Source organism: Strigops habroptila, chromosome 15, assembly GCF_004027225.2.
Source record: "Strigops habroptila isolate Jane chromosome 15, bStrHab1.2.pri, whole genome shotgun sequence".
Taxonomy (NCBI): domain Eukaryota; kingdom Metazoa; phylum Chordata; class Aves; order Psittaciformes; family Psittacidae; genus Strigops; species Strigops habroptila.
This window is the reverse complement of record NC_044291.2, coordinates 10912615-11055068: the sequence shown is the minus strand read 5'-3', so window position 1 is coordinate 11055068 and position 142454 is coordinate 10912615. Positions and strand designations below refer to the sequence as shown.

General features: G+C 50.5%; 2 protein-coding genes across 11 annotated transcripts; one reads left to right on the top strand and one right to left on the bottom strand.

Annotated features, from left to right (window-relative positions):
* The first annotated feature begins 20545 nt into the window (after positions 1-20545).
* LOC115617191 (cholesterol 7-desaturase-like) lies at positions 20546-34978 on the top strand. Its single transcript, XM_030507411.1, has 7 exons — positions 20546-20882; positions 25555-25743; positions 29616-29794; positions 31602-31727; positions 31997-32116; positions 33449-33625; positions 34820-34978. Exons 1-7 carry the CDS (start codon positions 20582-20584, stop codon positions 34976-34978), a joined length of 1251 nt encoding a protein of 416 aa, XP_030363271.1. The 5' UTR covers positions 20546-20581.
* Positions 34979-38863: 3885 nt separating this feature from the next.
* Positions 38864-134464, bottom strand: ZNF618 (zinc finger protein 618). 10 transcript variants are annotated; one of them, XM_030506899.1, is made up of 16 exons: positions 134425-134464; positions 117507-117763; positions 113191-113286; positions 109947-110024; positions 103066-103104; positions 89005-89088; positions 83852-83941; positions 82454-82489; positions 81636-81713; positions 80984-81073; positions 73399-73587; positions 69437-69520; positions 68318-68374; positions 54403-54480; positions 49218-49319; positions 38864-48075 (listed from the first exon to the last, which is right to left on the bottom strand). In XM_030506899.1, exons 2-16 carry the CDS (start codon positions 117673-117675, stop codon positions 46562-46564), a joined length of 2784 nt encoding a protein of 927 aa, XP_030362759.1. In that variant the 5' UTR covers positions 117676-117763; positions 134425-134464; the 3' UTR covers positions 38864-46561. The 10 variants fall into 10 exon arrangements, with proteins under 10 accessions (XP_030362759.1, XP_030362749.1, XP_030362753.1 ...); XM_030506889.1 differs by having other exon boundaries at positions 69437-69517; positions 134425-134462; XM_030506893.1 differs by lacking the exon at positions 54403-54480 and having other exon boundaries at positions 134425-134462.
* Between the last annotated feature and the right edge of the window lie 7990 nt (positions 134465-142454).

Genomic DNA, 142454 nt, shown 5'->3' with positions numbered 1-142454 from the left:
GGGCTCAGCTCCCAGCCCTCACTGGCAGGCAGCGGACCTGGTGCTGGCATCGGTCTGAGCTACTGTACCCCCGGTCATGCAGCAAGGGTGGTACGGGACTCGAGGCTCAGCTCCAGGCCCCCCTCAGCAGGCAGTGGGGCTGGTGCGGGTCACGAGGCTCAGCTCTCGGCCCACCCTGGCAAGGCAGCGGGGCTGGTGCTGGTCTCATGTTTGAGGTCCCGTCCGCCCTGGGCATGCAGCAGGGCTGCTGCTGGCCTCGGGGCTCAGCTTCCGCACCCCCATACAAGCAGCAGGGATGTTGCTGGCATCGTTTCTCAGCTTCTGGACTCCCAGGAAGGCAGCAGGGCTGGTGCTGGCCTCAGGTCTGAGCTACTGTCTCCCTCGGTGGGCAGCGGGGTTCTTCCTGGCTTTGGGGCTCAGCTCCCGGCACACCCGGGCAGGCAGCGGGGCTGGTGCTGGCCTCGGGCATAACTTCAGTCCCCCGACTCATGCAGCGGAGCTGGTGCTGGGCTCTGGGCTCAGCTGCCGGACCCCCCAGGCAGGCACTGGGGCTGATGCTAGCCTCGGGTCTCAGCCCGCAGCCCCCCTGGGCAGTCAGCAGGGCTGGTGCTGCCCTCAGGCCTCGGCTCCCAGCCCCCCAGTCACACAACGCGGCCTGTGTTGGCCTCAGGGCTCAGCTCCCGGCACCCTGGGCAGGCAGCGGGGCTGGTGCTTGCCCCAAGGCTCAGCTCCCTTGCTCCCTCGTGCAGTCAGCGGTCCTGGTGCTGGCATCGGTCTGATCTACTGTCCCCCTGGTCATGCAGCTGGGTTGGTGCTGGACTCGGGGCTCAGCTCCCAACAGGAGCGGGCTGGTGTAGCCTCGCTGCCTGTGCAGGGTTCCAGGAGCTGAGCCCCGAGACCGGTACCAGCCACGCTGCCTGCCAGGGCAGACTGTGAGCTGAGCCCCGAGGCCAGCAGCGGCCCAACAGCTAGCCCAGGGGGGTCGAGAGCTGAGGCCTGATGCCAGCAGCAGCCCTGCTGCCTGCCAGTGAGGTCCAGGAGCTGAGGCCCGAGGCCAACACCAGCCCTGCTGCCTGCCCAGGGGGTCCCGGACCTGAGCCTCGGGGCCAGCACCAGCCCCGCTGCCTGCCCAGAGGGCCTGGAGTTGAGCTCCTAGGCCGGCACCAATCCCACTGACTGCCAATGTGGGTCGGGAGCTGAGACCCGAGCCCAGTAACAACCCCGCTGCATTCTCAGAGGGTCCAGGAGCTCGTCCCAGAGGCCAGCACCAGCCCCGATGCCTGCCCGGGGGGCTGAGAGCTGAGCCCTGACGCCAGCAGGAGCCCTGCTGCTTGCCAATGAGGTCCAGGAGCTGAGGCCTGAGGCAAGCACCAGCCCTGCTTTCTGCTCAGGGGTTCCAGGACCTGAGCCTTGAGGCCAGCACCAGCCTTGCTGCCTTCCCTGGGGTCCAGAACCTGAGCCCTGAGGCAAGCACCAGTCCCGCTGCCTGCACATTGTGGCTGGAGCTGGGCCCAGAGGCCAGCACCAGCCCCCATGCCTGCACGGGGGTCCAGGAGCTGAGCTCCGAGGGCAGGGCCAACCCTGCTGCGTGACCGGGGGGACAGTAGCTCAGACCAATACCAGCACTAGGTCCTCTGCCTGCCCAGGGGGAACGGGAACTGAGCCTCGAGACCAGCACCAGCCCCACTGCCTGCCCGGAGCAGCCGGGAGCTCAGACCGGAGTCCAGCGGCAGACCCGCTGCCTGCCTGGGGGGAGCGGGAGCTGAGCCCTGAGGCCAGTACCATCTCTGCTGTATGATCAGGGGCACTGGAGCTAAGCTCCAACACTAGCACCATCCCTGCTATCGGCCAGGGTGGTCCGGTAAATCCTGCCCAGGGGACCGGGGACTCAGCCCTGAGGCCAGCACCAGCCCCACTGCTTGACCATGGGGACAGGATCTGAGCCCTGAGGACAGCACCAGCCAAATGCCTTCCTGGGGGGGCCAGGAGATGAGCACTGAAGCTAGCACCGGACCAGCTGCTTGCCCAGGGTTGCCCAGAGTTGAGACCCAAAGCCAGCAGCAGCCCATCTGACTGCCTGGGGGAGCCAGGAGCTGAACCCCGAGGACAGCACCAGCCCCACTGCTTACCCTGGGGGGCTGGGAGCTAAGTCTTGATCCCAGCACCAGCCCCACTCCTTGCCCAGGACAATCGGCAGCTGAACCCCGGACCAGCGCCAGCCCCACTGCTTGCTTGAGGGGGCCGGGGGCTGAGTCCCAAGCCCAGCACCTGCCCCGATGCTTGCCCAGGACAATCGGGAGCTGAACCCCAAGGTCAGCACCAGTCCCGCTGACTGCCCAGGGGATGGGCAGCTGAGCCCTGAGGCCGGCACCAGCCACGCTGCCTGCCAGGGCAGACTGTGAGCTGAGTCCCGAGACCAGCTTCAACCCTGCTGTGTGACTGGCGGGACAGTAGCTCAGACTGATGCCAGCACCAGGACCACTGCCTGCCCGTGGGGGCCAGGAGCTGCGCCCTGACTGCAGCACCAGCCTCGCTGCCTGCCCAGGGGCTCTGAGAGCTGAGCTCCAAGGCCAGCACCAGTCCCAGTGCTTGCCCAGCTGAACCCTGAAGCCAGCAGCAGCCCCGCTACCTGCCAGTGGTGGCAGGGAGCTGAGTCCCGAAACTAGAACCAGACCCACTGCCTGCCCGGGGGGTCTGGGACGTCAGCCCCGAGGCCAACACCAGCCGCGCTGCCTACCGAGGGAGACAGTAGCTCAGACCTGAGGCCACCACCAGCTCCAGTGCCTACACAGGGGCAAGGGAACTGAGCCCTGAGACCAGCAGAAGCCTCGCTGCCTGCCCAGGAGGGCCGGGAAGTGAGCCCCGAGGCAGCAGCCATCCCGCTGCCTGCCCAGGGGGCACACGAAGTGAGCCCCGAGGCCAACACCAGTCCCCCTGCTTGCCTAGAGGGGCCTAGACCTGAGCGCTGACTCCAGCAGCAGAGCTGCTGCCTGCCAATGGAGGCAGGGAGCTGAGCCCCGAGACCAGCACCAGCCCCGCTGCTTGCCCAGGGGGTCCGGAAGCTGAGCCCCGAGGCCAGCACCAGCCCCGCTGGCTGCCCGGGGGGGCCAAGATCTGAGCCCTGATGCCAGCAGTAGCACTGCTGCCTGCCAGTGGGGGCCAGGAGCTGAGCCCCAAGTCAAGTATCAGCCCCAATGCTTGCCACGCGTGCTGAGTGATGAGCCCTAATGCTAGCAGCAGCCCTGCTACCTGCAAATGGGGGCTGGGACCTGAGCCCCAAGGCCAGCACAAGCCTCGCCGTTGTCCAGGGTAGGCTGGGAAGTTCGCCCCGAGGCCAGCACTAGCTGCTCTGCCTGCAAAAGGGGGCCGGGAGCTCAGACCCGAGACCAGCGCCAGCCTCGCAGCCTGCCCAGGGTGGCCAGGAGATAGTAGCTCAGCCCTGAGGCCAGCATCAGCACCGCTGCCTGGCTAGTGGAGCTGAAAGATGTGCCCCGAGTCCAGCACCAGCTCCTCTGCCTGGCCGGGGGGTCCAGGAACTGAGCCTGCCAAGGCGGACTGGGAGATGAGCCTCGAGACCAGCACCAACCCTGCTGTGTGACCTGGGGGACAGCAGCTCGGACCGACGCCAGCAGCAGGGGGGGCAGGCAGCGGGGCTGGTGCTGGCCTTGGGTCTCAGCTCCGGGCCCCCCGGGCAGGCAGTGGGGGTTGTGCTGTCCTCAGGGCTCAGCTCCCAGACCCCCAGGAAGGCAGCAGGGCTGGTACTGACCTCCGGTCTCAGCTCCCAGACCCTCCGGCAGGCAGAAACACTGGTGCTGGTCTCAGGGCTCAGCTCCTGGCCCTCAGTGGCAGGCAGCAGGGCTGCTGCTGGCATCAGGGCTCAGCTTCCAGCCCTCCTGGGCAAGCACTGGCACTGGTGCTGGCCTCGGGGCTCAGCTGCCAGCCACAGCGGGCAGGCATTGGAGCAGCTGCTGGCCTCGCGGCTCAGCTGCCAGCTGCAGCGCACAGGCATTGGAGCTGGTGCTGGCCTCGCGGCTCTGTTTCCGGACCCTCCGGGCAGGCAGTGGGGATGGTGCTGGTCGCGGTGCTGAGCTACAGTATCTCTGGGCAGTCAGCGGGGCTGGTGCTGGCCTCAGCGCTCAAGTCCCGGCCCCCGCAGGCAGGCAGCGGGGCTGGTGGATGCCTCAGGGTTCAGCTCCCTGTACCCTGTGAAGTCATCGGAGCTGGCGGTGTACTCCGGGCTCAGCTCCCGGCACCCTCAGGCAGGCAACGGAGCTGCTGCTGGCCTCAAGTCTGAGCTACTGTCTCCCTCGGTAGGCAGCGGAACTGGTGCTGGCCTCGGGGCTTAGCTCCAGTCCCCCTAGTCATGCAGCAGAGCTGGTGCTGGCATCAGGGCTCAGCTCCCAGACCCCCCAGGCAGGCCACGGAGCTGGTGGTGTATGTCGGGCTCAGCTCCTGGCCGCCCCGTGCAGGCAGTGGGGCTGGTGGATGCCTCAGGGCTCAGCTCCCTGCACTCTGTGCAGGCAGCGGGGCTGGTGCTGGCCTCGGGGCTCAGCTTCCGGCACCCCTGGGCAGGCAGCGGACCTGCTGCTGGCATCGGTCTGAGCTACTGTCCCCCTGGTCATGCAGCAGGGCTGGTGCTGCCCTCAGGACTCAGGTCCCGGCCCCCCCGGGCAGGTGACGGTGCACGTACTGGTCTCAGGGCTCATCTCCCGGACCCCTGGGCAGGTAGCAAGGCTGGTGAGACCTTGAAGCTCAGCTCCCTGCACCCTCTGCAGGCATTGGGGCTGGTGCTGTCCTCAGGGCTCAGCTCTTGGCCCCCCTGGGCAGGTAGCGGGGCTGGTGCTGCCCTCAGGTCTCAGCTACTCTCTCCCTTGGTAGGAAGCGGGGCTGGTGCTGGCCTTGCGGCGCAGCTCCCGCACCCCCGAGCAGGCAGCTGGGCTGGTGCTAGCATTAGGGCTCATCACCCAGAATCCTTGGAAAACAGTGGGGCTGCTGCTGGCCTCGGGGCTCAGCTCCCCGCCCCCCCAGGCAGTCAGCGGGACTGGTGGTAGCATCGGGGCTCAGCTCCCAGCCCTCACTGGCAGGCAGCGGACCTGGTGCTGGCATCGGTCTGAGCTACTGTACCCCCGGTCATGCAGCAAGGGTGGTACGGGACTCGAGGCTCAGCTCCAGGACCCCCTCAGCAGGCAGTGGGGCTGGTGCGGGTCACGAGGCTCAGCTCTCGGCCCACCCTGGCAAGGCAGCGGGGCTGGTGCTGGTCTCATGTTTGAGGTCCCGTCCGCCCTGGGCATGCAGCAGGGCTGCTGCTGGCCTCGGGGCTCAGCTTCCGCACCCCCATACAAGCAGCAGGGATGTTGCTGGCATCGTTTCTCAGCTCCTGGACTCCCAGGAAGGCAGCAGGGCTGGTGCTGGCCTCAGGTCTGAGCTACTGTCTCCCTCGGTGGGCAGCGGGGTTCTTCCTGGCTTTGGGGCTCAGCTCCCGGCACACCCGGGCAGGCAGCGGGGCTGGTGCTGGCCTCGGGCATAACTTCAGTCCCCCGACTCATGCAGCGGAGCTGGTGCTGGGCTCTGGGCTCAGCTGCCGGACCCCCCAGGCAGGCACTGGGGCTGATGCTAGCCTCGGGTCTCAGCCCGCAGCCCCCCTGGGCAGTCAGCAGGGCTGGTGCTGCCCTCAGGCCTCGGCTCCCAGCCCCCCAGTCACACAACGCGGCCTGTGTTGGCCTCAGGGCTCAGCTCCCGGCACCCTGGGCAGGCAGCGGGGCTGGTGCTTGCCCCAAGGCTCAGCTCCCTGCTCCCTCGTGCAGTCAGCGGTCCTGGTGCTGGCATCGGTCTGATCTACTGTCCCCCTGGTCATGCAGCTGGGTTGGTGCTGGACTCGGGGCTCAGCTCCCAACAGGAGCGGGCTGGTGTAGCCTCGCTGCCTGTGCAGGGTTCCAGGAGCTGAGCCCCGAGACCGGTACCAGCCACGCTGCCTGCCAGGGCAGACTGTGAGCTGAGCCCCGAGGCCAGCAGCGGCCCAACAGCTAGCCCAGGGGGGTCGAGAGCTGAGGCCTGATGCCAGCAGCAGCCCTGCTGCCTGCCAGTGAGGTCCAGGAGCTGAGGCCCGAGGCCAACACCAGCCCTGCTGCCTGCCCAGGGGGTCCCGGACCTGAGCCTCGGGGCCAGCACCAGCCCCGCTGCCTGCCCAGAGGGCCTGGAGTTGAGCTCCTAGGCCGGCACCAATCCCACTGACTGCCAATGTGGGTCGGGAGCTGAGACCCGAGCCCAGTAACAACCCCGCTGCATTCTCAGAGGGTCCAGGAGCTCGTCCCAGAGGCCAGCACCAGCCCCGATGCCTGCCCGGGGGGCTGAGAGCTGAGCCCTGACGCCAGCAGGAGCCCTGCTGCTTGCCAATGAGGTCCAGGAGCTGAGGCCTGAGGCAAGCACCAGCCCTGCTTTCTGCTCAGGGGTTCCAGGACCTGAGCCTTGAGGCCAGCACCAGCCTTGCTGCCTTCCCTGGGGTCCAGAACCTGAGCCCTGAGGCAAGCACCAGTCCCGCTGCCTGCACATTGTGGCTGGAGCTGGGCCCAGAGGCCAGCACCAGCCCCCATGCCTGCACGGGGGTCCAGGAGCTGAGCTCCGAGGGCAGGGCCAACCCTGCTGCGTGACCGGGGGGACAGTAGCTCAGACCAATACCAGCACTAGGTCCTCTGCCTGCCCAGGGGGAACGGGAACTGAGCCTCGAGACCAGCACCAGCCCCACTGCCTGCCCGGAGCAGCCGCGAGCTCAGACCGGAGTCCAGCGGCAGACCCGCTGCCTGCCTGGGGGGAGCGGGAGCTGAGCCCTGAGGCCAGTACCATCTCTGCTGTATGATCAGGGGCACCGGAGCTAAGCTCCAACACTAGCACCATCCCTGCTATCGGCCAGGGTGGTCCGGTAAATCCTGCCCAGGGGACCGGGGACTCAGCCCTGAGGCCAGCACCAGCCCCACTGCTTGACCATGGGGACAGGATCTGAGCCCTGAGGACAGCACCAGCCAAATGCCTTCCTGGGGGGGCCAGGAGATGAGCACTGAAGCTAGCACCGGACCAGCTGCTTGCCCAGGGTTGCCCAGAGTTGAGACCCAAAGCCAGCAGCAGCCCATCTGACTGCCTGGGGGAGCCAGGAGCTGAACCCCGAGGACAGCACCAGCCCCACTGCTTACCCCAGGGGGCTGGGAGCTAAGTCTTGATCCCAGCACCAGCCCCACTCCTTGCCCAGGACAATCGGCAGCTGAACCCCGGACCAGCGCCAGCCCCACTGCTTGCTTGAGGGGGCCGGGGGCTGAGTCCCAAGCCCAGCACCTGCCCCGATGCTTGCCCAGGACAATCGGGAGCTGAACCCCAAGGTCAGCACCAGTCCCGCTGACTGCCCAGGGGATGGGCAGCTGAGCCCTGAGGCCGGCACCAGCCACGCTGCCTGCCAGGGCAGACTGTGAGCTGAGTCCCGAGACCAGCTTCAACCCTGCTGTGTGACTGGCGGGACAGTAGCTCAGACTGATGCCAGCACCAGGACCACTGCCTGCCCGTGGGGGCCAGGAGCTGCGCCCTGACTGCAGCACCAGCCTCGCTGCCTGCCCAGGGGCTCCGAGAGCTGAGCTCCAAGGCCAGCACCAGTGCCAGTGCTTGCCCAGATGAACCCTGAAGCCAGCAGCAGCCCTGCTACCTGCCAGTGGTGGCAGGGAGCTGAGTCCCGAAACCAGAACCAGACCCACTGCCTGCCCGGGGGTCTGGGACGTAAGCCCCGAGGCCAACACCAGCCGCGCTGCCTACCGAGGGAGACAGTAGCTCAGACCTGAGGCCACCACCAGCCCCAGTGCCTACACAGGGGCAAGGGAACTGAGCCCTGAGATCAGCAGAAGCCTCGCTGCCTGCCCAGGTGGGTCAGGAAGTGAGCCCCGAGGCAGCAGCCATCCCGCTGCCTGCCCAGGGGGGACACGAAGTGAGCCCCGAGGCCAACACCAGCCCCACTGCTTGCCTAGAGGGGCCTAGACCTGAGCGCTGACTCCAGCAGCAGAGCTGCTGCCTGCCAATGGAGGCTGGGAGCTGAGCCCCGAGACCAGCACCAGCCCCGCTGCTTGCCCAGGGGGTCCGGAAGCTGAGCCCCGAGGCCAGCACCAGCCCCGCTGACTGCCCGTGGGGGCCGAGATCTGAGCCCTGATGCCAGCAGTAGCACTGCTGCCTGCCAGTGGGGGCCGGGAGCTGAGCCCCAAGGCAAGTATCAGTCCCAATGCTTGCCACGCGTGCTGAGTGATGAGCCCTAATGCTAGCAGCAGCCCCGCTACCTGCAAATGGGGGCTGGGACCTGAGCCCCAAGGCCAGCACAAGCCTCGCCGTTGTCCAGGGTAGGCTGGGAAGTTCGCCCCGAGGCCAGCACTAGCTGCTCTGCCTGCAAAAGGGGGCCGGGAGCTCAGACCCGAGACCAGCACCAGCCTCGCAGCCTGCCCAGGGTGGACAGGAGATGAGCCCCAAGGCCAGCATCAGCCACAGTGCTCGCCCAGGGAGATAGTAGCTCAGCCCTGAGGCCAGCATCAGCACCGCTGCCTGGCTGGTGGAGCTGAAAGATGTGCCCTGAGTCCAGCACCAGCTCCTCTGCCCGGCCGGGGGGTCCAGGAACTGAGCCTGCCAAGGCGGACTGGGAGATGAGCCTCGAGACCAGCACCAACCCTGCTGCATGACCTGGGGGACAGCAGCTTGGACCGATGCCAGCAGCAGGGGGGGCAGGCAGTGGGGCTGGTGCTGGCCTTGGGTCTCAGCTCCGGGCCCTCCGGGCAGGCAGTGGGGGTTGTGCTGTCCTCGGGGCTCAGCTCCCAGATCCCCAGGAAGGCAGCAGGGCTGGTACTGGCCTCCGGTCTCAGCTCCCAGACCCTCCGGCAGGTAGAAACACTGGTGCTGGTCTCAGGGCTCAGCTCCTGGCCCTCAGTGGCAGGCAGCAGGGCTGCTGCTGGCATCAGGGCTCAGCTTCCAGCCCTCCTGGGCAAGCACTGGCACTGGTGCTGGCCTCGGGGCTCAGCTGCCAGCCACAGCACACAGGCATTGGAGCAGCTGCTGGCCTCGCGGCTCTGTTTCCGGACCCTCCGGGCAGGCAGTGGAGATGGTGCTGGTCGCGGTGCTGAGCTACAGTATCTCTGGGCAGTCAGCGGGGCTGGTGCTGGCCTCAGCGCTCAAGTCCCGGCCCCCGCAGGCAGGCAGCGGGGCTGGTGGATGCCTCAGGGTTCAGCTCCCTCTACCCTGTGAAGTCATCGGAGCTGGCGGTGTACTCCGGGCTCAGCTCCCGGCACCCCCAGGCAGGCAACGGAGCTGCTGCTGGCCTCAAGTCTGAGCTACTGTCTCCCTCGGTAGGCAGCGGAACTGGTGCTGGCCTCGGGGCTTAGCTCCAGTCCCCCTAGTCATGCAGCAGAGCTGGTGCTGGCATCAGGGCTCAGCTCCCAGACCCCTCAGGCAGGCCACGGAGCTGGTGGTGTATGTCGGGCTCAGCTCCTGGCCACCCCGTGCAGGCAGTGGGGCTGGTGGATGCCTCAGGGCTCAGCTCCCTGCACTCTGTGCAGGCAGCGGGGCTGGTGCTGGCCTCGGGGCTCAGCTCCCCGCCCCCCCCCAGGCAGTCAGCGGGACTGGTGCTAGCATCGGGGCTCAGCTCCCAGCCCTCACTGGCAGGCAGCGGACCTGGTGCTGGCATTGGTCTGAGCTACTGTACCCCCGGCCATGCAGCAAGGGTGGTACTGGACTCGAGGCTCAGCTCCAGGCCCCCCTCAGCAGGCAGTGGGGCTGGTGCTGGTCACGAGGCTCAGCTCTCGGCCCACCCTGGCAAGACAGCGGGGCTGGTGCTGGTCTCAGGGCTCTGCTTCTGGACCCCCTGGGCAGGCAGTAAGGCTGGTGCCAGCCTCGGGGCTCAGCTCCCAGCCCCCATTGGCAGTCAGCGGGGCTGGTGCTGGCCTCGGGGCTCAGCTCCCAGCCCCCACTGGCAGTCAGCGGGGCTGGTGCTGGCCTCCGGACTCTGCTTCCAGATCCCCTGGCCAGGCAGCGAGGCTGGTGCCAGCCTCCGGGCTCAGGTCCAGGACCCTCAGGTAGGCGACAAAGCTGGTGATGGTCTCAGGGCTCAGCTCCCGACCTCAATGTGCAGGCAGCGGTGCTGGTGCTGGTCTCAGGTCTGAGCTACTATCTCCCTATGTAGGCACAGGAACTGGTGCTGGTGTCGGTGCTCAGCTCCCAACCCCCGTGGGCAGTCAACGGGGCTGGTGCTGGCCTCGGGGCTCAGCTCCCAGCCCCCACTGGCAGGCAGCAGGGCTGGTGGTAGCGTTAGGGCTCATTACCCGGCACCCTTGGTAAGCAATGGGTCTGCTTCTGGCCTCGGGGCTCAGCTCTCGGACCACATGGGCAGGCACTGGGGCTGGTGCTGGCCTCAGGTTTGAGTTACTGTCTCCCTCAGTAGGCGTAGCAACTGGTGCTGGCCTCAGGGTGGACTTCCCGGCCCAGGCTGGCCAACAGTTGGGCTGGTGCTGGCCTCAGGGCTTAGCTCCCGTCGCCCCCCCAATCATGCAGTGGAGATGGTACCGGCTTTAGGGCTCAGCTCCTCCTCCCCCCAGGCAGGCAGCAGGTCTCATGTTTGAGGTCCCAGCTGCCCTGGGCATGCAGCAGGGCTGCTGCTGGCCTCGGGGCTCAGCTTCCGCACCCCCATACAAGCAGCAGGGATGTTGCTGGCATCGTTTCTCAGCTCCTGGACTCCCAGGAAGGCAGCAGGGCTGGTGCTGGCCTCAGGTCTGAGCTACTGTCTCCCTCGGTGGGCAGCGGGGTTCTTCCTGGCTTTGGGGCTCAGCTCCCGGCACACCCGGGCAGGCAGCGGGGCTGGTGCTGGCCTCGGGGCATAACTTCAGTCCCCCGACTCATGCAGCGGAGCTGGTGCTGGGCTCTGGGCTCAGCTGCCAGACCCCCCAGGCAGGCACTGGGGCTGATGCTAGCCTCTGGGCTCAGCTCCCAGCCCCCATTGGCAGTCAGCGGGGCTGGTGCTGGCCTCGGGGCTCAGCTCCCTGCTCCCTCATCCAGTCAGTGTTCCTGGTTCTGGCATTGGTCTGATCTACTGTCCCCCTGGTCATGCAGCTGGGTTATTGCTGGACTCGAGGCTCAGCTCCCAACCCCCCGGGCAGGCAGTGGGGCTGGTGTAGCCTCGCTGCCTGTGCGGGGTTCCAGGAGCTGAGCCCCGAGGCCGGTACCAGCCACGCTGCATGCCAGGGCAGACTGTGAGCTGAGCCCCGAGGCCAGCAGTGGCCCAACAGCTAGCCCAGGGGGGTCGCGAGCTGAGGCCTGATGCCAGCAGCAGCCCTGCTGCCTGCCAGTGAGGTCCAGGAGCTGAGGCCCGAGGCCAACACCAGCCCTGCTGCCTGCCCAGGGGGTCCCGGACCTGAGCCTCGGGGCCAGCACCAGCCCCGCTGCCTGCCCAGAGGGCCTGGAGTTGAGCCCCTAGGCCAGCACCAATCCCACTGACTGCCAATGTGGGTCGGGAGCTGAGACCCGAGCCCAGCAACAACCCCGCTGCATTCCCAGGGGGACAGCAGCTGAGCCCCGAGGCCAGGAGCAGTCCAGCTGCATGACTGGGAGATTGGCGCTAAGCCCTGAGACTAGCACGAGCCCTGCAATCAGTCAGGGTGGGCTGGGAACTCCACCCCGAAACCAGCACCAGCCTCACTGCCTGCCCAGAGGGTCCAGGAGCTGATCCCCGAGGCCAGCACCAGCCCTGCTGCCTGCCTGGGGGGTCTGGGAGCTGAGCGTGAGGTCAGGACCAGTCCCAGTGCCTGCCCAGGGGGGCCGGGAGCTCAGACCTGAGAACACAACCAACCCTGCTACCTGTACACTGAGGTCGGGAGCTGAGCCCTGAGGCCAACGCCAGCCTTGCTGCCTGCCCGCAGGGTCCGGGAGCTGAGCCATGAGGCCGGCACCAGCCCCACTGCCAGCCTGGGGGGTCTGGGAAATGAGCCCTGAGGTCAGGACCAGCTCTAATGCCTGACTGGGGGGGGCGGGAGCTGAGACCCAAGGCCAGCACTATCCCCAATGCCTGCACCGGTGGGTCCGGGAGCTCAGCCCCGAGACCAGCACCAGCCTCAATGTCTGCCCGGTGGTCCGGTAACTCAGCCCTGAGTCCAGCACCATCCCCGCTGCCTGCACAGGGCTCTGGAAGCTGAGCTCTGAGGCCAGCACCAGCCCCGCTGCCTGCGCGGGCATGCAGGAGCTGGGCCCCAAGGCCAGCACCAACCCTGCTGCATGACCAGGGGGACAGTAAATCAGACCAACACCAGCACTAGGACCGCTGCCTGCCCAGGGGTAATGGGAATTGAGCCCTGAGGCCAGCACCAGCACCGCTGTATGCCCGGGGGGGCCGGGACCTGAGCTCTGAGGCCAGCACAGGACTCGCTGCCTACCTGGGGGGAGTGGGAGCTGAGCCCTGAGACCAGCACCATCTCCGCTGCATGATCGGGGGGACTGGAGCTAAGATCCAAGGCCAATACCAGCCCCGCTGTCAGACAGGGAGGGCCAGTAAATCAGCCCTGAGACCAGCACTAGGACTGCTTACTGCCCTGGGAGCATGGAACTGAGTCCCGAGGGTGGCACCAGACCCACTTCCTGCCAACTGGGGCCTGGAGCTTAGCCCTGAGACCAGCAACAGCCCCAGTGCTTGCCGAGGGGGACTGGAACCTGAGCCCTGACGCCAACAGCAGCCCTGCTGCCTGCCAGTGGGGGTGGGGAGATGAGCCCTGAGACCAGCACCATCCCTGCTACCTGCCCGGAGGGTCCAGAAGCTGAGGCCAGCATGAGCCCCTCTGCCAGCCTGGGGGGGCCAGGAGCTCAGACCCAAGACCAGCACCAGCCCCTCTGCCTGCCCCGGGGAGCCGAGAGGTGAGCCCCAAGACCAGCACCAGTTCTTGCGCCTACCGAAGGAGACAGTAGGTCAGCCTCGAGGCCACCGCCAGCCCTGCTGCCTGACCAGGGGGACCGGGACCTGGGCCCTGACTGCAGCCCCAGCATCACTGCCTGGCCAGGTGGGCCTGAAAGCTGAACCCCAAGGCCAGCATCAGTCCCAGTGCTTGCCCAAGGGGGCTGGAAGCTGAGCCCTGACGCCAGCAGCAGCCCTGCTGCCTGCCAGTGAGGGCCAGGAGATGAGCTCCAAGACTAGCACCAGTGTCGCTGGCTGGCCGGGGGTCCGGGAGCTGAGACCCGAGGCCAGCACCAGCCCTGCTGCCTGCCTGGAGGGGCCGGAACCTCAGCCCCGAGAGCAGAACCAGAACTCTGTAGGCAGCGGGGATAGTGCTGGCCTCGAGGCTTAGCCCCGGAACCCCCAGGCAGGCAGCAGGGCTGGTGCTTGTGTTGGGGCTCAACTCCCGACCCCACTCTGCAGACAGCAGGGCTGCTGCTGGCCTCGAGGCTCAGCTCCCGGACCCCCGGGCAGGGAGCAAGGCTGCTGCTGGCCTCAAGGCTCAGCTCCCTGCATCCTGTGCAGGCATCAGGGCTGTTGGTTGTCTCAGGGCTCAGCTCCCAGCCCCCAGGGCAGGCAGCAGGACTGGTACATGCTTCAGGTCTGAGCTAAGGTCTCTCTGGGTAGGCAGTGGGGCTGGTGATGGCATCGGGGCTCAGCTCCCGGACTCTCAGGCAGTCAGCGGGGCTGGTGCTGGCAGCAGGGCTTAGCTCCATTCCCCACCAGGAAGGCAGCATGGCTGGTGCTGGGCTCGGGGCTGTGCTACTGTCTCACTGGGTGGGCACCTTGGTGGTACTGGTCTTGTGGCTGAGCTCCCGGGATGCCGGGCAGACAGCGAGGCTGGTGCTGGTCTCAGAGCTGAGTTCCCAGCCCCATCAGGCTGGCAGCGGGACTGGTGCTGGCCTCGGGGCTCAGGTCCTGACCCCCATGTGCAGGCAGCAGGGTTGGTGGTGGCCTCGGGTCTGAGCTACCGTCTCCCTTGGTAGGTGCAGGAAGTGATGCTGGTCTAGGGGCTCAACTCTCTGGCCCCCACGGGCAGGTGGCAGGGCTAGTGCTGGCCTTGGGACTCAGTTCTCTGGCACCCCCCAGGCACGCTGCGAGGCTGGTGCTGCAGTCATGGTTCAGCTCCCGGTCCACTGGGGCAGGCAGCGGACATGGTGCTGGCATCGGTCTGAGCTGTTGCCTTCCCGGTCATGCAAGGGTTGGTGCTGGTCTCGGGGCTCAGGTCCCAGTCCTCTGAGAAAGCAGCGAGTCTGGTGCTTGCTTCAGGGCTCAGCTCCTAGCCTCCCGGGCACTCAGTGGGGCTGATGGTGGCCTTGGGGCTCAGCTCCCGAAGCCCAGGGCAGGTAGCGAGGCTGGTGCTGTTCTTGGGGCTCAGCTGCCGACCCCAATGTGCAGGCATCGGGGCTGGTGCTAGACTTGAGGCTCAGCTCCCTGTACCCTGTGCAGGCATCAGGACTGGTGATGGCCTCAGAGATCAGCTTGTGGCATCCCCGGGCTGGCAGTGGAGCTGGTGCTGGCCTTGCAGCAATACTTCTGGACCCTCCGGGTAGGCAGTGGGCATGGTGCTGGTCTCAGGGCTGAGATATGGTATCTCTGGGCAGGCAGTGGGGCTGGTCCTAGCCTCGGGGCTGAGCTCCCAGCCCCCCTTGTAGGCAGCAGGACTCGTGCTGGTCTCGGGTCTGAGTTCCCAGCCCGCTTTTGCCCACACCAGGGCTGAAGCTGGCCTCGGGGCTCAGCTCCTGGCTCCCTGGCCTGGAAACAGGGCTGGTGCTGGCCTCAGGTCTGAGCTACTCTCTCCCTCAGTAGGCAGTGGGGTTGGTGCTGGCTTCAGGCTCAGCTCCCGGGCCCCCTGGGCAGCCAGTGGGCCTGGTGCTGGCCCCCAAGCAGGCAGCGGGGCTGGTGCTGCCTCAGGTCTGAGCTACTGTCTCCCTCGGTAGGCAGAGGGGCTGCTGCTGTACTCGGGGCTCAGCTCCCGGCCCCACCCTGGGCAGGCAGTGAGGCTGGTGCTGGCCTCGGGGCCAAGGTGCCGTCCCACCTGGCAGGCAGCGGGGATTGTCCTGATCTCGGGGCTCAGCTCCCAGTCCCCATGGCCAGGCAGCGGACCTAGTGCTGGCATTGGTTTGAGTTACTGTCCCCCCGGCCATGCAGCAGAGCTGGTGCTGGAGTTGGGGCTCACCTCCTGGCCCCCCCCGGCAGGCAGCGGGGCTGGTGTCAGGTCTGAGCTCCCGGCCCCCAAGGGCAGGCAGTGGTGCTAGTGCTGGTCTCAAGCCTCAGCTCCCAGCACCCCAGGCTGGCAGCGGGGCTGGTGCTGCCCTCAGGTCTGAGCTACTGTCCTCCCTCGGTAGGCAGTGGGGCTGGCGCTTGCTTCGGGGCTCAGCTCCCGGACCCCTAGGCAGCCAGCGGGGCTGGTGCTGGCCTTGAGGATCAGTTCCGGTCCCCCCAGTCATGCAGCGGAGCTGTTGCTGGTCTCAGGGCTCAGCTCCTAGCCCCCTCAGTCAGGCACCAGGGCTGGTGCTGGCCTCGGTTCTCAGCTCCCGGCCCTCCCCAGGCAGGCAGCGGGGCTAGTGGTGGCCTCAGGGCGGAGTTCCTGGCTCTCGGTGCTGACCCATGGGCTCAGCTTCTGGTTTAACCTGGGAGGCAGCATGGCTGGTGCTGGCCTCGGAGCTGAGCCCATGGCCCCCTGGCCAGGCAGTGGGGCTGCTGCCAGTTTCGGGGCTCAGCTGCTGGCCTCTCTGGGCATGCAGCGGGGCTGGTGCTGGGATCGTGGCTCAGCTCCCAGCTCCAAGTGCTGACCACAGGGCTCAGTTCCCGTCCCCTGAGGCAGGGAGACCACATGATGCTCTTCACAACACTGCACTGGCCTCTCTCTTGGCAGACAAAGGAGGTGGTTCTCCTCATGACGTTGCCCTCCCGTCTCTCCTGGCAGGCCCTCCAGCTCGTGCTGGCCACAGCGTTGCCCTCCCACCACCTGCTGAAGTCAGCGGAGCACTCAACATCTCTATGGCTGCCCCCCAACCCACTGGCAGCACAGGAGCCCTCATGGATCAGGAGGTGCTGGGCTTCGTACCTGCCCTGTTTCCCGGTGGTGTCACTGAGTCCTTCTTGTGGCTCCGCAGGTCAGGCCACAGCACCGCGTCCAGGACTCCTTCATCGAGCCCAGAGACAAGCAGCGCATCCAGGATCACGCTTGTCAGCATCAACGCCTTGAGACTCTCCATGCCAAAGCAGCACTCCAGCTCCCGAGACAGCCAGGCCTGCAGCAACCGGAGGAGCTGTGGGTGCCTCTGGAACAGGGACCCCAGGCAGAGGTCGGGAAGCCCCCACGAACCCTGGAGCCATTGTGCAGGGTTGGTGCACCCGGGTGATGCTGGCACTGCCAGTGCGGAAGGTCCCTCCTCTTGGGCACTGCCCGACGATGCTGCAGGTGCTGCTCTGGGAAGTTCTCAGAGTCATCTCCCCACAGCGACTGCCGTGGGGGAGTCACTGGATGCAATATAAGCAGCGAGAGTGGTGATGTCACAGTACGTGGCCGGTGATGGCACCGTGCAGGGCTGGGGGATGTCACAGTGCATGGCTGGCGATGTCACAATACGTAGCCTGGAGCTGTCACTGTGCATGGCTAGGGGCTGGTGCGCTGCATAAGCATCTGTTGGATGTTACTGCAATTAAAGCAGTTTTAAAACCACTATTTTTTAAATTTATTTAAAACCAATGCCAGCACCAGCCCTCCTGCCTGCCCAGGTGTCTGGGAACTCAGCTCTAGTGTCAGCACTGGGAACTGGGAGCTGAGCCCCGAGGCCAGCAGCATCCCCACTGCCTGCCCGGGGGAGCCGAGAGCTTAGACCTCAGGTCAGGACTGAGGGCCTGGATCTCAGCTCTGAGACTAGCACCAGCCCCCCTGCCTTCCCGGCGTCCTTGAGCTGAGCCTCAAAGCCAGCACCAGCCCCGATGCCTGCACAGGGTGATGGGAGCTGAGCCCCGACATCAGCACCAGCCCCGCTGCTTGCCCAGGACAATTGGGAGCTGAGCCCCAAGGCCAGCAGCAGCCCTGCTGCCTGCTTGGTGCGCCTGGATCTCAGCCCCAAGGCCTGCACCAGCACCGACGCCTGCCCGGCGGGGCAGGGAGCTGAGGCCCAAGGCCAGCACCAGCACCGATGCCTGCCCAGAGGAGCCGGGAGCTCAGGCCCTAGACCACCACCAACCCTGCTGCCTGCACATTAAGGTTGGGAGCTGAGCCCTGACGCCAACAGCAGCCCTGCTGCCAGCCAATGCGCGTCGGGAGCTGAGCCCCGAGACTAGCACCAGCGTCGCTACCTGCCAAGTGAGGTAGTGAGGCTGGTGCTAGTCTCGGTGCTCAGGTCCCAGACCCCCCGGGCAGGTATTGGCACTCGTGCTGGCCTCAGGGCTCAGCTCCTGGAACCCCGGGCAGGTAGCGAGGCTTGTGCTGGTCTCAGGGCTCAGCTCCCAGCCCCCACTGGCAGGCAGCAGGGCTGCTGCTGGCATAAGGGCTCAGCTCTTGGCCTCCCCAGGCAAGCAGTGGGGCTGGTGCTGGCCTCGAGGCTCAGCTCTTGGCCCCCATGGGCAGGCAGCTGATCTGGTGCTGGCATCAGTCTGAGCTACTGTCCCCCCAGTCACACAGCGGGGCTGCTGCTGGCCTCGGGGCTCAGCTTGCAGTCTGCCCTGGCAGGCAGTGTGGCTGGTACTGGCCTCAGCTCCCAGAACCCCGGGCGGGCAGCGGCGTTGGTGCTTGACCTTGGGGCTCAGCTCACGGACCCTCTGGGCAGGCACTGGGGATGGTGCTGGCCTCAGGTCTGAGCTACTGTCTCCCTCGGTGGGCGCAGGAACTGGTCCTGGTCTCCGGGCTCAGCTCCCGGCGCCCTGGGCAGGCAGTGAGGCTGGTGCTAGTCTTGGGGTGGAGTTCCTGGCCCACCCTGACCAATCGCGGGGCTGGTGCTAGTCTTGGGGCTTAGCTCCAGTCCTCCCAATCATGCAGCAGGGCTGGTGCTGGCCTCGTGGCTCAGCTCCCGTATCCCGGGAAGGCAGCAGGTCAGCACCCTGTTGCATGACTGGGGGGACAGTAGCTCAGACCAATGACAGCACCAGGTCTGCTGCATGCCCAGGGGGACTGGGAGCTGAGCCCTGACTGCAGCACCAGCCCCGGTGCCTGCCCGGGGTGGCCCGAGAGTTGAGCCCCAAGACCAGCACCACCCCCACTGCCTACTGAGAGAGAGAGCAGCTCAGACCTGAAGCCAGCACCAGCCCCGCTGACTGCCTAGGGGGGCCGGGAGATGAGCCCTGGTGGCAACACCACCCTGCTGCCTGCCTATGGGGCAGGGAGCTGAGCCACGAGTCCAGCCCGATCCCCATTGCATGATCGGGGGGACTGGAGCTACGCCTCAAGGTCAGTAGCAGCCCCAATGCCTGCCTAGGGGGCCTGGGAGAAGAGCCCCAAGGCCAGCACCAGCCCCCTGCCTGCCCAGGGGGGCCAGGAGCTCTGCCCGAGGCCATCACAGGCCCCGCTGCCTGCCCAGGGGGTACTCCTGCACCCGGAGCAGCCCCCTCCAGCAGTGCTTCCGCAGCAGATGCAGGCTCCGTCCCAGGCACCTCAACCACTGCCCTGCGGGTGGGTCCCAGCTGCCCCAGCTGCATCCCCGCTCCCATCCCAGGGTAGCAGGAAGATCCGCAGCAGGAGCCGGGGGAGGCTGTGGCCAGGCCTTTGCTCCCCACTGGGCAGAGGCCGCTCATGTCAGGGCCCCGGTGCCGTTGCAAGAGGAAGGCCAGCAGCTCCCAGGAATGCTCCACACCCACCAAGAAGTTGCCCTGACGGTGATGCTTGAGATGCCGAAAGGAGCCGGGCCAGCAGCAGGGCCACCCGCCAACCCCGCAGGACCAGAAGGCTCTGCTCTGCACCCAAAAACTTTCCTCAAACTCATGAGCATGACAGGAAGCATCTGGCATTGTTATGCCCCCCATGCTGCCTTCTCCTACCTGTCCTGCTGCTTGGCTCACCTTTCCCTCCCAGCTCCACTGGTCCCTGAGGCCTCTGGTGTCAGTCTGGATGGAGAGAGGATGAGATCCACAGCCCTGGGCCATGGCCACTGCATGGGGTCTACAGCACCTCCTGAGTAGCTCCATCCCTCCAGCCCCTCAGAGATGTCAGCCTGCCCAAATCTGGCTGACATTTGCCCCAGCATGGAGGAAAGATGGGAAAATGGAAACTTTTCTGCCTTAGGGCAGGATTTTACCAATCCCTTACGTCAAGAGATAATGCTGGGTTTTCTGCTTCAGTACTGAAATCGTGCTATGTGCTACAGTCAGTCATTACCTGTAGCTCCAGCATCGACTGGTTCAAAGAGTTGCTTTGAACCACGACGTTGCTTTGTAGGGTTTTTTTGCACTCAGCTGTGGCAAACTGAGACAGGCTGTCCACCTATCAGGCAGTGGAAGCTGCTCTAAGGGTATCCCTGGAGCCTTCTCCAGGCTGAACAAGCTCAGCTCTCTCAGCCTGGCTGCAGAGTGGAGCTGCTCCAGCCCTTGCAGCATCTCCATGCCCTTCTCTTCACTTGCCAGAGTTGCTGCTCTCTTTCTTCCCCTGTTCAGACAGGATTCGCAGCCTGCCCCTCTGTGAGGGATGTCTGTTTACTCCTAACTGTTGTATCCAGTCTCCTGCATAATTACACTGGCATTCTTCCCCTATAACAGGTTTCCAATAGGTCATGTAAATATTTACCTGAACCTTTCATGCGAGGCCTTCAGGAAGTTCACCCTGTCTGGACTTGCCCTTTCAGTTGCTCGTTTTGCTTCAGCCAGAGTCCTATGTCTGTGTGCTTCTCCATTTTCAATTACTCAGTTCTATAGTAGGTATTTTGGGTTGCTGCTTCTTGTAGAAATTTCTGACTACATCTCCATGCCAGGTGGCTTTTCTATGGTTAGCTCTTGAACCTGTGCAGTTCTTCGCACTAAGTCAAGCGTTAGTTCTCTGCCTCGCTTTTCCAGCCAGCTGGCATGCCCCCATAGCCCAGCCTTGGCTTTGCCCTGATTTATCCTCTGAAAGTTGTTCTTCCCTGTGAGGGTGCTGAGGCGCTGGCACAGGGTGCCCACAGAAGCTGTGGCTGCCCCATCCCTGGCAGTGTTCAAGGCCAGGTTGGACACAGGGGCTTGGAGCAACCTGCTCTAGTGGAAGGTGTCCCTGCCCATGGCAGGGGTTTGGAACTGGTTGAGCTTTACATGCCCAACACAAAGCAGTCTGGAATTCTATGATTAGATTTCCCTATGTGCAAGGGGAGTTCCCTTTGCCGCAGCTTGTGCTCGTTGCCTCTTCACTGTGTCTAGAAGAGCCCTGCACTCCGTAGCCCCGGGGTGGCACGAGGCTGCAGTTGGACTCCTCCATTCAACTCCCTTGTCCCGGACGAAGCAACCCCCTCCCTCCGCCCCTCCGATCCCCGGGGCCGTGCACGAGCCCCCTTCGAGTATTCCCTGCTGCATTCCAGGGGAGATCCCGTGTGGGGTGTCGGGTGTGTCCCCGCCCCCCGCCCCCCCCACATAGGGCACCTCTCCGGCCGCGCTATAAGGGGCGGTGGCGGCGAGAGCTGCCGCGCTATGGGGAGCGGGTGGTGCGGTGCGGCGCTGCTGGCGGCGGGGCCGGGGCGAGGGGTGCTGCTCTTCCTCCTCCTCCTCTTCTTCCTGCTCTTCGTTGTGCTGCTGCTGCTGGGCTGCTGCCGGCCGCTGTCGCTGCGGCGCGGCCCCGGGCGGGTGGGATACGTGCCGTACCCCGGGCTGAGCCGCGCCCGCCGCGCCCGACGCCCCGGCGCCCCTCCGCCGCCCTTCCCCAACGGCTGGTACCGGCTGCTCGACTCGGCGCAGCTGCCCCACGGCGCCGCCCGCAGCCTCTCCCTGCTCGGTGAGTGCCCGGTACTGCATCACCCCCGGGGCGGGGGGGTCGGGACCTGGGCGGAGTGCGGGGTACACCCCCCCTCCCCGGGAATGGGGCCGGGGCACCGGGCATCCCTGCCTGGGCACGGGGCGTCCAGCGCAGCGCCGGCACAGCCCTCCCAGGCGGTGTCCGCACCAGGACATCCCTGCCAGGACATCAGGGCATGTACCCGGGCGTCCCTGCCCTGGCATTCCTGCTGGGGAGCTGGGACATCCCTGTCCAGACACCCCCGCTTCGGCACTGGGACATCCTCACACGGGTATCCTCATCAGGGCACTGGAGAGTCCCAGCCTGGGTGTCCTGCTGGGGCCCTGGGGCATCTCAGCCAGCACTGCAGTGTCTCTGCCTGGACTCTGTGCATAGGGCACCCCTGCCAGGGCATCCCTGCCTGCGGGCTCTGCTGTGGCAATACCACAACTCTGTGTGAGCATCCCTCTCAGGACAGCCCAGCCAGCACCAACATAGGAGCACCAAGAGTGTCACAGCTTGGGCCTTTGCACGGGCACTGAGTATCCCAGTGGGGCGCTGGGGACATTGCAGCACAGGGTCCTCAAGAGTGTGCAGGGCTTCCCTGTCTGGACTCCTTGCTGGGATACCAGAGCATCTCACTGCCTCCCCAGGCAGCACTGCCTGCAGCTCCCTGTGTCCTGGGGGGATCGGGGTGGAGCCTCACAGCCACATCCAGAGGGGTGCTGTGCTTGTCCAGGGTCCCTTTGCCTTGAAGATGGTGTTGGACTTGTGCCTTCCTCATCAGAAGGCATGTTTCTGCATTGAAATCCCTCAGACTCAGTGGTGAAAGTGCAGGGGTGTTTTCTATTTTCAAGAGTCATCCTCTTCTGTGAAGTTGTTTGGGTTTGGGTTGGGTCTTTTTTTGGTATAATGGGACCTATGTAATTCCATATACACATCCTAAAGAGCCCCCCGCAGCTTAGCTGTTGGGACTCCCTTAGTTGTCTGCCCGAAGTCTGGTTCCTGGCAGCCAGGTCTCTGAAATGTGCAGGTAAAATCACATTTGGTGGCAGAGTGACAGTAGCGTACCAGTGCCAGGAAGATTGTCAGTAAATAAGACAGTTTAACAACCTGTAGCCTCCAGTTTTGTGGGTGTCTAAGTTTTTGGAGTCTCTGAGCACACCCTGGGAACGCAGCCCTGCTCCAGAGGCAGCAAGCCAGGGGAGATGACAGAATAAACCCCACTTGACTCAGTCCCTGCAAGGCTCATCCTTTGGAATGAGGCACCTTCCAAAGCATGGCACTGAGCACGCAGGAAAGGTTCATTCTCTCCTGATGTTGTGGAAGTGGGGTGAGAACTGCTCTGAGCCATGGGGTGCTGGGTGCTCGCTGAAGGGAATCTGCTTGGACCCCAGCAAGGCTCCTGTACTGGAGCAGGTCCTCTGAGCTGCTCCCTCCCAGGCTGTGTGTTTCCAGCCAAGTGCCCAGAACTGCCTGGTGGCTTTGGGGCGCTTTATGTGCTGTTCTTTCTACAACTGCTGCTTATTTTCAATAAAATAAATAGTCTAATAAGAAGCCATCAGTATTAGGCTGTTAATGCTCTAACATTCACCTGCAACAGAATATTTCAGAATTTTTCAGTGTATCTTAGGCCAGGATGCTGTCCTCCCAAGTGGAGACACATCAGATTTGATGCACAGCCAGAGCAAAAATCAGCATCTCCTCTGGCTGCAGAGTGCAAAGGCTGGAGGCAAAAGCAGCGACACCCAGGAACCCTGGGTGAGGTTTTTGAACAGCCCAGCGGTGTGGCCAGACCCTTGCCCATGAGCACTGCTTCAGATCTTCAAGGCAGAAGAGCTCCAGCCTGCCTGTATGAAGGAAAGCTCTAGAGGTGGGACCTTCTTGCAGTAAAATAGTCTTAAAACTGGTGGGTGAAGCACCAGGTTGCAGCACTGCTCCTTGGGGCTGTGGGCTGCAAGTGCTGTAGCTGCAGTGCTCTGGTCTGCCTCATCCAAGGCTGCTCCTCCATGTTTCCACAACTGCTGCTGCTCCTGGTGAACATGTAACACAGGCAGAAACCCTTTCCCTGCCTTCCCCTTCAGGTCAGGTAGAGAGGGAGGTTAGAAACAGAAGAAAATGCTGATGCTTCAGAATGAATCCCTGTTGCCTGGGGCAGGGGGAAGGACCTGCACCTCCAGTGCCTCCACTCCCCTGTGCCTGCTGCCAGCAGATGTGTGGAGCCTTCCAGAAAGCCTGCAGGGACAACAGAGCCTGGTGTCCTGATAAGGAGGGATCTCCAGGCACTGGAGAACAGCTCATTTCTGCCAGGTGTCAGAAATAGTCCTTCTAGAAAGAATAAGGCTGGAAAGTTTGCAGGGTTTCCTTTTCTTTGCCCAGACCACAGAACTTCAGTCAAGGAAGTTGATTCCTTGATTGGAAATTGGAAAAGAAAGTAGTTGTGGATGGGATAGCTCACAGTGTCACTTGTCAGCAGTGTGGCTGCATAGGAAAACACAGGCAGAACTTGGCTCCCAGAGTTTAGTTTGGTCTTATTTCTCACTAGCTGAGCTTTAAGTTACAGCAGCTGCTATATTGAGCAGATTTCAGAAGCTATGATATCTGAATACTTATAACCTGAAGCACAGCATGGAAGAGAGGACCTGGCCTTCAACTGAGTGGCCACATGTGTGTGAACAGCCCCCAAGTGCTTCTGAGCTCCCAGACCAGCCATGTCCCCTTCCAAGCAGGACAGGGCTCGAGGGGACACTGAAACAGCTCTAGGTTTGCCTTCAGGCCAGGTCACCAATGAGCAGCCCCTCTTCTTGAGCTGCTGGCAGGGCTATGGGCACTGGCAGGACTGCAGTGCTGCAGCACCCCCAGAGCAGCTCTGTGCTGGGCCAAGAAAGAGCCTGGCACCTCTTCAGTCCCTCCAGGAAGAGCATTTCTTTAGGTGATCCTGTGGCATGTCATCCAGCTGTGGTTGCCTTGCACAGCTGGGTGGAGCAGCGCCATGACCAGACCTGCAGCTCCAGCCTGGCTACTGGCAGTGCTACCCTGGGGGTGGGAAGGAAGAGAGTGATCCCAGAACTGAGCAGGGACAGATCTCAGCCTGGCAAACCTCATCAAGCACAAAGAATCAGACCCGGTGATGGAGAAAAGCAAGTCCCAGTGCTGGATCCAGCTGCTCCGGCACAGACTCTCCACTCCTTGCATGCAGCAGAGCAGGGTCATGTGCTCCCCGTGCTTCACCACAAAACTCCCTTTTCCCAAGGAGATGTCCTTGCTCTTGGTCACAGCACCCCACAGCCCCTGCCCTAATAAAGGATTTGCTGCTGAGCTGACATGTGGATGGCTCTTGGGGTTCAAGAGCAAACAGATGAAGGGCTTCTCCTTCCAGCTGTCATTCCCAGAGATCCCTGAAATACATGAGCCTGTGCACTCTCCTCAGTGCTTCGCAGGCAAAGGGTTGGGAATGGAGTTCTTTTTAGTTGCAGCCATTGCTCTTCTCTGTGTATCTCTCCCTTGGCTTAGGAATCCCGTAGCATCCTAAATCATTAAGCATTTTTGTGATGGTACCTTTTGTCCTGCAGCTGAAACTGGCTTCAAGAGCTCAAAACCCAAAGGGCTGAGGGTCAAAGCCATGAGGGTTTAGAGATGATCAGAAGAAATTATGCTCCCCCAGGCTGGAATAAGGTGATACCCTTTAGCAGGGATGTTTCAGTGCTACAACAGCCCCTGGGGACACCGCTCGGGGATGGCTCTTAAACCCGGGAGTGAGCTGATGGCCACCATACCCTGGGCATTTGCCACAGCAGCTGCCACCCCAGGTTTGCACAGCGCTTTCCGCCCTGGTTGGCAGCTGCCTGGTGCCACCTCGTGGTTAAATAACCTCTGCAGTTATTTCTGTCCTGGCACTGATCTTCCGCTAGAAAGGATAGAAACCCTCCAGCATTCATTTTCAGCAGGATATTTCTGCATGTCTTTGCACAGGCAGATACCTGCAGTGCTGGGTCAAAGCGCCCATTGGTGCTGCCTGTGCAGAAGGGGCCGGTGTGTCTTCACAGAATCCTAGAATCATGAGGGTTGAAGGGATCTCTGAAGATCATCCAGTCCAACCCCCTGCCAGGGCAGGGCCACCCAGAGCAGGTCACACAGGAATGTGTCCATGGTGGGTTTGGGATGGCTCCAGAGAGGGAGACTCCACAACTCCCCGGGCAGCCTGTGCCAGTGCTCTGACACCCTCAACGTAAAGAAGTTCTTCCTCATGTTGAGGTGAAACTTGTGTGTTAGTTTATGGCCATTGCTCCTCGTCCTGTCACTGGGCATCACTGGAAAGAGTCTGGCACCATCCTTCTTGCACCCACCTTTGAGATATTGATCTGCATTGATGAGATCCCCTCTCAGGCTGCTCTTCTCCAGACTAACCAGATTGCTCCCGCAATCTCTCCTCATCAGAGAGATTCTCCAGACCCCTGAGCATCCTTGTGACCTCCACTGGACCCTCTCCAACAGCTCCTTGTCTTTCTTGCTCTGAGGAGCCCAGCACTGGACACAGTGCTCCAGATGTGGCCTCACCAGGGTTGAACAGAGGGGGAGGATCACCTCCTCGACCTGCTGGCCACAGGTCTTCTCTGATTCCCCTCATGTGGGGATGGTGATTTTACACTTTCACCCTTCCCTATTTCTGCAGGAGAACAGCTTGCTGTGTTTCGCACCCCAGATGGCCAGGCCTTCGTGGTGGATGCTTACTGCCCTCACCTGGGAGCCAACCTGGCTGCCGGTGGCCGCGTCGTGGGCAACTGCATCGAGTGCCCGTTCCATGGCTGGCAGTTTCGAGGAGAAGATGGAAAATGCACCAGCATTCCCTATGCTGAAAAAGGTGAGGGAGCACCCCCCAGGTCTGCAGAACCGGTAATGTCCTGTGTGCCCTCATCAAAAGCTACTTCAAGGGAAGGTGGTCTATAAAGACTTCTAAAATAACTCCCCCTCCATCCTGCTCCTGTATTTCACGCTGCACCCCAAGTTTCCTCCTGAGTTGTCCATATTGGGGCATAATGTTCCAGTGGCCTTTTGTATGTTAGATGATAGCTGGCTCTTTAGTTAAATAACCACCCTTCTTGAATTTAACAGTTCCACAACTCTTGCATTCAGCAGACAGGGTGTAAGAAAAGCTTTTTAACTCTGAGTGAGCCATTGCAGCAGCAAGGATGGATCCTGAGGAGTTACTGGGTTTCAGAAATCATTCTGTGCTCTATAGTGACAGCTTATACCACGTCAGTGCTTAAATGTGTCACATTAGCATGAGAGAACGGTCTCTCAATAGCAATTTTGTCTCCTTTTAAGGCTTGAAGGGAACTTTTGGTTAGAATTCAGGAAAGCTCATCACAAACCTTTCAGATACGGTTTGCATTGACTGCGTAGGAAGAATGTCTTACTTAATGTCTTCCTTAAAGTTCACATGTAACAATTAGTTGATCTGGCTGCACTAGTTAGTTTGAATCACCAATTCTAGATGTGGCTGAAACCAGCAGACTCACCTTGAATTTGGCTTTGGCTTGCTCTTTTGGCTTAGTTATTTTCTTGGGAAGCTCAGCTTTCTCTAACTGCTATTGACTGGGACAGCAGTGAAAACATCGAGTGCAGCAAAAGTCAGTCTTTTTACTAAACAGATTATTTTTCCCAAAGTGAAAGAAATGTTCCATCTATATGGATAAGATAAACAATTTATAGATGCATCAAACAACAATTCCTGGGTTTGTGTGTGTTATTTTCAGAAAGAAGATTAATACTGTCTTGTTTTCCCATACATACTCAACTCAGGAGCTGCATGCAAATGAAAATTTGGTTCCAAGTAATGAGCAATGATGAGTTCCATCACAAAATGAGAATGAATGTTCTGGACACACTCAAAGGCTTGCCAAGATGCAGTTTCATCTGAAATGTCTGTATTCAAAGTCATTGTTACCCACAGTTATAGAAAGAACAAAACTGCAGAGAGCTGCCCTGCTCCCATACACCCAAATGGGTCAGGTTGGTGTAAGCAGATTTAAAAGCCATCTGTGCTCATGCAGGTCACTGTGGTGGAGAGAGATTTTGGAGAGTAGAATGGGCAGCTCCTCCAGCACCAGGCTTGCAGGGGACTGACAGTGAAGGAGAGCAACAGAGCCCAGTGTGCTGCCAAATGGAGCTGGGGAAGGATCCAGAGCACAAGTCCTGTGAGGAGCAGCAGATGGAACTGGGAGTGTTCAGCCTGGAGAAAAGGAGGCTCTCTACAACTGCCTGACAGGAGGATGGAGCCAGGAGGGGTCTGGTCTCTGCTCCCAAGGAACAAGGGACAGGACAGGAGGAAATGGCCTCAGGTTGCACCAGGGGAGGTTTGGATGGAGATTAGGAACAATTCCTTCCCCAAAGGGTGCTCAGGCATTGGAACAGGCTGCCCAGGGCAGTGCTGGAGTCACCATCCCTGGAAGTTTGCCGACAACACCAAGCTGTGTGGTTCAGTTGATACGCTGGAGGGAAGGGATGCCATCCAGAGGGACCTTGACACGCTTGTGAGGTGGGCCGATGCCAACCTTACGAAGTCTAACCAAGCCAAGTGCGAAGTCCTACACCTGGGTCAGGGCAATCCCAGGCACTGCTACAGGTTGGGCGGAGAAGAGATTCAGAGCAGCCCTGTGGAGAAGGACTTGGGGGTGTTGGTTGATGAAAAGCTTAACATGAGCCAACAGTGTGCGCTTGCAGCCCAGAAAGCCAGCTGTATCCTGGGCTGCATCAAAAGAAGCGTGACCAGCAGGTCAAAGGAGGTGATCCTGCCCCTCTACTCTGCCCTCGTGAGACCTCACTTGGAGTACTGTGTACAGTTCTGGGGTCCTCAACACAAAAAGGACATGGAGCTATTGGAGCAAGTCCAGAGGAGGGCCATGAGGATGGTAAGAGAGCTGGAGCACCTCCCATATGAAGACAGGCTGAGAAAGTTGGGGCTGTTCGGGCTGGAGAGGAGAAGGCTGCATGGAGACCTCATAGCAGCCTTCCAGTATCTGAAGGGGGCCTATAAGGATGCTGGGGAGGGACTCTTCCTTAGGGACTGTAGTGGTAGGACAAGGGGTAATGGGTTCAAACTTAAACAGGGGAAGTTTAGATTAGGTATAAGGAAGAAGTTCTTTACAGTGGGGTGGTGAAGCACTGGAATGGGTTGCCCAGGGAGGTTGTGGATGCTCCATCCCTGGCGGTGTTCAAGGTCAGGTTGGACAGAGCCTTGGGCGACATGGTTTAGTGCGAGGTGTCCCTGCCCATGGCAGGGGGTTGGAACTAGATGATCTTAAGGTCCTTTCCAACCCTTACTATTCTATGATTCTATGATTCTAAGTGTTCACACACCATGTAGGCGAGGCCAGCAGTGACATGGGGCAGTGCTTGGGAGTGGTTGGACTTGATGATCTTAAAGATCATTTCCAATCTAAATGATGTTGGAGCAAGTCCAGAGGAGGCCACGGAGGTGCTGCGAGAGCTGGAGCAGCTCTGCTCTGGAGACAGGCTGAGAGAGCTGGGCTGGTTCAGCCTGGAGAAGAGAAGGCTCCTTAAGGGGAGACTTTAGAGCAGCTCCACTGCCTAAAGGGGCTACAAGAAGCCAGGAGAGAGGGTTTAGGCAAGGGCCTGTAGGGACAGGACAAGGGGAATGGCTTTAACCTGCCAGAGGGGAGATTGAGATGAGCTGTTAGGCAGAAGTTCTTCCCTGTGAGGGTGCTGAGGCGCTGGCACAGGGTGCCCGGAGAAGCTGTGGCTGCCCCATCTGTGGCAGTGTTCAAGGCCAGGTTGGACGGGGCTTGGAGCAACCTGCTCTAGTGGAAGGTGTCCCTGCCTGTGGCAGGGAGTTGGAACTGGATGAGCTTTAAGGTCCCTTCCAACCCAAACCAGTCTGGGATTTTGTGACTCTGCGTGGGCAGATGAAGCCCTTTTCACAATTTAACAAGATGCATCTCACCCAAAGCACAAGATTTTCTCAATCAGAAATCACAGTGATGGTCTCCTCCTGCCCCCTTTGGTATTCATTGACTGAAAGAGAAACATAATTTCTCTTATTTTACCTCCCACATGACTGTACAAGGCTGAATAATAAGGAAGCACTTTCCTCTACACTTGATTGCAAATCAGAAAAAACATGAAGGCAAAAGCCTTTCAATCCAGTAGAAACTCAATTTTCTGACAATTGAGTAAATATAAACACCAAAATTCATGTCACTGGAAAGAGTAGGTCTGTTCTTAAAGCAACACATGGTACTGCAGGATTGTAACAGAGAATAACTTGAACTCCAGAGGTAGAGATGGCTTTTACTCCCTGCACACCTCTAACTAAAAGCATCTCCTTTTAGCTCTTAGAAACTTGAGGAGGGTCCATTGGTCCATTGGTGCAGCAGACATTTACTGATTTGAACAGTTTTAAGAGTAGTGAAGGAGGCTGCAGAGCAGCCAGCCTTGCTTCTTCCTTAAAAAAGCCTCATGAAGGTTTTGAAAGCTTATGAAAACACCCAACTGAAGTAAAACTGATCTAAGCAAACTTGCCTGTGAATTTCAGAAGCTGTTGTCATTCTTCAGCAGCCTGGAAGCTGGAAAAGTGTCACCAGAGAGACTGTGCCGCATGAGTATCTTCCATGAAGATGATCTCTGAGCTGTGGTTCAGGACAAGGTGACCCTTAGTGTCAGCATCAGCTTTGGAGATGCCACTTTTGACTGAGTCCTTTCTGTGCTCCTCAGTGCCAGACTTCGCGAGGGTCCGGACCTGGCCTTGCTGTGAGGTGAATGGGATGCTGCTGGTCTGGTACCACTGCGAGGGGCTCGCGCCAATGTGGGCAGTGCCGGAGCAGCGCGAGATCACCACCAAAGAGTGGGTGTTCCGCGGGCAGACGGAGCACTTGGTTGATGCACACATCCAGGTAGGGAGCCTGGACCCTCTGTGGGGAATGTCAATGGCCCATGCCTGGGTCCTCTCCTATAGTCCAGTTCAAGGACATCTCCTCCCTGGCTGAGAGAGCTGGGGTTCAGGCTGGAGAAGAGAAGGCTCCTTAAGGGGAGACCTTAGAGCAGCTCCAGTGCCTAAAGGGGCTACAAGAAACCTGGGGAGGGGGTTTAGACAAAGGCCTGTAGGGACAGGACAAGAGGAAATGGCTTTAAGCTGGAAGAGGGGAGATTGAGATGAGCTCTTAGGCAAAAGTTCTTCCCTGTGAGGGTGCTGAGGCGCTGGCACAGGGTGCCCACAGAAGCTGTGGCTGCCCCATCCGTGGCAGTGTTCAAGGCCAGGTTGGACACAGGGGCTTGGAGCAACCTGCTCTAGTGGAAGGGGGTTGGAACTGGATGAGCTTTGAGATCCCTTCCAACCCAAACCATTCCATGATTCCATGAATTAACCAGGCCCTGCCTGTGCTCAGTGTCATCGCTGCTACTGGCAGAGCTCAGATCTAGAAATACACCCTGTGCCATACCAAGAATATGGCATATGTTCCTCAAACACGGATTGTGAGCTTCTCAAGTAAAGAGCAGATGTTCTGGGTACTTAAAAAGAATCTCTTAATTTGCTTTGACTTACAGCTGATGTAATTTAAAAAAAGATTCTCTCTGAACTGCAGCACTTACTGTCAGGAGGCTTTTCAGCTCATCACTCACTGAAATGGGAACACAGTTACTTTGCTGTTAATCTTCATAAGCACCATCATACGCTGAGAAATGTGCCACGGAGAACAAAATGGCTCTTGCCTCCATCACCCCTCAGTGGAAATGAGGCAGGAAAAGGGAACTGGTGTGTGGCATTCAATGGAAGGGTCCATGGCTGGGTCCTAGGAGAGAGCAAGGGCAGCTGCAGCTGGAGAGCGGTGGCAGACAGTGGTAGGTTTGAAACTGGGCAATCCCTGGAGGTCCTTGGGAGGTTTTTATGTGCTTTCTGCTGAGCAGAACCCTTCTGTGTATAAAAATCAGTGACAAAAATGACCCTCAATCCAGAGCGCATTCTCTCCGAGGCAGCGCTTGCCTGCTGACTACATCATAACTAAGGTGAGTGGGTGAGAAAGGAATGGAGAGATCTGAAGAAATGAACGTTCATGAGGCAGAGGAGATACAGCTCTGGGAATGTGCAGAGGAGATGTGAGAGGCAGGGAGAGTTAGTGGGAGATTGATGGGATGGTAGTATTTATTTCATGTCTGCTTTTCAGTGCAGGCCACTGTAGGCAGGTCTCGACTGGGGCCAGTCTGTGCTACTTGCCAAGCTGGTGGAAAGCTGCTGTATTTGACAAATAAAGCAGTTAAAACTTCTCAAGAAGCGCCATATTGTGGCACGTTGATGGGGTTTAGAGCTTTAAAAGAATGTGAAAGCTACTCTAGAAGCACAGACACAGAAAAGCTTTACTCCTTACAATTATTACAGGGCTAAAGGAAGGGCTTAACTGGAGTCCCAACTGCTTCAGAAGTTAACATGCATAGACTTCTTTGAGCTTAAAATGAACTCTGAATTTTCTGAGCTTCATGTTTAAATTATTCCTATACACCAATTAAGAACTGGTCCCAGCCTGTGCTGAGGCCTCTTCCTCCACACACTTGGTTGCTTCTCACTGCCCCATGCCCCTGTGAGCATCTCTGCTGTGCTATGGACAATGTGCCCTTCCCTGTGCTGTGGTCACCCTGGTGCTGTCAAGTACAGGCAGCTCCCACCCAGGTCATCTCTTGCCAATGGCAAATTGTTCCCCATGGCAGGAAATCCCAGAGAACGCAGCCGACTCGGCTCACCTGGCTTTCCTCCATGGACCAGCCATTCTGGGTGGATCTGATCTGAGATACACGAGGTCCAAGCTGTGGGATTTTATGAAGCACAACTGGAAGGTAAGACCCCAGCTCTCCTCTTAGCCGTGAAGAGGTCAAAGTCTTTCAAACCAGGTCCCGTTTCTACTTTCAAGTATCAGTCCCACCTCGCCCCCTCTGCTGCACACCCCTGTCTTCAGGTCCAGTCTCTTTCCTGCACCTGAGAGTTTTCGCTGTACTCCGTCATCTCTGCTTATCTCTAGATGGTCTTCACAGCCAGCTCTTGTCACCATCTCTCTGCTAGTGTACTCCATCTCTTGTGCTGAGCTGATCCTTCTCCACCCCTCCAGGCGGAGTGGTGGCCAGAGCCAGAGCCCAACAAGCACTGCTCCCGGATGCTGCTGCAACACACAGCAACCTTTTTTGGGAAGCACTTCTCCCTGATGGATTTGACAGTTTCAGCCAGGCAGGTATGTCCCATGCTGAAGGGCTTTGTCACCTGAAAGGCTGAGTCCTTGCCTATCACGCCCAGCATCGCCTTTCTTACCATGTGCATCAGATGCACAGTCCAGAAACTACACCCTGGCACCGGGGCTGCTCTACCACTGGGGAGCATGGGGAAGGGGAGGGTTCATAAGGACTGCTGTGCCCACAAAGTGATGGGAATAATAAAAATCTGGTACCTGAGCAGACGCTGGTGACAATCCTGAGGGTCCTTCACACCACGATGTCACAGCTCTTTACAGTCACAGAATCACAGACTGGTTTGGGTTGGAAGGGAGCCAAAGGAAGGTGTCCCTGCACATGGCAGGGGGTTGGAACTAGATGATCTTAAGGTTCTTTCCAACCCAAACCAGTCTATGATTCTATATTACAAACTCAGAACAATACAAAACAAGTCATGGTACAAAACTTTGATAAGAGATGAATCTCACTGTAATTAGGGAATTATTACAAAGTGGATGTTGATTGTATGTTGAATTCTTAGATCTGTGCTATTTAGCACTGATATCAATGAACAGGAGGAAAAAAAAAAAGACATTAAATAACCTTACAAAGAGTCTGTACACAACCAGACATTAAAGTAGTAAATGAAGTAGCCAAAAACCCCAACAATTTCTGCACTCCTTCAAAGAATCAAGGGTATGACCACACAGCTGCATGTCTGGATGCACATCAGAGAGCACAGAACAAGTACTTCATGTCATGCCAGATAAAAAGCTGAACCTGATTTCAGGTAAAACCTGATGTGACTGTTGTAGCTGCAAAGGAGAAAGCCAGAGCAGGAGTAAGGATGTTGTACTACCTGCACATTGTACTGCAATTACTGCTATTGAAATTGGAGCCCAGGATCGCTGTCAACAATCCCATAAGACTGTTCATGACCTGAAGGTAATTCAGTGATGAACACCACCACCAAGTGAAAATTTGGAAGCATTTCCTAGAAGATTAGTTTAAATTTGGGGGGATCAGTAGAGCACCATAAACCCTCATGAATTCCCATGGGCCCACAGCAAAGCCACTCAGCCCGGACACATCTGTAGATGTCCCAAGCCAATGCGGGCTGCCTGGCTCTGGTGGATCTGCCCTGACCTGGGGAGCACCAACAACTGGGACGTGGTCTGTGAATCCTGAGGTGTAGCTTTGGCTTTGTGCCTGTTACCTGGTGAAAAGACAGAGTAAACGAGGACTTGAGCACAGTCTAGGAGACATCTCAAGCAGGTTTGAAGCTGTGATGGTTGCTGTACCAGAGGGCTGGACCACTGAGGGCTTTTCCTTCAGGGTGCTCTGTTGCTCTGCAGGTGGGGCCAGGGCTGGTTTTCCTGCTCTTTGAACATGCTTTCCTGGGCCGTGGGATCATCCTGCAGACGGTGACACCCCTGGAGCCTCTCCTGCAGAATGTTGTTCACAAAATCTACTACCAGAAGAACATACCGGCCATAATCCCCAAGTTCATCCTGAGAGCAGAGTGCATCCAGGTAAAGCCTCTGAAGAACAGCAGCCAAAGGTGGTTCCCTGGAGCTTGGTGGCCAAGAATTGTGAGAATGAAGAGCAGTTACCCAAGTGGGCTCAAATACACATGGCAAAGCACTCGTGGGCAAGCTCCTTTCAGTGCTTGGTTTGAGCTTTCATTTTTAGTAGCCCGAAAAACAAAAGGGGAGGTTTAGTAAAGAGGGTCTCTGCAGTGGGTCATCTGTTGAGGGTGGCAGAGAGGTGCTGTCCTTCTCCTGTGGATGGGGAACTGGGGCACAAGGATTGGGCAACCTGTCCCAAGCTGCAGAAAGCCTTTGAGGGAACTAATAACTGCATCCAGATTTCCAGCATCCCAGGTCGGTGCTTTAAGATTATCCTATCTCCTTTCATGAGAACCGTGCCAAGAAATAACTCCTAATGCTAAATTATCATGAGATTTGGCAACTCCTGCCCCCCCGACAGAGGTTTTCCATGTTCTTACCACATGGATTCATGGAAGTGATGGGAGGTCCTTCTGGAAGTCTCCAGTTCAATACCTCAGTTAGGATGTCTTGCCAGATTCAGGTCAAACACAGCCTTGAAGGCCTCCTCCTTCAAACCAGAGAGGGTTTCACTGGCACTACAGTAAAAATTGCCAAAAGATGATTTTCAGATGCCAAAAAACCAACCCTAAATCAAACTTAGCTAAGCTAATGCTCATGTTGTATAAATGCTGGCTTAATGTTTTGTGTCTTACTAAAGTGAATGAGCCTCACTCATTTCTGCAGAGACTTGTTCACAAAGCAGAACTCCATAATCTTACTGCAAGTGTGTCTGAGCAGCATTTAAGATGCAGATGCTCAGTTTATAATGCCCTGGTTGGCTGGACCTTTGGGTACAAAGGATCAAAAATTTCAGGTGGAGCAGTTCCTACCTACACAACATCCATTTCTTTTCCAGTATCTTGTGACAGGGGCAGTCTGAGCTGAAAGTAGCTTCTTGTTTGGGAGCTACAATGGGCTGAACATCTGCTAAGTGCAGACGGAGTTGTAGCATTACCAGTTACAGATACCATGAGCAGTCCCACACTGGCCATTTGGGAGAAAGGCTAACAAATCAACCCAGTGTGCAGGTAGCTCACTCAGAACTAGTAGGTAGTCTGAACTACTACGAGGTAGTTCAGCATCTCCACCTGACCGAGACCTTCCTTCTCCTCCCAGTTTGAGCGGGATATAACCATCTGGAATAACAAACAGTACCTGCCCAAGCCACTGCTGGTGAGGGAGGACTCCAGCATCCAGAAGCACCGGCGCTGGTATTCCCAGTTCTACAGTGAGAAGAGCACGAGGCCCCTGGCGCAGAAGGACCTGGAGTGGTGAGGACCGTGCTGCTGACTGTGGCCAGAGGTGGCCACAGCTGCTGCTGCCGCTGCCAAGGCCGCTGCATTGACCCTGCTGCCACTGTGGCCAATTATCAGGTGGCTCCTGCCCACCCTGCCTCGTGACAGCGGTGCTGGGTAGCATGTCGGTGTAACCAATATTGGCACTGGCACAGGGAGCAGAGCCTGAGCCCTGGTGAGCCTCTTCTACCTTCCATGTTTAGGGCACCAAAGGTCAAAGGGTATAATGTGCTTGCTCTTGTACCTGTGCTGCAATGTATGAGCTGAGTGTAAGCTTAAGGTTGCCAGAACTGCCTTTAAAGCGCCCTTGTCTCTCGCTGCTGCTGTCATTTTGAGTAGTTACATGAAAAGCTTTTCTTGCAGTCTTTTATTGCCTGAAGTGTCCTTTCCCAGGCAGGCCCGGTGTTGCTTTAAGCTGGAAGAGGGGAGATTGAGATGAGCTCTTAGGCAGAAGCTCTTCCCTGTGAGGGTGCTGAGGCACTGGCACAGGGTGCCCAGAGAAGCTGTGGCTGCCCCATCCGTGGCAGTGTTCAAGGCCAGGTTGGACACAGGGGCTTGGAGCAACCTGCTCTAGTGGAAGGTGTCCCTGCCTGTGGCAGGGGGTTGGAACTGGGTGAGCTTTAAGATCCCTTCCAACCCAAACCAGTCTGTGATTCTATGATTCTGCACCACCACCTTGGCTGGGACAGGCTTCAGGTCTCCAGGGGAGCCTTGGCTGATGACTGCATGGCATCAGAGGTGTGACTGGAAAGCCCCTAAGACATAAAACATCCTCCTTCTCTCTGGCAGCAAGCAGGGCAGTGTGGGTTTTAGCTGCCCACCATGTCCTTACCATACCTGTAGGCTTCCTCAAGCCTACTGAGCTCTTGCATGAGTCAACTCCTTATGGAGCTAATGCACCTAATTGGGATGAAGAGGGACAATCCTGGTGCCCAAATCACTTTGACAACAACTCTGCAGGTCAAGGATGTGAGTAAGATCCTGTTGTGGTAGCCCCTGGATTCCAGCAATACCCTGGGTACATGGTTGGGTGTAAAACTATCTCATGGTAAGACTGTCACTGTCACTGTGCATCGAAGTGGTGCTAACACATGGACACTGGCTGTGAATCTGACAAAACATGGTCTGGATTCTCCTGCGCTTTGTGCCTGCACACTCTGTATTAAAGTGCTAAATCCTGCCTTGCTGCACACCCTGGAGAAACGTGCAATCCCCATAGGCAGAGCCTGTGTTGTATAGTTAGCAGGACCCTGTGCCAAGAGCCAGCAAGAGCAAATGTGCAAATCCAGGAGGTCTCCAAGGGGGCTGGGAGCTGCTGCCCTCACACACTGTGCGCCCACCAGTGCCTTGCCAATTCTGCACTTTGCTGAGGCTTCTGGTTCCTCCTTCACCATTGACCCGGACCAGGAGCAGGAATGTGCCACCCCAGCCCTATGCCAGTGCAGAGCCCATCACCCATCCTGGCAGCACCCATGTCACCCGCTGCAAGCTGGGCCCTCGCCGTTCACACCTCGCTATCGCGCTGTCGCTATTTCACTATTAAATTCTTTTAAACCTGCTCTCTTGTTCATGGGTTGTTCTTCACTGTTTTGTGGGTATTCTTGCATGGGAGAAGTGATTCTGCAGCTGGCCCGTGCTGTCCTGCTTCAGAGGCCACAAGGAACCTCCAGCATGGAACTGGAGGAGACAGCAGGGGCTTGGACAAGGAGCATTGACCAACTCAGCTTGAGCCTCTCAGGGACCCAAGAGCATTAATACATCTTAGTGGCCTTGACCAGCCTCACCTGGGGAGTTCATCCACTCCCTGCCTATGGCCCCAAAACCCCTTTTCTGCTCAGCTCTGGACCTTCAGTCCCTGTCCAGAGCTGTAGGAAGTCTCCAGCTCAGCTGCATACGTGCCCATGACCGGCTGATCTGAGCTCTGACCACAGACAGACTTCCCAGCTCCACCTCCACCCTGTCCCATCACCATGGACCTGGCCAGCGATTGCTGCGCTGTGTCTGACCTGGGCCACTGTCACCAGATCCCAGCCCCGAGCTGCAGACTGACTTGCCAGCTTGACCTCAGCCCTGCCTCTGGGGGCAGTGGGAACCTCCTTGTCTCTCAGTGCCCCATTCTTTAGGGAGCATCGGAGCATGACCTCGCAGAGGCGGGTGATGGAGAAGGAGCAAGAGGCATAAATTACAGCTACCAGGACAGAGATGTTACACACCATGGCGTGGGTCAGGATGTTCTGTTCACCCACATGTTCAAGGGGCACATGGACACCACACACACAAGTAGAGAGGTGCTAGCCTGATGCTCCCCACTCCTTACTGCGTTCCCACTCATAGGATTTCAGGATCAACAGAACTCCAAGGCAGGCAAATTGCTGAAGATCAGAGATGGTGAGTTAAATTAACTTTGCAAGATTCATCAGTCCTGATTTTAGAGGCAACTTTGGGATACCTCCAGCAAAGCCTGAGTCCTGAGCTACTAATTCCGTTATTACTAAGGTTAAAGTGGTTGTGTCCTGTTAAGGCAAAACCTGGAGAAGACAACAGGATTAACTTAAGCCTCTTGTTTCCATTTTCAATCTCATTTATCCTTTTAAATGGGTCTAGCAAAAAGGACAATTTAGAGACACTGGCATGCCCAGGAGCACTGTCCTCCATCCTCTATGCCTTTTGGCCATACATTCACTTCAAGTATTCAGATTTTCAACCAAATCCTAAGTCCCTCCTGGGATGTGAGAGCACCTGATCTTACTGCTTACTGAAATCACTTTTACATCAAATCTACTGCAAAGCTACAGCCATTCTCACCATTACATTCTGATAGTTGTATTCATCATCGTGGTTTTTCACACTTGACCACTAGCCCAGAGAGTTTATCTAGTTGCCAGACCCATCGTCATTCCATGTCTTTGTTTTTCCCAACTAACAGATTTACTACAAATTACCTAATTCTCAAGCAAAGGTTTGGGTTTTTTTCTTGTTTTCTGTGGGGTAGGTTATGGTGCAAGGTTAGAAAACCCCAAAACATTACCACAACAGGTCAAAGAAGGGTGACAGACAACGTACCTTGGATTTTCCAGCGGTGGGCCTGGTCTCCATGTTCTTGTTCCACTTGGGACAATTCCCTGGTCATTTCTGGTCCATGGGTCTTGGAGCTCCACACACCATCAGCAAAGCTGCGTTCCTGCATGTGAAACTGCCCGAGTCCCACTCACCATCACACCTCTGTGACCCTGGGAGACACGTGGATGCAGGTCAAGGCTGACACAGCCCCTGGGCAAAGGTGTCTCAGCCCTTTGGTGTTTCAGCATCATCAACAGCTGCCAGAGGGAGTGAACCCACTCGCTTCCTGCTTAGTGCCCAAATGCCTCTCCTGGGTTAAAGCAAGCTCGCGGGTGGACCTGACCATGCTGGGCAGAAGGGTGGCATGTCTGAGTCCAGGCTATCTGACCAGCATCAGCTTGCACAGCTATAGCAGTGTGAGAGCAGCAGAGCTGAACCTGTCATGGTAGTGTGGGTACAAGCACTGGGTACAACACACCAAACCCCACTTCAGCCATCCAAGTGTCCTCTGTCCATGTTCTGCTACAAACCAATGTCTGGTGAGAGGAGCAGGTTCACTGCACGGGCACTCAAGTGTGAGACAGGAGATGCTCTGGTAAACGCTCCCAGGGGCTCTGGAAGCACAAGGGAAGCGGGGAGCAGCCCACCATAGAGTTCTACAGCTGATGAACTCCACCAGACACTGTGGCAAGATTCACGTCACTTCAAGTGATGTTCTCCCTCTTCACAAGACCCTCGGCACTGGGTGATGCCACATTCATGGGCTTGATAAATAGAAAACCCCAGAGACTTCTTGCTTTTTTTTCCTAAAGGTTGTTTTATTGTAAAACCATAAATACAACACTGACATGAAAATCCTCAAGCAACGGATGCTTTCTTACAGTTACAGTTTGTCTTCTGCCTTGGCATCAACTCTGAAAAGAATGTTGCAGAAACATGTCTCTAAGAGATCTCCAAAGGACCGAGCTCTGGCCTGGAGCGCTCGGCCCGGTTGGAACCTAAGTGGAACTATTCCTCCTCTCTTGTGGAATATTTCCATTCAGACAGCAACAGACTTGTAAAAACAGCAACATTTAAACACCTTGATTTCATTTTTTTCCTTTAAGAATCCTTTTCATTTGACGTCAGTCTAAGTTTCAAACAGCACTGAATTTATTGAGCTGTAAAAAAAAAAAAAACAAACCAAAACGAAACGAAACAGAAACGAAACAAAATCCTATAAAGAAAAAAAACCCCAGAACTTGAGTTGGCCTCAAGCGTTCATATATCACAATGAAATCAGCAACTCAACCCCGTGCAATATTGCTCTCTATTGAGTCATTTGATCCACACCAACAATACATGAGACTTCAAACAGGTTTTGTTTTGTTTATTAACACAGCAAGTGTGACATTAGATAACCTTTTAAATACAGTACATGGTACCGCGCGGGGCAGGGCCCCACGTTTCCCCTTTATGAAGACAAAGCCAGCGGTGGCGGTTTATAAAAATATTGTGTTGCTACAAAAGTATAAATTAATGCTACCGGTATTAAGAAATATTAAACACATAAAACTTATAAGGATTAAGAAAAATATTCATTAATACCTGTAGAAAACTCTGGCCTAAAAAAGATATTTTTTTTTTTTGTATATTTTTTGTCTATTTTTTTTTTTTTTTCTTTTTCACGATGATGACAGGAGGGTCTAGCACTCGCACGCGGAGGCGCGCGCCTGCGCCCGGGGTATTGCCTTGAACATCTGCAGCTACACAGGGGAAAGGGACACACGAGTCACTGCAGGAGGGCAGGAGGAGGGATGGGACAATAGATCGTTGCGCGGTTGCTTGGTGGAACACCAAGAACTCAGCTCCTGACAGGAGGGGGGAGAAGGGAACACACGCCCCAGGAACAGCTTCTCCTTTCACACTGGCTGCAAACAGGGGTTTCCTGATGGTTGGGTTTGTTGGCATGACACTTCCTAGCTACGGCGTGGACCGGAGTCCATGGTCTGGATGATGTGCATCCCTCCTGGACTTACAGCCTTGGCTGGTCACCTGTTACAATTGGTTCAGTTCATCCACTATTGGTTTTCCTTTTAAATAATTTATACAAAATAATATTAAAGTCCCAATAAGTTTAAAGGGACCATGGCAAACAGCTCCTAAGACTGTTGTTCCTTCCTTCCTCGACTGGAAAGGTCCTTCTCCATAGATAGCAAGAAAATGATCCCACCTCCCACCCCCCAGCCCACTGGAAAATCCAACCCATCCTACCCACAGACACTGCAGAGACCAAAGCAAGAACCCCCAGAACACCAAGGACGTTCAAGGCTGATGAGGCTGGAAGTGTCTTTGTAAGGAACTTTGGTTGTAGAAAGCAAGGGGTTGACAGTCTGTACCCATCAACTCCACTGTGAAATACTCCTACCGCTAAGGCTGCGCTGCTCACTGGTACCAAGAGGTGCTGACCACTGCCAGTGATGCTAGAACAAGGGGAAGGAAGAAAATCCTTTCAGTCAGTGCTTGATGTTGTGCATCAATGAGCCACTTCCATGACTCCAGAAGCTATTCAGAACTCAACCTCAGCTGCCTACAGATCGGGAAACCCCGAAGGGTCCACTGGAGACACTGTTGTCTAACACGAGCAACACCCTCCCGTCAAGTTATAAACCCAAGGACTCTAACAGGAGTAGTAAAAAACCCAACTAACCAGCCAAACAGGAACCAAAATTAAACAGAACCCCCCAAACATTAAACATATAAAATTAGATTTCAGGGCAATACACTCATTGGTTCACCATTTCTGGCCTAGCATAAGCAAACAATCCCACAGTACTTTCAACGTGGAGCTGTCCTTGCCTTCACCCTTCTGGATCTTATTGTTTTCCAGAGTGACATTCCCAGAGTGCCCAGGAAGATGATAACCTGTGGCACAGGGACAAGTCCCACGCACTGTGAAAAGGGAATTCTTATTGCTAAAGAGCCACATCTTCAGAAATACCCCCACACAACACTGTGACTCAGCCGATGTTTCTGGGCATTCCCAATGGATCCCATGGATTCAAGATCACGGTGCAGCACAGAAAATGCACAGCAGCAGCAGCAAAATGTTGAATGCTCTCCCTGAATTCCCCCCACCCTGATTCCTTCACTGTGGCAGTGTAAGGGTCGGCAAGACATCTGCTCCTCAACTGGTGTTTTTCCCTCTGTTGCTGTGGACAGCTCCCTCCCTCCTTTATGAAACCTGGTTAACACAGGTATGGGAGTGCTGGGAAGGGTGGGAGGATGTGGACGGAGATGCTCTGTGAACCCTCCTGGACCTGTCGTGCAGGACCAGCATTTCCCACCTCTACATCCAGTCTCTTTTCTCCCGTCAAGGCCCAAACCAGCCTTGTGCCTTCTGGAGCATGCTCCGGGGAGCTGTACAGCCTTGTTTTAAATGACAGGGCTCAAAACCCAGACTCCTCCCAGATGAACAGATTTCTCCTCCCTGAAAATGTTTCCCAGAATCTGCCTTTAGTGTCGTTTTGTTCATTTTCATCCTGTTACTCCCAATTATTCCATAGGGAACAACTTGTCCGTTCCTGCGTGTGCTCCCTCTGGATGCTCCCAGGAGCTCCTCTCCACCTCCTTCAGCCAGAGAGATGCAGTTATTGATCAGTCTTTCCTCCCAGCCTCTGAATAGCTTTTTGGCTGCTCTTTTACTGTCTTGTGATTTATCAGTAGCTCGGAGCTGTCTGTCTGCAGGCAGCAGCACAGGGTCTCAGCCACCCTGCTCCTGCGCAACACCACGTCCTGGCTTGTCTACAGGGGGATACAGAAGGTGGAGATGGTCTCTCAGACTGGGTATAGCTCAGAGGACTCATCCCCCGGTACAAGCATATGTGGTAATTTCTTCTCCTGTTAAACTTTCCATGTTATTGCAAGCAGTTGGAGAAAAACAAAACCACCACCCTGAGACATCTCAGTGAACACTGTGTTAACTCAGATACCACAATCCAGAGCTCAAGCCATATCCAGAAGTGTCTCCCCTCTATTTCCAGCTGCTCCTGAGCTTTGAGAGTATCTGACACTACTTCATTTGCAAAATTCACATAAGGGTCACAACTCCCTGAGCTGCTTCTGGACGTATTCTCGGCTCAGCAGGGGAGAACACCCAGCAAGTGCAGTTCAACCAGTGCAGGTGGCTCATGTAGATGCTTAAACCAAGTTAAACTGCTTTAACCAGCAACGAACAACTGAATTAGACAAAACCTGAGCTCACAGTCGGCTTTCACAGAAAGTTTTCCAGATTGCACTAGCTCAGATACAACCAAATCAGTTCTGTTAGAGCAGACAGAGCTTTGACACAAAGGGAAGTTCACTTCCACCTGAAACCGACCCAACATAACACACCAAGTCCATCGTGCCACCCAGAACACAACTGCTAGAGACATGGGGAGAAGAGACAGACACAGGAGACTAATCTGGGCTCCATGTTCTCCACTGACTCCCTGGCTGCTGCACTCACACAGAAACAGCTTCTGTTGTGAAGAGCTCTGCCTTTGTATCCCACCTTCTTAGAGTAACAAGGATCTTCAGACAGGCCTGGAAAGCTCTTCATTCTTTACAGTTCATCTTCTCCCCATGTGAAGATCATAACCCCTCCCAAAGCAAACTGTGAAGTCAGAAAGAGAAGTCTGCAAGGTCAGGCACAGAGTAAGCAGCAGAAATAAATGAATGCCTGGAGAACACATGTACCATTTGTACCCCAACACATTCCCCAAGTGTGAGTAAAAGAAACAAGAAGGCAAATTCCCAACATGACCCACCAGAGCATGATCCCAATTCTGAAGACTTCTCCTCTCCACCCAACTCAAAGGGAGCAGAACCTCATGACAGCTCTGACCAAACGAAGAGACTCTCTCCTCTCCATCTCCCACCACAGGAAAGGCAATGCTCCCACAGCAGCAGCACTGCTCCATGCCACCAAGCCAACCCTAGAATCAAACCCTAGATCAGTTTGGGTGGGAGTAACCTGGCAAATTAAGAGCTTCCAAAATTCAGACCTGGCTGAAGTACCTATGCTCCCTAGAATGCAAATCCAAGGAGAGGAAAAGAGAAATAGGAGCAAAAGCTTGGCATTTAGCATAAAGAGGTGTGCTCCAGATGTGCTTCTCCCCTTTTAATGAAGTGTGTCAAACAAAGCCTGTGAGCAGACACAGCATGAACAGCTCCTCTGAGCTCAACACCCTGTAACCACCTTTAAGACTCATTAAAATCTGCAGCTTCTTCCACTGAGTCCCTGGAGAAGGGGGCAAGCTCCTCACCACCTTTCCAGATTGCTCCATTTTAGGGCTTTAGGTTTTATCTCTTATTTTCAGCTGCTAAGATGAGTTTTTAAGTCTTTGGGAGAACCTCATCTACCAGATACTGCTGTGTGTTTGCTCAACAGCCATCATTAGTACAACTATAACTAAAGCTGCCTGGGAGGGAACAGTTACTGGGATGGGGGAGAGGGCCAGCCAATCCCTCTCTTTGGTTGTCACAGCAAGGAAACTCCAGATCTGATGCCCAAACCACACTGTAGGAAGGGGAAGGGAGATGGGCTGGGGCTAAGGGTGGCTGTGGCCCTCCTGTGTCCACACCCTGGCCATGCAGCCATGGTCCAGCTTGCTGTGTGCTCAGCCTTGCATCAAACGCTTGCACAAACAACTGTAGTTTTACCTCCTCATCAATTCCAGGGTTTTAAACCTGGGCTAACTCTGCTTTGTCCACTTTCTCACCCTTAATGCCTTGCAGATAGACAACACAACGAGCCCAAGTTGGCAAATCTCACAGAAGTTATCAGCCTGTCCCTTAGCAAAGGAGTGTTGGGGTTTGGAGCTTTCATTGCAAAGGAACACAAGGGGTTTGCACATTCACCTGAGCATCAAAGAGCCTGTGAGTGGTTCTCAGGTGAACCAAGCAAAAAGATGGAAACGCTATTAGGAGAAAGAACTACAAATCCTATCCCCAGTTCTGCCCACAGCTGAGCTGCATGGCACACACTCTGTAGCCCCATCTTGCTTTGGATTCATTCTCCAGCCAAGTTTCCCTGCTGTGGGATACACTGTGCTTTCCAGTGGGAATAGCAGCACAACACAAACGCTTTGTAATGGGCACACGTCTCACTTAAGGTTTTTTGTTTGTAGTTTGAGACTTACTTATTGTTTGCTACAGGTTTCTCCTGCACTGCTAATGCAAACAAACGTGTTACCACAGGCCCAGCTGGTGCTGGACAGGCAGGATTTGCGTGGGAGGAAATAAAACCAGCAAGAAGAAAAGTTGTCCCTACGAACAACACCTCCATTGGCAAAAGCCACTGCCAGAGAAATAAGATGTTCAAGTGCCTCTGCCGTGGCAGCTCATCCTCCAGCGCTGCAGCTGCCAGTAAGGTTCAGACTCTCTTCTAAGACTTCTATTTAGGAGACAAGTTTTGCCCTGATGTCAGTAACAGTGCTGAGAGGTCAACCTAAAGGCTAGACTCAAGCCAACAGTAGGTCCCGTTTCTAGGCTGAAAAGGGTAAGAGCTGGTGCAAAGAGCCATCCTCAGTGACCCTGGCCTAGGGAAGGTCTCTAGCATGCAACCTGTTCCCCTGCCTGAGCCCCACAGCAGCGAAGCTGTCAGTTAGTGCCTGTCAAGTTCAAGGCATCTGCACACAAAGCCTGAGAGATTGCGTTTGCCATTTCTCATGTTTTGGGACTTGCACCTTCTATCCTGTCCTGGTTTCGGCAGGTGGGATCTTGGTTTAACAACCGTTCAACAGCAGCACTTCAATGTGGGCCCCAGTCTCAACACTGTGTTGTCAGCAACCAGAAACCCCCTGTGCTGCTGAAGGGCTCCAGCCTGCAGCGAGCCCGTCCTCCTGGACCTCCGATGCTGCTCTGTGGTCACTATGACCACAGCCCCAGGAGACACTACTGGAACGGGAGAGACTACTTCAAAAGTAAGAATTTGCTTCAATTTGCCTCTGGGATACAAGTCCCAGGGATGAAAAATTAACAGTTTGGCACCAGAATTTGGGAATTGTCTGAGAAGCACCAAACCTGACAGCAGAGACCCCATCCAGCCACCCATGGACTGTGCCTACAGGCACTGGACACAGCAGAGCACTGGCTTCATGGCCAGCAGAGTGACTGAGATGTTTTTGTGTTATGATGATCTCTAATTGTATTTGGGGTGAGCCAGTAAGTGTGAACGTTTAAGGGCCCATGGCCTTCCTAGCCAGAACGATTCAGCAACATAACAAGTAGTGTAATGCACTGTAGGTATCAAAAAGACATTCGTGCTACAAGAGGAAACCATTCCAAACAAAATGGGAAGATATTCTTTGCACTCAATCAGGAGCACTTACATTCAGAAGGATCTTTGAGCCCATGCACTTCTCTAAGCCTCCTTCAAACCCCAGTTTGACAAAACTGATGATCTTTGTTCCCCTGAAAACTCATACACCTTGGTTTGTCCTTGGCCTTGCGAAGGTTGTTTTAAGTGGTGTGTTGAGAAGCTTTTTTACTAAAGGTTTTACAAGGGTTCTCAATGGCAGCTGGCAGACCCTGACAAGCTTGCTGGTGGCCCACAGGGCTCTGTGCTGTCACCACTTGCTTGCTTTTCCTGTTTTCAAACTTTGCCATCTAAGCAACTGCTGTGGTTCCCATAAGGATATTATTGAATTGCAAATGGGCTACTCTTGAACAAGTCTGAGAGTGCCTGATGTCCAAAGTTCACAGAGAAGCTCATTAGCTTCAAGAGAACAAACTGTGCTGTAAAAAAAGAAATCCAAGAAACATAACAGTTACAGCCATTTTCTGCCATGAACCCTTTCTCTTACGTTTACATCAAACTTAGAATCATTAGCTAACGTGTTAAAACTGGGAGTGGAGACAGAAGAATAACTTTTGGTTTTTGGAAAAAAAGTGTATGAAAAAGTTAAAGTAAAATGAACCCTTGCAGTCTCCCTTCCTGACTTCTAAGATACTGGTGTTCAGAAAACACAGCTGCCCTGATAACATGCACCGTGTGTCAAGAAGGCTGCAGACAAATGTCCTCAAGGTGTACAGTTGTTCAAAGGAGCAAAGTCCAGTGCAGAACTGGTCTGTTCAATGTAGTCTGATTATCCATGGCAAGATGGCCCAGGGGACAAGAGGAAAGGTGGGGTGGAGGAGAAACAAAAGAAACTTCAAGTCACTTTAGATCTCAGCTGCCTGAAGACTTTAGAACATCAGCCTCCCATTCGTCTGCCCACTTGAAAACATTAGAAAGTCTGTCAAGTCCACACACTATCTAGGGAAAGGAGCACGTTCCTGGCAGAGGGCTGTCTCTCTCACGTGCTCAGCTTTCCTTTCAAACTTAATTTTATATATATTTATATTTTTATATATATATAAAAAAGCACTTGGTTTCCAGGGGCATTCATAATGAGGTCCACAGTGTTTAGAACTTAAAATTCTTTTTTTCTTTGCTTGGAACAGTGTTTTAAAGTTTTGTTTTAATTAAAAGACAGTCTTAAAGCATGTTGGACTTCAAAAACATGAGTTTGTTCATGTCTTCTGGACTGAGTAGCCGTCTCCTTTTGATTAAGAGAGCCTGCTCACACATATTTACACATTCACTTCTGGCACCAACAGCAGGCACTGCTAAGAGCCAAAAGGCTAGCTTGGCTAGTTTTGTATGCTTTTGGGTAACACATGACCAGTACTGAAACAGGTCAGGGGTGGCCTGGAAGAGAGGTTCTTGCAAATAATCATAGACTTCATTTTTCCCGAACCAATCTTCTTCCTGAGCTGCTGTGGCTTCCCCTGCTGACCGAGGCTTCTTGGTTGAAGGTTCAAATTCTGTTTCTTCTGCCCAGGACTCCTTCACCTCATTGATCAACTCACACACCTTGCCAATGATCTCTTCATGCTGGTATGGTGGGACGGGTCGCAGCTTCTGCTGAGGGTCTAAGATCATGGCTACCTTGTGTGCCGAATGAACTTTGAAGTTCTCCTTCAGCGCCTCCAAGAAGAGGTGGCAGAGTTTGCTGACCACGCCAGCATCGTTAGCTTTGGAAGTGAACAGTTTCTCCAGTTTGACGTAGGTGGGCAGTACCAGCTGCAAGGTGGGCCGGCTCTCATTGCTCAGCTCTATCACCGCCTGCTTCACTGGAGCCAAAATAGCTGCCAGGTTGCTGAGCAGATGTTTGTTCAGGTTTTGGATGAGGTTCATCTTCTTGGCCCTGCTGTAGAACTCACAGATCTGCTCGTAGCGCTCATGGACGAGCAGTAGGGAGTCGGTGACTGAGTTCCAGCAGGGTGGGGGGGAGGTCTCTTCCAGGGAACCAAAGGTCTCCTTCGAGAGGCCTGTGGATCCTGCCAGATCTTCACAGACATTCAGGAGCTCGATCACTTCGTGCATATTGCGGGCCTGTAGTGTTCGCTTGTTGAGCACACTCTGCACCACTGAGTTCAAGGCACAGGCCGAACAACGCAAGCACATGCCTGCCTTGGAGAACGCAGAGGAATTGACTTTGCAGTCTGTGACATACACCGTCCTGATCTCCGACATCACAAACTCTGAGAGCACGTTCTGGACCCAGTGGTGGATAAAATCACCATTATCTCGAATGTCTACGCCCTTAATTCCCAGGACATAACTCTTGATGTGGTTGCCTTCCACCTGATAAGCTGTGAGGATGTAGCATGAATCAGGGCCAATGCTCTGCGAGTGGCAAGTGACGCCGATGCCCAGGCACGCATTGCTGCCCAGCGCACAAGTTACCTTCACCTTCACCTGGTTGTACATCCGAGGCAAATGCTTCAGAGCCAGTGTGTTGAAATTGCCAAGGATTTCGGTGACGGAGAAGGCACCATAGCGAGCTCCACTATCCACCAGGGTCTGTGCTAGCTTGATGAACTCCTTCCCACTCACCACGCTCAGAGCCCCAAGGTCAGTGCACATCACCCTCAGGAGCCTCTCGGCAATGTTCTGCCGCTCCTTCTCCGGGATCGCGCTGTTCCCTACCGAACCGCTTGCGGATGCTGCAGTGAAATACAAAGAGGGAGAGAAAGCACCATATGAGCATTGCTCCTCTACAGCAGGAGAGAGCAGGGAGTCACAGAACAATTCTCAGAGAGACCCAAAGAGGTGGCACATGACCAGATGATGGAAGAGACATCTCCAACCCTGGACTTCTTCCCCCGAGGATTTCTGGACAGAGGAACCCCTCTGTTCAGCAAAGGGACAGGCCTTGCTCTTTGCTTGGAGCAGCAACGAGCTTATCTGCATGCTGTCCCTGGTGTGGGGACTGAGACAGAGAACACACTATCTACTCACAATCCAGTGCCTTAACCAATGCTATCCCTGTGGTGTTCACTGAGGAACTGCCTGGCTAAGTTACAATCTTGAGTGCCATTCGCTATCCATGTCTAAGGGCTGGTGGTCACAGCTTAGCCCAGCTGGAAAACTGGACACCTTCCCAATTTTGTGATCTGAGCCTTTCCGAGACTGTTATTTTAAGAGGAGTTGCTTCAGTGAAGCATACAACTTCCTGCACCATCTCCAACAGTGCTGGAGCCCAACTTACCATTTCTTCCTCTGAACACCAGCAACCCCACTTTTGTGGCTGATTTCAGGCAATGTGAATGTCATTTTTGGCCATACCAGAACACAAAAGCTTCAAGTCTTTCTATCACCCTTCCTCCAGGCTACTCAGCTCAAGTGCTTTGGAACTGATTTCCCACAAGGCTGTATTTTACCTTTTCCTGTGGGGAAGCTCAGAGGATGAACTGGGGATAAAGCAGACCCTGGCTGCCTGCTAGCACAGGGAGTGACAGGTTATGCCTATGTCACACCATGACAACTGGACTAGTCTTTCATCTCCAGGTTGGGAAGTCTGACCTTGGCTCAGAAGTTAACTTTTTCCAGGAGTTCCCAAATGCATGTTCCCTACAAACCTTTCCAACCACCTCCCCAGGGCTCCGAGTACTTTTTGCATACAAGCCCTCCTGTAATGGGAACGGGTGCTCTGCTCTGCAGGGAAGTACATGAATTAGGGATGAAATCGAGTGCACTTAGGCAAGATGAGGGCCTTGTGCAATGCCCATCGCTGCTGCACCCTGAGAGTCACTTGTTCCAAGTGGACAGGAAAGCCCAGGATGGAAGAGCAAACACTGCTACGTACTGTTGTTGGCGTTATTTCTTTGGAGCTGTGGTTTCCACTTCTCTTCTACAACAGCTAGAGGTGATCTGGGCTGGCTAGAGGCAATATTGTTCTCGTTGTCAGCTGTGAGGCAAGAGACAGGGAGGTGTTAGAAGCACAAGGTAATAATGCTTAAAGCACAAAGAAGGGGAAACAGTACCCATCTGCGTAGCATTTATTTCTGGTCCCCTTCACTAAGGTGACAACAATCTACTACATTCTCTGTAGCTTTTAAGCAGTTGTCAGTGAGCTGGCACAGTACTGTCAGAAACCTTGAAAAGCCTTTGGACTTGCAACCTCCCACCTCCCAAAATGGGGCTGTAATGACAAGGGCTTATTCTGTGTATCAGTGACATTGATGCCATCAGCACACATTGAGAAATGTCTCCACATCAACTGGAGCTGCACACCAGGAACAGATGGTCCTTGTGCAATTTACTTGCTTTCAAAATGAAAGGAGGTGTAACAAACATTTATCCTTCTGCCTTACTGCCCCTTTCTGCACTGCAAGTCGCTTCCCTGTTCTTCACTGCTGAGTACTTTGTCTTTCAAGCTCTGCTCAACTCCTCTGTACCTGCAGATCTTACTACGATCTGCACACAGGGTTTCCTCCCATGGTAGAAAGGGAGCCAATCTTCTCTCAGGCTGCTCACTGCTGCCTCAGACTGGAAACAAGAAGGAAAAACCCCCAAGTTTCTGGAGTGTGACCAAAGATTGTTCCTCCCTATGGCTGCAAAGATAGCAACTGCTCCAGGGTCTCTGTGTTCATGCTCCCAATTCTATACATGTAAGTGGGCTGAACACTTTGGCTGCCAATCTGAAAGGATCTTTCAAGGAAATGCATGAATCAGTAAATTCTGCATTGTATCCATGTCCTTTCCTCTCCTGTGCCCCGAGAACTTCTCCCCCACCCTCTACAGGAAACTTTCTATTTCTTAGTAAGCTTCACTATGAAACTGCTCTGAAGTAGGCTGTGAAGCAGCAATAGAGCGGACAATGAAGAGAGGTGGAAGAGGAAAGAGAAAGATGGAGAGACTGATGATGAGGCTGAACAGAAGGACATAATTAAACCCAAAGAAGACAAAACAGGCCCTTTACTCTTCACAGATGGACTCATCTTGCCGAATTCTGGACATCTCTGTTAGACACACAAAGCCTCTTAGGGCTCCTTTTACACTCAGTGGTGCAAAACAGGCTCAAGAGTGTGATTAATTCGATTCATTCACCCAGGTAGAACTAGATGCCTCTTGTACAAGACCCATCATGGTCTGAACTCACCTGGAGTTAATGACTTCTTCTCCACTGATTATAAAGGGAGTCCATGCTGACCAGCTCAGGTAGCAGTAACTATAGCCTAGGCACACCAGCACACCAGGATTCAGTGAAATGAATCCTGCCCCACCACTCCTGACAGCAGAGCAGGAATTAGAGGAATGCCTTGTTAAGGCACACCCAAGTTCTTTGTTCTGCAGCCCAGGTCAACCTGGTGCTGGGCACAGCACTGGACTGCCCTTCAGAACAAACTGGAGAGGGCAAAGTTGCTCTCCATGTGAGGCAATGACCTGGGAGAGAAGGGAGACCAGCCAGGATCTAGAGACAAGCAACGATGTGATGAACTCCAGTGCTCTCTTCCTTACAAACAAACCCTCTCAAATTTGAGCAGCTCTGCACGTTAACTGCTGGGGCATTCACAGACCTTGTGATGAACAGTGACAGACTGCACAGTTATTACATCTGGGCACTGCACTGGGCACAGACTGGATCAACACCCAGGATATCCAGGATATGACAGAACCACGGTTGACTATGGGGCTGCTTTGAGAACTCTATGTGCCCAGAGAACCCACTGGTCATGGGGAGCATTGCCACATTCAGAACTGCAGACAGAAGTCCATCTTTGCAGGTGAGGAAGAGACTTGAAGAGCAGGAGATGCTCCAGTGAAAGCCAGTGATTAGATACGACACATCATTTTCCCCCAAGCATTTACGCAGACTAATTGCTCGTGAGCTACCACCACAAGTGTCCTCAACTCCAAACATCTGTGGGCAGGCAAAGGAAGATGCTGGATGTTCCCTCCGAACTTTGTTCATGGTTCAGGCTGTCCTTGTCTTAGTGAGGGGTGGGGGGAGAAACCCTCTCTATTTCCTCCCCTAACTCTTTATCTGTTTCATATTAATAGGGGATTTATTATGTACAAATATCTGCTGGCATTCAATATGGCATTAATGAGATTTGTGCATTTCAGCCTCATCTTCCTTATCAGGCAGTCTGTGAACTACACAGATCATGGTTCTTTAATTTCTCTTCATTCCTCCAATCCTTTAATCCAGGTTCAGCCTAGTCGTCCTTCTATTTTGCAGCTCTAGATTGTAGGAAGGGCATTATGTGGTAGCACTGGACCTGAACAAAGTACTCTAAAGGGAGTCAAAGCTGTATATTGTACAGTGTAAATACAGAACAAATTCCTTTGCCTGGTATTCTGCTGTTCTATTTCTGCCTTTCAGCATCCAATTTACATTCTAATTGCTTCTCCTCACTGTGTAGCTGCTTTCTGGAGCTATAATCTCTCCTTATTACCTTCTAGCCCCAGGCTCATCCCTCTGAGTGACTCCAGAGCCAGTATGTCCCTGCTTTTGCTCCCCAAGGCCAGCAGCACATTCCCTAGCTTCAGGCACTTCCAAGACGGGCTCAGTGGATGCATCGCATTTAGTTGGAAGAGATGAGCCCTTTGCACCAGACATCATAAGCCAAACTGGATGCCTGAACACATTAACTGAAGGAGTATTTGACCCATATGGGCTTCCTGTATCTCTGCACAGAATCACAGACTGGTTTGGTTGGAAGGGACCTTAAAGCGCCTCCAGTTCCAACCCCCTGCCATGGGCAGAGACACTTTCCACTAGAGCAGGTTGCTCCAAGCCTCATCCAACCTGGCATCCCCATAATGAAACATTCCTTGAACCAGGCATATGGACTGGTATAAACCACTACGTCAGTGTCCCCAGTATGTGGATGATCCTGTGCCACCAGTTCTGCTGATTACTGCAAGGTCTCTGCACTCCTGGACTTCAGAGATGTGCCGATGCTGTTTCTTGGATATGGAAAACCCCAGGCCCTGACAGGCTGAAAGGCAACAAACTGCGAGCAGAGTAACTGCAAACCCTATGTGATCTCTGCCGTTGCTCTGATAAAGCACAATATTCAGAACCCACCAGAGCTTGCTGCAGCTTTCACACCTCTTCATTTTGTTCTGCCCTCACCCCACAGAGCAAGTACCATGCTCCTTGCCCCCAGTGCACAGATCTGGAGGACAGGCTGCTGCTCCTCCCAGGGAGGAGGCAGGAGCACAGGACTGGAGGGACCACACACAGAGATGCCATGATGGGGATGGCTACCTCAGGGACGCCTGGAGAACGCAGTTTCACAAGACATGGACAAGTGTCTTTGTGTTGTCACTGCACCAGTGAGACATTTGGGAGGAAGCAGCCAAGCAGAAGACGGTGAATTACAAACAGAGCAGGGAGAGATGAGAAAATAAGAGTTTAACAGGAGGAATCCTAAGTTGGGGAGAGGAGATTTAATGTATCTCTGCTAATGTTATGAGTCAGATCACAGAAACCTGCCCCCTCCAGCCCTGTTCTGTATCCAAAGTGACCCAGATGAACAAGCCCAGATACCATGGGTCATTTGTAAAGAGAGAAGGAAGAAGCTGCAGATAGCACTAGCTTAAAGTTTTCAATAGCTCACACCTTGCCATTGAAGGGCCATCCCCTCTTTGACACTTTAGCTTGGTCCCTCCTCTGCAGGTCCTCTACTCAGTGTCATCAAGAGCTGCATCTCAAAATGCTGCATTTCAGTACCAGAGACCAGAAGGAACAGGATGCTCAGGACGCAGCTTAGAGGCAAACAGGAATTGCCAGAGAGGAACAGTAAGAGTAGAACCCAACACCATGGAGTGATGGCAGCCACTACCCTGAGCCAAGCTGCACTGCTCCTTGGTGTAACATAAAGTCCAATTACTCCACATCAACCAGCTTATGCTTTAGCAGAAAATAACAGCCATAAAACTCACACCACCTCATAACAAATTACCCTGAATGTCTCTTCATTACATTACAAAGATGATAAAAGAGCTGCTGAGCAACACACAAAACCTGTGCTAAGATTTGCCAACGAGAACTGAACTGGATCCGAGGAACCGCACAGATGAAGAACTCAAGGGACACTATCAAAATCTAAATCACAACAAGATTAAGAATTTTGATTAGAATTACTGTTACAGAATGGAAAATGTGCCTATCCTCAAGCCACTCGTCCTCCTGTGTCACTCTGCTCAGGGCTTACCTGTAACATGAAGGCAGATGCAAGCACTGAACCGAATCTCAACAGAGCAGCTGTCTGTTGGAGCACACAGGTCTGTCAAAGGTGAATTAATTTGTAAACCTGTGTTAACTCACTTGAATTTTCATTCAGGAGTCAAAAAAGGACAAAGTTCTGCTACTAGAAAAATATCCTGTTTCTATGGTTTTGAATATTCTGAATAATGCCTTTGAAACATCTTCTGCTTTGAAACTTTAGTCATCTCTTATGTACTGAGATAAAGATCAAAAAAGGTGTCTTAGAAACAACGTAGTGGAACTGCTCCTTGGCATTTGCTTTTGTAGATAGCTGAGAAGGAAATGAACACAGCTGCTGAGATGGCAAATTCTTCTTCTGGGAACACATTTCAGTCCTTTGCAGAACTCCAGGAGACACAAGCACAGAGAGGGACTTCCGTGGGCAAAGGCTCTGCTGCCCTGTGAGCAGTTTTGCTTTGTTTGCTTCCATGAGAACTACCCTTTTTGCAGAAGGGATTTAATCTGCTGTAGGAGTGACCCATCAGTGCTTACGCACTGAGCATGCCCTAGATTCTGTTGGATAAAGGGAATGAGTAGCGTGATGTGCTCTATGCTAGCATGGCATGTTTCCTCTCTTCCTAGGAAAAACAGTAAGATTTATGGCATTCCCTGAGCCTTGCACTGTCAGCCACTGCTACGTGCTCCAGCCTTTGAGGATCTTTTTTGCTGCAGGTGAGGTTACTGGGGCTTTGGAAATGGTGAGCACAGAGACTGACACACAAGGGGGTGAGCATCAGGCAGCGGCGCAGAACTGAAGTGCCCAGCTTACCTGCGTGGGACTGCATGTGCTCCAGGAGATTGTTATAAAACTGGAACTGGATTCCACAAGCTCCACAGGTGTAAGGCTCTGTTTGGGAGAAATCAGTTCAGAAGAATTACACAGAGTATGCAGGGAAGCAGCACATGTGCATACTTCAGTTTGTACAGTAGCGGGGCAGCGCCCTGTGGTCCTTGTCACCTCGGCCCATGTGTGCATGTCACAGCAGCTCCTTAGGACCGCACCTGAAGGCTCGGGCTGTGATTTAGGAAGGCACTAGGGCAGGTCACTGCTTCTGGGCTGGGGCTGGGCACTTCTCCATGGGCTTCACTTCACTACTCCACTGCCACGAGAAGGCCAGGATGGCAGTGGGACAGCTTGTGCAATAAAGCAAAGCTCCTGCCAGTGTGTGTGGGGATCTCAGTGACTTTTAGCAGGGCTTGTTCTGACAGGACGAGGGGTGATGGTTTTAAACTAAAAGAGGGAGATTCAGGCTGGATGTGATGAAGAAATTCTTTACAATGAGGGTGGTAAAACACTGGCACACGTTGCCCAGAGAGGTCTCATCCCTGGAGACATTCAAGGCCAGGCTGGATGTGGTTCTGAGCAATCTGATCGAGTTAAAGAAGTCCCTGTTCATTGTGGGGGGGTTGGACTACACGACCTTTCCAACCCAAACCAGCTTGTGATTCTATGAATCTGCACAAAGACTGGAGAGGCTGCACTCTGATTGGGGTTCACTAACTCATGCCTCTTGTGGGCTGTTTCAAGCGTATCTGAGTGCTTTCTAAGCCTGAAAGCAAAGATGGTGAATTCATTTTATATCCAGTCCGGTCAAATTCGAGTCTCTGCTGCCTTTCCTGAGACACGGAGCAGCAGGTTATGAAAAATCGTGTTGCTCAGAAGTTGGGGGATGAAGTGCCATGGAGGAACTCAGCCTGGGGGGTTTTGTGGCTGTCACAAGTGCAGCGAGCCTGAGGAATGGTGAGTGCCACTGGGCTTGGCAGCAGCACGGTGCTGGGTAAGTAGAGGTGGAAGGGAGGAAGCACAGGAATCAGAGCTGTGCCAGGGCTGAGAGCAGAGCAGGAGAGCCGTGTTGCCAGAGTACATGGATGAGCTGGAGTCAGGAAAGAGCTGGGTGCAGAGCTCCCTCATGAGCTGAAAGACACGTTTAGTTCTGTTCTAACGAGTATGTTGAAAGTGCGTTTCTTCCACTGCATTAACCTAACAGCAAATGTTTGGAGTTGCTCTTTAAACAGTATAAGTGCATTAGTTGACAGATGTAACATCAAACTACAGTGGCTGAAGTTCATTAACATTGCAGTTTGCTTCTACACCTTCAGATACACCAGCGCTACTCATGCTGCTGCATTTTGTTTCAGAACAGCAGAATGGACAAATGCAAGCATTTGGAATAGAAACAACTTCACATATAAATGCCTGGCACACACACAGAGCAAGGTCTATTGCTACAATACACTAGGAATCTGTATCTATACAATACAATGGGAAACACATATTCTCTATCAATGAGTAAGCAAAAGCAGCACCATCTAGGATGGAAGAACCAAAGTACAGGAAAGCACAAGCCTGACTTGGCTATGATCTGTAAGAAGTCTATTGCAGGTAGCGAACCTCAGAATTCATCAGATGGCTACAGAAAGCTGTGAGGAGAAACAGAGAAGAGACCATGAGGGGTTCACATAAGCTATACTCGTATGCTGTAAGGTTGGAGACCCTGCTGTGCTTCTCCACAGAGCCACCAGCCCTCTGAACCGATGCAGCCAGCTCCATCTGGAGGGGCTGTGCTCAATGCTTTATTTAACTCACTGTGTTTTCTTTTTATGGGTTTTGCTGTAGTGAGGAAGTTTGGAAATACTGTACTTAAGTAACTGTGCTTGTGAAAAACAGGGAAGACCTTGGCAGCTGAGAGCACATTTATGAATTTCACTCACATACATCCAGCCCTCTCCAAGCAGCACGTCTCACATCCATTTTTCTCTCTAACTACATCCTCACATTTCCTTCTCTCCTTATTCTGTCTCACCGAGCTGCTTTTCCCTCCTCCTGGTATATTCTTAGCTATTTTGCCACCAGAAACCTGCACTGCCTTTCTTCTAACTCTCCCCTTGCCTGACTTCCCTTCACTCCTGACCAGTTTTCTGGGTTCTCTCCATCTCCATCCATCATGCAATGACCATCAAGGTCTTGGCAGTTCTTCACCTCAAGTTCCCACCTCTGCCACTACAACACACTGTGCACTCAGGGACTCTGAAAGGTCTCTCATACGTGATTCTTCTCAGAAAAATCTTGTGGATTTCCATCCCATTTCCAAAATCCCCCCCATTCTGTTCCACCACATAAATGTCCACCTCTGGAAACAAAACCACTGTTGACTCTCAAAAACCAGGTTCACATTCAACATTTTCTAAATACTTTTGAGACCAAGAGTCAGAGAAGTCTACAGTTTGCCACAAGCGAAGATGAGTAAAGTTAAAACTAGGGATAACATTTAAACTCAAAAGTCGTTCCCAGGGAGGAGGGACGGGATGCTTGGGAGGATATGCAGAATTCCTGTGGGAATGAATGAAGTTGCTTTACTTTCCAGGGCTTTCTAAATCCTCGTACTTCTGAGGTTTCAGCTTCTAAGTCCCTTTATGCTCCACAGAGCAGGGAGCTGGGAACAGCCAGGCTGGCTGGAAGGAAGTGGGATGTGTCAGGGCTAGAAGAAGGACAGAGGGCAAGTGGGGAGAAGGAAGAGGCAATTTGTATGTGAAACCAGGCAAAAGCCACCGCCAGAACAGAACTCCTCACCTGGGCTGGCACACAGCGAGTAAATCCCCCTCCCTTTGATTTCTGCTTGCAACCTAGAGTTAACTGGAGACGTTGTCAGAACTGCTCTGCATACCCCTGTGAGCCCCACTTGTGCCTGTTCTCCTTGCTGGGAGCACAGCCCCCTCCACAGCACTGCGGGACCTCCGCTTCCCTTCCCAGGGGGAATTTCAGCTCCCCTCTGCCCTGCTCTGGATGCTTCCCTGCATCCAGAAGGGATCTGTTCTCCATCTGAACTCAGATGGAGAACTCAGCAAGGGGCCTGTGACTGCTCCAATCCACAAACCTCTCCTTTCCCTCTCAGTTTTGCTGGTGACGGTACAAGGAAAGTTGGGACCCATTTGTGCTGCTCACACCAACCTTCTGAGAGCATGTGTGCTCTCCAACAGCCCCAGTTGCTTTGGGTGGTCAAGACAGGCCTTAGGTATGAGCAAAGCAGGAAGAGCAGCCGTGCAATCAGAAATGGCTCAGAGACTTCCAACCCACAGCAGGACTGCCTGGACAGCCTGTGTCCCACTGCTTGAAACATTCTCCCTCCCCTCCTCAAACCCTCCACTGCTTCTGAGGAACCAATTCCTCTTGTTGCTCCACATCTGAGGGCTGGGAGGTGGGGCAGGAGCAACAGTACCCCTTTGATGAGAAACCCAGCCATGTACCCACGTGCTCAGACAGGGTCCTGGCTCTCACTTGGGCCCATGGGCCTCTTCGCAGTGCCAGGTGCTGTGAACCTTCTAGCTCTGTTCCCCTGGCATGGGCTGGGGACGAGGGTGCTCTTTCTCCACTACACTCTTGCTGTGCACTTGGCTTCCTCAGGCTGCAGGTTGGGGCTCCAGTTCACACCAGTAACCACAGCCCTCAGAGCCCTGAGCTGGTGCAGGACATGGGCTACATCATCCCAAGACCCCACCAATTCCCAGCAGGCATGTGGGGCTACTGCACTCTCACAACCTTCCTTCGCCTTCACCATGTATCTCAAGCGGAGCACGAATTCACCAGGCTGCATGAGCAGCTTTCACTTCCTCTCATTTTTTCCACAGCTCACTCCCAGTAACCACTGCTCAACCTGAAGCAGCTGGGTGATGTGTGAACAGAGCCCAAACCTTACACAGCCACGAAAGGTGGAAGGATGCAGGCAGAGAGCTCACCAAGACTGTCTTCAGAGTAACCCAAGCTTTGGTTGCTCTTGCTGTATTGGCCAGCCTGTGACCAAGGCACAAAGTTCTGCAGTTCGTATGGATCAGACTGTGGCCTCTCTACTATGTGATGAAGAAATTTTGTACAATGAGGGTGGTAAAACACTGGCATACATTGCTCAGAGATGTGGTGGATGCCCCATTCCTGGAGACATTCAAGGCCAGGCTGGATGTGGTTCTGAACAATCTGATCAAGTTGAAGATGTCCTTGCTCACTGCAGGGGGCTGGACTAGGGGAGCTTTGAAGGTCCCTTCCAACCCAAACTGTTCTGAGATTCTACTATTGACAAAAATTTCATGTTAATAACTAAGTCATGAAAATCCTGCAATGCTCAACTCTAACTCTGCAGCCCAGCATCTCACACTGCACATCTCAGAAGATGAAATGCAAAGCTGCTCTCACCCCTCTACCCACCTCCAGAAAGCAACCTTTCCGCACAGCCAAGCCCAAAGCTGTGAAGCTGGGACAGCACTCAGGGATGCTGCATTTCTGCAGGCTTTGGGATACATCTCCAGCTCTCCCATATGGGTTCATACTCAGCCACAGCTAAGATGCACTTCCCTGCAGCAGCACAACAAGCTGGAGAGCCTGTGCAGCAACGGGATCCTGCCTCTGAACAGCCCTTCTGGGGCAAAGTATTTGAAATTTGGAAGGAGGAGGAGATCACTGAACATGTCCTGTCTGCCAGCAGACAAGGGCTGTTCTCCAGCCAACTGATCTCAGTGGAGTTTGAGTCTCACTCTGAATTTTCCCACAACACAGAGGGGTTGTGTAGTGGACAGCACAAGAAAACCCACTGCAAGCAGGCAGTGCGGCTGGAACTGCAAACCCGCATCCCAGGGCACCTCTAACAGTCCCTTGCCAGCTCTCTCAAACTCAAGCACTGCAGCATCCTCAAACAATGGCATTACATACCCTGATCAAGCACCAAAGAGCTTTTGTCCTGCAAAGAGGCATTTGTCTGTGGTGCACTGGTGTTGGTGGCTGAGCACAGAGTGCTCATGCTCCCCAAAAGCATCCTCCTCCAGGAAAACCAACCTCTTCTGTGAGCCAGGCCCCCTCTGCTCTGCACACAACATGCTGTCACGTCACCCTCCTGCTTGGCCAGGTGCCCTCTGAAAACACCTTTACAGAAACCTAAAGCATCAGCAGCTGCTGAAGCCTCTCCAGTCTCTTGAGCCACACAGAACAAACACTCACAGCTGGTGGCACAATTTAAAACATCTTTCCTCAGGGCTATTATTAGACACTTTTATTAGTGCTTTATATATATGCAGTGAACAAGGCTCCCAAGTAAGGCAGCAAGGCTGTGTGAGCCAAGCCAAGAGAAAACCCAGCATTTGTGCTTAGCTTAAATAAATCACTCTAATTCCCATGTTAAATCTCATTGCCACATCTAAGCCAGAGAAAATAGCAGAGCCTGGTTTGAGGCCAGGAGTGAACACGAGTTGAGAGGTTTTAACAGAAAGTTTCAACAGCAAAAGCCCTGAGTGAACCCCAGCACTAGCTCGGGGCCTGACAGCAGCGTGGGCAGCAGACCCCCAGGCAGCTCAGTGTCCTCCTCCACAGAGACCCACATTTCAACACTTTTGTCCACATTCTGATGAAAAACAAATGCAGAAGAGCTGCAAGGGAAACTTCTCAGTCTTTTTGCCTGCTCACTGTTTCCATTGGCTTCAGCTTTGATAACAGCAGAACTGCATCTTTCAGTTCTTTTGACACAGCTGATGAAACAATACACGAGGACCAACAGCAGTCTCCTAGAAAAATGCCATCACACCAAAATAAGTGGGAATTTCTTGAAAACAGAACTCCTGTCACTTCCACCCGTCTCAGACAATAAGAGGTACTACCTAAAAAAGTGCTGTGGAGATGCTTTAAAAAGGGGAGACCCAAATACATCAGGGTTGTCAGACTTGTTGGCACTAATTTGGTTTCTCTCCAAAGGTGAGCTCTCCTGTTCTGAACAAAGCTCTCGCTTCTTTCTCAGATTTGTAAGTGAAGAATGACCAAGCATTCAGGGTGCTCAGGGTGCAGCCCTCAGTGCTGGCCGGCACCAAGGGACAGAAGTCCTGGGTGACAGGGTTGGCGCAGACAGCATCACCCCTAGAATCCAGACGCAAGCCAAGCAGTAACCAAACACACCATAAGGTAAAGGAAGCAGCTCCTCCTGTTGAAAGCATCAAGAACATCTCCAACAGACACCCAAATCTGTTCTCCTTCCTCCCCTGCTTGCTCACCACCCTTCCCTGGGCTCCCATTTCTCATCTGTGCTTTCAGCCAAAGGGAACTGTCTCTGCAAAGGTGTTTACAGAGCTGAGCCATGAAGATGAGTTTTCCTGCGCATAAATGTAACTCAGACATGGGTTTGTTTTCAGGTTTTGAACCTCAGTCTCTCAGAACATCTATTACTGGCATTTTCCACCAAACTGAACTCCCAGAAGGCTGTAAATGAGTCTAAATGGTCTCGCAAACACATACCGCATAAACACCCTGAAGGACTTGTGCTGCGTTTAAAGCTGAAACCAGAGTCACAGAAGTGAGACATTTCCTTCTTTAACACTGGACTCGTAATAAAAACCCCCATTTATTCATGAGAAATGCCAGGACGGCAGCCAGCAGGGTTGCAGGCAGAGGTGTATCCCCGACATCCATCACACTTACGTTGTAAAAGTGGGAAAGGATTTGAAATCAGGGGACTTGTGGATTCTGCAAAAGAGAAAGAGATTTCAACATTGAGTCTGGCGGAGCCCTCGCTGCCTGCTGCACAGCTCTGCCTACCTGCTCTTGCTCCTTATCCTTCCTCTGCACTTCCAGATGTAACTCTGGCAGGATGGGGGTCTCTGCTGACTGCAAATTATGTCATGTCCAGCTGGGCTTTGTCTCTCTGTGCACTGTCACGTTTCTCACGGCCAGGAAGCTGTGTCTTTCCTTCCCATTTTAAGACGTCCAGGGATTTTAACACACACCCTATGCTACAATAACAGAAACAGTCGAGTGGGAAGGGTCCACAGAAGAAACACTAAGGGGGCAAGAAAACCTTTACAAATGCTTTTTTGGGGCCCCAAAAAAGATGCAAATTCTCAGATTTATTGTGCAGTTTCCTCACACTGAAGCTGGGAAGGAAAACCAGGATGTTGTAGACTCCCTGGATGGTATGTCGAATGAGGGAGTTCCTAAGCAGGCTGAGAACACACATTCCCTGCCCAGCACACCTTGCAGATAACCCCTCTTTAAGGTGTAACTGAAAGGATTGAAAACTCTGAATGCTCAACTAGCCCTTGGTCAACCAGGGGCTGTCTGCATCCAGCCTGCAGTGCCCAGGAGCAGAAGCAGTGATTCCCAGCACCTCAGACCCTGGGCAGTATCCTACAGGTGAGGTCCTTTAGAACCAAACCCCTGCAGAGGGGAAGAAACCGTTAATGTTAAATACTCAGTCATCAGTTCAGCGCATTTACAGAACGGTCCCAGGTCCAAAGTTATGATTTGATGCAGCAGTGAATGAGGCTCCTGGGGCTGACAGACTTGGACTGGTTTGCTTGGAAAGAAAACTTTACTCATTAACCACATGGATCAAGCACTGGGAGTCTTTGTGCTAAATATTTCCACATGAGGAGGACTTGAGCTGTTGAAGAGAGCTTCAGCTGGTAGGAGCAGCCAGCAAGGGATGAAGGCATGGGTGATCCTTGGTAAAGACATCAATAGACAGTGCTATGAGAAGAGTATGTGTGGAAGTCACTGGCTGGATACAGAACACTGCTGGTCACTTAACACATTTCCATTACACAGCATTGCACTGGAGGCTATTTGCAGCTCATGAGGTCTGTATCTGGGGGAGGATCTTCACTGAAATAGGTTCCTAATCTGGTCCAACCGAGCAGCTGTACAGGGCAGGCTCCTCCAGGTGCCATTCTTACACTATCTGTGCTCTCTGACTCTGTTTTGGGAAGTGCTACAATTCAGTGAGCACAGGGATGCTCGCTGGACCATCCCATGGCTTCAGGACCAGGCTGGACAGGGCTTGGAGCAATGTGGTCTAGTGGAAGGTGTCCCTGCCCGTGGCAGGGGGTTGGAACTGAATGAGCTTTAAGGTCTCAGTCTGTGATTCTATGATGCAGGTTTTAATGGGCTCCTTCAGCACTGCAGAGACAACTGAGCTTTTGAGGGCCCAAACCCAACATTTTACTGTCCCCCAGAAGTGAACCTGATCTGGACAAGGCACAGCAGAGGCAAATCCCACTTCACACACTGCAAGGAATTCTCAACACACTCTGGCTGCTTTCCAGCCAGAAGTGCCAACGTAGTCTCCTTGTTACACCTGACTTCCTATACACATGAAAACCATTGTCAGTCTGCAGTAAGAGCTCAAGCTACTTGCTAAGTATTGCTACTACAGTATGTTAAGTGAAGCCTGTGGCTGGATGTTTCTCATCTTTGTATTATGGGCCATTTTGTTATCCATGCACTGTAATGTCCCTGCCTCAGCACAGTCAGTTCCACTAAAGCCACCTACTCAGAGAACAGGCACAGAAGTGTCATAGTTTGAACAAGTAATGATAGTTGGCTTTGGCTTGCTCTGGGGATTTGCTCATCTCACTCCATAGATTCTCCAGGCAAAACTGAAATGGTTTTCTGCCCATATGCTGGTCTGCCAGTGATTCTTTTTGCCATGTCCTGTCCAGCCCCAGCCCAGCACAGTATCTGTGCTTGAAGAGTGCAATCCACAGCGCCTGTCACCACCTGTTTGTTCCCAGTTTTGCTGACTGCTCACCCTTTTGCCACAATGTCTTTCAGATGTATTGTTTCAATGTCCTTCCTGGTGTCCCAGGGCTCTTGAGCAATTGGCAGGATATCACCCACAGAGACTTGCTGCTGAATGGTTATTTTAACCCAGATTATCTTTCTTCCTGTCTACAAGTTGCCTGTTCAACATGACAAGTCTGGAACAACTTAAATGAATGTGGCACCAGAAATAAACCATTCCCAGAAACCTCAATTCCATGCAAATGCCCAGTGGACACAGCAACTCGTATTTATGTAACAGAGCAAAGCAACACTTCCTTAACTGAAGCCTCTCTCTCTGTTACTCTTATTCTAATGGTGAGAACTGCACTCAGATGGTCATCCTTCATCTGGGCACATCATTTTTAGGCTGCTTTGAAAAATGCACTTCTACGCATGTGCAATTGTGTTGCCCCATCATCAGCATTACCCGTGCCCTGCACAGCTTAGTTACACCAGTGTGGGAGTTCACATCATAACAACCCCTCTCCCCCTTTTCCTCACTCCTCAAACTTGGCCCTTAGCAGGCCTGGACCTCCTGACTCAGTGGAAAGGCAGCAGTAGCAGGCTTGTACCGTTTGCAGAGCAACCAATCAGCAAGAAAGAGATTTACCAAGAGATGAATCACTTGAATGGGATTTGTATTTTCAGTCCAGCTGACATAACCCATACGTGTCTCGGGAGGCAGAGGCGCAAGGAGCTGGCTGTACTACCATAAGACCAAGAATTATTATGCCCCTGGCATTAAAGCTGCACTCACCCACCAAAAATTCCAGCCTAAAAGTCAAGTCTTCCCAGAAGAAACCCAACCAGATGGGCTATATGATCACTGGACTACAGAGAGAGAGCAGAAAAGGATGTATGGCCATCAGCAGAGAGGAAGGAAGATCCCAGTGTCTAACACACCTAGCTGACTCCTCCTGTGTGTGCACCATGAGCACCTGCACTTCCAGTGCAAAACAGCCCTTTTGGTACAGAAGTTTGGCAGGAGCCACTGCTGAGGGTCTTAGTCTGGGCTTCCATTGAGATGCACTGGGGACCTGGCACTGTAAGGGCAGCAGTAGGAGCCAAACTCCTCCTACTGCAACAGACGTTGCACAGGGACTCAAGCAGACATCAGGTCTGTTCCCACCACCAAACAAAGCTGCAGAGATTTAAATCATGAGCAGAACCCTGATTTGCACTCTGTCTTTTTGCTGCTTTCCATAAAACTAAAGGTTAGTTCTGCTCTATTGCTAAACAAGACACAGAACCTATTTCTGTTTGAGATTGCCCTGTTTAACACACACCAAAAATACTGGGTTATGTGGCAAGTGGTGAATGAGACATTTCTGATCATCGTTCTGCTTGAAACAGTTCCATGCTACAACTGGATGGGAATTAGGAACCATAATATATTGTAAGATCCTAATATATTGTAGGATGCTGCTTATGTACATTTTCAGTAGCTAAATAGAATGGTCTCAAGTGTGCTGCATAAACAGGAAAACAAAGTGCAGTACTGAAAAATGTTTTGCATTTCAAACTGATTCACTAGAAAGAAATTCAGCACCTAAGATGAGGAAATGAGAGACTGGCACTCCTGAAAATCCCACAAAGTGCATGTTTAAAATCTAGTCCTATGGCCTTTGACTCTTGAGAACTGGGACTTCTCAAAGATTTTAAACTCAAAGGAGGAAATTACATTTTTTTAGTCTTGGTCTCACCTCAGCTTGGCATGAACTGATTGAAAGAAGGTGGTATTTTCCTGCCCCTCTACCCTGTCTGGAATAAACCCTGCTGGAAAGAAAAGCTTCCCTGGGTAAATAGGAATGAAAAGCACTGACATTTAAAACCTGGATATGCTAAACCTTGTTCCACTGGAACTTATGACAGCAATAGTTACCTAATACAGCAGATGAAATTGAGACACATTTATACAGCTTAAATCAAGGCTGAAAGTTAAAAATATTTCCCAATTCTCTATGTAATTTTAAATATTGTCTCTTTCTCATTCATACTGTCTCCCAAGTTTAGACATCGACAACTACTGTCATTTCAATTAGGTTTTCCTTTGGATGGTTGTATTGTAAGATAGCTAATCTAAAGAACTATTTCTTTTCCTTACTCCTTTGTTTTTGATTCTTCAAGTCTCGCAGTTTCCTTCCTCCCTCTTGGCCTACAGGTGGTGCAACACCAGGAATCTTTTCCTAAGGAGTCATCCATAGCATCCAGACCCACACATCAAGGCTGGATCATGCTGTAACCACAAAATTAGAGATGGTCTAACCCATGGCTTTCCAAGGTCAGACAAAAAGTGAGACGATGGAGAGATGCAAAATCTTGGGAAGGAAGCTGCGTGGTTACATGGCACAGCACAGCCAGGCCAAGGCTGCAGCCTCCCAGGCAAATGATGCTCTCCCCACTTCAGTTCTGCACAATGGACGAAGAAGGCAGCAGCCTTCACTGCTGAACACAATACCCATATCTGACCCTTTCTGGGGCTTTTTCCTTTCAGTGCTCAGGCTAATCATCACCAGCCTTTGCAAGAAGAGTATTTCACAAGCTGGCCTTCAAATATTGCCTGGCCTCTTGAGAATTCAGTACTGAAAGCCCCTGTGCATGTCAGGACTCAGCAGAACACCCACCTCCAAGGAGAGTTTCCTGGAAAGCAGCTTTACAGCATCTTAGATGAGTAATAGCTCACACATCACAATGAGCCAATTCCATCTTTCAGGATCAGGTCACGTCATTGTTTTCTGGACCCTGCTTAATTCAGCAATGAATAATCACAAGCTTCATGTGATCTGGGATGTCTGCGTTGGCTGCCTGTGCTCCAGAGGCAGCACAGGGATGCAATCTGCACATTGTAGCAGATACTATTTTAAAAGCGCTGTGAAACTTCCAGGTTTCATTAAAAAGCAAGTTTAAGGGGCTGTGGAGACTCTTTCCCATGTAATAGTGGGAAAAAGGCACGCCCTCCCAGTCATGAGGTGGACAGCAGCTGAATAGTCCTTCTCCATCCACTTTGTGGTTCCATCACTCCATCCATCTGCTAGTAGCTGGGACTCAAACACAGCCACAGAGTAGTGTTGTTTTACGGGCAGTAAGATGCCAGGTTACTTAGATAAGGATACCAGGTACCTGCTCTGGGGCTGTGCACAGGGAGGAGACATTTTCCATTATGGTTGTCTTACTCCCACCTAGGACTCCCTGCAGCATTGCATCCAAGGCTATTTCAAGTGGCTTTACTTGCTGACCTTGCTGCTCTGCTTGTCCTCTCCCTCACTCCAGATATGAAGCTGTCTGTGGCACCCGAGTCAGGAGGGTGACACCAGGAAGCAGCAGAATGTATCCAGCTGGGTGGCCTGAAAAAATCCTGTGTTATAACATTGTGACTGAGCTTGTGACACAAAACTCACACTGACAAAGAGCAAGTGGCACAGGGAATCAACCATTTAACAAGGTCGAGCCACACAGCTCTTGGGCTGCTCAGCTGGGACCTACATTTACCCCCTAAACCTGGGCACTGTTCTTCACAGCAGCAGGAGTTTGGTGATAAGCAGCAGATGGGAGTGGGGAGGATGGAAGTGTCCGTCCTTCTGTCATCCTCAACCACATTATCACCAGCTGCCTCCCCGCCTGTGTGAAATCTGCTGCCTGGAGCACAAGAGAGGATGAGCCAACAACACCGAAGTTACTCCCAAGAGTTCATATCACACATGTGAACACGGAGCCACACAGTTTGTCCCACTTACTGAAACACAGCCATGGAAAGAAGGAAAACGGCTCTTCAAAAAGGAAGTTACTGAGAGTTCTGCTTGGACACCAAAGCACACAGATGCCTGCAGAGCTTTCCATGGCCTCTCTAATCACCAGTGCCATTCAGAGTGGGACATGGTGATGCTCACTCAGGCTGCTATCAATGAGAGCATTTACACTGACTCCTGAGAATATGAAGAAATAGAAGAAATGGCTTGGTGCAAGAGCTGGATAGGAGCACTGAATGGGACACAGAGGAAGCAGCATAGCAGAAAGATGAAGTTAAGGGGGAAAACAGGGCTGGGGAAGAAAAAAGAGGATGTGGGATATGGAAAAGAAGCAGAAAGGGGAAGAAGCTTATACATCTCCACGCACCAGTCTAGCTTTGAGTGTGTCAGCTGTTTAATGCAGGAGAGAACTACTTCCAACCAGAGCCCAACTCCCCTCAAACCAGTCCTGAGCAGCTCACTCCAGTTCCTCAGGTTTCCAGGCTCAAATAGAAGTTCAGGTGAGCACCCTGCAACTCCTCTGCCAGGCCCCAGACTGAGCCACTAAATCAAACCAAGAATACATGTGGTGCAGACAGAAATTACAAAGGACAAGCAAATCATACACAACTGACTACTCAGTTTGTAAGAACTTCTGCCTTTAAGTTTTACTACAAGCTTTTACTCATGTGCTTTAAATGTTGCAGTTCAAATAGAAACAGATTCAGAAAGATGAGTGTGATATGAGCTGGTACAAGTAGATGGCAGGGAGGATCTGTGAGATGTGTCACAGCAACAATGGGTCAGTATCTGATAGTTCAGACAGGACTAAAGTCTTGGACTCTGCTACACAGCCACTACTGACTTCCTGTCAGTAGTTCCTGGACCCCCTCCCATGATACAGGCTCTTTTCCCTCTCCAAAACTTAACACATGCAGCTTTCTTGGCTTTAGGGATGAGCTGTTTGATATGAAGGAAGGTAATTCTGTCCTTCCTCTGTAGGCTATACAGGACTTGACAGGCATAAAAAAGGAACAATCTAAGGCTGCTGCTTTCAAAGAGCCCCAGAGGAGTCAGGAACCCAAACGGTACATTGGCATTTGAAGATGTGCACTTAAAGGCTTTGAAACCCTTCAGACAAACCACTCATACTACCCACAGAAGACAAGACGTGAGGAGCAGACCTGCTGAGAGGCAAGTGGCCACTTTCAGAGCAGCAAGTCAGGCTGGTAACTCTTGGCAGCCAGTGAACTACGGTTCTGTGTCATGTCTAACAGCCTGGCTAGGCTGTCTGAAGACACTTGGCCAGCCCCTAATGACTCCTGACTGCTGCTACCCAAGTGGAACAGGACTAAAGAGTACAAGTGCCTGAAACACAGAGACAAGCTCACCTGATGGGTTCTGCTTACACCTCTTTTCTTTAGGTTTTTCTGTCCCCGAATGAACAGCTGTAATTGTGGTGAATGCTTGGATTAGTACAGGGTTGTTCCTCAAAACACAATCGCAGTAGTTTAGTAACAAACAACTTTTTTCCCGTTCACTATCAACCCACTCTGCTACCGCATGTGGGTTTTCCAATACCACATCATTCCTTCGCAACATACATCCAGAAAGCCCTTTATTTGCTTCACAGGCAGACATAAACCCCCCCAACAGATGCTGCGAAACCTGCTCCAAGGAGAAATCCCTTCCCTTACCTGTCCATCCCAGCCAGTGGCATTGGGAACACCACATATTTTGGTACTCAAAAATCGAGATGCTGAAATTACATTTCATCTGGTCTGTCTGTATGCTCCAGTTAGGGAACGTAAGAGAATGGCAGTGTCCCACCTGAAGGCAGGGGGATACATTGGCAGGACAAAAACCTTGTAAGCTCTATAAATGGTGTACCTAAACAAACTTGTCTAGCTCAGCGGTTATGTTTAGTTACTACCACCTGGAGTTAAAACTCAAAGCGAACCCCAGAAGTAGAGTAAATTTTAATTCCTTCTAGCACATATATTTCAGTCCTACATCTACACATCTGGTATGCTGTGACCTCTGTGTGGTAGTGAACTCACAAACGGACTCTGGTTATGGTGATGTGTTAATGAACTGCCACATTTAGGATCACTGTGACATACAAACTGCTGTTCTACTCAGAGTCCTTGAACTTCTCTTGCTTGTTGCGAAAGGCTTTGCTTCACACAGACTTCACTGATGCATAGACAAAGAACAAGAACTGCTTCATCTCCATCCATATTCCCCTTTCTCTACATTTTTGTTCCCCACTGAAAAACCTATGCTAAAGTACCTGGACCTTGGGAGCAGGATCCCCAATATCACCTTTTTTACATGCTTGGAGTGCCAGGAAGCTGGAGAGAAGCGAAAAGAGAGCACTACCCCAGGAAGGCTAGCAGCCTGCAAGCTTAAAGAAGGTACCCAAATAGATCAGCAACCACCAACCACAGCTGACTCCTGCTCTGGAGAGGCTGTGATAAGCAACAGCAGGAGGGAGAGAACACACTTACCGCTGGAGTTCTGAGAATTGCTGTTTGTTTCTTCAAAGTTGTTCTGTGCTTTGCCTTCCACTCTCCTGCTGAAAGCACTTTCTGCTGGGTGGAGAACAAAGCAGGGATGGTGACTGGTCAATAGTGGACACGGAACCAGGCAGACAGGAGGCAAAACATCCTCCTGTGCCAACAAATGCATACCCTGAATACAGCAGAAAGGTGAAATACCTCGTTTTGGAGGCAAATGGGCCAGATTCATTGATGGGGTAACAGGTATTTTTCTTGAATGCCTTCTGGCTGAGGTGGCCTGGATTGGCTCTTAGGGAGCCCATGAACACCAGGGAGCCCATGAACACCAGTCCTGACTGAACCATAAGGGTCATGGCTTCCTCCCCTGCAAAAAAACCCAACCCTTATCTTACTCTTTCTTAAGGCAATAAGCAGCCCTTAAAGCCTCTGGCACAGGTCTGCCAGTTGAACTTGGGTCCCCATCACAACATGCAGTGTCACCTACAGAAGCACTATCCCAGCTCTCCCTGTGCTTCCAGTAATCCACACTCCCTTCCTGAACACCCTCCTAGAAACATTCAAGAGGCGGCCGAGGAGCTGCCTCAGAGCTGCCCGTGATGCCTGGAAAAGCTGTGGTAGATCCCCTGTCCTTCTATGCTCTCCAACAGTGACCTTGCTCCTGCATCCCTACCATCAGGTCCCACAGACAGGCCCAGGCTCCTCTGGAGTGAGCGGCCAGCCCGAGCTCTTGGTAGTTAACTGGCTTCACCCACTGCAGCAACATAACAGGGCAATTTCTCAGTAACTATACTGGGAGGACCCCTCCCATGTGCAAAGGTGGTTCCTGACCCTAGCAATGGCTGCATTGTCCTGCAAGGTCACTGCACAGCACAGCTGAGGTGCCTCATATGCTCCTCAAGCTCGTGTCCCTTAGCATAGGTTCACCAGTACCAGCAGTGTGAGGCTTCATCTCACTTCAGCTAGGTTTGCAGTATCTGGGCAAATGAAGTGACTGGAGTGACTCAAGGGATAAACTATAAATAAATAAAATTAAAGGTGAACTAGCCAAACTAATGTCTATGGTCTGTGCTGTAGAAACCCTTCCCATACATGGACTCATTCATGGGGTCTACTGCCACCCAGCAGTATCATCTAAAAGTGACTTAGCACAGCCCTGCTGGGCTCAGCAGCATGCAAATGGGCTAGGGAGGGTGTTGGGGGACTGAAAACTTTCAGTCAGGAGGGACAGGGATGGGTGAAAATTGATATCCAATCATTACTGCATTAGGTATTTCTGCAGCCCACTGGAGTGGTCAGAACTGCTGTCATGTCATTGAATGGTTCGGGTTGGAAGGGACCTTAAAGCTCATCCAGTTCCAACCCCCGGCCACAGGCAGGGACACCTTCCACTAGAGCAGGTTGCTCCAAGCCCCTGTGTCCAACCTGGCCTTGAACACTGCCAGGGATGGGGCAGCCACAGCTTCTCTGGCCACCCTGTGCCAGCGCCTCAGCACCCTCACAGGGAAGAACTTCTGCCTAAGAGCTCATCTCAGTCTCCCCTCTGGCAGGTTAAAGCCATTCCCCTTGTCCTGTCTCTACAGGCCCTTGTCCAAAGCCCCTCTCCAGATTTCTTGTAGCCCCTTTAGCCACTGGAGCTGCTCTGAGGTCTCCCCTTAAGGAGTCTTTTCTTCTCCAGGCTGAACCAGCCCAGCTCTCTCAGCCTGACTCCAGAGCAGAGGCCTAAAGAGGCCCCAGCTCCTTGCAGCCTCCCTGTGCTGTGTGAAGTGTGGCTCAGACACATGGGCTTTATGTCTGACATGCCTAGAAAAGACCTGAACTGCATGAAGCTCCCAGCCCATGACTTTTGGTCCAGCCAGTCCTTAGTGGACCCTTCCAAGTCCTGAGCAGCTTCTCAAATTCTCAATCTCCTACATTCCTGACTCTTTCTAAAATGCAGGACAACAAGAAAACTTGGTAATCAAATCAGTTTAAACAGAATCACATAAAACAGGCCTGAAAAGGAACTGGAGACATTATCTAGTCCACCCCCCTTGACAGATAAAGAATAGGATTGAGAGGCCTTAAGTAACTAGCAAATCACAGTGGGAAAGAGACCACAATAAAATGGATTTGGCCAACCCACCCCCCAAGAGACCCAGGTTCAAATCCTGGCTTCTGTCATAAGTGGAAGTGAAATTTGCATGGTAGTTTTGTTCTCATCCCCCTCATCCCCTATCCTTTTTTTGTTGCCAAGTCTGGCAATAAGAAAAAGCTGTGGGATGCATCTCCCTGTCTTACTGTGTCCTTCCCAAACAGAAGAGGGCAGCTGATACAAGTTGTCTTTCTCTCCCCTCATACCTGAACCTTTTGCATGAAAAGCAAAATTATCTGTACAGATAAAGTGCCACTCTACCAAGTGTCTATGCAAAGCCTGCAAGGAGTGATGCTCCACATCTCTGGTATTACCCAGGCCCACGTGGAGCATTTCTAATGGCAGCACTCAGAAGGCATCCCTTCTGGAGACTGTCCTCCTGATAGGTGTTATCGTCATTGCACTTGTACCAGAAACCCAAGAAACTGCTCAGATTGCATCTGTATAGGACACTGCCTTGAAAGACACCACAGAAATGACACCACCAGATAGAGAGGGTAGGACCCCCAGGACAATACTAGATGTTTGAAGATCAATCTACCAGGCTCAAGCATCATGAGATTCCCTCCTCCATACAGGAAGAGAATGGCTCGAGGTTTGTACCCAATGTACTCATATGCTTCTTAATTAGAGAAATGCGGGGGGAAAAGTGCCTTTACAAAAATCCTCTCCTAGTTACTGCTCCTCTGGCCTCTGCCCCAGGAACGTTCCCAGTTTTTCCACTTCCGTGAAAGACAGGAAACTGGAAGAAGCTGGTACAAGTTTAAGTAAATACTGAAAAAGGTTTGTCAGCTTTAACTTGTTGAACTGGATGGACCTCAAATTAGTAATAAAATCATATATATGTTTAAGAGGTGCAATAGCAATACGGAATCTCAGGACTCATAAGCTGTAAGATCACTCACTGCCACATCTAGTAGCTGTGGATGTGTGTATCTCACAAAAAGCATCATTGCTCAGCACCCTGTGGCCTCTCCCACCACAACCACTCTTATCTGTCCATGCCAGACATTTCAGGGGTGTTTAAACACCAACTGATTAACCAGTTCTTCTGCACTGAGATGGAATACGTATCCATCAATCCCACAGGTTTAAAAGTGCTTCCCTGCTGCCTGGGCACATGAACACCATGTCTCACATCCTAGTTATTAATAGTCATTTTTCAGTTCTCCTCACCTTATATATATATATATATATATTTTTTTTTTTTTAAGGTTTGATGTTGTTTGGAGGGAGGAAACTAGTGCTATGGGAGAATCAACCTTAACTTGAGTCTTCTACCCCCTCTGTAATGGTTCTGTACCATTAATTTTGTTGCTGGAGCCTAGTTTATCTCTTGGTGGTTCCCGTGGGGAGTGGAGCACTGTGAAGACACCTGCACTTCACTTTACCTCCTCAGGCACAGGCCCAGCCCTGAAAATATCAGCCTTGAGGGAAACAAACAGTAAATTGACAAACAAAGCTGAAAACGAAACAAAACTCCCCATCCCTGACAAGCCATAACACCAGTCCTTGTCTGAAAGCTCTCCTCAGTTTGTGACACCAGGATTTGAAACAGGGTCTTTTGTACCTCATGGTTACCATGATGCTTAAAAAACCCAAACTTGTCATTGGGAAGAGGTTATAAAGACCTACTGCTGATGGAAATTTTCTTTATAACATGCCAAAGGATCTAATCCCCTCAACTGCTTCTGGGAGTAGTTTTTCTGGGACAGTCATGGATGGAGCAGACTGAGTCCAGGAAGGGTCAGAAGCCAACCCAGGGCAGGATTGGACACTAAGCAGTTAAGAAAGTTGATGGTAGAAAGGCAATTGGTACCTGTGATGGCCTTGCTTCCTGGGGATCCAGAATTTGGAGCGCGGAACATCTGGGACTGGGATGCCGGTGGGACACCGGAGGGGGTGCGGTGCAGGAGGGTAGAACATCGGTTTATTGAAGCCGGTGTTTTTTTGCTGGCTTGGCTCGCCTGTGTCTTCACTGCCACGAAGAGTGGAGATCGAGAGAACTCTGGATATGAACACTCAGAACTAGTGCCTGGACAGTCAGTCAGCTCCCAGCTTGAGGGCCTTCTGGGAGGGTTTGCTTTCTAACAGCCACGCTCATGAATCCCTCACACCGGGACCTGCAGTGACTGTGGATCCACCGATCCCATGGAACAAAACTGTTTTCCCCACTCACCTGAGGGGACAGAGTCTTGAAGCCTCTTAGTTCCCTTCCACACCTTTAAGTGCCACGTGACCAACCCATTCCTCCTCCAGCAGGATCACCCCATCCATCCAGGAGTACTATTGGACTGCCATGGCCTGGCTGGGTGTACCTGCTCCTCTGTCCTCCGTTCCAATGTATGTATGAGTTTGAATTTTGAGAGCAGGTTTCTAATGTGAGCAGGTTTGTAATGTGATACTCAGAGCTCTGAATTGGGAGAAGTTTACATTTTTGTTACTTGAGCCTTGTATAAATCCTAGAGATCTCCAGCTACATTCCCTGTCTTGTTAACCAAATACAAAGGAAAGGAGGCTGTTGGTAATAGAAGGGAATTAGGAAGCAGAGTTCTCACCCTGCAAGTCAGGAAAGGCCTTTTGGCCCCTATCTCCAGACAAGTCACATGGTGACATGTGGAGAAATCCTGAGTATTACTGGGATATGCTCTTTGAGTGCATCTACATTTTGGTCTCTGCAATGCACATTGAGGATCACCAGGAATTTTCAATGCCAAAAGTCATATGAAAACCTTTCAGGAGGACAGCCCCTAGTCTCGACCACATGGATTAAAAAAACTGTTACACAAATGGAGAAACAACCTAACAACTCTCTTCATTCCTCAGGGGCTTCTTCCATGGAAATTTGGATATGGGTCCTGAAACCCAAGTCCAACTCCAACCATCTGCCACAAAGAATCACTAAGAAACAAGGTCCACATAACCCTCAGTCCAAGCTTGCTACCAGTGATTTCTATAGAGTGGTATTTTAAGATTCGTGAAGTTGGATGGACAACACGAGCTCCTGTTCATCCTATACGGTGTAATTCAGAAATCCTCATCCCCATGGAGCAGCTCTCCATCTTGGACTGCCACAGCAGCACAACAGTCTGAGTCTGAAACAGGGGAGGAGAAAAGTCACCCAGGCTGGGGCTGGATGCTCATTTCCAAAATCCCATGAGACATGACAGACCTCGAATGTGAACTGCTCTCACCTTCACAGTGAGCACTAAGCACCACTGGAGACTGAGGATGGTACATCCAAAGCAGCTTGCAAAAAGATACTCAATACATGCAATACACGGATCCAAGATGAGATTCAGTGTAAATGTTAGTTTACTAAACCTAGTTTAGAGATTCTGCACTAGGTTTTCTCATAGTTTAAGTCAAGACACTTCTCTGCTTGGTCTCTGGCCAGCTGACTAGGCTTGCTTTTGCTCTATACTTCCTTTCAATCTCCACGAATAGTCCTCCTCCAATTGCTGCCAAACAAAACTGTACTCATATATCACAATTTCCTGCTTATGTGTCATCTAGTTTCCCACAAAGCCCATTCCCACCAATCGCTGCTTTATTCCCTGTCCATACCAAGAGAAGTAGCCATCAGCCAATCACCCAGTGTCAGAAACAAAGAGCATCACTGCGAGTCCTCTGCAGTCCAGATACTGCTCTCTGAGGTCCAAAGAAAAGTCTCAACGCTGTGAAGACCTCAAAAATAACCTGTTTTTCATCCCAACTTAAACAAATAGTATGTCTTCAAATTCAGACCCCTGAGAGAAGGCTGCTCCATCTGACACAAGGCAGAGACAGAGCTTGAGCCAGCAATGCAAAGACAGACAGAAGAATATTAGTTCTACCAGACTGAAGGATGCCAATAATTCATTGCAAAAAGATTTTAGTCTGTAGTTCATCAGATGACAAATTCCCTCTGAAGACGAAGCAACACGGGTAGAGATGATCATGTAGCTCCTCTGTTCTGCTCTTGAAAAGTCATCTTCACTGTGGAACACACTGCCTCAGGCTCATCAAATGGCCAAGTTCAAGATACTTCCAAAAACGAAAATACTGAGTTGCCGAATGGTTACAAAACCCTCCTGCCCCAAACTCTGCAGCTAAACAGCAAGACTGGAGACAGGATTATGGACTGACAATCCTGGAACTGCTGCTATGAAATCCATAGAATCATAAGATCAACCAGGTTGGAAAAGACCTTTAAGATCATAAAGTCCAACCACAATCCCAGGACAAAACTCCTTAAACTTTCTCAGAAAGCATCTGAGAGATGCCTCAGTTGAAGCTGACATAATGGGGAAGGGGGGGCAGGAGAGGAAGAAGGTAGAGGTTAAGCCTCACTGAATGATCCCACATCACTTGGTAAACTGACTGCTACAGCCACACATGGTGTGCTAAAGAATAGAGGTGATACAGGTGATACTTAAAAGATGGGGGACTCCACCTTGGCAGCAGGAAAAAGAGCTTGTTCATTGCTATGCTCAGTCACGATGGTTGCAGAGGAGCTCCCAGAGCAATGATGCAGCTAAAAAGACTGATGCATTCATTGGGTATGGAATAAGGACACTTACAAAGAGGATCAGGAAGACAATGTTAGCTCTCAGTTCCTCCACTAGACCCAGTGCTGGTGCATGCCCTTCACGAAGGTGGTTAACTGACTTGAGAATATTCCCTTGACAAGACAAGAGGACAACTGAAGGACAAGAACAGCATCCCTTCCAATGGAAACATCAAGTCACTCCTGTGGCTTAACTGGTAGGTAGGTCCTTATGAAGTGACTGGACAGCAGGTGACACAAAGCTCTAGAAAGGACAGAAATTTGGTGACTTAGCCCTCCTTCACCCAGCAAAATTATAGACAGGATCCAGTGTCTGAAAGCTATAGGCAGTAATTCATCAAAATAATTACCTTAAGAGGTTGCTCTATGTTCTGTGACTCTTAACAGTAAGATTAGGTATCTCTTTAAAACATGTGAGCATTTATATCAAGGCATGTGTACTACATACAGCATGTGTTCTCCAGTCAGCCCAGAGACCACAGTGGTCCCTCTGGCCCTTCCTGCCTTTGGTAAGACCTACAAGTGAGTGGCAAGCTGTGGCACTAAGCAGCACTGGCAGACATTTCACATGTCTCCTAGAAAGATACCTAAATCCACACACTACCATAATATGCCACCACAACAGAACAGGTATCAGGTTAGCTTGGTAACTTTGCTTTTTCCAGGTAAAATTTCTGGCTAATAATTTGTGTATCCCATTTTTTTCAGAAAGATCTTGCCAGGATGGGTAAGGAACCATTCGATGGTCCAGATGGAATTATACCATCACCTCTGGAGAAACACCTCTTTAATGAATATGATGGAAAGTGATTCCTTAACAATGGGCTGAAATTCAATATGCTGAGCAGAGACCTCTGCTATTGGAAAGGGTCTTTCCACAGGAAACCCCCCCATGCTCCAACCTATTCTTAATGCGCTTCTTTATACATACCCACAAATACTGCCAGAGGAGCCTGTTGCTAAGGCACTGTGGGACCAGAGTGTGGGAAAAACACCTGAACTTCCAGATTTCACTCACTAAGATGGAGGAAGCAAAGACACACCATCCAGCCGGAATCTACATCTGTTTTTTTCTTGGTTAGGCAGGACCTGTGTGGAAACTAGACATGCTACCCAAAAGGATCCCTTTCCCTAAAAGAAAAAGCCATGACAGCAGCTGCCTTTAGGGAACTCTGTGTTTAACTGCCTTTGATGAACAAATTGTATCCAGACTCTTTCATGATAAGAAAAGCAATCGAGCAGAGCGGCCTGATGAATTTCCTTGTGCATCTCAGGTGTCAGGGTGGATGTAGGTCTGTCTATCCCTTATGAAGCCACATCCATCTCGAGGCTGGCAGAGTGCTCCTCAGCTAGGGCCCATCCCACAGCCTCTGGGAGGTAAGCAAGGCAGGACCAGAGATGACAGCCAGGTTCGACCAAGAGTCCAGATCATCAGGATCAGTTCATGGTCATGAGAAGGTCCATTGTCAAGCTGGGAAGTCAATCCACAGGCCAATGGCAAGATCAGCCCTGGTGATCCAGACGTATATACTGGCAACTCTCAGGGAGGTCCAGAGTGATGAGACAGGGCTGATGTCAAGCTGGGAAGTCAGTCTACTGGTTTTTGGGGTACACACCAGTGGGATCCACAGCCAGGAATGGGCATGTCTGTGACTGAGCTCAGGACCAACAACCTATAGTGTAGCTCGGGCAGGGACTGACAGTCCAGAGCTGAGCTGAAACAATGGGTTTGAATATAGGCAGAAGCCTTGTGTGAGGCTAGTGAGGGACATTAAGACCTATTAGTGCACTCAGAGCCCAGCCATCCCTTTTGATTTTCATCCTGGAAGCAAGAGATACGAATAACTCACCACATACTACCATGATCAGGGAGTCTGTTGCCTTATCTGCAGTTACCAGAAGAGGATGAGGTGAGTGCATACTCCTGAGCCTGGACTTACCAAGCTAAAACCCACTGCTGGTGGCTTTTCCAGCCAGTCCACATTTCAAACACGCCAGGTTTTCTCTGAACAGTTGACACATCATCTAGAAGCAATCACAATAGCCCATCCACCTGCAAATGTGGTTAAATCAGTTCCATCGCAGAGCAGATGGAGCCTGGAGGAGGACAGAGAGATCTCTGAACCCTCCCCCTGTGCACCTCCATTCAGAGGCATTTCTAAAACTGGGACAATGAATGTGCCTACAACCCACTTTTTTGGAAAAAGCCTCTGACACCCTTCTTAGAAAGACTGAATAGGCTGACAGAAACAGCACAAGAATACGTATTGTTTCAGTAATAGCCCAGTTCTAACCATAGGAAAACTCCTCACTAACAATAGGGAACTTCTGAAAGAGACATTTGGCATTAACAATTCCAGGGAACCCCACAGCAGAGCTCTTTTCCAGACAGCAGGTATCCAGCAGCACTGGCCAAAACTTATCCTGCAAGGCCCTGTTGACCCTGCAGGATATGAGTCCTTGGTTTAGCCCATTTTCAAGGAATTTTTATCCATTACCACAGCAAACCAGAAAGAGAGGCTCCGGAAGGGAAGCTTGCACTCAAGCAGACAGACCCAGAACGTTGAATTGGGAATGCTGAAGTGTTTTCTTACCCGCTCCCACTACAGCTAATTTTTCAGCATTTGCCTTATAAGCAGTAGAATAAGATCAGGGTAAAGACACAGCCTCAGCTTTACTTCTTCTGACTGTCAGGGCCCAAGAAAAGCCAGTTCTGCTTTTCAAACCTCATCTGTTCACAGCTGCCTCACAGGACCTTGGTCTATAGGAAGAGCAGAGTCTGAGCAGTAGAAAAGGTGGGAGGATGGAGTGGCCAGGCTGCCCTGGAGCTCCTCATGCCCTCTCCTCTGTGCTCCTCAGGGTTAGTGGCCTGTCACTGTAAATCATAAATCTTACTGGTCATGGGAACTAGGAGAGGGAAAAAAGGGCTAAAAAAAAACAAAAGGAAAAAGAAAAGTTTATGGGGAGGGGGTTAAACTTTATGAAATTATTACTATCCTGATCTGAAGTGTCCCTAAAGATATTTGCTGGAAGGACTGGAAACCCATCTGCACATCTCAGTGACTTCTGGTCTAGACTGCAGCAGGGGCAGCTTCCTTTGCTTTCACAAAGGTTACTGCAGAAACCATGGTGCAAGAATGGCTTCAACCCCAGCATTCAAAAGAATGTGCCTCCTCCTCCAAAAGTGGCTTCCAGGAGTCAAAAAGTGGGCATCAGGACTCTGCACTCTGCACAGGGAGAAGGGCAGCATTTATGTGGACCATTTGTATATGCAGTCAGACCTGCAGGGCCCACTTCAGGCAAACACCTCCCAGAGAAGAACAGTTGCGGTCTTCTTTTATGCTGGAGAACCTGGACTGGAACCAGGAGCTGCAACTACTTACTACAGATAGTTGGGAGGGTGGAGAGATATCCGTATCAATAAATCCCCTTGAAATGGGAAGCACTGGGAAGATAAGGATCTGTGATTGCTGAGGGGAGATTCAATGCACAGTCCTTACAGCAAATTGCTCCTTAGTTATCTGCACAGGGGTGGACTAGAGACACCACAACTTTAGTGTCTGAGGGCCCATCTAGACTAGGAGATCTACCTACTGCTGATCACCAAACACCAACAGCTTTTCTGAGGACCTGAAAACATCTAAATTAAGAGGCGGAGGTTGGGGGTGCAGGGATGTTTAGGAATAACTGTTGTGTGTGCTACCATAAGCACTGGGTTAGTTCCTTCAGGCAGATGGAAGATAGTAAGACTAACTTTGTGGTGATGGTGATAGAGGTATTTTATGCCCTATACCTTCTACCCTGATCTTGGACCATCTCTATGCTTCAGAGAACCTGCATGGGAGCTGTCAAGAGCCACCAAGCCTTGACCCACCTTAAAAGTGATAGTCTGGTGGATTATGTTTCCAACTGATTTCTATATATATCTAAACCCAAAGCTACCTTATTATAGTAACTTAAAAACCTAACTAAAGCTGAATTTGGTGAGGAAGGAGTGTGTGTTCCCTCTGCTGGCTGTGGATGAGCAGCTAAAGAAACCCACTAAGCTCATGAGCTCAGCTCATCCATCCTCATCATCAGCCAAAGTGCTGCCAAAAGCAGCCACGCTGGCTCCCAGCACTCACGCTACAATGAAGCACAGGCCAGTGCTGTGAAAGATGCATGAAGTTCAGGAGTAAAGAACTTCTCTGCACACTTTCAAAGCATCCAAACCCAGCATGCAGCAAGAATTTCAACTATTTTACTAAAATTTTGTACTGGATTAGACGTAATAGCTCATTAAAAGCTCCCCTGTGTCTGGGGAGTGCAGACTGCAGTGTCCCTCCAGAGTGCAGGTCGCAGTGCTGTGCGGTGTGCTCAGAACTGCCTTTTGCCCAGCTCCCTGAAATACATATTTTATTGCCTGGGATAACAAGCTGCCAAGGCAAACTACATGATGCTGAAAACCAGTTTCAACTCACTGTCTGAAATAATTTCTCAGAAGCTTGTAGGAAAGATGTTCCTTCCCCAGCACATTCTGGGATTATTTAGGGGAGTCTAAAAATGTTCTGCATCACTTCAGTTAAATAACAAACTAATATCTCAACCCCCCAAAGAACATATGCAGAATTGCACAGACTTCGGTAAAATTCAGTGACGTTACACACCTAACAGTAACAACATCCCTCTGAGAGGAGATTCCAGCTCAGCTTCCCAGTGCCCTGGTTTGCACATGCTCTATGCCCTGCCAGCTGCAAACCCACAGCTCCAGTGGAAGGACCCACAGGACTGACACTCTCTCCTGTAACCCTGGTGTTCACCACCAACCACTGTAGATCACAGGCTGTCATGAATAGATCTCCAGCAGGATACTCACTAATAGGTGCGTGCAGTGCCACGTGCTCTTGGTAGGGAGTGTAGTATTTGTACTGCTTGCCACAGAATTCACAGGTGTAATTGCCAGTTTCTGTGAAGATGAAACAAAGATCAGAAAGGAGTGCAGCACCCTCTCACACAATCACTGACTGCCTGGCTTATCACACAGGAACTGGCCTGGTCATAAAAACTGGAGCATATTCCTCATGCACTTGGAGCTTATCTGCCCTGTAATTCACACATCCTTCTCCCCAGCAAAGGAAGTGTCCAGAGTGATGGACCATGCACAAAGGTCCGGTAAAAGTGAACAAGCTACAGGAGATTATCATAGAATCACAGACGGGTTTAGGTTGGAAGGGACCTTAAAGCTCATCCAGTTCCAACCCCCTGCCTCGGGCAGGGACACCTTCCACTAGAGCAGGTTGCTCCAAGCCCCCATGTCCAACCTGGCCTTGAGCACTGCCAGGGATGGGGCAGCCTCAGCTTCTCTGGCAAGCTGTGTTTCTTATGGCCAGGGCTGTTGGTGTTTGGGGTTCATTTGACCCTCTGTGAATGCAGTGCTGTCTGGTTCTCCTAGAGGTTCTCCAGCTAATGCGCGATTTGAAACCCTTGTGGTTTCTCTTTCACATTTGAAGCTGTAGAATAATTCATACTTGGACCAATCTTCTGGAACGGTTCCGGCTCCTCCTCCTTCACTTCATCTGCTGCTATGACAGCCTGGTCATAGGGGTCTGCAAGAGAACAGAACCAGCAAGAGAGCTGACAACACCCTCAGGTTTTCCTTCTACACCTGCATGGGCACTGAATGCTCCTGCATCTGTAATGACATTTCCATCTGTAACAAGATTTCAAGACAGAAATTATAAATCAAATGACCCCTCTCACTGACTTGTCCCTCCTCAGGTGCCCCAGGACTACCCTGCTCCCAGCCCGGTAATATGCCTTGTAGGTATATAATGTTTAATACAGAGGAAGACTGAACAAACACATTGCAAAGCCTGATCCCTACTTTCTGATCTTCTTCCAATGCATCTCCTATCTAATGATGTTAGACTGTCTGAAAGCGGTAATGCAGTCTGCAAGCAAGTCAGCTAATAGATACTGGCCAGTGACTTCCTACCATCTAACAGCACAGCGAGCAACAAATCAGAACCCAACCCATTTTACAAAAGAATTTCATTTATGCCTTGAACAATTCACTAAATCACCAAAGACATGAACCACCCTTTTCTTCTGATTTTAGAAGCCTGATCAATTGTACATACAACAAAAGCCTGGTATCTACTAGGGCTGGGCAGCAACCTACTGGCTGTAGACACTGGGGGAGGGAGAAAGGATGCTCCCTCTCCTGCTGCAAGCAGTGACACAACTCCCTTGACTCTTACAAGTGTAGAATTGGACCTGCTGTGCCTGAACTACTGAATGCTTGGAAAGGTTTGTGAAATAAAGCACATGAAGGAGCTCTGCTTACCTGCCCGGTTTTCTGGGGCCCCTTCCACACTAAAAACTAACACAGAATAGAAGAAGGAGGGGAAGAAACAAAACAGAAATTAAATCCACTTAAATGGCCTTGTTTTCCTCCTGCATTTCACGCACCACTTCAGCATGTTTCAGCCCCATCAGAATAAACCAGGCTTTGTGTCCCAGTCCCTCCTCTTCCCAGCAGCATCCACACAGGAACTATTTGAGCATGCCCAGCCCTAATATACACAGATGCTCAAGGCCTTTGATCTGACACTGACACAGCCCCATGTGAAGTTCAGATGCACAGCTGCCTCCCACTTGTGTTTGCTACAACAGCCCCTTGGAGGAACTGAGACTAAGTGCCCTTGCAGGACACAAGTGAAGCCGTTCAAAGCCCTCTTGTAATCCTAGCCAGAGCTCCCTGAACCATAACTATGAAGACATGCTTCTGACAGAAGCAGACACATCTCACAGTGACTTGTGGGTCCCAGTAACTGAATTTTGGCTCCCTATGGGAGGAAGGGCAGTGGTGCACTGCAAGAGAACACTGGCTGTTCTTACAGCACGTTCAGATGGCCACATGTTCCAGTTAAAACCAGCCATTTTTCTGGACACCATGTATTGTGAAAACCCACTTGTTTGTCTGAGACACCCACCCATCCAAAACCTCCTGCTTTCCAGGCAGCCTCTCTCTCTAACTCTGCCAGGGCTCCCTCCTTGGCCAAGTGAGGAGCAGAAGTAAGAGGCATGCAGCAAACACAGTGAGAGCCTGGAGTGTCTGTGCACTCTCAGCCAAGGAGCTTTAGATGCCCATGAAGCAGGGGGCAGACCAAAGTATGTTGTTGCTTCTATTTCCCCCAAAGAAACACTGCTTCTGGAGGAGGGTGTCTGCTTCTGTCCGAGTGTCACCAACTCTTGGCCACATCTACATTCAGAGGAAAAACTGGCCTGTAAGGTTCACTGCCAACTGCATCAGTTCTCTACCACAGTGATTAACAGGAACGAAACAACATTTCTCAACTCTGAAATGTGGTTTCTCACAGAGGAGCATGTTGGGAACAAACCTGTGGAAACCAAAAGGCGACCAACTCTTGCCTAGTGAGTAGCCAGACTGATAATTTACCTTGAGGCACTCAGTCCCACAGCCATCCTAACCATGAACCTCCACACAGACAGGACTGCAAGGACCACAGGTCCCAGCAGAGGGTGTTATTTTGATGCACACAAACTGAATCAAGCCCAGCAAAGTCCTGCTGCACTGCCTGTGAACCGTGCCTCCGCTGACCAAGGCAGGAGCCGTGCTGTGCAATGTCCTGCACATCACAGGCCACACGGTCCTGCAGAACCATCTTTTGCCTTCTCCAATGACTTCTCCTTCTAGTTTGGGTATCAAAACAGTACTCACCATCCACGGCGTGCAGGTCTCTGTGCTCTTGGAAGCAGCTATAATATTTATATTTTTTCCCACAAATGTCACATGTGTACCTAAAATTGTCTGTAGGAAGAAGAAAACAGTCACTTTAGAAACTCTGAGGTGAAAGGCACCATTCCAGACAACGCTGCTCAGCCAGACACCCCCATGCACTTACACTCATCCCACATGCCAAATCTCTAAGGCACAGAGACCACCACTGCTTCAGAATGTTCCCTGCATGTCCCACACTCCATGTAACAAATTTTGATTTGTTACTTCCTACTCAGCCAGCTCTGCTCTCCAGTGCAGCCTCCAGAAGACCTCACAGCAGTGAAGACACAGAGCAGCAGGCCCTGTTGAAACCTCCTTTGGAAGTAGGCAAATGCTTGTCAGGATGGGGACAAACTGACAGAACTAAAGACAGAGTCAAGACATGAGCTGTTAGAAGTCAAACTACAGCATGGTCTGGATGTGCCCACATGCTCACTCCACACTTGGTTCTCACTGCTGCTGCTTACTGGTTACTAACTGCATCCAAGATCCCATATGGGCACATGATAATAAACTAAACCCAGAGAACCAACCAGCAATCCAAACCACACAAGACAGTAAGGTGCTCAGTGAAAAGGAGGACTGATGGAGCCTGGTTTCATCTATGTTTGTACCCCAGACCTGTCCCTTCACCCCAGCACAACAGCCCCCTTCACCACAGCTGGGTGGGGAAGACAGATGCAGAAAAGCTGAAGATGCTCATGAATTCTGGGGACAGTGAATGTCTTTGGCTCAGCTACTGAATTAGTGTAGGAGGAAAGTTTCACTTGTCAGCATGGTGAGGTTTCTCCATCTTCTGATGTCTGACACACATGTTGGGTACAGCCTGTCAGCCCTAAGCAGTCACCCTACCACAACCTGCAGCACTGTCTTGTCAGCTGACTGTAGTAGTTGATGGGTTGTGTGTTACCAGCCCATTGCAAACCAAGTGAAACACATCAGCTTGTGTAGCCACAAAGGATCTGGAAACAAATGTGTTTTGCTTCTCCACAGGAGCAGGCTAGGAGGTACCCAGCAGCTGAGCTGGCTGCCAGTGAGCTCCCTGCAGTACCTCAGCTGTTTGTATTCATGTCTCCATACCATTAGCAAAGTTAAAGCCTTGTTTCTCCCTCCTCCATATCGTGTTCAAACACACAGAGTATGCACATTAAGCTTTCATTTTACTTTTTAATCATTTTATTTTAAAACAAATAACTCTTTCAAGCTGCTATGCCTTGGTACAGTCTGATCCCTCACTTGGGCTCACAATGCAGTCCCTCAGCACATCGGGTTTCAACACTAAATCAATCACCTCCTGCCCTTTATTCTGCTGGGCAGGAGGAAAGTAGAAGCTGTGGTGATCTATAAGAGAAAAATGCCAACTATTAAACAGCTGGGCACTGGAACTTTACCCCTGCTACCAAAAACTATTTGTATCTTAATCAGAGCACAGCAGTGCTAAGCTAGATCTAAGGGAGTTTTAAAAGCCTAGACTGAACAAGCAGGACAGAGCTCAGGCATGTATACGGAGATGAAAAGGAATTGCTGCTTCAGCCCAGTGCTTAAGGAAGAGGAGAAGCAGCAAAACACGACTGTGAGAATATTCAAATGATGAAAGCACTCCGGGGTCACATTTAACTATGTTTCATTATATTATCTTATGCAGTCTCCTTCTGTGGTCATACAACAGTGCTGAGGGTCTCAATCTACCCTGGACCCTTTCTAACAACAAAAAGACTGTAATGATCATGAGTGAAGAGCTGTGTATCTGCTGCAAAAAAACCCCCATTATTAGCAGAGAAAATTCTTATCATGTCATCAGTAATCAGCCCCACATCACTGTGCGTCCCCAAGACACAAAACAGCCTCCTGTTTGAAGTGTAATGAGCCATGCAGTAGATGAACTAGAGGAAGAAAACTATTATGGCCTTAATTTGGAGTAAAAGTGCTCAATAAATAAGGAGACTTGTTAGAACAGGATAAAACTGAATGCTAGAGACACACCACAAACAGGCTCAGCTGGGTGTAGTGTCTGTAACCTAGGAAGGATTGTGGGGATCTCAGTGTCAGGAGCAGAGACTCCACGTGCTAGGTATGACCATGTCCCTCCCTGGGCAGTGTGGGGAAACGAAAACATGCTAAGTACAACAGCATACCCAAAGAGAACAGGGTTTTGCTTGGTTTGTAAGGGAAGTGTTTTCCCTGAGGAAGAATGACCTCCAGAGGTTCTAGTGAAACAAGTCCTTAGGAGAAGTAATAATTTGTTCCAGCTGGTATTGGCACTAATCTCTTCCTCAGCTCTTGAAAGGAGATAACTCTCAGCAAAGGGTGCCAAGCCTCAGGTTTACAGAGAATTCAGAAAGTACCAGGGGACTACCCATGTGCAGCTTTACCCTCTCCGAACACCAGCCACTCTTCCAAGGCTGCAGCCCAGTGCCAGACTTCTTACCCAATAAAGCTGTCTTTGCTGACAGCATCCAATGCTTCCAGTGCTGTTCTTAGCAAGAAACTCACTGAAGAGCATTAGCCTGGCACTACTACTTTTCCTGCTCTGGGTTGTAACTACTATACCAAGGTAGACTCCAGCTGGGGCACCATCCCCAGTGTATGCAACAACAGAGCTGTCAATGTTAAGAGCTACAAGGGCCACCAAGCACTCAGAGGTGCCTGCAAGCCCATTCCAAACCACCCATCTCTAAACCTCTGAAGAGATGGCACCAGACAGAGCCAAACTAATGCTGCTTAAGCAGATCTACTCAGAATCAAGCTCTCTCCTATCACCAGGTAGACATTAACACAGTACAGATCCACCAAAACAAGAAGATACCAACAGGCACTATTAGCACTTCAGGAAAAATACAGGGAAAGGTACTACTTAGCCCACTAACCCAGAGGTTTAGTGCTGTCCCTTACTGGTATTCAGGCTGTTGCCTGCAAAACATTCTATTATCCTGCAGAACACATTCTTGCTGCAAGCTAAGCAATCACGGGATTATCCTGCTGCAAACCCAGAGTTTCAAAATCACAGTATCACAAACTGGTCTGTGTTGGAAGGGGCCTTAAAGCTCATCCAGTTCCAACCCCCTGCCACGGGCAGGGACACCTTCCACTAGAGCAGGTTGCTCCAAGCCCCTGTGTCCAACCTGGCCTTGAACACTGCCAGGGATGGGGCAGCCACAGCTTCTCTGAGCACCCTGTGCCAGCGCCTCAGCACTCTCACAGGGAAGAACTTCCTGATATGCTTAAATACATCTAGTTAAAAGCCAATCTCCAGCAAATATCATTCCTCCTTCATGCTCATGAATCCTTCCAAGGGGAACAGTGACTCCAGAAGAGGTGTAAGGAATAATGTCCTTATATACTTAGTCAGGCCACATTTAATCTTGTGAAACACATGCACCAAAATACAGCATCACCTCTTACTCGGAAAAAAGGCCACCAGCAGCCTTGCTACAAGGCAATTCCTCAGATATAAAGGACTGACATACTGAGGCAAGGCAGGTTTTTCAAGTAGCCCAAGAAATACCTCCCTGGGACCTGAAAGCATTTCTGACCACTCTGCTTGCAGCACACCTCCAGTGAAAGACAGGGAACGTGCAGCTCTCTTCTGCCTGTCTCCAGGGGCTCTGTTGTGCTGCCTGTGTTCAGCAATGACTGGTAGCTGCTGAAGTACCCTGCATGCATTTCATTTTGGCAAGAAAGAGGGCAGAGAACACATGCCCAGCAGTTGCAGCAGCAGAAGAGGCTTCTTTCCTTAGGGCATCTGGCCCAGGGCCTCAGTTGATTTTGCTTTAGAAGCCCAGAAAGGGAATGCCAGCAATCAGAAATCTAACAAAAGGTCAGGACTGCTGTATCAAAGCTGAAAATACACATCACTGAACCCACCCTCCCAAGTGCAGGAATCTGAGACCACAAAACTTGTGTAGAAACCAGTTTCTGCTGGGCTCCAAGAGCTCTGCCCAGCATCCCAGAAACCTAAACTGGAAACAGTTACATACATCATCCAGATGACATCCCTGCAATGATGGCAGCACTCCTGTTCAGGGTCCAGTGTGATGGGGTCTCCACACAGCAGGATGTGGGAGCTCCTTCTGGAGTTCTCCAAGGTGAAAGAACAATATTCACCTCACCCAGAATTCATACTGACCTTTCAAATGGAAGAAGCCGCAAAAGCTACTTGATAGAGGAGCTCTAATGGCAACTAGTCACTTTGCAGGTACTCCTGAATCCTGAGTGACCTGACTCTCACAGAGCACTGCAGAAATAGCTGTCTGGTAGGGACAGCCTCCAAATATGGGACGGCAAAGCTGCTGAATGCAAACAGATTGCAACATGCTGAATTATTCCTAAAATCCAGCAGTGTTCCAAGTCCGAGACAAGGAAAAAGCAGCAAAATTAAAAAGAGAGGGCAGCCTGAAAAGCACTGCTTGTCCTGCCCCATGGTCAGGGTGGCATCTTTACACCAGAGGAAGTAACAAACTCCAGGAACTCCACATTCCTGGCTCATCTTGGGAAACAGGGTTTCCCAAACAGTTCATAAAGTCCAGCAGCATCTCTGAAAGGGGAGGGGGTGGATTTCTTACACTTAAGTCCACTGCAATACATTTATCTGTCATCTCTCTGGATGAGGTTGTGATGTTTCTCCCCCCAAACAGGCTTTCTGAGTAAGGCTTATGTGATGAAGAAGTATCAGCATCATCCCTCCAGCCACGGCCAGTGTGTCACAGGACAGCCCATGAGATGCTCTGATGCTCAGTTTCACATTCCTTCACTGTTTCCTGAAAACCTGCTGGAGTCCTGCTGGTAATAAACCCAGAAGGCTGGAGCTGGTCAATAGCAGGGCCTGAAAAAAGCATCATCTTTCCTGTGAGGTCTCACTGGAAGGAACCAGGAGCAGCTCCAGCACTCTTCAGTAAGAGCCAAAGCCACCACAACTACAGGAACAGAAGAGGCTGGCACATCTTGAGAGATGTGCTGCACACTTGCCATGGGGAAACACCTTTGGGAGCTGTGTCCCAAGCACAGCCTACCTGAGCAGCCCCCCCAAATACCCAGAGTGCAGCCACTGCTTCCTTACAACACAGCAAGGAGAAAAGAACATCTGGGACCCTCACTTGTTTCTGTGGATTCCACCCAGGGCAGCACAAAGACAGCTCTGGAGAGACGCTTCTTCTCCCTTTCCGCAGCCAGAGGGGCACCTAGATGGAAAGGAACATATTTATGGCTTCCTAAGCTAGCAGGATATTCCCCGCGCAGGTTCACGGACAATTCCCTTGACCCAAGCTTTTTGCATCGTTAGGGGCTTCCTTCTAGATGCCAGACTGGCAGTGGGGAGAGGTAGAATGCAAGTTTGCAGACAGAGAACTTGCTGCCTGCAGACCTCCATCTACTCCTCATTCAAACTGTTCTTGCAGAGAAGTTACAACTGCATTTTACAGCCAAGGAGAGAGTTGCCAGTAAAATCAGTTGCAATCGATGTCAAAGCTCAACTTAAAGGTGTCTAATGGCCAAATTCCTTGAAAAGGGAGCAGGACTGAGCCCAAAGTCAGCAGCAACCCCATAAGAGGATTAAATTATCCCGAGTTACATTAGTAAGGATCAAATAGTAATAAAATCCAGAAACCTGGAAAGGACAGAAACCCTCACACACAAAGGCACAAGCCAGCTCCTAAGTGGGGGTTAGGAAAAAACTTTCCCTGTGGGCAAACTACTCCACGATCACTCATTTCATAATAATTTACTTCCTTCCCACAAACATTTGGCATTTTTCAGGAACACAGCAGACATCTAGGAACACACTGGCTTAACCCTTAACCTAGCATGGTGCTTCTCAGGCTTCACAAGGGGGGTTCCTTGGCCTGCGAACTACCAAACCAAGACCAAAGTCACCCCAAACCCTCATAAAGGAACCAAATCCCTTGAAATTAGCATTTGTTTCGTGGTGCAAGATGTCCACTCACCTCCAGGCTGGCAAAGGGCAAAATAGGAGGTGAGAGGGCACAGAGCCACAGATCGTGCTTGGTTTCCTGCTAAAGCACTTCAGAGCTGAGCCCCAGCTCCTCAGAAGAGCTGTTGCAGACGCATTTGGTAGCTACAGGATAGACTTTACCTTACAGCACTTTTGAAGCTGCTTTCAAGTAGGTGGCGGCCAGTGAATTGTATGAATTCTGTGATACTTCATCCAAACCACATGTAGGCTGAATCACAGAATCCCAGCCTGGTTTGGGTTGGAAGGGACTTTAAAGCTCATCCAGTTCCAACCCCCTGCCACGGGCAGGGACACCTTCCACTAGAGCAGGTTGCTCCAAGCCCCTGTGTCCAACCTGGCCTTGAACACTGCCAGGGATGGGGCAGCCACAGCTTCTCTGGGCACCCTGTGCCAGCGCCTCAGCACCCTCACAGGGAAGAGCTGCTGCCTCAGAGCTCATCTCAATCTCCCCTCTGGCAGGTTAAAGCCATTCCCCTTGTCCTGTCCCTACATGCCCTTGTCCAAAGCCCTGCTCCAGCTTTCCTGTAGCCCCTTTAGGCACTGGAGCTGCTCTAAGGTCTCCCCTTAAGGAGCCTTCTCTTCTCCAGGCTGACCCAGCCCAGCTCTCTCAGCCTGGCTCCAGAGCAGAGCTGCTCCAGCCCTCGCAGCATCTCTGTGGCCTCCTCTGGACTCACTCAGGCAAGTCCACAGCACAGTGGAGATTTAACTGCAGACCATCCAGGGCTGGGTGCAAGCCCTCCACGTTTGGAAACTTGATGCCAGACTAGCAGGAGCTTCCACACAGAGGGGACTACCCTGAATTAATTTCTGAAGGACAGCCCTTGTCCATAATAGTCTGATGATCACAAACTAATTATGGGGAAAAGGTGCTTTGGGAACTACTCACTGGATCTCGAGAGAGAAAAGACTTCCTAAGTGTTCTCAGCATCAATGAATTTCCTTCTCCCAGTTAATCATATATTAAAGTTGAATCCAAATACACAGCAAACATCAGCTATTTAAAGCAAAAATATTATGGTGGTTTACAATTATCCCAAAAACCAGCATTGTGAAGCAGGATATTCAGACTCCATGACAAAATTCAGACACACTAGACAATATAATTAATGCCAGCAGATCTAGTTTCATACTTCTTCATTCTGCTCTGACTTCAGGGCAGTGGTTGATTCTTTTCTATTCAAACTGTAACTAAATCTAAGTTAAAGAATCCTGAAAAGAGGATATTAAGGTGCTGCTACCGCAATTTGACAATAAACAGCCTCGACCTTGCATAATTAAACAAAAAGAGGTGTATCATACACACCTAACTTGTTGATGCTTGAAGATTTATCTTTTATATCAGTCAGGATCCTGAATCTCAGTCTTAAGTGAAAAACTCAGTTGAACCACATTGAGAGTTATGTACAACACACAATAAAGGGCATTTTATTTTAACCTCCTTTTGGAATCAAAATGGTTTGGCTGGGAACACACTAGTTATCTATCTACTTCACAACTCTTTAGATTAAATGATGGAGCACTGAGGGCTTCATAAAGGAAAAGCAAACCTCATCTTGACTTTTTCCTACTCATCTGTCTCTCCCACTCACATGGAATATCACTGCCTAGTTTCCAAAGTGGAAAGGAAAAGTGATAGTGAAATGACTGAGCAGCACTGAAGAAGAGATCCTGGCTCCATAAATCATAGAATCCCAGACTGGTTTGGGTTGAAGGGGCCTTAAAGCTCCTCCAGTTCCAACCCCTGCCACGGGCAGGGACACCTTCCACTAGAGCAGGTTGCTCCAAGCCCCTGTGTCCAACCTGGCCTTGAACACTGCCAGGGATGGGGCAGCCACAGCTTCTCTGGGCACCCTGTGCCAGCGCCTCACCACTTTCGTAAAGAAGAAGATCAAATTAAAGTAAGACCCGAAGGATGCAGAACCCTCCCCTCTATAATCCCCCAAGATAACCAAGAATTCAAACCTTCTGCTCAGGCTGAAAGGAAGAAGTCTTCAGAAGGTAAACGTCACACTGCTCTGCCTTTCTTGGTTATGAACATCCTTAAGAAGTGAAAATCCTGAGAACTTAAATACTTAAAATGCTTAAAGTGTTTTATTTTTATGTGTACTATTCAGGTTCAAAATTGTTGAAATGCCAACAAGCAGCTCAACAGACAAAGGTTCAGTTGAAAGAAGAACATGGAATAACTACTAGTGCTGCTGTTTTTCTGTTGCTGAATTTCAGCCCATGTTGGACGATAGAAAGTATGTCCCTTCTTAATGCATGGTGTATTTCTGTCTTCAGTAAAGCTCTCCTGGCATTGTCAAGACAAACTGACTAATGATCAGATCAGTCTGGGATTACTAAAATTCATATCCTTTTTTATTAAATATATTTCTCCACCAATTTTCCTGCCTAGGAACTCTGTAAGAGATCTGTTGCCACGTATTAACATCCAGATGTCTGTAAACATGGTTTATTTGGTCAGTATCTGGGAAAGGGTTTTTATGGGTGTATCATTTTTATGGGTGTATCAGCAATCTACTGTATAAGATCATGTGAAGATCACAGATTTATAGACAACTTGCAAGTCTCCTTTTCTAAAGCCTTAGATTAAAAGTGCATACACAGAAACTGGTCCTCTCCAGAGCTATGGAACGGCAGGACTTGCATGAACATCAACACCTCCAGCACAACCATGTGTACATCACACCTCTGAGCACATCTGATGTAGTTATGAGGCAAGACTCCCAAAGTGAGAACATCCAGAAAAAGCCCTTAGTGTAACAGTTATGTCAGAAGAGGAACTTCAAACTGACCCTGTTAAAACAAAGGTCCAGGAACTATTTCACCCAGCCTCAAAAGAATAGATGTTGGTGCTGTGATGTGAAGGTGCTGGGTCAGAATTAACAAACCCCAGCTGAGAAAGGCAAAGGGAATGGATCTCCCCTGTAACAGGAAACCTGAGAATCCAGAGAGATACTCTCACCTATTCCAGTCTTGTGAAGGTCTCGGAGAAGGACAATGCAGGAGCAAGACAGGAGTAACCTGTGTGTTAAGGTGCAACAGACAGCACTGCACCTTGCCAAAAGGTCTTGTTCCAGGGGAGAATGAATGACCCCAGAGCTACAAAGAAATGTGCTTTTGTGAAAGGCAACAACTCCAGCACTGAAGGAACATATCTCAGGCATTAAAGTCAAAACTTCTTCACACTGTAAATCCCAGAACTAAATTTGTTATTATTTTCTTAATGTTCTCCTCCTGCACTGAAATTTATCACTCTTGGTCTCAGCCCATTGGTCATTTAAATTTGAAGAAGATGAACATATTCATCTACTTGTTAGGCAAATGGGAATCTAAAGAGACTTTACCTACTTAAAATGCAAGTGCATTAGAAAAATAAAATCCATTTTTATAGCTCTCCCCAAGGAATGAGACAATTATTAAATAAGAACATTGGAAAAATTAATCACAACTGGTAAATGATTAATGGTTCACTGTGGTGTGTGCACGTGGGTGTGCTCACACAGAGCATTCACAGCTGGCTTTTAACAGTGTAAGGCATTAGGAAGTTTTACCAAGCACAACAGTGGAACTTGCCATTTGTTGCTGTGGTAAAAAAAAAAAAAAAAAGTAAAAGCTTAAAAAACTTATTTTAAGGAAACAGTAAAGCTGCAAATTTGAAGATTTAAAATGAGCTGAGATATGGTGATGCCAAAGGTTCTTCCTGAACCTTAAATTCACACCAGTGAACCACTTCCAGACCTGTCCCTCACTAGTCGGAGCATTAATATCACCACATCCTGCATGTGTAAGGTCTGGGAAAGAAAACCTTAACTTTGAATATATTAATCTCATGGTTTAAATTCACAACCCTCAAACCGGTTTTGCACATGCAAACCATTAGCACTGCCCCTCCTCAGCTAATGCTGGCACAGCACAGCCCAGCCCACATCAGCTCCAAACCTTACACTGCTTTTGCAAAGAAATTCCCTCTTAGGCTGAACTTCCTCATGCTCATCAGAGCCCAAAGGGAAAGATGTTTTTAAAAGATCAAACCCATCATTTCTTATTTATGAGGTTGTGAAATATTTACTGTGTATTCCAGTTTGGGAAAAAAAACTATATTGCCATTTTCTTCTTCTCCTTGTAAAGAAATAATGTCACCCAGTGGAGACACAGGCTCCTTGTGGTCACTGGCCTGTATTCAGGTGATAGTTTGAATGCATTTGGCTGAGGAACTGGAAAGAAAAACATTCTGTTTGCAGCCTACAATCTCCTCTGACCCAGATGAAAGTTAGTATCCCCCCACCAGTGAATGCCCCACCTTAGCCCAGCACCCAGCTACCACCTAGCACACAATAAGCAAGTATGACACTGCTCTGAATAAGGAAGGAGAAAACAAAGCTCCCAGATGACAGCATAGTTGTATTTCATTTTCAAAAGATGTACCTCCTGACTCACCACCCATCTGGTGAGAATTACAGACAGTACCAGGAGCTGGGATACAATCACAAACTAAAACCTATCTTGCACTGAGACATAAATCACAGAATCACCCAGGTGGGAAAAGACCTTTAAGCTCATCCAGTCCAACCGTTCCCAGCACTACCAAGGCCACCACTAACTCATGGCACTGAGGGCCTCGGCTACACGGGGTGTGAACACTTGCAGGGACAGTGACTCCAGCACTGCCCTGGGCAGCCTGTTGCAATGCCTCAGCACCCTTTCCATGAGGACATTTTCCCTCATCTCCACCTAAACCTTCCCTGGTGCAGCTTGAGGCTGTTTCCTCTTGTCCCATCCCTTGTTCCTTGGGAGCAGAGACCAGCCCCCTCCTGGCTCCAGCCTCCTGTCAGGCAGTTGCAGAGAGCGATAAGGTCCCCCCTGAGTCTTCTCCAGACTAAACCCTCTCAGGTCCCTCAGCTGTTCCTCATCACACTTGTGCTCCAGGCCCTGCACCAGCTCCGTTGCCCTTCTCTGGCCCCGCTACAGCACTTCAATGTCTCTCTTGTAGTGAGGGGCCCAGAACTGAACACAGGATTCAAGGCGCAGCCTCGCCAGTGCCCAGTACAGGGGGACAATCACTGCCCTGGCCCTGCTGCTACACTGGTGCTGATACAGGCCAGGATGCTGGTGGCTTCTTGGCTGCCTGTGTGCAAGCTGCTCATGTTCAGCTCCGTTAATCAGCACCCACAGGTCCTTTTCCACCAGGCAGCTTTCCAGCCACTCTTCCCAAGCCTGGAGTTGTTGGGGCGCAAGTGCATGACCTGGCACTTTGCTGCTTTGCTACATCTAGGTACTCGATCAGAGGGACTGAAGATCTGGCAAAGAGAAATGACTCACACATCAAAAGGCACCCACTAGAAAACTGTGCGAGAATGTGGGAGCTTCAGCATGAGAGCACTGGATGGGCTGGCAATGTCCCCAGCAGCCAGCTCTGCACCAGGGCCACGTGCTTCCCTCTAGGCCATGGCAAAGCCCGAGCTTGGAGTCAAGCTCTGAGCAGGGACGGTGACAGCACCCAGCTAGTCAAAACCCAAGAGAGATTGGGTTGTCCACCCTGCTTCATCACGTACATAGCAGGGACTGGAATACCTCTTCTGAGGATCATTTTGGTACCTCTTTTATTATAAGGATCTATCCTTAAGAGAAGTTATGTTTAACTCTGTGGCACTGCAGCAGATACTCTGCATCCCTGCCTTCCTTGGTATTTGCTTCTGTTATTGTATATAACACAGCTCAAGGAAAACGTGCAGACTGGCTTTTCCTTCCCTGGATTGCACTGGTGGAACTGGTAACGTTGGAGCTGAAATGCTTCTCAGCATTTTGTAACTGTAGTTTGCATTATGATATTGGTCAGTACTACAGCAATCTGTCACTCAAGAAGAGAGCACAGTCCGTCCCTTTCTCAGCCTCTTCTTGAGGGCCAGGTTTGAGCTAGAGAGGATGCTAAAGCCTGGACTGTATCAGAAGAGCTCAAGAACTCTTCGTATCACCAGCTGCACCCTGTCTTACCTGGGGGACACGCAGTTTTCTCTCTTTAGAAAACCAGTATCTGTGTAAACCTTCAACTACACAAATTTTGTACACCCAGTGCAATAACACAACTCACTGCAATAAGGAAGTTGCTTAAGCTGGGAAAGATGATCCCGTCTGGCCAGAGTGAGGAAGACAAGACTTCAGTGGAATCACAGTGAAGAGGAGGTGAGATTGGCCACTGGCAAGAAATCACAGCTGGAGCTGGCGGGGGAAGGGCCTCACGTCTGAGAGGGTGAGGAACAGAATGCACAGTAAATTTCCGAAGAACATGTTAGAAAAACAACTTTGAGGATGTTCTATCTATGAAGCAATGAAACGTTTTAGTGCCCAAATCTACTTTTAAACTTCCTGCAAGCTCACAGCTATCAATGCCAGCCCAGCTTGTTGTCAGTGACAATCACCAATTTCATCTAGACATTTTTACTCTGCCTTTGTGCAAGGGGAAGGAGTCCTCTTGAAGATGAGTAGAAGGAAAAATGCATTTGAGTACTATCTCAGTTAAGAACTCTAGTTTCAGGAGCAATCAGCAGCTCCTCCTAATGAGCTCACATACAGGCTGATGAATTCCAGTTAACTCAGAGCCCTGCAGCAGGCCATGAGCTTGTCTCTTGCCCAGTCCATCCAAGACTCCCTACAGCAGGGTCCCTGACTCAGGCAGCTCCTCCAGCAAGACCCATGATTGACCTCGGCACATGCTACCTTTACCTGATCACTGGGGAACGATTCTTCCTCCCTCAGTAAAGCATGGTTGAATTTGCCTCCTCTGTGGGAGACAAGAGGGAGCTGCAGGGTTGCACGGCATGGCACCTCCTGCCTCGGGGCTCAGCTCTGCCAGCCACCTCCAACCCCTGCTCCACAGTGGGGTCCTGCCTGGGGGGGACTCTAGGGGCTCCAGGGTGGGGTATGACACTGCTGCCCATGGCTTGGACATAGCCCCTTTCCCATCTCTACTGGTGCTGTCCTCAGCCTTGCCTCAGGCACAGCAGCTGCTGCTCATCCGTGGTTCTGCCACTTCCTACAGCCCCTTCTCCCAGTGCCCAGTCACAAGACCACCAAGGGCTCTGTAAATCAATATTTTCCTGGTGAATACAGTCACTTCCCTGGCCCCTTCAAAGGGCAACAGAGAGCGAATCCTGCCTCCTCTGGAGACATTCAGGCAGGACACTCTTTAGTGCCAGAACTTCCCACCCCCTCCAGAAAAACTTCACACCACAATGGTCTGGGAAGAGCCGCTCACAAGGGAGTGTGGAGGTGACATTACATTATCACCCAGGACCCCAAGACCACTTTGTGCCCCTCCTGCAACCTGGTAACACAACAGGATGGTCTGAAATACCTGCTGAATGTCATCACCTGCAAAATAGTACTACTGATTTTCAAAAATCATTTGCTAACAGGGAGAAGAGGCTCCAGGGAGAAGAGGCTCCAACACAACAGAAAGGCCAATAGAGACAAAGGAAAACCAGTTGTGCTACTTGGGGTGAGTCTGGGGATTCTGTGGGATCTGGCCAAGGAGTTTTCAATCCACGAGGCTGGCCACAGCAAGCTTAAATCTGTTATGGAAGTTGCTCCCATTCATGTGAGAATCTAAGGCACAAGTGAAGAGGTTGTCAGGAGTTGCCAGGCAAATGACGGTCTGGGCTTATAGGCAGGATTTGTGTGCTGGGCTCCCAGGCATCTCCCAGATGATGGTGTCCACTGAAGAGCTGGGCAGCAGTAACCTGCTGGCAGCACCACGCAGGTCTGCTTTTCAGGAACACCACAAAATCCAGCTTTGCCTTGAACAGAACTGCATGTACACAAAAGCAGGAGATGGAGACAGAAGGAACAGGATCTACCAGAAAACAACCATTAGTGGTCTTCCAACCTTCAGCAACTGCCACTGAATTGCCATAGTAACAAACTGCACCACCACTGGGAATGAAAGCAAGCAGAGCATTGGAACTGGCTCATTTTAGTGGAGCTGTTTTGTCTTCCTGCACATCACAGTAACTGGCTGGTGGCATTGCTCAGTCTAACAGAGCAAGCTTCACACTCATGGCTAGTACTGTCTGTGAGTACTACCTGCTTTTAAACTACAACTTGCTTGTCATGGTCCTCAAAATTGTTACCAGGGCAAAAGAACAGAGCAAACCACACTATCAGCAACCTCCCCTGAACTCAGCCGACCCGACTGGCATGCTGGAGATGAATTCAAGGCTCCTGAAATCTCCTCTTCCTGAGCCTTCCCAGTTTTAGTAACATTTTATTTCAAGTTTCCAGGAATGGCAAGACTCTTCCTCACGATACTAATCCCCATCAGGCTCAGGACTTCCCCCTGAGAAGAAGAACACTTACGAAGTCTCTAATAGCAAACCAGACACATGTGAAGTTAATACACTAGCCGTACTTTAGAAACCTTCAGCTTTTAGCAACTTTTCCCTTCCCATTTCCCTGTGCATTTGTTTTCTGCTTTCTTTCACAGGGCACAGACATGAATCCAACAGCTCAAGGCTGCGCTCAGCGCTCAGGGACTGGGCTGCAAGCCCAGAGACTTGTGCTTTCTTCCTCTGCCACTCGCCCGCTGGTTGCCTCTGGCAAGTCTCTTTCTTTCCATCCTGCTGCTTCCCAGCCTGCCTGCAGAATACCAACTGCTCTGAAAGTGATCTGAGGCTCATCCATCTTAGAAGTACTATGGACTAGTAGCATTATTTGGTATTTTGAAAACAGGTACTAAAACGCCACTGGTAGCTGAAATTAAGCAAGTGCTGTATTAACAGTTGTCAGAGTAACCTTAACTCTGTCTTGGGCTGGTCCAAAGAGGCAGAGACACTATTAGAAAAAGCAGTAGTGAGCATGGAGACAAAAGCTAAGGTGCTTTCACACTCCCAGGTGAATTAAGATGTCATGGGCAACCATAAAATTCACAGTCTAACTTTGTGCTCTGGAAGCCAGTTATGGTTATCTGGGAGATGTTCTTGCACCTAAGTTCCTCTTTCCTACAGTGAGAATAATACCAAAATCCAATAGCCTCAACATTACAATCCATAATCTGCATCAGAGTCACAGATCTGGAAACAGTGACAGCTCCATGCTCCGGAAACCAGGCTTGTGCTGGTGGAAGCTTCTACTCCCCTCTGCTTTCAGGGATGAGCCCCAAAACAAGCTGCCAGCATGGAGACCATCCTGGGTTCTCTTCCTAACCGCAGCTCCCAGCTATAGGCTATCAGTACAAGTGCTGAGCCAACACTGGTGGCAGCCCTGCTCTGCAAACTGCTGTCCCTAAACTGTGACACGTGCACTGAACGCCACCCACTGAAGGCAACCTGCTTCATGACCCAGCACTAAGCAAGTACCTGCTCACCTCAGAGGTGATGCTTCCCCCAGCTGTGCCCCTGGCCCACAGTCCCTGCTCTGGACCCTGTTTGTAGGGGGTTTCTTTAGCTTTCTGTCACGTTGCCAGGAATCCCCTGTGGTACGTGAGCAGCAGGAGGGAGGCTGGTTTTGCAAAGTTTGTACCTCCCCTGAACATGACTGGAATTTTCATGGAGAATCGTGGTACAGATCTAGCCCAAACACTCTCCAGAAGTCTGGAGCCAACCACAGAAGCATATGAGTATCTCAGAAAGGACTGCCAGCCTCTTCTACAGGAACTGCCAGTGACCCGGATGTCAAGCTGGCCATCCCTGCCTCGGAAAAGTATCACATAGAAAGCTTCTTTCAAAACAACTCTCTTCCCTTCCTCCTCCCTGCCAGTCAAAGTTGGTAGCACTTAGACAAGCCTTTTTATTAGCACATTAGCACTGTGGGTTGCATTGTTTTCTTCTCTCTACATGTGGGAATTCTGGTCTTAGACCCTGAGCCAAGGCTGGAAAAGTACCTCCCAAAGCCATGCAACTATGAGCACATCCCCTCCTCAGTACCACAGATCTGTGTCCCTTCAAGAATGGATAAAAAAGAAAAAAAGGGTGAGGGCCAGAGACATAATCTATAAACTAAAGGCTGAAAATAACCAAGTGCAACAGTTTTTCCTCAAGGGAGTCTTCAAAGTGCCTTCTCAGCTGGAAAGTCTAAACACCACTGTCTCTTCTGTAAGGAGGCAGCAAACAAACAACTGGCCTCAGCTGCGTCCCAGCTTGCCCCATGGCTCCCTTCTTTCCAAGAAAAAAGGCCAGGCCAGCCCTTCCCACAGCAGCCCCTTAGCTCAGCCCTGCAGACCTGGAGCAAGGGCATGTCACAACACAGCTTCACCCACCATGTCAGTAAGTCGTCCTCCAACAGGCAAAGCACTCCCCACTCACAGACCCAGCGGGGCAGGACGCAGCCTTTGCCTCCCAAGAACAACCATGACTCAGGGTAAGTCCAGGGAGCACCACACAGCAACTACCGCCAAATCTCAGATACTGCCATGACCATGCCAAGGTGCTCGTGCTGTGCGCTGCAGAGGCACCAGCAGAAATGTGCCCTCACTTGACACGCAAAGTTGCCTTCCCCAAAACTTTTCAGGTGACCACGGTGGAGCTGCCTCCAAAAAGTCACCATGGAGAAAACTTGAAGAGCTTTTAAAAACCTGCAGTTCTAGTTAGTTAAACTCATGTCAAGGACCCACTGCTGGTCAACGCAGCTCCTCATCCACACCCATTTGGGATGGATGCAGTCTATGCCCTGGAGAGACACACATGAGAGAAAACAAGATCTTGCTGTGTCCCTTAAATACTGAGAAATTTTGGAAGAAGGCAGCAAACCATGTCTGCAGAGACCATGAATACGGAGGTTCCCAATGAGATAGAAATAGCAGAGGAGAATTTGAACAATACAGACATCTGTAATAGAAAGGGTGTAAACAGCCAAATCAGGTCGCAGAGGAATAGCAGCGGAGCAGCAGGCAAAATAAAAATAGCAGGAAAGGAAAGATAAATACAAAATTCCTAAAATATATGAGGAGCAAACAGACTGACACAGAAACAAGAGAGCCATTGAGTGGGAAAAGGAGAAGAGCCGTGCAGACGCAACCAGGGGAGGCCAGGGATTTAACCCGGCCGCAGAGGGGAAGGGAGGAAAGAAGACAGCTGAACTATTTCACTGCAGGAGCAAGGAGGGAAAAAGGAAGATGACTCTCTCAGGAAATTACAACCATCTGCACTTAGGAACAGCAGCACCAGTTGAGCAGTTTCACGCTCACTCTGTGAGACAGGTGACATGCCCAGCCTGCGCCTCCACCAGGACGGATGCTGTGGTGGATCTTCCTTCCCCATCCCCACCACTCACCGCTTCCCTGCTCTGGCAGCTTGGTCTTGCCTCCAGCTCTTTCAGCTAGATGAGAATATTTTTGGATAGCAATGAGAGCGGCAGGTAAAAAGGGGGTTTAGTAATTCCTGCACAGGGAAAAGGGCCAGATTGGTACAGCCCTGCATGAAGATGGAAGCAGTCCCTGCCTCTCTTGGTGCTCCCTGCTCCATCTCCGCCACTACCACGGAGGCTCCCCTGAAGCCTGGTGCAGAGCAGCTGCTTGTTGCTGTTCTCTCCTAGAGACTTCTGCCTGTGCCTTTCCATTCTCCTCCACTCCTCAAGATCCAGCACCACAGAAGAGGCAGCTTCATCCACAGAAATCCTTCTATGGCTTGAATGACGTGGGGGTTTGCCCACACAGCAGGCATGAACCCTCGTCTTTTTTTCTCTCTAACTCCTTATACCTCACTCTGTCCTGTCTTTCTCAGCCAAATTCCCACAACAGATAAGAAGCTGAAAAGCTGACTGAAAGAAAAAAACCCATCTCTTTGCACAAGGTGGTTGCCAAGCTCTGACACATAGGATACCATGTCCAATGCCCAAATAAGCAGCCCAGGATGCACACAGCCCAGCCCAGAGCCCAAGAGGGCCCAGTATCAAAATGGAGAGCAAGGGGGCCAGGAGATGGACCTGGAAAGACTCAGGCAGTAAAACACTGATGGAGCAGCAGAGCACCTCCTGAAAAAAGAGACAAAAAAGGAGGTGACAGGAGTCTGGGAAGGCGTTTCCATTCCCTGCATGGAGCTGAGCACCCCATGTCACTGGGTCAACAGACAGGGCCCGACTGCAGAGCCCATTACCCCTCCAGTGAGCACCAGGAGAGGGTGTACACTGTGTGATGGCTGGTTGCTACTGAGGTGTTTTGGCTCAGGGCTGACAATCTTCATGCCCTACTTGCAGTGAAGTCAGTCCTGCTTCCTTCTGCAGAAAGGAAGCCAACAGTCCCCTGCTAACCCCAACTCTTCACTTATTACAGCTTGAAGAAGCAGCAGTTCTAATCAGGTAGCATGGTTGTACTTTTTAATTATTATTTACTATTGATCTATCATTTTTATACCCACCCAGGGTAAGTTCAGTGCTTCTGAGCTGCCCTTTGTAACCACCAAGTTTGGTAACTTACTTTTCCAATGGGAACCATGGCTCTCACCTAACATGATCATTGCAAAACCCAGGTCAGGAGAGACCTCAGAAGGTCTCTGCTCTAGCCTCCTGCTGAAAGCAGGGTCTGCTCCAAGCTCAGACCTGGTTACTCAGGACTTTACCCAGGCTGGTCTTGCAAACTACCAGGGATGCATCAGACACAACCACTCTGGACAACCTGCTCCACAGCATGGGGAAAAGCTTTTCCTTCAACATACCCTCGACCTCTCCTCTTTCCACTTTATCCCCATGACCCCTCATTCTCCCACTACTGTGAACAGTCTGGCCCCACGTTCCCCATCACCCCCTCACAGGGGCTGTCACTCTGCCTCCATGTCCCGCTGCTGCCACCTCCTCCCTTGGAGCCTCGGCCCTCAGCTCCGCAGCGCAGGGGCTGTGTTGAGCCCGCTCCGGGTTACCAGGGCAGGGACACCCAGCCCCACACTGCAGCTTTAGGGTTTAAACCCCTACAAGACCATCACCGCAGAAGCTGCCAGCACCCAGCGCCTCCCCTGTGGGGCCGAGGTAGCCGGGCGGCGGCAGCTCTGCCCATGTCCGTCCCGCCGCGGCCCCTCCCCCCGCCCGCCGCCATCTCCGCGGCGAGGGACGCCCTCTGCCGGCCGCGTCGCCGCGCCGCAGCCCCCCCGCGCCCCGCCACATCCCCCTAGGGGACAGCGCCCGCGGAAGGGCACCGCGGTGCTCGCACGCGCCAGGCCCCGGCCCCCCGTTACGCACCCCCAGCGCCATGAGTACTTACTGCCTTGTGAGGCTCCTTCACCTGAGGCAGCTTCAGTGTCTGCAAAGAGAAAGAGCTGCACTTAGATCTGACGGACGACTCTGCCCCGGCCGCGGCTCTTCTCTGCCATCACAGTCCGCGATGCCCGGCCGACCGGAGCCGCTGCCTTGGCCAAGAGGCACCAGCTCCCTCAGCGGGACGGCAGCTGCCAACAGCGCAGGCTGCCAAAGGCCATGGTGGGCTCCGAACGGGGACACTCAAGGGCTGTCTTTTGAAACGCAGCTGCCCGTGGCCCTTGAGAAGAGCCTCCAAAACCAGGCTCTCATTTCCCACGCAGGGGCCTGGATTCCAAATGGGATGGCTCAAAGGGATGTCCCTACTCCTGCTCCGAGGAGCTTCAGGATGCCCTAAGTGTGTTTGAGAGGCATGGGGTGGGAGGGACTGCAGCATCCCCTCCCTGCTGTCCCCCCACAGCTCTGCCCCTGCCACCATCCTCCTCCCGCCCCAGGCCGCTGCTGGTGCGTGTCCACCTGACCGAGGTGTGCACAGCCCAGCCTGACGCACCCCAACAGTCTCACTCAGCGATGGAGCTCAGGACGATGAGTTCTGTAGCTCCTGGTGAAGGTTTGTTGAAATCGCTCATGTGCTCAATTCCTAGACAAGTGCTGTCAACTCAGGAAAGCAAACATCCTGCTCCACTGCCGTGACTCCCCTTCACTGCAGCGAGTGAAGTGGGAGCCTCTGCCAGAGATGGGCCACAAGAACCTCCCCCCGGGGCTATTCTATCCTGGTTTTCCTAAAGGGACATGTGAAAAGATGGGAGAAAACGCTCTCTCCTCTGTCACACGTGGGACCGCAAGAAGCACACAGCAAAGATCACGCTCAAATGCTAAATGTGTGTAATGGGAAAAGCTGCAAGCTGGAAAACAAAACCCAGTGTTACAAGTCAAGGATCATAAGTGATTAGGATTTCCAAGCTGTTTTGAAGTGTTTCATTTTCATCCTAAATTGCATATACTGTATGTCACATTATCTAATAACATAACTACGTTTCAAAATATCCCATCTGTCTCTTGGAATCACACTTGCATTGCTCTGAAAACCACAGCTGCAGAATGTCACAGTACTTCTGAATTTAAAATCTGCAACCTTAAGCAATGAACAGTTTGCATTTAATTTCCTTATTTCTTATAAAATAATAAAAACAAATGATTGTGGATTTGTGAATTTGTACATTTCTACTCGATTAACCTGCCTGATTAGATCACTTTTCCAGGCAATGATATTAATTTGGCACAAACTCATCAATGGAGGGGCAAGATCAGAAACTCTCAGTATCATATGCAAAACCTCGACAGTCGAAGCCCTGTGTTTTTCCACAGCTGCTACTTGTTTGAATTACCACCTATCACTCAAGGAAAAAGCTAGCCCTGGCACAATGGAATTCTGCAAAATGCTGTCCTGGCGTTCACAGACAACGGCATAAATAAACCATAAGAGAGATGTACTATATATGCACCAGGCCATTTCTGTCATTTAAATAGCTTAAAAAGTACTTTGGTCAAACTTAACAAGAATCAAGCAACACACAAAGGTTTAAGGAGCAGCCATTTCTGAACTGTGTTAAGAAATGTTGTTACTCTTAGTCATGTGACAGACTAAAGTCTTCCTGAATAAAAAAGAAACCCTTAAAAATCCCCTAACAGCCCACTCTAAATCACCTTTGGGCCGAGACCAAGTAATTACAGCTTTAAAACAAAAGAACAATTTCTGAGAAAATTGCAAAAGTGAGTGAGAGTAGGGAGGCTGGCAGGGAAGCTGGAAACCAGGCGAGTTAACTCCTGTGGCTCAAGTCACTTTCTGCATCTCCCAGAAAAACCTGCTGCAGGCTGGGAAATGTACAGAGTAAAAACCGCATGCTTGGGATGCAGCAGGAAGGGCCCAGAACCCCCCCAAATTCCACATCATCATACAAATGAAACCCAACTTGCTTCAGCTGAAAAGCCCCATCTCTCCTCAGGAATGGTTATCTTGCTGTTAATTTTCAACTTCTCACCTCAAAATGCTTTCAGTCACAGAACTTCTCCAACTGCAACTCCAAAAATGTCCACTTTGGAAAAACGCATTTTTCCACATGACAATTTGAAAGAGTTATCTTCCTTTTCATATTTGTGGAATTGAGCAGAATCTCATTCTTGGAAAATATTAATCCAAAACTTTAAAAGCTTTAAGAAGTTTTTAACAAGTGGTTCAAGTAGAAACTTCACCTGGAGAACACAATCCTACTGTAGTGCACTCAGCATCTGATGATGGCATATCAGCCCTCGGCTTGCACCCCCGTGCGGGAAGGTAACACAGAGCTTATCAGTTCAGAGGGAATGCAGCAAATAACAGTGTAAATAAATAATAGAGAAAAATAACTGCAGCAAAATCATCATTCAGCCCAGAGAAGCTTATCTGGAAACAGAGAACTTCCACCAATTATTAGGACAGAGGCAATATATCCTGCGAGGGTTAAACTTGAGCCTTGCTATTTTCTTTCATTGGCTTTCTGAAGAATTCTCCTTCTGGTAAAAAAATCTCCCTTGCTTGGCCTCAGCCCAGAGGTTTTTAAATTTACTGTTTGAAAGTCTAATCAAGTAATTTCAGCCTTTTTTTTTTTTTTTCTGTGAGTTATCTAAAAGTGAAATAATTTTCCTGTCTCAAAACATGCAGATGTTTTGCTGCTCATGTTGCTTAAATACGACCTAACTGTACAAAACAACTTTCTAGCTGACTAACTCCTGAAGGCAATCCAAACCTTTCAATGGCTTGAAAAACCCCACGCAGCTAAACAAAAAGCTCTGTAAGCAAAACATTTCTAAGGCCTGGGTTGCATGTAGGCGAAGCGGTAACATTTGTGAGGATGGAGCCTTCCACCGGTACTGGGAATGCGCAGCCTTTCTGCTCCCGCTGAACTCCAGCAGCTCTGCGGGAGGAAGGAGCTGCGGTCCTGCCGGGCTGCAGAGCAGCTCACAAAGGAGCCTTTCAGCTCCACAACACAATTTTTTTTATTGTTGGGTTTCTTTATTACTTTCTTGGTGCGTTGTGGGGAGGTGGAGGGGAAGGAACAAACCTTTTCACTTCTTCCTTGATAAAATGCAGTGAGTAAATTTCTTACCTACGTTTCCGGTTCTTTGCAGAACCCTTTACATGGGGTTTTCTGTGCCTGCATCTCAGCTTTCAGAACACAGCAGTAAGGGAGCTTGCCCCTGCGAGGCAGCATGTCTTGAACAAGAGCTGCATCAACCTTTTCCACTTGTGAACTGCCAGGAGATCAATGGGTCCCTGAAATTCTCCAGCCAATGCTGAGCACCACAGGGGAGGCTCAAGAAACTAAGAATATGCCCCATTTTCCAAGAAGAAACCACCCGTTCCTGAAGGCAGACAAGAAAAAAGATCGGTCTGAAGAACACAAGTCACCTCCAACACAACTTCTCTGCCATGGAGATCTAACGAGGAGGCAGCTGCAGTCGGTAAAAAAACAACCTAGGAAATTTCTCCTCTAAATGATCATTACACAGAAAACGTGATGACACCAGTGTGAGACTCAATGTAGAGCTGAGCGGCTCAAAGGATGAGAAGAAACTTAAGTTTGGCACAGGGCAAAGCAAGCACCTGGCAAGTAAGGACTGGTTCCAAGAGCAGAGGGTGGTCACCATCCTCCCATGGTGGTGGCCATGAGCTGCAAGGCCGAGGCTGCTCTGCTGCAGCTTCCAACTGGACATCGGGATGTAAAAAAACCAGCTTAGAAACAATAACCCCGTTCAAAGTCAGAACAACTTGAGACCTCCAAACTTTCCAGCCTCGGAACAGAGGTTCTGTCACTGAATGGTGACAGTGGGGCTGGCTGGACAGATGGGTTTTTCAGTTGTTCTTGCCCCAAAGGTCCAATCCAGATCAACAGTTACTGTCTGCTCTCCCATGGGCTGAACCTTTTGCATCACCAACTCTGTCCATCTGCAGGAGCAACCTACATCTTGGATAAGGACTATTAGTGACACAGGAAGCACACAAGGAATCAGAAAGCAGAAGGCTATTCAAGGGGAAGGGGTATATCCTTTAACAAATAAGAAGCACATGCTTCTGCCTGAATGCCCAAAAGTCCTGGAAGAAAGCACCTGAATTGAAAAAAAAAGGGGCCTGGGTTTGCTCTAGCTACTCTGATGCTGAGCTGGTGAGCTTACCCAGATCAGTCAGTCCTTCAGGGAAAGGCAGATGTTACATGGCCCAGACTTCGGGGAAACCACAGCTGACACTCAGAAAATGCATCAGGCAAAGAGGAAATGCCAGGTCCTGCCCTGCAATACAGCTCCTTCCTTGCCCAGCCAACATAAAATGATTCATACAAATAAAAGATTCAGGATCTGAGGTTCTGGAAGCTGATAATTGTGTGTAATAGGCCAAGGGAGCTCAGTTTTCAGCACTTCAAGGAGAAGCAGACTTAGGAGAGCTGGCTTGCCAGTGCTTGGGGTTTTATCCAATACATAGACTGAAGGATGCAGGGAGAACATGCAAAGTGCAGGATCACATCCTTAGTGCACGTGTAGCCAAGTTTGTTACGACGGTGCAGCACCAGCCACTTTTTTGATATGAAACCTTAGATACGCGTGGCTATAAAAGCATCTTTCACAAAAATTCCTTTCAGTCCTGCAGTCTTTTGCTATTTCCAGCATTGTTGCTGGTATAGTTCCATGTACAATCCTCACTGGATAATATCACATAGATATTTCCTCCATATAATCCTTCTTTTTTCCTAACTATAGAACACATGCAGAGTCAGTGGCCTGTTATCTCTGTGTAGACAGGTAGGTACGTGTTCCCAATTCCTTGAACTGCCAACTCAGGTTCTGTTCCTGGAAGAATCCCATTCCCATTTGATTTCTTCTTGTAGAGTGTACATGAATAAATACTTCATTTTGATTTTTATTGTCTTAAGGCAATTCAAATGCACTTTAAATGTTACTACATGCATCCATTTACCGTAACATAAACCAACATTTTCTAAGTTTCCCATCTATAAATTGTGCTTCTCCCCCTCTGCTGTGAAAATCACACATTTCCACATTCCAAATTTTGAAGATCTCCATCTTCTATAGCTACACTTTAAAAGGGCTTTGGAAGCAAAAGGTAAAGTCATGTCTCCACGGAGTTCATGACAAAACTACGGATATCAATTGTACATGTGTGTGTTGATGCATCCAGACCATTCAATCCATAGCTCGATTTCACGATGAAAATACAAATACATGTGAAAATACAAATCAGTTCCAGCTGAATTAAGGATCCCATAGTGCTAGAGAACTAAAATAAAAGCAATCCTTGTCCCAAATCTAAATACTGCAATTATTATTGCAAAACTATTGCAGTGCTGTGATGCAAGAGTACAGCATTCTCCATGTCAGCAAATAACTCAAATAACTGCTGCTCACCATTATCATAGGGATTTTTTCCTTAAACTGCAGGGTGAAGTTACTTTGCAGTTACATTTAAAGGACTTCTAGGAATTTTCTTGGTATTTCAAAAGGAATTCCAGCATTGAAAAACAATTCTGTGTGTATCTAAAGATACAGAGGAAGCTCTGTGATGTTAAACTGCAAAGGAGGAATATGCAACCATGAGATTAAAGGACGTATTATGAGACTGAAAACCTCTGAGAAGTTAAGGATGCATGTTCACCTTGCAGCTGGGCATTTCCTGACTCCTGAGAGCTTACACATTTAAATTTTAACATCACATTTCCCGCATTTTCAAACTTTTCACTGGGAGTTTCCTTTATACTTATTCAGACATTCCAGTTGATTGCTTTATTGAGGACCAGGTGTGCTGATACTGGTAGTTGCAACGGAGGAGCTAAAGCAGATGCTCCTACAAGCTGGACACACAGACTTCAGCGCTCAGCTCAGGTGAAAGGAAATAAAACCACTGAAAGGCTCCTGAGCTAGTTTCAAGTCCCTGATGTTCTTTGAGATCCGTATTTCTCCAAATTATACAAACTCCACTGATTGTACAAAGCGCTAAGCAAAACTTCCACATTTCTGCGATTAAGCAACATGGAACTGACCAATCTTACAGAAAATTCAAACAAAGTCACTCCTGATTAAGCAGGAGATGTTTCACACAAACAACACCTGGGAAGTGACCTCAGCTGACAGCAGGGGTACGGGGCTGAGTTCAACTTTGGTTTTAACATAAAAATACAGCAGTCAAACAATGCCAGTATCTGACTTTGTATCCTCCCATCTTGACTTAACAGGGATGGACTAAACCACCTGGCTGGGCAGGAGTTAGGCACCTCCGGGAGATGCCTAAACCTGCAGTGGGTGGTAGCTACACTGCTGGCAAGTGCTATCTGCCAGGAGAAACCTGTTGATTTGCAGCTCTCCCAACACAGAGCAATGCCCCAAGAGAGCCCTGTGCAGTAAATACTGCACCAAATGCAAGACCTGCTCCTGACCTCAGGAGAAACATTGCTGGAAAGCCACAAAGCTTAGACAGCCCCAACAGATAGGATAGTTTATCCTACCCACGGGCCACCCAAAAGAAGCATTACTGATGAACTGAGAGGAATCTTCAAGACCTTCCTGAAAAGTCATAGAATCCCAGACTGGGTTTTGGTTGGAGAGACCATAAAGCTCAGCCAGTTCCAACCCCCTGCCACGAGCAGGGACACCTTCCACTAGACCAGGTTGCTCCAAACCCCTGTGTCCAGCCTGGCCCTGAGCACTGCCAGGGATGGGGCAGCCACAGCTTCTCTGGGCACCCTGTGCTAGCACCTCACCACCCTCACAGGGAAGAACTTCCTGATACCTGATCTAAATATTCCCCCAGGATTCCCAAAGATTTGAGCAGGAGTGAGATACCTCTGTGTGCTCGCACATGGGTCTGGAAACAGTTGTAATACTTGTATTTCTTCCCACATATTCCACACTCATAAGACCCTGAAAAACAAGACAGAAAAGTATACATCACCATATTAATCAGGAAAAACAGCCTCTCCACATACTTATCCATAAACTGGGGACAAAAGAATGCAGTTTGCAGCAAAGTAATTTTTGGAAGGTTCATGGAGATACATGCAGGAAATCACTATCCCAGACTCAATTCTTTCTTCAGCTTTATTTAAGATTCCTTGGCATATTACCCTGAACTCACATTTTCACTCTATCTTTTTAACTTTGCTGACATGAAAAGGGCCACTCTCAAAATAGCCCGATTTATAATTTTATAATAATGACTAATATTTCCTATGGACAGAAATAACCTTGAATTACTTTTCAGTAAGTTCCTCGTATATGGTAAAAAAAGCTTTTCAACTGAAAAAAGAAGGCAAAATGTTATCTTGAGGCAAAGAGTCTTCAAAATTCCTCAAGAAATGCACAATGTACAAATTTCTCAAGAAACCCACAGAGATTTGGTAAATATCCACCCAGAGGAAACCAAAGAGATACAAATAGAACTTTTGACCTTTTTAAGGAAAAGCACATGACCACAGTAGTCTCTCTTCTCAATTTGTGTCTCTAATTCCAGAAAACACACATCTGCAAACAGTCATTTCAAATGAAACCAGAGAAACATTGCTGGGAGAATCATTTGTAATGATGAAATTATGCAACGAATTTACCCTCTTCTGTTTATTGGACAGGCAGACAGAAATTTCCTTAGATTTGTTATTAAAGTTGATTCAACCTTTTTCCTCCCCAATCCAACTTGGTGAACAGGCTAGAAATTCACCTTCCAAGCCCTCACTTGCAACATGTGTTGTGTTTCTTAGCTGCCTACCAGCAGCTAAGTAACTGTGACCCTACCTGTGCTCTTCAGTAGGGTGAGAGGAGCATTTAGGGAACAGGAGGTGGGAGAAAGAAGGGCTGAATCTTATTTTGTGAGAATGTAGCATTTCGTAGAATCCCAGACTGGTTTGGGTTGGAAGGGACCTTAAAGCTCATCCAGTTCCAAGCCCCTGCCACGGGAGGGACACCTTCCACTAGAGCAGGTTGCTCCAAGCCCCTGTGTCCAACCTGGCCTTCAACACTGCCAGGGATGGGGCAGCCACAGCTTCTCGGGGCACCCTGTGCCAGCGCCTCAGCACCCTCACAGGGAAGAGCTTCTGCCTAAGATCTCATCTCAATCTCCCCTCTGGCAGGTTAAAGCCATTCCCCTTGTCCTGTCCCTAAAGGCCCTTGACTAAAGCCCCTCTCCAGCTTTCTTGTAGCCCCTTTAGGTGGCCTCTCATTTTCACGGATGTTTCCTCACGCAACCTTGAAACAATCTTTTCCTGAGCATGCAAAACAGTAAAACTCAGGACGAGCCACAAACAGGAACATTCACACATACATCCAAATAAATATTCCCAAACATCATTTTATAGCAATACTTACCCAGTGCTACTTAAAGTGAGCTCTTTCCAGGAACAAACCCAACCAAGCTCTTTGAACACGCTGTACCCACGTTCTGTTTTTCCCTTCCCATGCCCTATTGCTTACAGCTTGGGAAGAAAACAACCTTCCTCCCACTTTGTAACAGTGATGAACTCCCTGTCCATCACTGTTAGCTCCACTTAGAAGTGTCTTTTGAGCTTGGGAGGCTACTATGTCTTTGATGCCGAACAAGGCAATTCGCCACAGTCTGATACACAAGAGTACACATCTGAAAAAGTACTCTAAGGTACTGATCCGACAGTCAGATGACTATGTCTGACCTGCTCCATAGCCTTTTGATTATCATACCTAGTTGTATATTACATAGAGATCACCGAATCACAGAATGGTTTGGGTTGGAAGGGACCTTCAAAGCTCATCCAGTTCTAACCTCCCTGCAATGATCTAGTTGAAGATGTCCCTGCTTAGGTTGCCCAGAACCACATCCAGCCTGGCCTTGAGTATCTCCAGGGATGGCACATCTATACACAGATATACATATATATATATAGTCATCACCCTGGTCACTCCAGACAGGCTTTTCTAAGTGAAAAGCCAGCAGCATTTGCAAGCCTCAATTTTCCATGCTCAAGGACCGATTATATTCATTGCCAACCTCCAAAATTCTTTCCTGAAAGCTATTACAGCTGGAGCCCCAGAGCAGCATGACCAGAAGACGAGTGCACTGACCATCACTTGGGCCCTACCAACCTATGTAACAGCAGAGGTTCAGCTGTACCAACAGCCAAATGCGACTGACACCCACCCATACCCCAACACAGGGCCACATGCACTGGGAAAACACACAGAACACAGTGAGGGGCTCTAGGTTGAACTTTTTTCCCCTCTTCTTCTTATATTTCTTCTTCCTCTGGAGATAGTCTATAGCACATTAATGCATCTGGTTGTGCAGAAGGTCTTCAAGAACAGCACAATGTGTACAAGCCATCGTGTAGTGCCTTTCCTCTCCAATATGAAATCAAACCAGCACTGCAGCCCTCATGCAAGAGGCTGTGCCTGGAAAGCAAGGGCAGGAGCCAAAGGCAGGAGAGGAACCAGCTGGTGCCACAGCCAGTGCTTTTGCATGGATGTCCTCAAGCACCCAGGTCTCAAGTGGAACCCAGGAAGGCTGGAGCCATCTTCTTTGATGGGGATACCTCTACCCATCTCCTGTGTGGGGACAGCAGAGCCCTGCCCCAGGACAGCAAGTTTGTGGAGGGTGCAAGAAAGGAGCATTATGGATCTCAAGTCCTACAAGCACCAAGAAACAACAGCCACAACTATGTACTAAGCCCACCACAATTTGGGGGGCAAAGGCACAGATCCTCATATTAGAGGAAGAATAATAATTTGTCACAATAAATGTGTTATTAGAGTGGAGGAAAAATGGAATGGGAAGAAGAAAAGACATCGCTATCTGTTAAAGCCTTACAAAGAACATGCCTGTGTTGCCTTGGACACTGCCACTGTGGTCATGGTTTATCTTGGATTTGTCCACACCAGGATGTGTCATGCAGGTTAAAGCTGTTTCTAGTAGGATGGGAGATGGGGAAGGGTTTTGGTTAGTTGGTGTATTCAGTTTTGCCAGGCTTTTCTCAAGTCTCGCAGGTGGAATTTGGGCAACACACCCATTGCATCCAGAGCTTTCTCTTGCTCCCTGGTTAGACTTTCACACCCTTCCATCACATACCGGACATGTATCTCAATGCATGGTCAAAAATCCAGGTCCCTGAATATCGATTTCGTGTATATCCAACGGGAGAGCCACGTTCCACTGCTTTTCCATCTAAATTGTGCAAAAAGAAATCAGAAAAAAGCCCTTAAAGCGGATGCATTTCCAAAGAATAATGATGCCTGAAGCCTATTAAGTTGCCAAGACCCATCTGTCCCTGTGGCTTGCTAACAAGATGTCAGAGGTCACACGGAAGTTAAGGCTTCTGCAGCACTATTTTACTTGGTGTAACTCGGGAGACTCCAAAGTGCTCTTGAATTACCTATGCTGAGCAGCACAGCAACCGAGACATCAGCATCACGGCATGAATCAAGCACATGCATGTCAGATTGAAAATCTCAAAGCAGAAGGATTCACTCTTCACTTTGTCTCAGAAACATCTCAGATTTAATGCATTGTTTGAAAAATCCTCTCCAAAATGTTTCTCATAAAGCACAGACCAGATTGAGAGCTTAAATAGTCTTGTATAAAACTTCTCCTGATCAACTTGCAGATAACTCGGTCTTCCGAAACACATATATTGACCTGATGGTATGCCCAACATAAGAAAATTATCCCCATCAGCCAAACAGTCTCTCCCCTTTCTCTTGATTTATAACGCAAGTGTCATTTGCTTTTCCTCTCCTTTCTAGACAGCTTCATGGTGCACTCTTCTGCCTTTCTACCCTGACACCCTGCCCTGAGAAATGTTGACCACAGAATCATAGAATGGTTTGGGTTGGAAAGGACCTTAAAGCTCATCCAGTCCCAACCCCCTGCCATGGGCAGGGACACCTTCCACTAGAGCAGGTTGCTCCAAGCCCCTGTGTCCAATCTGGCCTTGAACACTGCCACGGATGGGGCAGCCACAGCTTCTCTGGGCACCCTGTGCCAGCGCCTCAGCACCCTCACAGGGAAGAGCTTCTGCCTCAGAGCTCATCTCAATCTCCCCTCGGGCAGGTTAAAGCCATTCCCCTTGTCCTGTCCCTACAGGCCCTTGCCAAAAGCCCCTCTCCCACTACCAGAAGACTGTTACAAGGTCTTCCCGGAGCCTTCTCTTTTCCAGACTGAAGGAGCCTGGATGTGTTGGAGCTCTCCGAATGACCCTGGCCCAAGGCCAGCACGTCAACCCAGCAAGAAAAAAAGAAGAGAACAGTGCACGTTGCATCTCTGAGCTGTGCAAGGCAAGAAACACACCACCGATGAGGCAGGGAGGCCCGGTGGTTCTGCGGGGGGTGCCAGCTGGGGGACGGGAACCAGCATGGATCCACGCTGGCGGTACCAGTCTGCTGCTGGCTGACCCAGGCTTGAAGCCAATCTCTCCGCTGGCTTTCTTTGCTTGGGATGCGCAAAGGGGGACACCACGGGACTTGCAAAGCTTCTGTAGAAAAGCAGCTGAAAGGAAAATGGTCCAAAGCCACAAATATCAGCACCGGCTCTTTGGGGAGGGACCGCAGCCACTGCCACCACCCATCCTTTTTCACTCCATCCACTTTCAAGCATCATGGAGTTTGGGCTGCTCCAAAGGGATGGAAACAGAGCCTGGAGTAGCCCAAAGTGCAGGGAGAGACACATGAACGTGTAACTGAACAGGAGGCAGCACACACAAGGCCTGATCTGATGAAAACACTACAAGCAAATAGCAGCAGCTGAGCTGGGAAACCCTGTTACAAACTGCTCCAAGAAACAACTGAAAATATAAATACAGCCCGCTCCTGCAGGAGATGTGTGACTCAGAGCAGAGACATAAATCTTCTACAGCATATTTCAGCCAGCTCCCGAAGCTGAGCCCCGCAGGAAGCTGGCTGGCTCTCACTTGGAGCCACATGTGCCCTGAAGCCTCAGCACTGTAGCCCCAGCTCAGACAACACATCCCCCACTTAACCGACCATCCCCAGCACACCATGGAAGGAGACAGTCTAGGGGTCAGCACTTCCATGGGAAGGAGAGGGATTCATTTCCTCCTGATTCACCACTTCATGCTGCATCATGAATTACTATAACAAATAACTGCTTTCGACACCTCCCATCTCAGCCTCCCTGATGAAGGCGAATAAAATCCTAGCAAAGCCCTGGCTTTCTGCATGGCTGAAGTGATTTAGATACAAGGCTACCAGAACACATCACGGGAAAGGCTTCAGGGAGGAAAACTCCTGGAAGTACCAGTGAGCAGCAGCAGAGAGCTTGAAGCCTTTGCTCTGGAGGCAGGAGGCATCAGTGTCTTCTGTTGGGAACTTGGGCTGCTCCAGAGCAGCAGCCAGAATCGCCAACGGAGCAGCAGGGATGGGACACTTCCTGTGTGAGTTACACAGACGTGTGTAGCCATGGATAGTGCCAGGCCATGGTTTCTGCAAGGGGATGAAGGGGACCAGAAAAATTGACTGGGAGCCAGTTCAAGAAACCACAAGGAACTGATATCTGGGCACCACAGTCGGTCCACACAGAGCCCAGTATTGGGTGGCCAAACAGGCAAGTTATTCAGAGCCACTTCCCCAACAGAGTGAATGGTGGATGAATGGGGGCACTTGCAGGGCTCTTTTCAAAAAGGAATCCATCAACTGCCAATTGCCTCAGGACCAAGTTGCCCTTAAAGAAACCCAGGGCGAGTCTCTAAAACAACAAATATGATGCACGTTTCATGTGAAAAGGCCCTTCCCAACAGAAGCTCTCCAGTTTACTTTCTACAGCTTTCAACCACCACTTGTTAACCAGTACACAGCTTTCCATCCCACTTCCCATGGTGTCTGTATGTTGAACTGTGTCCACCCTCACGCCAGCCTGTCCCCAACGTTCTCCATAGGTACATGTTGATGTAGGTCCAAGTCATACAACAGCAAAAGCCCACTCCCCACTTTGCACAACAATATAGTCAACCTTAGCAGGAAACTACTGTTCCCGGAGGACATCATCTGCAGCCCAGCTGCTGCTGCCTAGCCAGAAGCCATGGGAAGAGGGAGTCCAACGCAGCAGATGGCCAACCTGCAGATGCTTTCATCAAGGGCTGGTGACCATGGCTGAAGGAAAAGCTCCTATTGCTTCCCATCAATGGTCACATCCCCACTCTTCCCTCCCAGGGCACGAGAGACGCCTCTGCATTTCAGGGATGCCCATGCCGTGATCATCCTCTCAAGAGCTCTGGAGACTCAAGAATTCTGAATACACACAGAATAATTCCTCCAAATTCTAAGATCTTTAATTCAGAAACAGTTTCAGACTTCTCAGGTTTTCCCCAGATGTTTTTACCTGCACAAACAGCAGTGACCTCCCACCCTGCTGTTCTTAGTGGCTGTCCTACTGCGGAACCGAACAATAATGCTCCCAAGACATTCACCAGCTACCAACACCTCCAGGGTTTCTTTCCAACAGCTACCAACACCTCCAGGGTTTCTTTCCAACAGCATGGGCAATGCTAAAGCAAAAACCAGGAGGAAACCTAACATCAATACCTCTTTTCTCTCCCCCTGCAAGATAAACCAACCCCAACAGCAACACTGGGCAGCTCAAATAAGCTTTCTCTTGAGTCCCTTGAAGGAAACATGGTCCAAGTGCTCTTTTTTCTTCTTACCAGCAGCTGCCCGTGGCTCTCAGAGTCACTGCTGGGACCTGCTCCATGTCAGAACCAACAGAGGAGTCCCTTTAGCAAGAGTGGTGCCTCTCCAGGACCCCTGGAGCAGGAGGACAGCATGGTCTGATGTTCACAGAAAAAAAAACCACAAAAAGCTTCTTTTCATCACAGTTTGAGGTGCGGTGGGGACAGGAATTACTGTTTTGGACCTGGCACACTACAGACACCCAAAAGTCAAAATTATTCCCTCAAATTTACTAGTGAACAGAAAAACAAACAACCTGTAAAACCTGGGTTTGAGCTAAATCTAATTATTTACAGAAAGCGTCCACAAAGCAACTGTCCTCCAAACATTTCAACTGTTTCTCAGGCTTCCCTCCTGTTCCTCCTCATCTACCACCTCATCCCGCCCAACACACCTACTACCAGCCTTGGGTTCACCACGAATTTTGCACGTAACTGCTGGGCAAGACATTTAAGAGGTAATAAGCTTTTTCTTACAGTTACCCTGATCTTGGTTGAGCCTTTAGAGGTGACCAGATACAAACAGAGAGCAGAAGTTATAGAAGATCAGTAATCCTGAGGCAGGAAACTGTGACTGATGTGCACCTTGGCTATGGTCCCTCCAGCAGAGCTGAGCTTCAGGAACAGCTCTCCAGAGCCTCGATCTTCTCCCCACACCACGGACTCAAGAGGACCAACTGATGGGGTGCATCACCCCACTGCTTACCGAGCGTCTGCTGGTTGCGGACCCCACCTATGACCACGCAGATCTCTGCGGGCACATCTCCCGGCCCATCTTTTATGTTCTTCTTGGAATCTTTGGTGTCATCCTGCCAGATCACCTCTTCGATATAGTCATCTGGTACCTCTGTTTTCACTTTCACCTCAGTCATCATTCCAGCCTCTTCACTGGGTGAGGACTGAGATGTCACCGACTCGGAGCCCTCCGCTTTCGGGCTCCGCGGGCTCCTCTTCAAACACTCCCTGAATGGGGGGAAAAGAGGAGAAAACATGAATCCTCAGTGTCAAGCGATCACTTTCTCATCACTAGGACCTAATTAAAGGCACTTTTATTTAATGCAGTTTATTTAAAATAAGTATAGGTAGGTGTGTCTGTCATATGTGGTAAGTCATTAAATCTAACCAGACAAAAGTAATAAAACCACTTGCTAGTAAAGAAAATAACCTTATCCTCACAAAGAACAGCAGTAGCCAGACACAGATTGGACCATGAAACAAGAGCACAGAATTCCACCAGTTCCTTGCAGGCCAGAAGCACAACTCCACCAGTCCTGACATCACGAAATATGCCAAGACTAGTTCATACATGCAAAAGAAAAGCCATATTCTCCTGACATCTTTAATTTGGAGCTATCTTCACCTGTATGCACTCCTCCACAAGCTCATCTACACTTGTGTTCCCACTTTTAACCCTTCAAAGCAACCCAGCATCCTATGGTATTGGTATAACCTTATTTAACACACACAGTGATGATCAAAAGGGATCATCTGCAGTATAATGATATTTAAGGAGACTATCACATTATGGACAGATACAAGTATCAAAGATGACAAGAGAAATCATGATGGATGGGGAAAGGCAGATAGAAGAAAGGAGGGGGTCAGTGTATTTAGAAACAGATTAAGGAAACAGCACGTTTTCATCTTGGAAAGAAAAAGCTGGAAATTCATGGGAGAAATCAATCTAAATAAATAAATACTCAAAACTCCTTAAAAAAGGAAGGAAACTGGACACCCCAAAGCAGCAAAACATGAACAAGTACTATGGTGGCAAAAGGCAGAGGGAGTTTGAGCACAACAGACAAGGACTAGGTAATAAGTCAGTGTAGCTCCTTTTCCAAACGCACCATCCCACCACTCATCGCGGGCTCCCTGTTTTTAATATTGTTTATTAAAAAATTCCTATGTGCAGTGAAAGATAAAATAACTGCTGGTTCAGTCTGTGCAGAAATCTGAAGAACTAAATATATAATAGCTGAGACTATCCAGAAAGAGAGATTTTAAAGACACTGACATATTTAGAGTCATGGAAACACTGAGAACAGCCGAAGGTGTTTGAAAACGTTTTAAGCACAAGTAATAGGCAAAATAAAGCAGAAAATAGGCTGAACTTATGGATGAGAGTCGTTGGACCATGCAATAGTGAAAGAGAAGGAAATCCCATTGCTTGGAACATCGTAGAAAGTCAGAACAAGGTACGAATTAAAATGTTAGAAAACTAACACCTGCAACGGCTTCTGACACTTGGTTATGGGGCTGGTAGAGAAATCAAAATGCTGCAACTGGAAGTGCCCAGTAGGTAACCCTGGGAGGATGGAGATGAGAGGAGAGATGAAGGAAGAGAACAATCTTCTACAGTAATTACTACACAACCTCCTACACAGAAATGTAGTTCCTATTTCAAAATGGGTCAGTCACATCACATCACCACATATTTTATTATTCATCCCTTCATTCCCATTATGGAATGAAATGTACAATTAATAGCCCCTAAACAGAGAGCATTAGCCTTGACCTGCCTTCCCAATCTTTCCCATTCTCCTCATACTTACTCCAATCCCCTGCCATGCTCCCAAAATCATACAAGGCTTTTTCAAGTGAGAAAGATGAATTAATATAAAGAAAATGTGATTGAAACCAGACAGTCTTTATGGCAATATTACTGGATATCCAAAAGGTCCATCAATCTCACCCAACAGCTGTATGGCTCAGCATCCATTCTGAAGCCAAATGCAGGCAACAGCCAGGAGCTCAAGTACAAACCACTCAGCAATCAGAAAAGGGTGGGATTAATTGCAAATCAATTGAACCAACAAGGTGTGAAATGCAAAACACTGATAAAGGCAGCAAAAGCAATAGTGGTGGTGGGGAAACATTTCTCCCCTTTGATGACAATCAAGCCAGTACAATTCCCACTGGTAGGCAGGAAGGTGAACAGCTCTGCACCTCAAGTGAAGGCAGAATGGACGGTTCAGAAACCTGTACTTGCCAATCCTGGACAAAGCAACATAAAAATCAATGCAGGAGCCAAGCGATGTGGAATTAAAAGCTTATACAACTAGCAGTGATGTTAAGGATACAGCTTTCTGAGGAGATTATAAATTGCGTAAGGACACAGGAGACCTTCTGAGGGCACCCAGCTTCGCATCATGTCACCTTCAGACTAAAAACAAATCAGCAGAACATGGCATGAAGTGAACAACAGGCCATGAGCTGCAGGGCAAAGCGCTGGCGTCAAGGTGTATCACTCCTGAGTGGGGGCACTTCCACAGGGCTCCTGAAATGGTTGATGAGGGACAGATTTATTACTATTCTGGAATGAAATTTAACATCACTGGTGCTAAAAATGATGGGTGACCCATGGAGGGGTGGAGAGCAATGACTGTGCAAGGGACACCGACACCGGTGGATCCATCACTCCATAAGCTGGCTCTGCCCAAGATGAGCAGTTGTAGGATAGTCAAATGTGTCCAGGGACATGGGTTCACCCACAAACAGCACCCACAGTGCTCAGCCATGATGCCAAGCTGGCAGGTTGTGCTGCAGCCACCCAGAGCCACACTCTGACCTACAGGACTAAGGCAATTTTCAGATACACATGCCTGAGACGGAACAAGTTGGTGATTTTCTCCCTGTATGAAGTCATGGTGAAACCATTCCCAGTGAGACAGACTTGTTCTTAAAAGGTGATTAGAAGAACTGGAGTTGGCTCAAAAAAGAGGCACTGAAATGGTTCAAGACTGGGAAAAGATACTTTATGACTTTGTGAGACCAAACAACTTCAACCTGTTTCTCATGCCAAAAGGAAGACTGAGAAGTTATTTGATTGCAGCATATTATCATCTTCATGGGGAGAAAATACCATCTTTCCTTCTTTTGGCAGGGAAGAACAGTGTACAAGCTCAGCGCTGGAAGCTGGAACCAGTTGAAATGAGGCATAAAACATTAGCACGGATGGTGGTCCATTGGAACGATGATTTTCCAAAGGATGTGCTCAGGGAGAACAAATCTCTCCAAGTCATCAAACTCACATTATCTGCCTGGGCCCAGGTTACTGGGCTCAGTGCGGATGTGCACTGGTCAGACTTGGCGGCCTGAAGCTGTAGGAGTATATAAATGTCAGACTAGACCAACAGACCCTCAAGAACTTTGCTCTTCACACACGCTGACTCTGGATCCCTCTCTGCCAAGAAAGTAACATCCTGGCTGAGCTGCCTGCTCCTGGGTGGGACCTAACCTGCAAATATGAACTGAAAGCAACACTATTCCTCTGCCGTTGCCCCGTATGTCATAAGCCTCAGCAGGTACTTGGTGTACATTTTGGACAGCAGCCCCAAATACATTCGCAACTGTCTTTTGCACCATTTTACAGCATAGAAGCCCTGAAAGGAGCTTGCCGAGCCTCTCAAAAACAAAGTAAGCAAAACCATTAAAATAAAACAGCACCACTGGAGTTTTACAATACTTTTGCAATGTACAGAGCCCTCCTCTGTCTTCAGATACCTTCTAGGACAGATAAAGGCAGCAGATGTACCTGGGATACAGAACAGGTACAGATGTACCCACTGTGAGGTGAACCCGCAGCACTGCCACTGAGCACCGAGGCCAGCACCATGTGATTTGTTGTCCAGATTATATGTATCTATATATTCTATTGTATGTATCTATAAAAATACAGCTATATATAGAGATAAGTTGTGTTTGTCTGCACACACATATATCTACAGGGGCTGACAATTGTGTCTCGGTACATACCCTCCTAGCAGCCAGCTCCTGCCCCCTTCTGCCACAGCACATCCCCTGCTGACACCCCGAGGTGCTGGCGTTTTATTGCATGAGCCACATCCCATCTCCCTGGCACCCATCCTGTGCCAGCCAAAATGCAGGAATGTCATCCCTGAATGCAAGCTTTGCTTTGCTATTGACCTGCACCAGGCCAGAATCAGTCCCACACCACCTGAGAGCAGTTCTGATGACCTTTTTCGTGTCCCTCACTGTTTCACTGAAGAAGGAAGAGCTGTTCTCACATCACTTTCACCATTCCATATCTTACAGAGATTTTCCAGCCACTGGCCAATGTCAAGCTTTAGCTAAACTTCAACTGCAGACTCCCTCCAGCTCAACGGCCAGAGGAACACTATGGCTTTCCAGAACACCTTAAAATCAACATAATCAAACAATAACACAGTCCCATCCCTCCTTCTTTCTCCTCTGGACATGCTCTGCAGGGGACAGAGGAGCCAGGAGGCTCTGATTGCTTCATATGATGCACAAGACAGGCATTACCAGCTCCTGCTCAGCAGGTGAAGGCAATGGACCCCTCCTACCTTCCCTGCACCTGGATACCATCTTCTCGCCTCCATCATTACAGCCTCCAAAGTGCTCCTGTGGCTAGAACAAAACTAGGATCGGTCCAGGCTTCCTGCCTCTGAAGCTCAGCTGCTGAGGTGATGGGTGTGATTGTCCCCAGGGTGCAGGGGACTGAAGGAACAATCCTCATGGGACAGCAGAGTCTGAAGCTCCTGGTTTGGCTGGGGAAACAATACTAACACCATGGAGCAAAACGGGAAAGAAAAGGAAATTACCACACTGGAAGAGTTCAGATAGGATGGAGAGGGGTACATGCACAGCCACAGCAGAAGGTTCCACTTAGCATCACAGACTGGTTTGGGTTGGAAGGGACCTTAAAGCTCATCATCACCCTCACAGCGAAGAACTTCTTCCTAATATCTCTAAATCCTCTGTCACTTTAAAGCCATTCCCCCTTGTCCTGTCACTACTTGCTCTTATAAAAGAGCTTATAGAAGACAGAATGCTCTCTCCATCAAGCATGGCATCAAGCCAGAAGGGATCATATGCATTGACCCAAGAGAGGTGACCATCATTTCTTTAGCAGCCCTTTGGTCCTTGGATGTTGTATCCCTTGCAATCCCATGACACTGCACTTGCTCAGTGTTGTGCTACATTTTGCCTCCCCGGCTTCTCAGCAGTGCAAAGAGCTTCCAACTAGAGATGAAGATAAAGCAGCAGCAGATCCAGAACATGCACACAGGAGCTAAGTGAGAACCTACCATGAGTCAGATCCCGTCCTGGGCACCTGCAGCCATCGCTCTCATGGTGGCTCTGAACATGAGTCCCCAGCCTCATGCCATCACTTTCCTGCTTGAAACAATGGAATTTTAAGTGTTCAAGTGTGGCCTTCTTGGGATCAGCTGCAGTTCCCTCAACAGGTCCAACCTGCGTTTAACACCCATGGCATGATGTTCCCTGGAAAGAGGATATTCTTCAAACAAAGCACTGTTTGCACAGGACAAAAGGTCCTCAGAGAAACATGTGCACTGGTACATCTGGCTTAAACCCTGCCTCCTTCCACAGGGTGCATCTAACAACTTCTCCATGTCTTTGAGCTTTCTTTGGGAATACCAACCTCTTTTACTGTTTAATATCTTCTTGTTACTGAGTTGTGGAGCTTGGCAATCCAAGAGGCTCTTCCTTACTGAGGAGATCACACACTGCTCACACTGTCCCTCAACAGCGTGCCTGGCTGCGCTGCAGGTGAGGTGCTGTTTCATCTGCCAGGACAGACTCTATGGATTTTAAACATTAAAGATGCAAACAAACATTGCACTTGCATGTCTCACTTCTGTGACTAAGTAGGCCACATAGCCAATTACTGTATTACCAGCTCTGCCATCTCACAATGCTCATTTCAACACAGCTGCCTCCTTTGATCATCAGACTTTCATCTTTCGATGATGTTACGGCCACTTTCATGTCAAATACAAGCATGTGAAGGCAGAAGAGATTTAAGGAGGCCTCGATGAAGACTCATCGTGGGGAACTGGAAAAGCAGAGGTAAAATGAGCTCCTGGACCCATTTAGGTACAGCTTCCCTTGGTCCTACACCCATGACAGTTCATGAATGCCCGAGGCTTTAGCACTGATGCAGCAAAATAATACGAACAAATGACCATGCCAGAAGTACAATTTTGGCTGTAAAGCTGGGTAGGCTGGATGATGCCTCACAAGCATCAATGCAGGGAGCAATACAGGAAGCTCTTCCAGATGGAAGGACAGAAAGGAAACTGCCCTCTGCACGGTGACACTCCACCATGAAGCTAGTGGCCACCTTCCAGCCAGTCCGCTGTGGAAGGAGAAAAAGAGGAGAAGGAGGTGCAAGCTGAGGAGCTGCAATATGGTGCTGTTTTCATCCTCGGAGAGAGCTTCGTTCTGGCTGGGATAAGCGGAACTGGCAACAACTGAAAGCAAATGGGCCCCGTCAGCTGCTGCAGCCAGAAGAAACTCACATTTGCAGTTTGCTTTTTCTGATCTGGAGTAGCATCCTCATAAATAATGAAAGTGACTAAAAGCTACTTAAAAAACACACACACTCCTCCCTTCTGAAAGAATGAGAAAAAAACCCAATTAGAAAAGGACATTTCTTCCAGCTAGGAATAATTTGTCATGTAATTCTCTGAAGACAGCAACAGAAACACGCGTGCTCCGAGCTCCCTTTTGAGTGATCTGTGGTTGCGTATGGACTCAGATGGCTTCTAATGAGGCTATTTTTACAGCATACATCCTGCCGAGCTTCTGGGGAGGGGCAAAGTGAGATCAGTGGAGAACCAGTCTCCAGTGTCAGCTGCTGTGTTTTCTCCTCAAAAGGAGAGGAAAAGGAAACAAAGGTGGAGGAGGACACCCCGCTCTGAACCAACACCTACAAAGCTCTTCCGCTCCAGCAGCAAATGTGGAGCATCTTCAGGTTTTTCCTGGACACCACTCAAGCAGGAAGAACCAGAGACACATCACTAGTGCCTCAGTGATATCAATGATGGTGATACCCAGCTCACCCTTGGCAGAGCTGTGTGCCCACTTACACCTTGAAACACACTTTCATACAGTCCTTGGCACACTCTTCTGGTCTGCAGGACCAAAGAGGTTCAGCAGAGCACAATAATGAGGACCATGCAGTGGGCACCTGAAGGAACATGCTTTGCAGAACCCACCAGGACAGCACCACCAGTATGATGTTACCACTTTTCTTCTTGAAACCAACATGCAGTTGGCTGGTCCCAGGACAAATCAAAAGGCCTCAGCTGTCAGAAAGGAAGGGAACCAAAAACGGGGGGAGGCTGAAACTGGGCTCAATTTCTAGTCGTCTGCCATGGTTTTAAAGAAACTACAGGGTTCCTGCCATGTCTGGAGCTACGGGAAGTAGAATAAACAGAACAAATATACATCGACTCTTGTTTTACATGGAGATGATACACGCAGGGACAGAAAAAGGAAGATGTACACTGAAAATCTGCTTGTCTGATAAATTAGTTGTGGTGGCCTTGAACCACCTCCCACAGCTGTTATTTGCTCCCTGGGGCAGCCCAGCTGCATGGGCACCATACAACAGGAGGAGAGAGGTGGAGCGGGCCAGGAAGCAGAGGAGCAGCTTGGTGTCCTTCATCAGGGACATCTCTAGGGACATTACCAGGCAAAAAGATTTTCAAGTTCAGGGTTAGAAGAAAGAAAGAGCTGGTTTTTATCAGTGTTACAGCTGAGCACTTTGCTGCTTTGCTTCTTCCAATACCTAAAGGGGGCTCGAATACCTAAAGGGGACTCAAGACAGCTGGACAGGGGCTTTGGACACGGCCTGTAGGGACAGGACAAGGGGAATGGCTTTAACCTGCCAGAGGGGAGATTGAGATGAGCTCTTAGGCAGAAGCTCTTCCCTGTGAGGGTGCTGAGGCGCTGGCACAGGGTGCCCAGAGAAGCTGTGGCTGCCCCATCCCTGGCAGTGTTCAAGGCCAGGTTGGACACAGGGGCTTGGAGCAACCTGCTCTAGTGGAAGGTGTCCCTACCCGTGGCAGGGGGTTGGAACTGGATGAGTTTTAAGGTCCCTTCCAACCCAAACCACTCTGTGGTTTTATGATTCTACGATTGTAGTCTCCATGCCTCCTCCTTTGGCTTTCAGATATTCCCTCACAGCCTTGAAAGCCAAAAGGACCAACCTGCTCTTCCAACTCAATGTCCTGCATCACTGCTCACAGAGAAGCTCCTCTGTCAAATCTACACCTGCAGCTTGAGCTGGTGCTTCTTATATAGGGGTGTCTTGACTTTGATGCATAAAGTGCTGGAGTAACCATCTCATTCATGGGTACCTCATCTGAGTAATTGTTTTCCACAACAGGCACTGTACTTCCAGTGTGGATTACTGCCTCTGCCATTGGTTTGCTGGAAAAAATATCCTCTTACTGGGAATCTCAGCTCCATAGAATACAGCAAACTCTTCTGTTACCTCTTGAATGAAGGAAAGCAAGCACGCTTCCTTAATATATGTTGTATACGCACTAAAATATGGCTTCTAATTCTTGACTCTTTCCAGGACATTTGGGAATGTGTCCACATTTCAAATACTGGCAGCAGGATGAAGTTTGATAACACATTGTGGCAGCAGATCCTGGTGCATGTGTCTGAAACCTAAATTTTCACTTGGTCACAGAGCTGTACAAGGAGTTCATGGTCATTCGTGTTCCCCCAGAAGATTTCAATTCTCTTCACAACTCTCACTTTCCAAGATCACATTGTGTATTCTCAAAGTGTGGGTTTAACCTCTGAAAGCAAATGTTATAGGAAAAACCTGTTCACTCATTTTCTGAAGTTATTTTAGGGAATGGGAACTCCTTCCTCCACCAGTGGGAGAGGAGTGAAGATTTCACAGAATCACAGAATGGTTTGGGTTGGAAGGGACCTTAAAGATCATCTGATTTGCTGAAGAACAGAAAGAAAAAGCTGGTCGGAGCTTCAGGGCATCTTCCTCTGCAACACGCTCTTGTGAACCTCATGATTTAAGGACTTTCAGGTCACTGCTGTGTTGCAAGTGTTAGTTCAAACATCTGTACTTGTTTTGTCCATGGTCCTACAGGCTGTATCCTTGGTCGGTTTTTGTCACAACACTGGTGGATCCACTCTTGGCGACACTGATCACTTATAAACTGACCAAGTAAGCTGAAGCTAACCAGTAGGGATGTGCAACTCTCAAAGGCTGTGAGGCCCGTGCTCCAAATCAAGATTTGGGAGACATCACACTAATTGTGCATGTAAAGAAAATTTCTGAGGCAAGAGAAGCAGCCCAAGACCCTGCCCTTATCTGGGACACACTGAAATGTTCTTCTTTCTCCCCCCAAAATAAACTGAAATCTGAGCATGAGACCACATCCTTCTGCAGGCAAAAGGGTAACAGTAATGGCCATTTAAGTTTTCCTGGAAGAAATCTCCTCAATAAATACCAACATTACTATGGAGTTCATAAATTTAGAAGGATCCAAGGGTTTTTTAGAAGAGAGATGTCTCAAGTAGGATCACCACCTGCCTCCAAGGGCAGCCAGCTCTTAACAACAGAGGCAACAGCTTTTAAAACCCCCAAAATAACTAATGCAACACTTAGTGGTACGGTGGTGTCAGTTCTAAAATCTACGGAAAACAAACAAACAAAGCAGCATAGTTAATTTTTCCAACTATTTTGGTCTAATCCACACAAACTTCCTGACAACAACCGGAATTTCATCATGCATTCGCTGCTCAGGGGATGCTCAGCAGCTCCAAATCCTTCTGAAAAGGTAAACTAAGAACCAACCCAGGCTGCCTCTCCTCTAGACATGAAACATTAAAATACAAACCAGAACAATAGTCAAGAGCCACAAAGAATTCCTAAGGTATTAGCAAAACAAATTCCTTCCAGTCCTTATTAGGAATATCTTGGGGATGGTTTGAAGAGGAAAGTCTAACCAAATATAAACCAAATTTGGCTTATCCAACAAAAAACAAACGTGCTCCATTTGCCAAAAGCTAAAAGAATTCAGTCAGATAAAAAATGTGACATACAAATGATGCAGGTTAAAAACTAAATATAAGATGATAACAGAATAGCTGCCGGCGTCTTTACATTTCCAAGCGTGGAAATGTCAACAGAGACAAAGAAATCCAGGAAAAAACAAAGAGAATAGATTAAGGGTTTATTTATATCAGTGAAAGAGCTTTGTGTTGCTTGACTAAGACATGACTGAGGGGGTGACAACTGGCTGCAAATGGCCATAGGTCCATGAGGAGCCTGCGCTGGACCATGGCACTGACCCGCCAGCGGCAGTGCAGCACAGAACGGCACAAGATGAATGGGATAAAACAAGCAACAGGAAAAGATGGACATAAAGGAGACAGGACCTTGGGACTGGGAAAACTGCCCAGCTGGGGAGCGATACAAATGAGGTGGCAGATGTCCTGCTGTGGAGATACACATGGTTTTAACATGAACAAGCTATGAGGCTCCACACCATTACCTGAACAAGCCCAAGCTGCCCACGAGAGTGACCCAAGGAAAACAATTTCCTGGTAACTCAGCTTTGCTGAAGACATTATAGCTATGACTTCTCAGTACTTTCTGGCTCCAGAAAGGGACATTTCCCACCTCACACCATCCGAAGCCCACCGAGGCTCTGGCATTTGGCAAATTGGTGGAGTCCAGAAGAGGCCATGAAGATGCTGCGAGGGCTGGAGCAGCTCTGCTCTGGAGCCAGGCTGAGAGAGCTGGGCTGGGGCAGCCTGGAGAAGAGAAGGCTCCTTAAGGGGAGACCTTAGAGCAGCTCCAGTGCCTAAAGGGGCTACAAGAAACCTGGAGAGGGGCTTTGGACAAAGGCCTGTAGGGTCAGAACAAGGGGAATGGCTTTAACCTGCCAGAGGGGAGATTGAGATGAGCTCTTAAGCAGAAGCTCTTCGCTGTGAGGGTGCTGAGGCGCTGGCACAGGGTGGCCAGAGAAGCTGTGGCTGCCCCATCCCTGCTAGTGTTCAAGGCCAGGTTGGACACAGGGGCTTAGAGCAACCTGCTCTAGTGGAAGGTGTTCCTGCCCGTGGCAGGGGGTTGGAACTGGATCAGCTTTAAGATCCCTTCCAACCCAAATCATTCCATGATTCTATGATTAAACAGAAAATATGCCAGTCCCATGAGAGCTGGGATGTGTCAAAGCACTGTCAAGTACATTTGACCCTCTTTGGGGTTTCAAGGAAACCTGCCTGGGTTTCCCACAGCTTCTGTGCTGGTCACAGTACAGAACTGACCTGTCCACTTCTCTTAAGTTGGCCAGAGGGGACTTTTGGGGAATTTTGTGCTGGTTGGTTTGTTTGGGGTTTGGATGGCTGGTGAGAACCCTTCAGAGAGCACCATGGCTGTTAAATACCTTGCCTTATTATTAAGAATGTTCTCTCTTCTGACACAGGATGAGTGTGAAGCTCTTCACACTCTGGGACTGAAAATCCCACGGGTGACTTTTCAAAGGAAGGCAAAACAATTCAAATCATTTTGCTTCTTGGAAATGCTCAGCCCTTGGCCTGTCCCTCTGTAGGGTGCAGAGCCCTCTCCCAAGGTTCAGAGGACCACAGCTTCCAGCCTGGGCACACACAGAGGCTGTCCTCCTGGAATAGTGGGGCCTGGTGAGTACCAGTCAGCTGGAAGAGGAGCTGGTGGAAGAGGAACAGACCCTCCCCTGGGTTACATGAGCTTCTAGGGACGACATGTCTGCAAATGCAAGCAGTGCGCGGAGGAAAGAGAAAGATGCCAGCAGTGAGGATGGAGAAGGGTGAACTGAGAAGGAGCAAAGTAGCTGCAACCACTTCTCAATACCCTCTCCTGCAGCTGGAAAGTCACATCTTCTAAGATAAAAGACTGAAATGACCAGACTACCTAAGCAGCATGGCTTGGTCTGGCGTACCAGGGAAAAGTGAACCATGTCAGAGCCAGACCACCTCCGTGCCCCAGCCTGAAGCATCCACTGGACACACTCCTGCCTGCACACTGCCCTGCCTCCCTCCAGGCCAGCACCTTCTGCAGGACCTCCATCTCCAAGAGACCTCCCACCCATTTCAGGATCTCTTCATGGAGACCTCAGAGCAGCCCTTCAAAATATGAAAGAGGCCTATGAGGATGCTGGACAGGGACTCTTCATTGGGGACTGTAGTGATAGGACACGGGGTGATGGGTTCAAACAGAAACAGGGGAAGTTCAGGTTAGATATGAGGAAGAAGTTCTTTACTACAAAGGTGGTGAGGTGCTGGCACAGGGTGCCCAGAGAAGCTGTGGCTGCCCCATCCCTGGCAGTGTTCAAGGCCAGGTTGGACGAGGCTTGGAGCAACCTGCTCTAGTGGAAGGTGCCTCTGGCCGTGCCAGGGGGTTGAAATTGAATGAGCTTTAAGGTCCCTTCCAACACAAACCATTCTGTGATTCTATGGTTCTCCCACAGAGCTGTTAACGCTGCAATGAAGATAAGACCTATCCGTGCCCTCGGAGCCAGCTCATAACCCCAGAAGGTCTGGGATTTCAGCTCCTCTCAGGAGCAGAGCCTGCTTTTCTGCACAGCTACATCTGTGCTGCGAGCGGGTTCCCGGCTGGTGACAGCCCTGGTGTAGACGAGGCTGAGCTTCCAGCTGGCTCCGTTCCCTCCGCAAACAGATGCAGTTCCTATATCAGGGTCTGATTTATTCAGCAGGAGTCTCGCACATTAAGTGTAGTTAAGTCTGAAAACAAATCTAATGACTTTAAAATAAATAGCCAACAGAGGACTTGAAACTCAAATTCTTCCTTCCTCTGACACCCACCATATAAACAATAATAATTATATAAAACCATGTCTAACACATGACTACACAAGACTCTGGTGACCAAGAAAAGCACACGCTGCTTGTCAGACATAATTGCACATTTGGGTTTTCAATTATTTCTTGTCAAGATCCAGAGCCCACCATCTGAATGCTGACATTAATTACTGGTAAGTAGTTAGTTTTACAACAGTGTTATGGAAACTCCCAACGACTACCCCAAGGTCTTCAGCTCCTGATGCTATTCCCACACCATGCTCTGGTCCCTCTGAGCCCTCCAGGACTGCCTCACAGACTCATAGCAGTTAAACCTGGTCCACCATGTGCAGAAGGGGCTTTAGATGAAGTTTCAAGAAACTTCCCAGTAGGCAGGAGCAAGGTCACTGATCCCCAGGCAAGGTGCTTCATCCACAAGAGCCCACATCACCTCCTGATCCCATTGTCCAGTTGTGACCCCTCTAATCCCCACACGAGCACTCGACTCTTGGCAACACGCCCCAACGCTAACTGCCCATCATGCAAGGCAAAATCCTGCCTTTTCACTGCCTTTAATTTGCTGCCTTTTAATTTTCTCGACTGTCTCTTTTTTCATTGCAAATGGAAGAAGGAAGCCTCTGATCTACCTTTTCTGGAGTGTTCAAAAACATGCACAGCTTTGTCAGGTTGTCTCTTAGTTGTCATCTCCTCCAAGGCAAACAGCCATCTCTCTTCCAGCCCCCTTAAAGGAACGGCTTTTTCTATGTTCCCAATAATTCTCTTCACTTTTTAACAGTTCCCATTAATAAGAATTAGTGAAGTACAGGAACCACACAGCACTTAATAAGGCAGGAGAATAGCGAGCACAATCTGCCACCACTAACTCTCAGCTGCATGTGCTGAACCGTGTTATTTCGAAGGCAGCAAACAACTGTGGGGGTGAGCAGATCATCAAAATCCTGTATCTTCAGAGCTTGAAACATCTACTTGAAACAGAATAAAATCAATTCAGTACAATAAGTAAATAAAAATAGGAGCGAGCCAATGCTACGGTCACCACTTTCAGACCAAGCATGCTAGAGTATGCTATGTAGAAAGTTGTCCCGGCAACCTTATTTTGCTTTTTTTTTTTGATACTGATGCAAATTAATCTTTAAAAGCTTCCTCAATAGTTTGCAATTAGTGCGAGTTTCAAGCAAGAACAACTTTGAAAAACATCCACTTGGTATCTCCAGCTACTGAAGATCTTTTGTCAAAGCCACATTTCAGCCTTCAGCCACTGACACAGCTTTCTTGAAATACTACATTTTTATTCCATTTCATTTTTCTTCAATGGCCTTGGTAATTTTCCTGGTTTTGACCATCTTCTGTGCAATCAGGTAGATGTGAGTGGATTTTGTTTCCACTTTTCTAAGAGAAAAAGGTGATGGCCAGCCCAGCACTTCTCTATGGATGTACAAAGCAGCAGCAATCATGGGATGAAGTTCTGTCACCCGGTGGGAGCTCAGTGGAATTGGGGTACCTGCTGTCAGGAAGGCCATTGCTCCAGGAGGATGCTCGGGTGCTCAGCCGAGCCCAGGAAGGGAGGACACCCCAGCAGAGGGTCAGCTCCCACACGGAGAATGCACTGACCCGCCTGCTCTGCAAAACCCTCTGGAGAGAGCTACAGAACTGAGTTCGAACTCAGAATAGGGAATTTATGGGCAGGATGAAATGCCTGGCTCCTTTCTCCTTGACCACTCATCCTCCCAGCACTTAGTTCAGGCTAATTCCCAGCATCCTGAGTGAGAACTGCTGAGCCACCCCAAACTTGAGACAAGAGTTTTCCTCTCCATAAGATACCCTACATTGGCGCTGCTCCCTGCTGCTGAGCCCAACCCAGCAGGCACCATTCAATATCGGCAGCGCTGCTGTACCACAAAGCTGCATGTAATGAGGTATATTTCACCCTCTAATGCTGAGCGGTGGTGCCAGAACAACAGGCAGGGACCAGGGGTGTTGTGGTGGGGAGCACCCGGTGCACATCCAGCAGCGGGAAATGAGGGGATGACCCCAAAGCAGCATTTAGGAGATTGGAAGAACAGAGCGGCCATTAACATGGGAGGATGCGTTTCACCTGAGAGATAAAATCTCCAGAGGAAACAGGAGGGTGCTCTGGCATGGGGTTAGCAGAGAGATGGTATCACAGGCAATACAAAAGGGAGGATGTGAAATGCAGCTCAAGATGTGGAGGAGGCAGGCAGCGCCAGAGGGGAGTGATGGTGCTCCCCTCTTGTCAGCTTAAAGCCATTCTCCTTGTCCTGACCCTAGAGGCCCTTGTCCAAAGCCCCGCTCCAGCTTTCCTGTAGCCCCTTTAGGCACTGGAGCTGCTCTAAGGTCTCCCCCTTAAGGAGCCTTCTCTTCTCCAGGCTGATCCAGCCCAGCTCTCTCAGCCGGGCTCCAGAGCAGAGCTGCTCCAGTCCTCACAGCATCTCTGTGGCCCTCCTCTGGACTTGCTCCAACAGCTCCATGTCCCTCTTGTGTTGCGGCCCGAGAGCTGAAAAGTCCCCTGTCTCACCAAGGCCTGCTTCATGCAGCGCTGGTGACCTGCCCAAGCAGAAGAGCAGTGCCCAGCCCTGCAGCAGCAATCAGCAAGCCACGTCTGGGTGCACCAGTGGTGGTCTTGCCTCCGTGCTGATAACACCAATGTGGGGACAGTGGCTTCTGCCACATGATCACAGCTGCTCTGCTTGTGCCACTGCAGCATTCAGGGGCTGCCCATGCTGCTGTGCCCACTAGCTGAGGAACGGGCAGGTGATGCTGATGGAGGTGATGCCAGGATGGGGCAGCCCCACATACCATGCTGGCTCTTCTCCATGGCAGCCCGAATTGGCTCTGGTTTTCTCTTGTCTGTTGTCCCCCATTCATGCTGATGTAACCCACAAATGTGCCTTAGGTGCTCGGTGGTCCTCCCAACAAGCTGTGCATCGTTTCACCACGTGATGGCACCTCCCTGACTTCTCTACCCTCTTCTCCAACTCGCACGGATGTTTCCATGCTGCAGTCTGCTCCCTTTCCCAGGCCACACACTCTCCTCTCTAATGCATCTTCAGCATTGCTCCTGTTTCCAGCCCTGGCACCTCTAACCTCCTACATCTTCACCTGTTTTTACCACAAAACCTTTTTGACCCTAGCAGTGAGTTTGCCACTTTGCTTGTGGATGGCAGACAAACAGGAATCAGCTTTGAGCACACACGGGACCAGGTAAACCCGACTGTCCCCAAAGCCATGCTTTGCTCTCGTATCCCAACACCTCCCCAGCACCGCCCAGCACATCGCTGCTCTGCAGAGAAAACCAGCTACAATGAGTTTGTGCCTGGCCAAGGAGGGAAAGCTGCCCCTTCTTCCATACTGTCACAGCTCTGGACTGACTCCACCAGAGATGGAGAAGGACCAAGAAGAACCATCTTTAGCGAATCCCAGCAACACACGGTGTCCTACAGCATCAGCAAGAGATGATGAGGCTATGGCACAGGGCAAGACCCAACCTCAGCACATCCAACGTGGGACCTGACATGTCCTGCACCCATCAGAGTGAGAAGCAGCAAAGACAACCCTTAGGAGGATCAGAAGGGGCTGGGGTGGTGGGGCACCCCTCTCCTCTCCTCCTGCATGGAGCAGGATCCCAGGTTTGCACCCACCCACCACAGCACAGCCCAAGGTCTCCAACCAAGAACCCCATCCCGTGATGGTGTTTGCACCCAGTGTTGGGCACAGGGCTGGGGGCGTCTCACCCCACCCTGCATGCAAACCACATCCTCCTGCAGCACCAAGGCTATAGCAATCCTTCATCCTTCTCACACCTACCTTGGCAGCAAAATCCAAATCTGGGTGTATGGACACTGAGCTCTACCAGCTCCAGTTCATGCCTCCCATGTGGTCACCCTTCGCCACCCGAAGTGGCGGAAACTCGCATCCGAGCAGAGCCCCATCCACCACCACATCCCACTCCAGCAGAGCAAACATCCACCTACCTGCTGGAAGAGCTCCTCCGCCCACTGCTGTTGCTCTCGTCGGCCTAAGGGGGCAAAAGACATCAAAAAATGAGGCTGCTTCGGTTCAGAAAGGCACCACCACCCTCTGAATTCTTCCTGTGAGGATGATGCACCCAAAATACCTGTTTTTTCCCCATTCCAAGTTACACACGTATCCCATGCTCAGTGCAGTGGGACATGTTGTGAGCTTAACCCCAGTACAGGGGGCTGGGGCAGGATATCAGATGCAGCCCCTCCACAGAGGTGACTTTCTGAGTGGATTCCCCCTCGTTACTCTCCTGCAGTTATTTTATGGCACTTTACTAAAGTCTAATGACACTTCCTATGCAAAAACATGCAATTGCAGGAAGGAAATAAGGCAGAAATAGACAAATCAGTGCTGTGTCCAAGCCAAGATGGACATCCAAGAGCCGATCTCATCTGAGGTAGATGGGGAAGCCCTATTGCTGCGATTAGAGGGGCCACCCCCCTTCATTAGCGAGGAATTTGCTAACTGAGTCTCCCTGAACTGTTCCAAGGGGCTGAGTAGGGAGCAACCAGGGGCTCTCCTTTTCTCCTCCTTCCCCCGGCTCTGTGCTGAGAGGCTTCCTTGGAAAGCCAATATTATTCCAAAACCAGAATTTTTATTTCTGAAATTGTGCAAATACAAGTTAAAAGATATGAGCTGCCATTTCACATTTTGTGCAAATGGCAGAACCAGGCAATTCATGTGCAGCAGGATGGGGGCCAGCCAACGATTTCGATAAAATAAACCCTTTTTTAATTTAAATGCTAATGCACTGAATTAAAATTTTAATAACTGAGGAAATTGAAAAGCAGAGCAGGAATATTGGAAATAAATCCAAGCAGAAACAGCTGAAATTAAAAATTCTGGAGAGTGGGAGGACAGCAGCGAAGCTGTCTTAGATGATTACATTTTTTTTTTCTCCTTTTTTTTTTTTTTTTCAGAATGAAGGGGGGAGGAATGAAAACCTCCTCTCTTTGCCTGGCTCTAGGGCAGTAAATCGAGAGCGCTGTGATTTATTGCTCAATTTTCCTGAGGGAAAAAGGCTTTCTTTCATGTTGAAATATTTCATAAATTTCAAGCCAGCATAAATTCTTAATTTAAAAGTTATGGAGGTCACAGTTAGTGCACTGCTGCAATTTGGGAATCTTAAAGGAATAGCAACCAAAAATTGCAATTTCATTTTCTTTTTTTTGAGTTCTTCCTGTGAAATTTTGTTCAAAGGGATTCTCCAAGTTGCACAAAGCTGAGACACATCCTGGCTGCTGAAGGCTGGAGAAATCCACTGGAAATGAAGAGATAAAAATCTAATTCAATTACAGAAAGGAATTTTTTGATGATGATTATTATTATTGTCAGCCACTTGAGGAATTTCTGTTCAAAAATTTCCTCCCTCCATTGCCTGGGAAAAGCCAGAAGGGAGGAGCTGACAATGTAATTGCTTCTGTTAGATCTCCAATCTTTTGTGAGCACTGATATGTTCATTTGTTATACAGCTGTTCAGCTACAGAAAGGATGTCAGAGCACCCATAATTCAAAGCAATCAATCAAAAATTAATGATTTGTCATGGTTACACAATGGAAAAAAAACCTCAGAAAGGAGCTTTATGGGTTCCTGCAACTGGGAGATTGCTCAAACCTTCGGGGCATTTTCTAGAAGATTAGATCTGGGTGTACCAAAAAAAAAGGGAAAAAAAAATAAAGTAGGAAAATGGAGATTTAATATAGAGTCAGGGCAGAAACCTCGTGGGGCATTGGTATTATCCAAAACCCCTAGAGATGGGGGATGCAGCAATTCCCATCCCTTCAAAGAGCTTCCCGCACAACCTAACCTCACAGGTCACCCGGCAAACCCCATTCCCCAATGGCAGGGAAACTGCCCAGGTTACAGAAATTATAATTCCACATGAAAATTACCCATAGAATATGAAGGACACCAGGACAAGAGCTTCTGAAACCCACAAAACACAAGGGCAAAGCTAAAGGCACAACCTCGACGCTTGTCTTTATGTCATCTATAGGACCACTCCAGCCACACCACCAAGTGGTACCTAAATATTACCAAAAATTAGTACCTAAAGTATTAAACCTAAATTATTCTTAGACTAATTTATTATTAGACCTAAATTACTATTAAACCTAAATTATTACTAAACATGGTTTAGTGCAAGGTGTCCCTGCCCATGGCAGGGGGGTTGGAACTAGATGATCTTAAGGTCCTTTCCAACCTATTCTATGATTACCAAAAATATCCAATATTTCAGTTTGGGAAGCACAGAGCCAACCTCAACTTTCCAAAGCTGTCTGAGATTTCAAAGTTATTCATCCTCCATCTACAAGAATTTCCTTACATACAAATTCATTTTGGGAACATGTCCTGCAGGGATCATATTCCCAAAATATGAAGCATCTCAATGTCCCGATGCTGTATTTTATTCCTGGCTAGACACACATGTTAGCTGGGGCCTCTGGTGTGATTTACTGCCCAACCCAACGCAAGAATCACTCCGTGAAGGATCATGCATGTAATTCATTTTGTGTTTCTTTTCACATTTGTATTTGGAGTTGAATGAATGAATTGCTGGAAATAAATGATGTGGTGACTGACGCCTCTGCGGTTCCTGACCAGCACCAACCAACTGCACAGCACCTAATGGGGCCAAGAGGCAAATTTATTATTTACTTTTTTTTTTTTGCTTACTTTCCCCACTCTGTGTGTTTCTGACCAGCCTGATTTCTACTTCCTATCTTATTTCTTAGTTTTTATAATGGCATTGTGACAGGCTGAGAGAGCTGGGCTGGTTCAGCCTGGAGAAGAGAAGGCTCCCTAAGGGGAGACCTCAGAGCAGCTCCAGTGCCTAAAGGGGCTAAAAGACACCTGGAGAGGGGCTTTGGACAAGGGCCTGTAGGGACAGGGCAAGGGGGAATGGCTTTAACCTGCCAGAGGGGAGATGGAGACGAGCTCTTAGGCAGAAGCTCTTCCCTGTGAGGGTGCTGAGGCGCTGGCACAGGGTGGCCAGAGAAGCTGTGGCTGCCCCATCCCTGGCAGTGTTCAAGGCCAGGTTGGACACAGGGGCTTGGAGCAACCTGCTCTAGTGGAAGGTGTCCCTGCCCGTGGCAGGGGGTTGGAACTGGATGAGCTTTAAGGTCCCTTCCAACACAAACCAGTCTGGGATTCCATGATTCTATGAAATTCTAAGCAGTGGTATTTGAGGACTACAAATATTGTAAGCAAGTCTAAGCAGTGAATAGCTGGAAATCTCCATTTAGCTACCAGCAACCAGAATGTGCCCAAATGGGTCAGAGCAGCTTTTGATGAAGTAGCCTCTTTAGGAAGGGCACAGAGAAATCTCCTGTGCACTGGTTTACCCAGGTAATTTAATTTGGTGACTTCTTCATTTATAATTAAATGCAGAGGGGCAGGGTCTGCATCTGCCTGCCAGAGCTGGGGCTCTGCAACACAGGCTGGGTAATCCGCCATACAATCTCTCACATAAAATAATTTACAATTCAAAATATGATTCCCTAAAGCTGCTTTTGTATGGATTGGGTATGTTTTAGATAGTTTTGTTTAACTAACGCTAATAAATATCTTTAAAATGCACGAAGCAGAATGTGGTTTCTGGCCATATGCTCCTCAAGTTGTAAGCAAAAAGTAAATCATGTGATAAATAAGGAATGTCTCAGTCAACATCTCCTAACAGGATAAAGTGACAAAAATGAGGAGGGAAGCAGATGTACAACTGACCCGAGAAACCCATGTTTATATAAAGGGCTACACTATATTGGGAAACCCCCCAACATTTTAACAGCTACTGCAAAACACAAAAATAACTGAAATAACTGAAACTGAATAAAAACGTTAAATGAGATTTGGGAAGATTTAAGCGTGGGCTTTCTGCCTGATCACTTAAATGATGATTAAAAACAATCATTCAAACCGCTTGGATTTGCATCTACGTACACCACGCTCAGATCTGCTCCCATGGGCATGAGGCTCAGCGTGGGACAGGGATGCCAGGAGCCCCCATCCACCACCAAAGTCCTCCCCAGGGGGAAAAAGGCTTTAAATTTAAATGCATTTACTTACTTGTACAGAGCCACCCCCCTGCGATTGGGTCTGAACTTCATCCAGGCTCTGCCAAGGGGAGATGTCCCAAACTGGTTTCTAAACAACCCTCATTCTGCGGAGGGTTCAGTCTGGAGAAGAGAAGGCTCAGGGGGGAGCTCTTTACAACTGCCTGACAGGAGGATGGAGCCAGGAGGGGGCTGGTCTCTGCTCCCAAGGAACAAGGGATGGGACAAGAGGAAACGGTCTCAAGCTGGACCAGGGGAGGTTTAGATGGAGATGAGGAACAATTCCTTCCCCAAAGGGTGCTCAGGCATTGAACAGGCTGCCCAGGGCAGTGCTGGAGTCGCCATCCCTGGAAGCGTTCACACACCGCCTAGACGAGGCCCTCAGTGACATGGGTTAGTGGTGGCCTTGGCAGTGCTGGGAACGGTTGGACTTGGTGATCTGAAAGGTCTTTTCCAACCTGGTTGATTCAGTAATTCTATGATTCTAATTTCACCTGGGGTTTGCAGGAGGAGCAGGAGCCCCAGCTCCTCTCCAGAGCAGGAAAATCATCTTTCCTTTGTGGATGCTTTGTAAAAGGGCCAAGTTGTTTGTTTTACCTGAGGGGAAATAAAGAAAACCAAAACAAACCTCACAACCTATTTCCCCCAAACACCCTCCCAAAGACAGCTGAGTAATTGCCAGTGAAACACAAAACACAGGCCCAGGTCAGGAAGGAGCCAGCAGCACCCAGCGTGCAAAATTTCACCAAAATAAGTAATATTTGGCAGTGGGAGAAGCAACTGAAAACAGGTCTCTCTAAGGAATGTGCCATAAAAATAACTGCAGGCCTACCTGAGCTGTCTGTTGGGATTAACGTCAGAGCCACAGAAAATGCAGGAAGTGCTTTTCTTTTTCCCCCCTTTTTAACTAAACGAAGGGAAGACACTGGCAGTTTCCTATTTAATTCTCATTAAATAGCGGAAAGAAAAAAAAGAAGCCCTTCATCACACCGAAACATCTGCAGGGCTAAAGCATAAATATGCTCATGCCCCTTTTATTGGGGGGACAGGGACTTTAGCTTCCTCCTGCCTATCCACTGGATGCTAAGGAAACCCAAATGCCCAGCATGACACTGCAGTGCCCTACATTACCCCAAGTTCAGTAATGCCTCCCTTGGTTTATAAAGAGCAGGAGCAACGTTGAGGCAATGGGTGAGTTGAGCAGCGCCTGTGCCCAGGCGCTTCCCAGGGCCAGGGCATTCTTCCCACAATGGAAAATGTGATGATGCTTTACACTGCTGTGGCTTGTCCTGTCCTCATCCTTTGCAGATCCTTAAGTGCAGCCTCCAAAGGGGTGAATTTTCCACCAGGGAACAAGTTAGTTCCTTAGGCTGGAGGAATGTGCTGCCTATTTCGTCAGCTGCAGCTTCCCCTCAAGAAACAACCAGAATGGTAATAATCATTAAAAAAAGATATCTGCAAGGAGGAAATCTGAGCTTGACCCAGGGCATCTCCTCCGGTCCTGCAGCAGAGCCAACCTCCAGGAGCAAGGGTCCAGCGTCCCCCCATGGCCACCACGGGGTCTGCAAACTGCCCCTGTCCTGACCCTGGGACACCACCACCAAGACTCAGGTCCAGGATGCTGGCATCAGCTTGAAAACATTGTAGTACTAAACTTATCTGTGAGCATCCACAGGAATTTCACCCTTTTACTCAGCTGCAGCCTTGCTGTGGGAAGAAGCAGAGCACGGATGGGCTGACGTCAGGGCTCTGTCCTGCGGCACAGGGAAAAGCCGAGAGTAAACCCAAAACATAGAACCATAGAATAGTTAGCGTTGGAAAGGACCTTAAGATCATCTAGTTCCAACCTCCAAACAAAACATCTGAGCTTTCTGAACCCTCTGAGATGAGAATAGTGGGAGAGTTTTGACTTGAGGTCATCAGAAGAAAAGGGCAGCGACTCCCATCCCGGCACAGAAGCGCGTGTGGTTCCTGCCAAGCCAGGGATGAGCTTTGCAGCAGGCGAGGAGGGTGACGGCGGCGCTGAGGATGGAAATAAACCAAACCTGCCAGGGATACATGCAGGTGATGCTCAACACCTCCACTGCCAGAGCACAGAGACATTGGAGATATGGTGGAACCGAAAGACCAATGGTGTGAAGACCAATGATTTCATTTGGGCTCTAACACCATACAGTAAAGTCTTCAGCATGAGGGGAGGGTGCTCCTTACTCCCAGCCATATGCATTACTTATACCAAGCTTTAGAAAAACCTATTTTCATAGAATTGCATACTGGTTTGGGTTGGAAGGGGCCTTAAAACTCATCCAGTTCCAACCCCTGCCATGGGCAGGGACACCTTCCACTAGAGCAGGTTGCTCCAAGTCCTGTCCAACCTGGCAGTTTTAACAATGAAAGTTCCAGGTTCACTCATGGGAACGTACTGAGGTGACTGTGACCTGCAGGGACACAACCTGTCCCCAGCACCCCAGTGTTAGACAGATGGAGCATCCCAACTCTCCATGCTTGGGGACACAGGAAGCCTATCACTCCCCGCCAGCTCCTCTGAAGCCCCGTGTCTGGCCTGTGTTTGACGAGACCACAGCTCATGTGGTTTACTGAGCAGGCACCTCACCCACGTGAGCATCTCCACCATAGCTACGGATGCAAATAAATGCCCGCTGTAGACAGTTGCTCAGCCTAAAAAGAAATGAGAGCCGTTTCTAGACGGGAATAAAGCATCACCCAAGCTTGGCCAGGCCCCTGCCACATCCCCTTCTTGCTGGTGGCCAACCTCACAAAGAGGAAGTGTGCCAAGGAAGACCTTAAGCTGGTGAACACCATCCCCGAGGGCAATGGTATGGCAGGATCATAGAATCACAGGATCACAAACTGGTGGAAAGGGACCTTAAAGCTCATCCAGTTCCAACACCTTGCCACGGGCAGGGACACCTTCCACCACAAGGGAGGATTCCATCAGCAGAAGAGATGCTCTTGTGCCTGCCCAGCCGCCCAGGGGTCTCCTCCAGTCCCACCGTGGAGGTGCAGAGTGCCCCTGCTCCCGGTGCCCATCCCTATGGGATGGGGGATAATTAACCCCTGATAGTATTTCTTACCACGCGCCTTCCCACAGGCTCCCAGTTGCTGCGATGCCAGTGGTGCTTCCCAAATACTAATCAGGAACAAACACTAATGATGAAACATGCTACAGGTTCGACATACCCACGCAAAGGTCAGGCGTGAGCATGGGATTCCACTGGAAAACCAAGGCGGGCATGATCCTCTCTGCTCTTGTCCATTCCACTCCTGACTTCACCCGGGGCCCCTCTCTACGACGATTTCAATTCTCTTTGTATTGGCAGGAGAATTATTTTCCTTTAACTTTTTTTTTCTTTTTTTTTGCTTGGTCTTGCGAACAGTGGTTCTGGGTTTCCTCAAACTTTCCCCCAAACTCTTACCTGGGGCAGACAAAGTTGCAGCACAGAGGTAAAAACTGTAAGTAGGCAAATAACAGTAATAATAAAATCATTATATAAGTCTAGAAATTATTCTCATTCGGTTGCATTGTATTTACTTCTTGTCTACTGTTTATTATTCTTATTCCTTGGAGCAGGACTTTGGACAAGGGCCTGTAGGGACAGGACAAGGGGAATGGCTTTAACCTGCCAGAGGGGAGATTGAGATGAGCTCTTAGGCAGAAGCTCTTCCCTGTGAGGGTGCTGAGGCACTGGCACAGGGTGCCCAGAGAAGCTGTGGCTGCCCCATCCCTGGCAGTGTTCAAGGCCAGGTTGGACACAGGGGCTTGGAGCAACCTGCTCTAGTGGAAGGTGTCTCCGCCCATGGCAGGGGGTTGGAACTGGATGAGTTTTAAGGTCCCTTCCAACCCAAACCAGTCTGCAATTCTATGATTCTATGATTTTTCCATTTTATAATATAATAACATGGGGGT

Coding starts and splice junctions, on each gene's coding strand:
- LOC115617191 (XM_030507411.1), top strand. CDS start 20,582: ATGGGGAGCGGGTGGTGCGGTGCGGCGCTGCTGGCGGCGGGGCCGGGG. Junction 20,883..25,554: donor CCGCAGCCTCTCCCTGCTCG/GTGAGTGCCCGG, acceptor CTATTTCTGCAG/GAGAACAGCTTGCTGTGTTT. Junction 25,744..29,615: donor CATTCCCTATGCTGAAAAAG/GTGAGGGAGCAC, acceptor TGTGCTCCTCAG/TGCCAGACTTCGCGAGGGTC.
- ZNF618 (XM_030506899.1), bottom strand. CDS start 117,675: ATGATGACTGAGGTGAAAGTGAAAACAGAGGTACCAGATGACTATATC. Junction 82,490..83,851: donor AGACCTGCACGCCGTGGATG/GTGAGTACTGTT, acceptor ATTCTGTGTTAG/TTTTTAGTGTGGAAGGGGCC. Junction 81,074..81,635: donor GTTCCAGAAGATTGGTCCAA/GTATGAATTATT, acceptor TCATCTTCACAG/AAACTGGCAATTACACCTGT.